Genomic DNA, 144179 nt, shown 5'->3' on the forward strand with positions numbered 1-144179 from the left:
TTATCTACAGTATTGTTCCGGCTGGAAAGTAGCAAACAACAAATTTGGTCAATAGTTAATCCCTTAAATAGATTACAATTTGTCTTTGGATTGTTCTCATGAAAATGGTTTTAAATAAAAATGAAAAGAAACAAGAGAGGCTGTATGGTGGAGCCCACAGAATGCATTCACGTTGCACAGACAGTCCCACATGGAGTATATAATGGAGGCAGAATGGAGAACCATCTTGCCCTGTTACACATTTCTGATTAGAGAAAAGAAGGTCTGCTTGGTGGCTTTTCTTTCAACCAGCGATGGGTCAGTACTAATCACGTAAACCCCAATCCCACAAGAAATGGCACATATAAGTGGACTTTGGCAGACATGATCTCCCACAACACATTTGGTTTCACATCCTCCTATGTACTGCAATATTCATCTGGCCCCTACTGATCTTACACATCTTTTGTGGTAAACGGATATTCATTACATCTGAAGCCACCAGTTGTTACACGTGACTAGCTGTTGTCTAGATGCAGATATGTTCTGGGGTGTGTTGTGCTTGAGAACTTTAACGTTAGGGCCCCTACAGGTTTCTTTTTGTTCTAGGGCCATGCAGTGCCTAAGGCCACCTCCGAAAAACAACCCTTTGGAGATGTTAGAGAATCCCACACTTGACGTAAACTCTTGATTCATCATTGTGTTTCATGTCCAGGCTATTATGTTACTTGGTACTCCCTTCCTTTTGCCTGATCATAAATATCAGAGCATGTTATTTAGGGTGTTTCACTAAAACTAGTGGGATTCACTTTCAAGAAAATATGCTGATGAAGAGGCAAAAATATGAAACAAAATCAGTGGGCCAAATGGAAAGTAGTCACAATTAAACTGGAACATAGTTGAAAAATGAAGAAGCCTGATGTATGTATGCAGTGATTTTTCCCGAGGTTAGTCCCAATAATTTTGGGCAGTGGCTGCCCTATCGAGGTTTTCTTTTCTTTTCTTTTCTTTTTTCTTTTCTTTTCTGGAGAATGCATTGCTTTAGTGCACTTGATAGGTTCCTGCAGTTGATTTTTTGTTTCGTTTTTTTGCAGCAATTTCACTCCTGACACGCTCAAAACATTCCAGGTTTCTGGAAAGCTTGTCCTTCTTGGATTCCACCATTGGTTGCTCCATTACCAAACACGGCATTTCTTCACAGGATCCATGTATTCTGCATTAGTACACTGAAAGGCCTCAGAAAACTCTGGAGTGTTCTGCAGTGTTCCCAGGACCCTGTAAAGTAAGATAAGAGAAATACTTTGGTACCACTGGGTCTACTTCACACACACACATGGCTGGGGGGAGGGGGACAGCCAATCTTGATATCCTCCAGATTTTGAGTGCCTGACTTCCAAACAGATTAAGCTTCACTTCTCTTATTAGGTGTAATTCATTTAGTATGAACATCAATCTAAGCCCCGAATACAAGGCAGAAATGAGAGTACTAATGCTTACCCATACACTTTATAAGTTACCACATAGAAATAATGGGTACAAAAAGTAGGATGCCCTAAACCAGGACTGGCAGAGGCAGAAGGGATTGTGGTGCATTTAGCTGGAAGGTGTCCTAGCTATGACAGAGTCCGAGCTGCACTTGTTGCCTCATTCTTCTCGTGCTGCTGCCAAGGTTGGGTTAGAGATCTGGCCTGTCTGAAATCCGGGCTGGAAGCATGGCTTCTTGTTGAAATGGAAGCATTTGTGGAAGAAGCCCACAAGCTATGTCCCAATGCAAATATACAAGGAACTCAAAGAATGATCGAGCAATACAGATGAATAAAATACACATTAGGCAAAGGTTCTGGGAACTGTGGTTGATCAAAGCAAACACTGCCACAGAAATTAGGATGAGTGCAGAAGTTTGAATATAATAGTCTCAGGGAGAACGTCACATATTTCTTGGAAGAAGAAAGAACCCTCAAGAACACACCCACATGAAAATACCATTTTGATGCCAGCTTCAGAAACAGTTGTTGCTTTCATTAAATATTTGATTATGTAGGATATAAGAAACAGTTGTCTGATAAAGTGCAAATCTGACCCTCCCGCCAAAGGCTTTTTCAAAACTGATATGAAGTACGTCAGAGTAAAATCTCGCCAGGTGGGTATTAAAGCAAAGATTCACAATTCTGTAGGTAACACAGGTATTTAGAAATCTGTCTCAATGATTTCCCCCCTCTTTTAATAGTCCACTTTGATTTAATAGAACAGAAAGTGCTGTATTTTTCAGATGTTCTCTATTTGGATCATCCTGTGAACTCAGATTGCAGCATCCATGCAAGTTGACTTCTGAGTGCATTCAACGTGCACTTTGCAAACATTTTTCAAACCTGTTCAGATGTGTGCTTGCTGAATTTCCACATTGATCTCCATCATAATACAACTACAAAAATATTCCTTCAAGGATCTCACTGTATGCCCCCAACATACATTTTTCTGTGGATAGAAGACTGTACAAACTTGATAGTACCATGTCAGGACATCTGTGCATGTAAAAATGCCGTATGAAGCTAGTTTAATGGCAAGGGAGACTATTGCTCCTCTCCCATGCTGGGATGGAGTGCAAATTGTTCCAGGGAGGAAAAGAAAACAAACATCCCAAGTCTGGTGGAAGTTATTTAAAAAAATATTCTCTGTTCAGGAAACAAGTGACTCAGAAGGCAGCAAATGTGTGTTCAGGCCACTTAGAACATTTGTCTGTCCACTCTCTTGGCCATACTAACTGCCATTTCAAGAGGTTTTCTACTGTTAATCACTGTATTTACTTTTGGCTTTATTGCTGAATTGAGATCTGAGCAATACACAAAGAGATTTTCCTTTCCTGCTACATAACTTCGAGGTGGTGCTACAGTGCAGTAGAATAGTGCAAATGCACAAGGGATGGGTTCATGAGTAATGCTAAGCTATGATAGTTTATTTTCTGGTAGAACATGAGAGCCAGTGTGGTGTAGTGGCTAGAGTGTTGGTCTGGGAATTGAGAGATCCAGGTTCTAGTTTCCACTCAGTCATGAAGCTCACTCTGTGACTTTGGGCTCCTCACAACCTATCTCACAGGGTTGTTGTTGTGTGGATAAAAGGGAGAAAAGGAGGATTATGTACACCCCCTTGGGTTCCTTAAGGAGGAAAAATAGTGGGATATAAATGTAATAATAAATAAATGATGGATTCATGTGTCATCTGCGGGATGTTTCCACCACACATGATTAATCTACCCAAACACACTACTCTGAGAACCCATGCTCTGCAGAATGGGCATAGTGGCTTGTTTGCATAATCTATGATACATAGTGGTTAGCAACCCATCCTGGTTTACCATTACGTGTGAACCCAGCCAAGTAGTTCTTTCGCTTTCAGGAATAATACCTCATTATTCCCACTCTTAAAAAAAAAAGTGTGCAAATCATTCTTAAGAACATAAGAACTGCCATGCTGGATCAGACCGAGGGTCCATCTAGGCCAACATTCTGTTCTCACAGTGGCCAACCCGCTGTTGACCAGGGACACACATGCAGGACATGGTGCAACAGCAACCTCCCGGCCATGTTCCCCAGGAACTGGTGTACATAGGCTTACTGCCTTCCCTAACTTGGTGCCTTCCCAATGCTGGCTGGGAATGATGGGAGTTGCAATCCAACATATCCAGAGGGTGAGTCTGGTGTAAGTAAATACCACTGTTTCAGAAACCGATGCTTGAAAACACACTGACCTAAATTTGCCTGGGCTGTGGACATCTGTTTTTATAGCGTTGACAGCATATTCCGGCCTGTATGTTCCACACCAAACCTTTAAAAACAACAACAAAAGATCATAAAAATGACTGTTAGAGAGCAGCGTACACTTTGGTTTTGCTAAGGTCTTCTCTGAGGGAGACTATGACATGAAAATTAAAACTGAGACAATGAAAAACAACAACGCTTCAACTTGCACATGTTATGAAGTACTTTCACCCAAAAAAAGAAAAGAAAACAGGAACGTGGCCATGTGCAACTGGGTTTCTCAGGCTCACCTCCTGAACGCGTTCACGCACTTAGCTGTGATTAAATTGATCTGACAGGCCGCTCTCCTCTCGGCCCTGCTGCCATGAAGGCTGCTTGACTTAGCAATTCTGCCAGTTCGTATTAAAACGAGAATAGCCAGCCTGCTGTTTCCAAGTTAACTGTGAAATTGTAACTCAAAATAATTTCCAAAGCTTTCAATCAAGTGGAGTATAATACCTGTGCAAAGTTCAGAAAGAACAGCTGCTTATGGTTGAAGTCAAGCCCAGGAAGCAGTCTCTCTTCTCCATTCTTTTTTACAAAGTTTTCATAGGCCTGGCAAACAATGGGAATGGAGGGAGGGAAGTTAGTTTCCTAACTGTGCAACCTTACCTAGGTCTACTCAGAAGCAATTCCAATGGGGTTCAATGGGGCTTGCTCCCAAGTAAATGGATCAAGCATGGCCTTCAGCGAGAATCAAGGGCATAGCACTTCAGCACTGGGTTGGCAACCTTCTATGTGATAAACAGGACAACAGTAAGCTGAACCCTCATGAAAATAATATGGGGTTACCATTACATGATACAGACACAAACCACAATCTGATGGAAGTGGGAATGTGCTCATGTTCGGTTCAGGAGCCTCTGTTGCTCCACCTGATTGGCATACTGAAGCACCACTCATCATTTAATGTTGAGGGGAGCATCAGTACTTAATATTTCCCATCCCTCCTAACAGATCAGTGTTAAAGCAATGATCAGAGCTAGTCACTGAGGCTGTTCACACAAGACAATAACCCACACTCAGTGGTTTGGTGTGGGTTGTTTTGAACTGTAGGTTGTTTGAATGGAGCCAAGATGGCTTGTTAACCATGCATGTGGGTTATTTTTCTCAACAAGCCACCTTGTTGTTGGGTTGTTAAGGGTGGTTAACAAACCACCCTGGCTATGTTCAGACAACATGGTAACCCATCCTGTGAAACTGTGCTGCATTCAGACATCACGCTACCCCGTGGTTCAGCAAACAGCCAACGGTACAAAATAACCCGCACTCAACCATTGAGTGTGGGTTAGCATGTTGTGTGAGCCCCGTCTTGCTGGCTTTTAAATTGCCTGCATCACCAGTTGGCTTAGGCATTAAAGAAAAATTTCCAAGGGAGTCTCTAAAAACATTTAAAACTGACCAGGAAGCAATGCTATGCAAACTTGGGAGAAGAAAGTGGTCCTAAGGTGGATTCCTGCATTGAGCAGGATGTTAGTCCTGATGGCTTTATAGGCCCCTTCCAACTCTACTATTCTATAATTTTAACAAATCGTGTTGGATTCTCCTTCAAAATCCATGTTATTTATCTGCATTTCCAGGGGTACGAAACCCCTGCAATGCTCCTACACATCTGCTTTTCAGATTGCTGATGCTTTGGTGCTATGTTCACACAGCATGCTCCACTATACTGAAGTTTTGGTGCTATGTCTAAGGCTTTTTTCATCTTCACTGCATGATCCTGGCCAATCAGGAATCACAAAGTGAACATAAAGACCACACACTGCCCCATAGCCCACCGCATTGCAGGATATTGATGCCATATAGCTCCTCCAGGACAGTATAAAGTGAAATTTAAAAGCAAGTCAGCATTCCCTTGTGGATGAACCCATCTAGCTCAGAATGCATTGGGACCCATTAGTAAAAAATGGAATCCCATTGTGCTGATATGCAAATCACAATAAGGCATAAGGAAGAGGGATGTCTCATATACTGTTATAGTTCATCTTGATTTGCTGTGGCTACATTGGTGGGAAAATTCTTGAAAAATCTAAGTGAAAGATAAGAGTTGTAATCTTTGTACAGACAAGCTAAAACAGTGTGATCCTTACTGGAATGCACTATGTCCTGGACGTTCAGCTAATTTGGCTGGGTGTTCTGTACTCTTTTAATTAAGATAAAGAAAATATAGGGCAGAAACTGCACTTTTCCATGAGCGCACTTGAGAACACTTCACATCAGTTAATATTTGAACAAAATTATTTTCTAGTGTGATTTAGGGTGCAATCCTGTGCATGTTTAGACAGAAAAAAACCTCCTGCAACTCCTGCCTGGGGAATGCTGGGAGTTGTTAGATATTTTCCTGTCTAAACTGCATAGGATTGTGGCTGCATTTACCTAGCGACTGGACCAATTCTTGGTGAAAATGTCCAGTAACTTTCTCACCTCATCCCAAAACACTCTTCTCGTATCAACTGGGATTGTCTTTATGTAAATCTCATAGCTGTGCTGTCTTCTTGAAAAACACCCATGGAGGAAGTAGTACACTTTCTTTCATGTTTGTGCCTCTATGGACACATTGAATGCATAGCAAATTGGAAGCTCTCAACCGTTAATTAGCCTACTCGTAACAAAGTTCCATGGGCATGGCAAAAAGTATTAAGAGGTAGGCATATAATCTTTCCTCTTATTTTTATCATTTTCATCCTGCAATACTTTTATTTAAGGATTGTGGAAAATTGCAAAGATCTCAATATACAGATTTGGTGGGAAGTGGGTCATATGAAGTGTCATGCTGGATCAGACCAAGGAACCATCTAGTAGTCCAGCACTTCGTTCACACCATGGCCAACTTGCTATCTTTGGGAAGTAGGACATATAGCACCATCCTGGCCATGTTCCCCAGCAAACTGGTGTTTATCGCCATTCTGCCTCTGATACTGGAGTTAGCATATAGCCATCAGGCCAAGTAGCCATCAGTATCCTTATCCTCCATAGGTCTGTCTAATCCTCTTTTAAATCCATCCAAATTGGTGGCCATCACTACTTCTTGTGTTTGTAAATTCTATCGTTTAATTATGTGCTGAGGGATGAAGTACTTCCTTTTATCTGTCCCTTACCTAGGGTGACCATATGAAAAGGAGGACAGGGCTCCTGTAACTTTAACAGTTGCATAGAAAAGGAAATTTCAGCAGGTGCCATTTGTATATATGGAGAACCTGGTGAAATTCCCTCTTCATCAAAACAGTTAAAGCTGCAGGAGCTATACTAGAGTGACCTCTTGGGCAGGGCACCTGCAGCTTTTACTGGTGTGACGAAGAGGGAATTTCACCAGGTTCTCCATATATACAAATGACACCTGCTGAACTTTGCTTTTCAATACAACTGTTAAAGATACAGGAGCCCTGTCCTTCTTTTCATATGGTCACCCTACCCTTACCCAAGGCTGCCTTGGTAAAAATGCACCAGAATCTGGTGTTAAAATGTTAAAAATGCACCAGAATCTGCTCTTTTGATTAAAAAGTGGACTAAGTCCACTGAAATTCTTGATGTTGACATTGGAGAAGCAGCAAGATCAACCTGGCCATTGCATTAGAGACTGCATGCAACCAGTTGGTGGGACCTTCCATCTTCTAGATGGATGCCTTTAATTTATGTCCAGCCATTGATGGTGCTTCTGCCTGCATAAGACTTATTTCAAGTACCTTCCCCCCAGAGTAGAGGGTGATTTGCAGCAGATGTTAAGAACTTCCCTAATTCCTTTTCTAAAGATAGTATGAAGAGGGGGAATAAAGGACAGGAAGTGAGGAGGGGTGATGGAGATAGAGCAGGAGGGAGGCTTGTAGTCTTGAAAGAAAGAGACACAATGGGGTTTCATTGGAAAAATATGTGAGGGTTTGTGGGGCCAACTAGCCCCACCCCAACCAATGTGCACCATAGCCCCTCCCCACTGCTGCCGGCAGTTGCAATGCTTTCCTGCTGTCCATGCATTTGGCCATCATGGGAAAGGATGTACTATACGTATGTACATAATGTACTATATATATGTGCAAAATGCTCCTTTCCACACTGGCCAAATGCACAGATGGCAGGGGGTATCCCCCCTTCAATGCATCTTCTTTCAAAACATGGGGTGGGGAGGCATCTGATCTCCCTGGAAGAGAGGGAAATCAGTTTAGGCCATGAACGTTATGTAACAAGACTCAGGGGGTTTAATACAGCAACTTTGTGTAAAAGCAATACCAGCTTGTGCTACATACAAACTGTGTTTATCTGCCTTTCAATAAATGTGCTCCAGTAAATAATCATCTGAACTGTGTGAAGACAGAGAGAAAATGGAGGTTTCTCACCCGGTACGCTTGTCTAATGCCACCGTTATCAGCAATATTTTCCCCAAGGGTATTGACGCCACTGAGCTGCAAAGAGAAATGAAGAAAAGAAAATGATGCTGACTTTTTTCTAGGGGGGAAAAAGAAACTAGTTCCAGGAAGTGCAACGATACATGGTTTGAAAGTCAAAATAGAGTAGGATGTGGAATGGAGAGTAGAAACTGTATGGAACAACTTTCAGAGGGCAATGACTTCATTATGGGACTTGATGGAGGGATACATTTGCTCAACAGTTACCAAGAACACCTAGCTTGGGAAACGCAGATGTCAGAATTTCAGTTACAATCTCTCTGTGTGTGTGTGTGTGTGTGTGTGTGTGTGTGTGTGTGTGTGTGCGTGTGCGTGTGTATGCATTGCCTTCCAATCTCCTTGAAAGAGAGGAGGGGGGAGTAGCACGCAATGCTAAAGCATGGTTTAATGTTACATCTGAACTGGGCCATTATTTCTTCTATTTCTTTCAACTCTGGCACAGACACCTTCAGGGATGAGAATAGACTAACTGTGAGCTTTGTGCGTAAAAGGAAGCAAATCTGTTTTCCACATTGTATGGGGTGACGTGAAGTCTCCCAACATCTCCTTCTTTCTCAACGTATGTGTTTTGTTGCATAATGAAACAGAAGGATGTGCATCAAAATGTAAACAATAATTTCAAGCAGAAAGATAGGACATACATGTTGTCCACCAGCCAGCTCCCATGTGAAGTTTCCATACTGGTACACCATGCACTCAGACTGTTTCTTAAATTCTTCTGCAGATTTTTGAGTCCACCAGTCTACAAGGTCCCCATTCTGATTGAAATTTCTGCCTGAAACGACGTAAACACATATACATGTAAAGAATATGCAGTGATTGCCAGGAAGGCCTTGAAAAAGTGGAATGGCCTTATCCTACAGCAGACCATTGCTACTGGCTATTCAGGTTGGCTATTCACAGAGACAACAGCTCCTCAACGCCCCAGGCTAGTGTTTTTCTCAGGGCAGCTTCCGAATTGAAGACCTCATACATACAAATCATGGGCACTGCTACTGAGCTCTGGCCTTCAGTACATTAAAAGACAAGTGGGCAACTCCCTTTGCTAGTATGAAGATAGCTAGTATATGCATTTCCAAGCCAACCATAGGTCAGTAGGATGTGCAGAGTTTGATTTCGGCATGGCTCTTGTTTCAGCACCATTTTGTATAATGTTATATCACATTTTGTATAATACTGTATCATATTGAACCTCTCTTGGCACAAGGTCTCAATTCATCTTCAGAGAAGCTCTTGGAGGTGCATTCCAGTGGTGGGTAGTAATGGATGCAAAAGGGGAGGGCCCAAAATACCAGCATATTTAGCTTAAAGCTCTTACTGGCAGTAACTAAGCCTCAGGAGAGACATTTCAACCTTTTAGAATCAGGAAAGATGTGCAAAAGCTGGGAAGCCATCCAGAGTTTTGCAGTCAGGGAGGTGGTGGGCCCAGGGGAAGGGGGATGGCCATTTAGGTGGGCTGTATTTGGCCCATGGGCCCATGGATCAACACCCTTGCTGTACCACATTACACTGTGACATCAGACAAGGTTAGACTGAGCAATTGCATGGTTGGGAATCCTGCAAGCCCAATGTTCATCCCCCACTTCGCTGCTCCCCAGCTTAGAAGAGGAGTGAGAAAACATGGAAAAAGTGTTGTAGGAGGAACAATCCCCATTTTACACTATTCCTTTCCTATTGGAGTCAACAGGAGGAGAATGGCTGATGCCAGATCCTTTACTGGAATAGATTAACACCATGTTCATGAGGGAGGGGGGCTAGAAATAGCATAGATGTGTTTTCCCCTGAGACACTCATGCCATGCTGCATTCTCAGTTGCACTGATTCTAGGACTTGGCCAGTAGAACCTCCCAGCTGGCAGAGGTTTCTGCTAGTGTTTGGGTAGTGGCGGTGTATCCAGCGGCACTCACCTCATTTCACCACCATCTTTGCTGGTGGGGCAGCACTTCTGTGACTTCCAAGGGCTGCTCAGTCAGTAGTTCTCACTGATAGAATTGAAATTTATCTTTCATTTGGTCTATTCTTATCTCCAGCCAGGTGCTTTTCTGGCTTCAAGTAGAGGAGTACTTGGATTATAGAGCATCCACCAACCATGTTCTCCAAACTCATAAGAACCACGCTGGGTCAGACCAAGGGCCCATGGAGTCCAGCATTCTGTACACATAGTGATTTTGTGAACCGCCCAGAGAGCTTTGGCTATTGGGCGGTATAAAAATGTAATAAATAAATAAATAAATAAATAAATAAACCTGGCTGCTGATGGGAACAGCACCCTCCCATCCATGTTCTCCAGCAGCTGGCGTACATAGACATAATGCCTCTGATACTGGAGGAAGCATATAGCCACCAGAACTAGTAGCCATTGATAGCCTTCTCCTCCAGGAATTTATCTAAAACTCAACAGTGTGGGCATTTATATCTAATGCTAGGCAGGAAATTGCCATTTGTGCCTTCCCCATTCCTTTGGAATTAGGGCAGTGGTTGACCAGGACCAAAAATACCAACTCCCCTGGGAAGATGCAGGATGGGAGGCTAGAAATATAGCTGGCCCCATGGCAAGACTGGGAGTCCAATCAGCTCCTTTGTTTATTTGGTACTGGTTGTGACTAAGGAAATGTTATGTTATTGCTGTTATGCTTTGGTTGTTAACTTAGAGGAAGTATCATGTAATAGGAGAATTGCCTGAACAGCAATTTGCTGTTGCACTTCCAGGATGATGTGCAAATGGGAAACAGACACTTTTGGGTGCCTCCAGTAACATGTAGAGTCATCCTCAGCCTGTGGGGTATTTATCACAAAGGATTTTGTTCCCATGCAAAGGGCATGTATCCAAACATAAAGTAGGGTTTGGTGGTTAATATCAAAACCAGAACTGTCTCTCTGAAAGTGCTATCCAACACAGGTGTAATACTACTGATGACGAAATATTAGTAGCTCGTCTTACCATTATCATCAAAGCCATGAGTGATTTCATGGCCAATGACCATGCCAATGCCGCCATAATTCAAGGATTTAGGCTGGGAGGCGCTAAAGAAAGGTGGCTGCAAGATGCCTGCAGGAAAGACTGCAAAAAAGAGATGAAACAATAAAAGCCACTTTAATCATTTGTACATTTGCAAGACTCAAACAGCAGCAGCAGCATCAACAACTACAACAAAAATATCACCTCTGGAGATATTTACGCAAAGATTTGGCTGATTAGTTCAGCTCATCATATAACCATCCATTCCTCTCATCCAAGCCCAATCTCGCTCCTTGGTCTACAATTTGTCAGGAGCCCTTTGCAGCACACTCAGCAGCATGGGCAGCACTTCAGCATGATGCAATCCAAGGCTGCAGGGCAGCATGTGTGAATTTTCTTAAATTTGGTTCATACTGCTTTTTTTTGGTGCACATTTCTCCTAATACATACAATTTTGTGCAACAGACACAGTTTTCCCATGTGTTTTCCCTAATATGGTGCATTTTTAAGATCATGTTCAGTAATAGAAAGATTTTTGTTTATACAAATACACATATTTTATAGCCCTTTTTTAAAAAGAAAAAAATGGAGATTTCCACTGCAAAATTCGGAAAAGTGTGAATTTTGAAGGTTAACTGAGTTTCGCTTTACATATTGGTTCGAAAGTGTGAAATCACTTTGCATTACAATGAGAACCAAATGAATTTCTCCTCCATCCCGAATTGTATCATGCTGAAGCAGTTGCCATGCTACTGGGTCTGCACACAAAGAGCACTTCAGTCTCACTTGCCTGTCTACTCCTTTCTTGTTCAGAGCACAAAAGACCATTGTGTCCTTGTGTACTATGCAAGGTTTTACCTCTTTCTGGCTGGCCCTTATTTTTCTTTTTTCCTTGCTCCTTCCATCCCCTCATTTCGACTTCCTAAGTCCCCTTGCCAATTCCTTTCTCATTTCTCCTACCATCCTGCTTTCCGGAACATCTCCTGTCCCAGAGCTCCCATAAGCTTTTTTTCCTGAGGCTTCAGGCTGAAATTTCAGGATCTGATAAATTGGACTCATTATGTTTTTCCATAATCACCCAATTCTCAGAGGAACCAATCCAGATGTTGCAACAAGCAACATTTAGCTTGTCCAATCCTTTACTAAGGTCATGTTAACCATCTGTAGCACTGCAGCCTTTTGAAAATTTGAGCATTGCCCTTGTCTGTTGCTTAGATAAAAAAGGGTGATACACCCACACAAAGACATCTGCCTATAAAGGCTCTTGGAGTGCCTCCATATTGTATTATAATATTTCCCATGGTTTTCACAAACAATATGCTATAATTGGCAAGCCTGGCCCAGCCAGGGGATAAAATGCCTCAAGGAATAAAACTATAATGACAAGATTAAATCACACACATGGATTTGGGGTGTAGCAGTATACACCAAAACTAAATGCATATCGTGCCTACTTTGCAGTTTGATGAATTTCCCCACTACGCATCACAGCACTTGGAAGTGTCAAAACATTTTGATGATAACTATGTTAAAGAAATACGACTCCAATAGATGAGATGTTTACCCTAAGCTACTTCATAACACACTAATGCTTACTTATAACATTTACAAAAATTGAGCAATCTCAAGCAATGTGAAAGAGATGAAAATTATTCCTATGAGAGCCTTTTTGACTAGCGAAACATTTGCCCGTAACAACAAAGAAATACAGTTGTGGTGAGGGAATTGCAATCTCTTTCCTCGCTGCCCATTTAAAGACTTCCAGGGAAAGAATCCAAATTTCCTAAATTCTTATAACTTGAGCATGACCGCAAAGACTTTTGCCATAATATGTTTATGCACTGAATGTGAGGGCAGTGTGGAATTGGCGTTTTTGTTAATGGATGAATAAACATTCATGCTAACGTGTTTCTCCATTTTGACTTTTTGCTACACAATTGCTACACAAATTTTGCTACACAATTTCACTTTGTTGCCACCAGAATCTTTTCTGACTGCCTAAAGGTTTCCAGCCTCATTATGACCTAAATTATATAATTAATGGTCTCTGTTATATAATTAACTGGGTCTGGTCTCCTCTTCAGGTGCGCATCTTCCTCCACATTGACTGTGACCAGGATGAATGTACTACATCTGTGTCAAGCTTATCCTCCTATGGCCATGATTACAAGCAAGACTTCCTGCTTATCTTCCCAAGATGCATTGTGCTTTTATAGAAAAAAGAGAGAGTGCAGAACAGCATCTTCTAGCTCTGTGTGTATAATACAAAATGATACAATTGGTGAAAATAATAATCCAGACCATAACATACTGGGTTTCCATCTTAATGCCATTTATTGCAGCTTACAGATGCAGGGAGCTGTGGTGGACCATCTCTGGTAATAACGAGTGTATTTGATGAGTATCCATGTTAAACATAATTAGAAAAGGAATTGGGATCCACCAAGATTATACTGCCTTTATATAAATCTATGGTGCAAACACACTTGGAATGCTGTGTACAGCTCTGGTCACCACACCCAAAATTATATAGATTGTAGAGCTGGAAAAAGTGCAGAAAAGGGAAACTAAAATGTTCAAGGGGCTGGTGCATCACCCCTATGAGGGGAGGTTACAATAGCTGAGATTGTTTAGTTTGGGGAAATGGAAGCTAAGGGGAGGCATGATAGAGGTGTACAGAATTATGCACGGTGTGGAGAATGTGGATAGGGAGACATTTTTCTTGCTCTCTCATAATTCTAGAACCCAGGGTTAAATCCCATGACACTGATTGGTGGGAGATTCAGGACAGATAAAGGGAATTCCATAGTCAAACTATGGAATTTGCTAAAGCCAGAAGTAGTGATAGCTACCAATTTTGATGGCTTTAAAAGGGGGAGGTGGTTGGATAAATTCCTGGAGGAGAAGGCCATCAATAGCTACTAGTCCTGATGGCTGTGTTATGACCAAAAGAAGAGGCAGTAAGCCTACAAACAGTAGTTGCTGGGGAACATGGGTGGAAGAGTGGTGTTGCACTTGTGTCCTGCTTGTGGGTTCGTGCTCGACAGCTGGGTGGCTACAGTGTGAACAGAGTGCTGGACCAGATGGACCGTTGGTCTGATCCAGAATGGCTCTTATGTTCTTATCCAAGGATACATTTATTATATTTAGCTTAGCTCCTCTGCTGATGCTGGTTTGGCCCCTTAGCCCTGACCCATTGTGGTTAGAATTATCTTTTGGTACAAAAGCAACTTTGTACTTAATTCTGATGGCTTTTGGCTCAAAGTTACATACTTTCGACATCATTTTGAGATGCATGTTCCTTTTGTCAGGACATCACTGAGCAGGTCATGCCCTAAACTGTAAGACCACCCAAGTTGTGCTATTACAAGACATTTGTGGGTTTTTTTAAATTACCCAAACCAGTATTTTTTTTTTGTAAAAAAAACACCCACCACCTTCTGCATATGGATAACTCATACTTTGGACTGCCCTTTCATTGAGAATAATGTAAGCCTTTATGGCAGGGATTTGCTGTTTTATTTTTCTATTCTGTACAGTGCCAAATGCATTGATGGTGCTATATAGAAAAAGAAATAACAACAACAACAACAACAATGACAATTGGTACTTCAGATTAGGGATGTCATAAGTGCCCAACTGAGTCGGTGAGTCCAATGGACTCCCCTGAATCCACCCCTCTGAGACCCAGTTGGGTGCAAGTGGCAAGAGAGTGGACCTATGCCCAAACACTTGCAAGGCCCCTACGAGTGCTTGGCAGCTGCCTGCCCTCACTGCCAAAATTGTGCACTTCTCCCATTGACGCAGCAGGGAAAAGGGTGCAATTTCAGCACCGAGGGCGGGCAACTGCCCAGCCCTCCCTGGGCCAAGCCAAGCCTCACAAGAAGCTCATGCAGCTTGATGAGTCTGGGCAGGTGGCAGGGGTGACTGTCTGCCAAGTTGGATACGGGTAAGTTCGCCCAAACCTACTTCAGATGCATTGCCATTCTTCTGATATCACTGGAGAGCAATTCATTCCCAACCTGTTTTAAGACGGTTATATGCTGGTGAAGGTGCTCTCAGAGTTTGCTGCAGCTTCCATACTTTCCTGCCTAGGCTCTGTTATCTCCATGACACCTGGCTGTAATCCTAGGCCAGTTTCTTGTCTACAGTACAACTAGACTTGATACACAGTAAGATCAATGCCTGCTTTTGAAAGTGACATCTGGGCTCCTGGCTGAGTCTGCTGGGAATTTGTTTTACAGAGGACATCCTCATACTATAGACTTATACTAGTTTACCTGTCATTCCTTTCTCCAGGGAAATTGGGACCTGCAGTTCTGAAAGAGAGAGGCACAACTTCCAGCAGCCTTATCTAACTGCAATGCCTAGGATCCTTTGGTGGAAGCTATGACAGACAGGTATGCCGATATGAAAGTCATAGAGGCATATAGTGTAAATTAGGGCTGTGCACTGCCTCTGGGCCAAACTTCTAATCTGAACCGAAGTGGGTTGATTCAGCTCGGTTTGGTCCAAATCCGGATTGGCACTGGATGAGCCAAGGCAGTCCAGAGTGGATCAGGCTTGGCCTGAAGCATCATTGACAGCCTCAGCTTGATCTGGGGTGATGGTAAGCTGCTCCCCCCCACCGCCTGTAACTTCATGTTCTCGGTTAGAGCCACTCTTTCAAAAGAAGATGGGACTCTGTAATTTCATACATCTAAAGTTGCAAATTGTGGAAATGGTCCTTTATGGCTGCCATGGTTTGCAACCTTAGATGTAGGAAATTACATAACTCAATCTTGATCTCATTGAGGATGCCCGGCTGCAAGATAAGTCCCATGGGCAGTTGGGGACAGTGGCTATGGGTTCAGAGGATGAGCAGGGAGGAAGGGCAGGGAAGCCCAATGGACTCCCAGTGGGCCTCATGCTCAGTTTTCAGTTTTCCTGGATGCCTGCTGAGCAGCTGCACACCAGGTGCCCAGGAACCCAGAATGGCTGTCTTGCTTTGGGGTGACCAGATCTTGCTTCAGAACTAGATCTGAAGTAGGTCATCCTGGGCCTGAAGCATCCTGGGTTGAATTGAGGATGATCCAGAAGCTCCAAACCCTCCCCCCCAAAGCAAATTGGGGGTGGGTGGGAGGCTGTGCACAGCCCTAGTGTAAATATAGACCCATTTTCCACCTTCAACCACAGACAGTCATGCCTCCTTCTTTGCATGGCTATTCAGCAGCAAAACTTAGATCAATCAGTAAAAAATAAAAGAAGACCACTAAGTAAAGCAATATCCATCTCAGCAGTGATGTGCTAGTTCAGGGTGAACTGCGCTTTGTCCTGCGTTAATAAAGTGTGAAAACAGAGTCCCAAAATAGTTGCAAACTGCCACAATCATTTCTGAATGTATTGCTGAGAGGGGAGTTAGTCTTGTTCAAAAACCTGACTTTTTCTTTTTCATCACCTCTACAACAGTTCAGCACAAGAGACTGCAAACCAGTTTGCACTGTAACTTAACACTTGGCTTAAAATGAAAAAGAGCATTGCAAGAAGAAATCTATTGAACCCTTCCATCACAAAGGGTACTTGTGACATCCTTGATTATGTATTACTATGTAAGCATTAAATAATCCCCCTTTGCCAGGGCAAGGACTATAGTGTCTCACCCTCTGTTTTAGTGTTATGTCTTACATTTAATAATGCTTGTTTTTAAACCACTTCTTTTAATAAAAAATGAATGAATGAATAAATAAATAAATAACTTCTGGCTTAACTGGAACTTGAAATATGGCTGCCTAAACAAATAATAATATAAAATACATGCTAAGTAGTCTGTGGCCCTGATACACAGATGTGCCTGGAAAGACCTTTTGTTGTGAATTCCATGGCAAGCTCCTTTGAAAATATTCCCCCATCTTTAGAAGCATCTTTCAGTGCGGTTTTAGAAAGATACTGCAGTTAGTTCAGCTACTAAATGGGACAAGGCAATGGAAACATATATTACTGGTGCTTAAACATTTCCACTAACATCTTTGTCCATTTCCATAGGCATGTGCAGCACATTTCATTAGGGTGTGCACCCAGGGAATTATTTGTTTTAAAAAGGTGAACATTTATTGAATACTCAGTCAAAAGTAACATAAGCTCCTGCTGCCAGGAGCAACGGTACTCTCTCAGGGGCAGCAGTCCTACAATGCAGTGGCAGAGCCACCAGAGAGCAGCCAGAGAACCATTCCCACTGCACCTGGATCCCTACCCAATGGCCCCCTTAATTTGGTGCTTATTGCTCAAGACATTAGGGTGTGCCTGATCACACCAGGCACACCACTTGCGCATGCCTATGTCCATTTCCATTCACATTTCAATATGCTGGCATAAAGCTCTATGAGGTTTGGGATCAGGGCTCCTGAAGGATCATCTATCTCCACATGATTCTGTCTTTACACTGAGAAGGGCCCCTGCCATCCAAGATGTAACAAGTGGCCACTGGGAAGAAAACCTTCTTGGCACCCTGCATGTGGAACACTTTCCACGGGAGAACTCTTGGGAGAACTTTATTGTCCATAGTCCTCTGTGCCACAATGCACTGCTAGCCAGGGTGCTGGCACTTCCCTTCTCTCTTCTCTGAATCTTCAGTGCTGATTTAAGGCAGTAAATGGGAAAGTGGAGGATAGCTTTGGAGGTGGGAGAGGTTGGCCTTTGGGCGAAGGGGAGGGTGACAGAGATGGGTATGTAATTTTTGGGAGTTGTTCAGAAAAACTATCTAAAATCTTCTGATTTTGGTAAGTTCCCCCACGTCTAGCTATGTGTTTCTTATTCAGGTATTGCTGATCAGACTGTTTACACCAATTGTGAGCAACTTGTGGCCCTCCAGATGTTTTGGCCTACAGCTCCCATCATCTCTCATCATTGGCTATGTTGGCTAGGGCTGATGGGAGTTGAAGGCCAAAACATCTGGAGGGCTACAGGTTCCATACAGCCTGGTTTAAAGGGCACGGTTTTCACATTTTTCCAGGGAATGTTGAAAGATTGTGGTAGTGATTGCACTGGTGTCATGATTATAGAACAGAAACACAAGATGGGAGCTACTTTAGATTAGTTCAGCTAAAGGTGGAATCCTATGCCTGTTTATACAGAAAGAAGTCCCCAATTCTCCAGTTAAGATTGTGTCCTAAAAGAGCAAATGTGAAATGCTTCTAAGTTTCCCTGTTCAACGTGTTTTGTGTTTTTCTAAATCTGGCAGACTGAGATTTGCATATTTTTCCCCAGAGGAAACCAGAATTAAAAAGATATTTCCTTTCAAAAGTGGATCATCTTTAAATCATCTCTAAATCATGTCACAAAAGGAGAAACTAAGAAAACCACGAAAGAGTGGAAGATATTAAAACAACACACAACGGCAGCATTCAGGACAGTAAGACCTCGTTCTGCAGATCCAAGCAGGGCTCATGCACCTGCAACAGATGGTAGAGCCAGAGGAGTGGCACCATTTCCCCCCACCCTATCCAGGAGGGCCCACTGCTGCTGCCACCTCCATTGGGTGCCCCAGAGAGTCTTGCCAGTCACTCTCCCAGAGTGGCATTTGCTGCAGCAAGAGTGAAGCTGGCAGGGCTGTCCAGAGCACCTGACAGCCATCTCTTGCACTCAGCAAGAGCTGTACAGACCAAAGCAATGGTCTCATGATATCCCCATGGAAGCCTGGTTGGGTCTCATGAGAACCAGGAGGCCATTTTCTCCAGGTACATGGCGCAGCAACAAAGGTAGGGGGGTGAGGGACCAGGGCACATGGCAGTGGCAAATGGAAGGGCACAGGGTGCTGGCAGTGAGAAAGAGGGTGATGGAGCAAGTTGTCTCTTGCTACAAATGGCGAGATAACTTGTGCCGGCCTGGATCCAGGATATGCAACGGCAACTTGAGAAGATACAGTAACAGTATGGAATACTACAATGCAATATTAATATGCCGAGCAGACAGAGAGGTGATCAAGGAGGGTTAAGAAACAACAACAACCCACTTTGTGACTCAGTCAAGGCACACAGGAAATCTAAGTTGGGCCAAGAAACACACTGCTCCTCTCCAAAAGACTAGGCAGTGCTTCTTAGAGAGGCTCAACTTACCAATTTGATTCCTGTTTGGTGAATAAAAGGCATTGACCACAGCTGCTCCAGTTATCCATCTATGGATCCAAGAGACACATGGAAGTGTTAATGATGACATCAGTGGGAGAAGAAAACAGCCAACGTAAAACAACACTAGCGACCTCTTTTAAATGGAAGAACCCACTGGCACCTTCTTGTACTACTTCCAGTATCTGAGGCAGAAAGCCTATGTACACCAGTTGCTGGGGAATATGAGGGTGGGGTGTTGTTGCCCTGTTTGTGGGTTCCTGGTCGACAGCTAGTCTGTCACTGTGTGAGCAGAATGCTGGACTAGATGGACTCTTGGACTGATCCAACGTGGTTCTTATGTTCTTACAGAAGCCTCAATGAAGTGAAAGGGTACAGTAAAACAACACACTGGGGAGCCATAGGATTTTTCAGATTCCTGGGTCCGAGGTCAGAGACAGCGCTCCAACCTCGGTCCCAGCAGCCTGACTTCTCCTTTCTTGTGCAGCCGGCACAGAGAGCCATGCTGGCTGCCTCTACAAGCTTGTAAACATGAGCTTGGAGAAGAGGCTGGTGGGCAGGGGAGAGGGGAAGGTGGTGTTCTATTCCCAGGTCTGCCCAGCCTGCTTCCTTCTCTCTCCCTGATGCATCAGATAGAAAATGCATGTCGAGCTATATTGCACAGCAGGAGGCGTGGTGCGTCTCCCACTATGCTTTGAATCCTTTGGAGGCTTATGAGTATCAAGGGTGAATCCAATACAACTGTGCTCTAAAGAGGACATAGATCCACATAAAATTTGAATATTCTTGTGTGTGTATGTGTGAGTAAATTTAGAAATAATTACTACAATTTAAATAGAAATACAATACATCTCACCGTAGTGATAGGCTGACCTGTGCCCCTGCTCAGTCTGCTGTCCACACAGTGGTGAGCAATTTCAAGGCTCCTGCTCACCCTCTTCATCTTTAAATTAGTTGTGGAATATGCAGCCTTTCAAACAGAGGACTGTCTTTTGTAAAGTAAAACACACAGGGTAGTAACCTACGCTGTCCACACACTAGCAGAACTGACTGATAGCACAACAGGAACTAGTGGTTCATGAAACAAATGGAAAGGAGCAGTGCTGCTCATTTTTAGAGTGGGGCAGGTAAACAGAGTTCACAGAAGGGAGCTTTGTTGACCTGTTCCTGTTTTGGAAACAAGCATTTCTGCTAATTTCCAGGGTTATTTCAGGAACTGCTCCTTCCTGTTGTGCTAGTGATTGGTTCCGCTGGTGCATCAGATCTAGTGGAGCAGCAGCATAGGATACTGCTCATAGCCACCCCACCCTAAACACATGGCTGGGGCATTCTGGGAGATGCAGTCCAACACATCTGGAGCGCCCCAGGTTGAGGAAGGCTGTATTAGAGAGTATTTCTAAGTACTCCTGCTTAGGGTTGCTCTGTTAATGTTGTGCTTCTCCCCCATAGAATGTAGCTAAACAAAATTAATGCAGATGAATAATAACATTATGGAATCACCTGGAAGCATCTTCTTCCTAATGTTAAATGAAAACAAGGTTGCAAGGTGGGCAGTTTGTTATTGAGTCAAGACTTGAATGCCCACATCCTACCCTTCGGGGTATCTCATAAAGGGGATTTTAAAGTTCACACACACACACCCCCGAAAGACTTTGGACTGATTTTATGATGTGGCAACTGGCTGTGCGTGCCACTATTAACAATATTTATTGCTAATAGTTCCCATTGTTGAAACATAAACATGTTTGTTCCTTGGTTAGATTGTTGCACTTTGACTGCAGATACTCTGATGCCATTCCTTGTTGGAGCAGGGATTCGACAGTTTTCCGCTATTGCTCACCTTCAACGCACCACCATTTGTAAAATGCTTTACTTGCCTGGCATGTGGCTGCAGTTACTTTTACATAATAAAACAATTTGCATGATAAAAAATTATTTATAGGTTGTTAGGCTGTGGACAGTATCCAACGCTGGCACTTTGCCAGTGCTAATTACATTGCACTAGTGGGAATGACTGCTAGCGCAACGGGAAGCTAATGCCTGATAGTGATAGCTCAGACTAGCACTTTTGGAATGGGGGAAGTTATTGGAGTATCCCATTCCAGAAGTGCTGGTTTGAACCAGATTCTAGCTATTCCTCCTAGTGCAAGGGCAGCGTTGGATACTGCCCAGAGTATTTTGAAGAACAGTCATTCCATCCCTTTTTATCTGAAGAAAACAACTTATTGGATCAGACCTATCGTACATCTGTCTCAGTCTTCTGTCTCTGATAGCTGGTACAAACATATTTTTCTCCACAGTTAAAAGACCAGGAGTGGGCAGGGTCCTGAGCAACATACAGACACACAACAAGGGTAAAATAAACATGGAGGGGTAGCATTAGCATGACAGGCCCTGCCCCATGAAGATGCTGCCATCTTTCTGACTACAGACAAGTGCCACTTCAAGCAGTTGGCTAACCACAGACACATGTTTTTAAAGAGCATTATATTCATGGCTTAAACAGTTTAAATACATACTCTTCCTTATTCACTTTTTCTCTCAGCTTCTTCAGCCTTTCCTTCTGGCCAAATTTTAAGTTTTCAATCATGTTTGCAAAATATTCTTCTTCTTTGTAGATCAACTTTGAGAGAGAGAGAGAGAGAGATAACAGTGTCACTTGGAAACAAGTGTGGTGTAGCGGTTAGAGTGCTGGACTAGAACTTGGGAAATCCGGGTTCTACCCACTCAGCCATGAAGCTCACTGAGGCCACAGCTAGACCTAAGGTTTATCCTGGGATCATCCAGGGTTCGCCCCTGCCTGAGCACTGGATCCCCTGTGTGTCACCTAGAGGAACAGGTTTGACCCCTGGACGATCCAGGGATAAACCTTAGGTCTAGCTATGGCCTGAGTGACTTTAGACCAGTCAGTGACTCTCAGCCTACCCTACCTCACAGAGTTGTTGTGAGGATAAAATGGAGAGGACTAGGACTAATTAAGCCAACTTGGGTCCCTTGTTAGAGGAAAATAAGGTGGGATACAAATGTAATAATAAAATAAATATAAATAAATTTGCTAAACACATTCCTGAAGGTTACCAAGTGACCCATAATGCAGCAGCCTTAAGGAAGCTAAGCAGAACTGGGTCTGGCCAGCAGTTGGATGAGAGAGCCTGAAAACCCATGTGTGTCACCCTGAAAAGGTGTATAAAGAAGTACTTAACGTTGAGGTCATCATGGGAATAAAACTGGATGTAGTTAAGGACCAGTTCACACAACTGCCACATCAAGGGATGACTTGCACATGTGGATGAGTGGTCCACCTGATGATTTTTTATATTGACAGTGTTATTATAAACACATCAACTGAAACAACAATACCAACTTATAAAAATGGTAGAATGCTAACATTCCAGATTAATTTCATCTCTCATCCATGCTGTCTCTCATCCAGGCACTGGGCATTCCAGATTAATTTCATCTCTCATCCATTCTGTCTCTCATCCAGGCACTGGGCATTCCAGATTAATTTCATCTCTCCAGATTCTAGATTAATTTAATCTCTCATCCAGGCACTGACCATTCACAATGCTTATGAATGGTGCCAGTTCACACACTGAGGTGTGAATCTTTAAGTGATAAGAAACTAGTTGATGAGTATGCCTGAATGAATCACAACAGTAAGAACAGGTAGGTACAAAGAGCCCTGGTAACACTGGATCACCTGTACAAATGAATAATGAAGAGGCAGGTGACATATTTTAAGCAGCTGGACTCAGTGACTGAAGTCCAACATGGAAAGTCCATGTGACTTCAGTGACTGAAGTCCAACATAGTTCTATGGAAATGGAACTACTGAGATAAACATAATGTTCTCTGTACTTTCGGACCTCCCAATACTAGAGCCAGAAACAAGTGTTCTGCGTCTGCACAGAATGATGAATCATGGCTAAAGTCTGTGAATCCTGCACAATCCACTGGGAAGTTACCTTGCATGAGTCATGCTGAAATGAACAGCAGCTGTGTAACTGAAGCTTGTCAGGAGATGCCCCTTCTCAGCATGAAACTCCTTTGCTGAGGAAACTGCACGGGCTGCCTGCCTATTGGACCAGGTTTAAGACTTTGGTACTAGTGTACAAAGCCCTAAACAACTTGGGACCAGGATACAAGAGAGAGCACCTTCTCCCTTACCAACCTGCCCGGTCACTGAGGTAATTGGAGTATCCTGGTGGATACACATGGATCTATGGCCCAATTGGAGCCCACCAGGAGAAGAGCCTTCAGTGTGGTGGCCCCTTCTCTTTGTAACTCCCAGCCCACAGAGGTCTCGCAGGCGCCAACACTGTGCTACTTCCAGTGCTTCCTGAAAACAACACTTTTCCAGGAATTTGTTTAAAATTGAACAATTTTAATTTGCTGTTTTTATCTTTTTACTGTTTTATTCCTATTTTTACTGCTTCAGAATCTATTTTTAGGTATGGAGCAGTATACCTAAATATTGTAATATACAAATATTGTATATTGTAAATATTGTAAATATATTGTAAGTATATATTGTAAATATAACTATTGTAAATAAATAAATAGAGTACCATAGTGTTTTTTGTTTTTTTAATTGAGGCTGGCACAGGAGACCCCAATGAGATTTTCCATATAGACACATTGTGCCTGCTACTATTTAGATCTCAATGTGTTTTGGTAGCTCCCAGTTGTGTTTCTGTATGTACTCACATCTTTGTATTCCGTATTCAGCTTATCAGGGTTTGTCATGATTTCATCAGGGTAGCCGATTCTTTCTCTGATTGCTACAGCCTAAAAATAAACCATGGTCTAAAGTGAATTAGAGTCACATTGTAAAGTCAAAGATCATAGAGTTGGTCAAATTTTGCCTGCAAATGTACATGGCTTTTCAGTCCTCTTTCCTAATATTTACAAATCAGACCCATCCAGCAGGCAGATGTTTGGGGCAATTAATACTTCCTATTTGTTGTCAGTTTCATTAGAAGCAATGGGAAGCTCAAAAGCTCGTTGAGAATCGTTTCTGACAGTTCCAATATATAAATGCCACAACAAATTTAACAGCACAGTCAGTTCAGTTGACATCTCTCTCTCTCTCTCTCTCTCTAACACACACACTTAATTGGCACAATCCAGGCGAAGTTAAACACTTAAGTACCAGTGATTTGAAGCGGATGTGTTTAAAGTACTTGGCTGGATCATGCTCCTTATTTTTATAACCCTTTATAGCCCTTTTGGATAGCGCAATGGTGGGTTGGTTAGGGTGACCATATGGAAAGGAGGACAAGGCTCCTGTATCTTTAACAGTTCCATAGAACTTCCAGCTGTATTAGTGGCTTCCAAACTAGCAATGGAGAGATAGGGTGTTGACAAGAGTGAAGTTAACCAATGGTTTGCTCTCTTATTCCGCCCTCATGATTAATATGAACATATAATACTATGTTATACTGAGTCAGACCATTGGTTGACCTATTTATTTATTTAATTTTTTTATTAGGCCACCCTTAAGGGTACAACTTAAGCCAGCACTGTCTCTCCTGAGCAGAAGCTGTGTTCCAAGGTCTCAGGTAAGTCTTTCACAGCTCTCCTAACTGGGAGCAATTAATTTAAATTCTGGGGATTGAATTTAGGAACTCATCATCCATGGGGATGGAATTTAGGAACTCATCATCACACACTCCCTCAGTTAAGCTATGAGCCCTCCTCACAAAGGTTTTAAAATAAGAGAGCCAAGATGTCCCACCACAAGTCAGATTGTGGAATATTTCTATCCATTTAATCAAAAATGCCCAGTTAGACAATTCCATTTTACAGTGCTGTCAGGGGAAAGCAGCTGTGGACAGACAAAGGTAAGTGCACAACTGCATGCTATAATTATTCATAGCAACAGGGAACAGTTACCAGTTTCTGTCAGATAGAAAAAGTTGACCATCATGAAAAAGCCCATATAGAAGGGGAAGAATGCTGTATTTGTTTTTCTCACAAATGATCCTTTGCAATGAACAATCTCTGATATTCCCCTCTTCTGTTCAAATTAAAGAAAGTAGCAGCCTTTTTTTTTACCCTGCAAATTACAGAATTTCTCATAATAATAATAATAATAATAATACTTACCTTTTCTTCAGCTTTCTTTTTGGTTTGGTCATCCATCCACTTGAGCTCTTCCAGTGTTTTTACAAAAACCTCACGGATTTGTGTAATCATATCTAGTACCTGGGGGTGTACAGTACAATATGATGTAGGCTGCAAACCTATTCCCATTTACTTGGGAGTAGACTTCTGAGTAGACATACATAAAACTGCACCGCTAAGCATCCCATTTTATTCATAGGTCGTATTCTAGCAAGTTATATTCCATTTGCCATTGGCGGAAATATAAATTTTTGGTTTTCAAAATAGGCTGATAATGACAAAATTGAAGTCACTGCCAAACCAAAGTTGCCAAGTAGAGCACTTATTCAAATTAATTACTTTGCTATTTAAAACATTTCTATGCCTTCAAATGAAAATGATGGAGCTAGTGTAGAGGTATTAGTGTAGTGTATTTGTGCTACACACTGACATTGGGTTGAATACCAGTCTAACTGTTGTGGCTTCCATCAAAGAATCCTGGAAACTGCAGTTTTCTGAAGTTGTTTAGAATTTGTGGTGCTTTGTCCCCTCCTCACAGTATAGGATCTAGTGTTCCCCAACAAGAAGAAGACAAGACAAATCCGTAGCTTAAGGCCAAACCAGACGGGTTATTTGTGTGAATGCTATGAAATTGCATGATTTTGTTATATAAATATCAGCCTTGAGGAAGCCTAGGCAGTCTTGGACCAAGGAAGTTGGGAGGGGGAAGTTTAACTCTTTCTCTCCCTGCAACTGTTAATGCATTCCCTAAATGATTTTGTGGTTAAGCAACATGGTTTAGAGTGTTGTATGAACCAGGCCAGAGAGAATTGCAAACTACAAAGGTTTATTTTGAAACATTAGGCAAAAATAATGCTTAATGTTTCAAACCGCCCAGAGAGCTTCGGCTATGGGGTGGTATATGAATGTAATAAATAAATAAATAAATAAGACTGAAATGCCTTAAATCCTATTTTAAGGCAATGGATTGAATCAATTAATTATGTTTAAGTAGATTGTCGGTTTCCCACCCCCTCCATTTCAGCGAAGTTAATCAAACTGAATTTCCGCCCCTGTAATCTCCTGTACTTTAACACCTTCATTCTACAACTTGCAAGGACTTGTGATAATCTTCATCATTAGCTAATAACTTGGCTTACTGTCCCGGAAGAACTGCATAATCCCACCATCAGTCTGAGTGCCAAAAGAGGTTGATTTCTTCCAGCTTCTTAAACCTACTTTTCAAAAACCCAGCATATAATGCAAGATGTAAGGTTTCTTTCTTTTCCCGGGGGGGGGGGCATCTGCTTTTCTCCACTGCTGGGTGCCAAACGGATGGTGTAATCTATGAAAACTGCATTCCTGCTAGCCACTGCTCCAGCAAGACAGTGTGAAGTTGTGGTATCGCAATACGATGCTACACCAGCGTTGCAGTGGGTGGGTGTCATCAGTGCAACAGCCACAGTCATTATCATCACAAAAGCAGAGTTAGTGGTTGTGCAAAATGTTTTTTTTTAAAAGCAACATTCAAAATCGCAATCCTATGCATGTTTAGACAGAAAAAACTCCTGCAGTTCCCAGCATTCCCCAGTGAGCAATGCTGGGAACTGTAGGACTTTCCCCCACTAACTAATGCATAGGATTGCAATTTTAAATGCGTTAATTAATGTGAAATTTAAACATGCCCAACGTGGTGAGCTGAGTTAGGTGGCACAGACAAAGATGGAGAGGACAGCCCTGTTCTAGAAAAATTTAGTCATGCCTGAGTCTGCTTGAAATCAATGGGATTAAGTTCATTGCTCAATTGTTTTCAACTGGAATAACACAGCTTGCTTTCTCTAAACTGGGACCGATGTATATGGAGGGGTACAAAAGGGTGGGACCTGAAACAATTCCCTTTCTAAGAGCCACCATAGAAACAGCTATACCCGTGTAGATCAGGGCCCTGATATATATTGGAATTTATCCAACAAAGCACCACAAATTCTGATATATAGTGTAACCCTGATATATAGTGTAAAAGGAATATGACAGTCAGGCAGTGCAGCAGCAGAATGAATGTATTTCACTTGCAGACTGCTGCTGTATGTAACTCTGATGCTCTTGTAGACTGTGGCTGTAGGTAGCTGATGTCACATCTCTAAAGAATTGGGGTGTGAGGAACTTCAACAGAAGGAATATAATGCTTGTTAGGATGTCAGAATGTATTTGTTTTACTGCTGTAATGCAATGCTCATTCTTGTTCAAAATAGTTAACAATCCAGGGCTACATCCAATAGGGTGTGAGTGGACGTCCACTCTCAGAGTGCACCTTCTCATCCTCTTATATCCCCATAGCTCTCCATGCACTCCTCAAAACTGCCCTGAAGAGTTTCCAATATTCCAGTGCAGATTTGGACTGGGGAGGAGCTGTGTGTGTGTGTGAATCTGTTCTGTTGCCAGACACAATGGATCTCATGCCCAGTATGCAAAAGGCAGAACTGATTTTGAATTGATTATGACTAAATGCATATCTTCATGGACCCTTTTTCAGATGCACACTTGTTGCTATTGGCCATAATCAGTCCACTGCATAAGAGGCAATCTGAGCTGAAAGTGAACCAATGTAGTGTAGTGGTTAAAGTCTTGGACTAGGAGTCAGGAGATCCGGGTTCTAGTCCCCACTTGGCCATGGAAGCTTACTGGGTGAGCCTGGAATTCTTCTTGTCTGGGGTGGGCAACTTATGGCCCTCCAAAAGTTTTGACCAACAACTCCCATCAGCCCTTGCCAGCATTGCCAAAGGTGAAGGATCATGAGAACTGTAGGCCAAAACATCTGGAGGGCTGCACATTGCTGATCCCTAGTCTATGTCATGATATTCCCCAACAGGGCCATTTGCTGTTCTTCCATTTCTAGCCCTATTGGTCAAAGCAGGAATGCAGGATGCTTCTGAGCTGATGATAACGATACCTATTTTGGTTTCTAGGTAGCCATTTAATATTCCCATCTGAAGCTTAATCTACTAAATTTTTAAATAACTAGCACATGACACAGATAATGATCTGAGGACATTACCACGTGTTTACTGTCTCCAGCAAATGCTTCTGTTACATAGAGTCTTCCCACAGCATTCTCCATGTTGCCATTGACGTAGTTTGCACAACGGCGCCAAATGGCGGTGTCTGACGTTGTGCCATACAGCACCTGTTGAGCATAAGCATTTGAGAAAGGAGTTACACATGTAGCATTACAAGCCAAAGCAGATGTGTTCGGGAGAGACTTCATGCTTTTAACTAGTGTTAATGGGTTGATGTTAATGGAAATTAAATGCTGTTTAAAGAGGAACACTGGTTAAGTAAGTACACATGAGTCTCTCCCTTGTTCCTCTTTCCAGCTTTGAAACACTCATTGTTTCATTGATCTGGAAAATGTGAAGTCTGCTGCATCCATCTCAGCAGGGTGAGAATATCTGGTCATGTTTTTCTGATAAGGACATAAGAGGAGCCATGCTAGATCAGACTAGGGGTCTATCTAACCTTCTGTTCACACAGTTGCTAACCAGCTATTGACCAGGAACCCACAAGCAGGATTTGAGTGCAATAGCACCCTCCAATCCATGTTCCCCAGCAACTGGTGTACATAGGGCTACTACCTCTGATACTGGAGGTAGCGCATGGCTATCAGGACTAGAAGTCATCAATAGCCTCCTCCTCTAGGAATTTATCCAACCCCCTTTTAAAGCCATCCAAATTGGTGGCCATCACGATGTATTGTGGTAGCAAATTCCATAGTTTAACTGTGGGCTGTATGAAGAAGTACTTCTTTTTATCTGTCCTGAATCTCCCACTAATCAGCTTTATGCTACGACCCTGGGTTCTAGTATTTTGATAGAAAGAGAAAAACATCTCCCTATCCACATTCTCCACACCGTGGATAATTTTGTACACCTCTAAGCACAGTCTCTGGGGAACATAGAGGACCAACTATGAGACCATCATGCATTCAAACACGTATCACACATCCTAGCAATCCTAGGAAAATGGTAGCTCTCCTTATATGACAGGAAATGACCACCAATAAGGATGAAAATGCTCAAGGCCTTGCAAAATGAACAGCTGATGCTGCACATTAAGGTGGCCACTTATGCATAGCTACAAGAGAGTAGTAGCATCACCAAAAAAGACAACAAAAAGAGGACATGTTTGACATTACAATTGCATATGCTAATATATAGGTGCAGATGCAAATTTAGAAATAATTATTATAATTGAAATGGAAATAAAGGAAATCTCACCATAGTACAAAAGACTGTGACCAAGTGACCTGTATACCTGGTGATTCAGGTTGTGATCCAGGTGATAACTTTTGATGGGCAAAGGTTCTTATGGCCTTTTTTTAAAAAAATCTTTAGACTGGAATTGGACAGGACAGCCTTCAAATAAGGGATGCCTTCAAAGATAGGGCAGTTCTCTGGCAGCCCTTCAAATAGAGGAGTGTGCTCAGTAAAAGCAGACAAATGGCTTGTCCTTTTTATACTTCAGGAGTTCCTCCATTTCTCTTCAAGTGTCCTTTACAGACTCTTGCAGGATATGAAGGAAGCAGTACTTGCTCTTAAACTAGAAATGAGCACTGACGGGCTTTGAAATTCATTAAAGAGCTGGCTTGCAGGGGAGAAATGCCATGCTGATTAATATCCTCTCTCTCCCCTGCAGAAAGAGCAGCCGTTTTCACAGTTCTTTTATGCAAACCTTTACAGCTCAATGAAATTTACCCGTTTCCCTTACAGGCAAGTAAAACAGGGCCCGTAGGCTGCTCAGACTTCAGTGACCTTGCTGCACTAGGTGAGAAGAAGCCTAGACTAATAAAAACCGACCTGAGATAGAGAAATGTGATATAGTCGTCTTAGTAAATATCAAATTGCTACGCTGCCAAGCAGAGGTCATCGTTTTGCAGCCCACTGCAGTGGCAGCAGAATTCAGAATTTCCCCACCTCAAACTACTACTTCATTTTGCATGTTGTAGATCACGCCGTCTAATTTGAAACGGGGCTTTCAGACAGACATCCCCGAGTGCCTACCTACCCATCGAAAGACATGGGGCAGCTATTCTGTCTTTCCTTCGCTAACACTTTGTTTGGGTAAGGAAAAAGGTAGAAGAAGCGGTGGGAAAACATTATGAAAATAACTTCTGGACCAGGGATGGGAAGAAATTCATTCAGTTCACATCTGATACGACCTTTTCTAATTTCACTCTCTGGATTCAATATGCTTCTCTGAATTTTGTAATGGAATTCTCCAATTAAAAAATGCATACCAAATATGTATGTATTAGGGGAAATAAGGTTAAAAAAGCATTCCTTGGCAAAAATGTGCATATCCAGTAAAATGCCTGCATTTAGAGAAAGACACAGAAAAATGCTGCAAACTTTCATGCACTTAAAGACAACAACTCAACGTTCAGGATGAACTGACGTTAAGATAGGAAACATCTTCAAAGTTCAGAATGAACCAAACTGAGAAAAGGGAAAATGAAAAACTGGGAGAAACTGAAACTGACATGTTGTGTTCAAGACAGAGCAATTGCATAATAAAAACCTCATCTGGGAGGATCCCATGAGGCAAGGCCAATTCTGATCCAATCATACGCAGATACAATATGCAACCTTTTTTTTTTGTAGATAGGAGCTTGTATTTGCAACCATTTTGTCTCCCTTGTGCTGGTGCCCCCCAGATGCGTTGGACTATATACCCCCATTATCCCCAGCCAGGATGCCCAATAGCCATGCTGCCTGGGGATAATGAGAGTTGTAGTCCAACACAACTGGAGGGTGCCAGGTTGGGGGAAGGCTGCAATCATCTTTCATTATGTCCTTTCTTTCTTGTAATTCTCTGACAGCAGACTGGTATGCCCTGGTGCACAGTTTGAGAATTGCTCATTCTGTGTGTGCACTGGCTCTCAGAATTAATATATGACACCATTTCTTCTTCATGATATTTCAGTTATGCATCTACTGTGCATCCATGTCTTCTGCCACTTAAAGCTTCCAGGGCCTCAGCTAGACCTACCAGTCTAGCACGACAGAGGGGTGAGGATCTCACGATATTTTTATCGTGAGATCTCCCCCTCTGTTTACATGTGGGACGCGATGACTTTGAAGGGACAGGACGTTGCGGACGTCATTTTTTTTTGTCAAAGAAGAAGAGTGCACGAACGGCAGTGCGCAGAAGGTAGGTTTTTAAATTTTAAATTAATTTCTCCACTCCCCCCACCCCCAATGGGCGCAGAGCTCCTTAGGAGCTCTGCGCCCTGTGCGCGGGTCCTGGCTACTTGCGAGGAACCACGAGGAAATGGGACAAACCGTGACGCTCACACACACGTTCCGCTGTCTTGGGATCAGCCCGAGACCGTGGAAAAAGCAGGCTTGAAAGGGAGGGTGAGATCCTGGGGCAAGGGAGAGATCATCCCTCCCTGCTCCCAGGATCCCCTGTGCATCATGTGGATGCACAGGGATGATCCCGGTGATCACCCCGGGATTTCGCCCCATCTAGCTATGGCCCAGATTTAGGGCAGCATCAGCAGGGATACAGACATGGTGTCGTTCTTCCCCGAACCCTTCCCAAACCACAGCAAGAGTTTTCTGCATCTGTCTTTAGAATTACCACTTCACTTAACCTCATGTGTCTAAAGTTCTAAGTAATCTTTCATGAAATTCCACCCTTTGGGCAGAGTGAAAGGCACTGAAAAGGAACAGGTTGTTTTCAACCCTAATAAGCTCATAAAGAATGAGGCAGGGGGAAAGGTCTTTTGGGAAGTGTTATCAGCAAAGTTTGAAAAGAACAGCCTGCTGCTAGGCTAACTCCCCTGAAATCTGCAGTGTTTTTAGCTTCTCTCTCTCTCTCTCTCTCTCACCCCCCCTCTTTCTTTGTTGTTGTTGAATGGAACAGGATCAACTTTTGACTTTTACATTTGTTCCCCCCACACAAATACAGTCATGACAGACTACAATCCAGCCCAAGTTAAGCTTTTTTCATCCATTGAAATATTAAGCTCCAGTCTTCCACTGAAATCAATGGGACTTAGAAGAAGCACTTAGCTTCATTTGGGTGGCACTCCTGTATTTGCAGCCCAGCACAGAGCGAGGTTGGATTTGAGACATCTCTATGCTGTTTTTATGCTTTCTATGCTTTTTATGTTTCATTAGCTGACTTGGATGCTTTTAAAAAAAGATGGAATGGAAATATCTAAATCAAATAAACAAAATAAAATGAATAATAGAAGCAGCACCAGTATGTCTTTAGCAATTCATCTGCAGCCACAGAAGATATACATACACATATGCCAACCCCCATGAATACAATTGGCTATAAAGCTCCAGTTTGCTGGGGCACTATTATTATTATTATTATTATTATTATTATTATTATTATTATTATTATCATCATCATCATCATCATCATCATCCCACCCTTTGTTTTACAATACTGGGATAGCATAGAAAATGTAATTTAAAAATCAACAATGGGATACGCAATAAAAACAACAGCTACAGCAAACAGAAGGCAGGAAATACAAGGTTGGATCCTTATTTAAGCAGGAGCAACTGCACTGGTGGAAGTGGACTCCCCCCCCCTTTGCACGGCAGCCCCTCCAGCCCCCTGAAAATACCACACAGAGTCAGAAGACCCTTCTGAATACGGTGAACTGTGGTTTGTGTGCGTGGGTGGGTGGGTGGGTAGGGAGGAATCACACAGAATTGTGTAGAGGATCCTTCCATAATCACAGTCCTTCTTTTCAAGGAAGGATAATCCTGAATCCAACCTACATAAAAGAGACAGCTCAATTTAAAATTACCTAGCACTGAACATAAAACTATGGTTGGGGCCAGTCACACTTCTATGAGGAGTGTGTTCCACAACTGGAGTGCCCCCACAGTGTTTCACAGGCCTTAGCTAGACCAGGCGAAATCCCGGGGTGAACCCCAGGATCGTCCCTGTGCGTCCACATGACATACAGGGGATCCCGGGATCAGGGAGGGATGATCCCTCCCTTGCCCTGGGATTTCACCCTCCCCTTTGGGCCTGCTTTTTCCACGGTCCTGGGCTGAGGCCAAGACCACAGAACATGTGGCCCGTTGCTGCGGAGCCAGGAGTGGGAGTGGGAAAAGTAATTAAAATTAAGAAAAACCTTACTTTTAGTGCACGAGCGTTCACGCACTCCTTCCTCTTTAAAAAAAATAATTGCGGGTGTGACGCCTCTCCTCCTGAGATTGTCGCACCTCACATGTAAACGGAGGAGGGATCTCGCGTTAATCACAATGTGAGATCTTCCTTCCTCCGTCACGGACTATGAGGTAGGTCTAGCTAAGTCCACAGTTGGAATCCTTGTTGTTAAACAATGAACCAAGGGCACTTAGAGAAGGTCCTCCTCTGATTTCCAGTCCTAAGCCATTTAGAGTTGTGTAAGGACCCCAGAGTTCATCATGCTCTACGTAATGTCTAATCACTTATGGCCCCAATCAGATGACAGTGCATTTCAGGAGACAGACTTCATCGGATGTCCCTGGCCATACCGCTGTTTATCCATCTACACTTCTCTTACTTTCCTGTTAGAGAAATGGTATGATCATGGTATGTGATCATGAAATGGTTAGAGATCATGAAATGGTTAGAGAAATGGTTAGAGATCACGGTATGATCTGGCATAGTCCTTCTTATGTTCATTACACATCTTAAATATCGAACAAGAAATATGAGTTTCTGCACCTTACGGAAATTATTCCTTGTGTCCTTGTAGTTGCGGCTTAGACTATTTACCAAATCCATTATGTATCTCCAACTCATGTAGTTTTGAATTTCTCTGCAGAATAAAACAAGAAAAAGAACTGTGGAGCATATTGGCAATTAAAACAAAAAACACAGGACTTTAAAATGTATCTGGCATACCTACCTGGCAGTGTATTTATTAAGGACAGATTTTAGCTTGGTTAGATATTCTGGAGCATAAACGATGACAGATTCTGTATTTGGAATATTAATTTGCACCGCTGACGTGATGTTATTTATGAATGTTGACCAACTGAATTGCTGTGGGGGGAAAATTGTGCACTTTAGGTATGTTCAACTTATCTTGTTAAATGACCAAAAACACAAGGAAATTTGATTTTTAATCATTAAGCCTTTATGATTTGTTGTGCTGAATGCCATGGATGTCTTGCGAAGATTTATGGTCTTGTTTATATTTGTCTATTGCATATGACAAATATTTATATATTAGATTTGCATCCCACCAACATCATCTAGCATGTCTTCAGAGAGGCTCACAACAAAACAAGAAAAAATAACAGATAACATTAATAGCAATTTAAAACAAATTATTTTTAAAAAATCTTTAAAATCAAAATTATGGGTTGGATTCAGACTAAGTCATAGTTAGAGTAGACCCACTGAAATCAATGGGACTTAAGTTAGTCATGTCTTACTTGACAGCTTTCTCAACTTGTTGGTCATGACTTACTTGATTTCAATGGGTTTTCTTGGAGGCCTTAACAAGACCTAAGGTTTATCCCGGGATTGTCCCAGGGTCATCCCTGCCTGCTCCCGAGATATCCTGTGTGTCATTTACATGAACAGGGATGACCCCGGGATCATCCCGGGATAAACCTTAGGTCTAGCTAAGGCCTAAGTGTGATTATGTCTGGATCAAACCCTATATAATTTACAACTGAAATTATTTTGAGATAGTAGCCATTTGTACAAAGCCAACAATACTTTTGCATTATTAAAACTGGGCGCCATTTGTGTCAGAGGTTTTCAGGACTCCAGAACCTATTTTCAACACAGGAGTTGGACAACCTAGAGCATGTCAAATAACAGAAGAAAATGGATTTGACAATGTGTGATCACCACTAAACAACTATGATCAGTTTTCATGCATTTGGATTACTGATAGCTCTACGTAGCTCTACGATTTCGCTCATTATCTTCCTCTTATGATCTTAAGCTTTGGTCTGATGCACCCACACATTCCCTTGGACACTGTCTGGATCTTGTTCTCACTCGGAATTGCTCTGTGTTGGACTTTTCTACTGCTCACTTTCCGCTGTCAGATCATCACCTAGTTTCTTTCAATATTACTCATAATCCTCCTCCTTCACGTCCCGCTTCTCGCTCTTGTCGTGACTTGCAATCTATCAATTATGAGGCTTTTTCCCAGTCTCTAGCCTCCTCCCTTCCTTCTGTCTGTTCGGCTGTCTCCTTGGACTCAGCTGTCTCCTTCTTTAATTCCTCCTTATCTTCAACTCTTGATAATCTTGCTCCATCTACAACTCGGATAGTTCGCCCTTCTCAACCCCAACCGTGGCTCACCTCTTCCCTCCGCTACCTTCGCTCTTGTTCCCGGGCAGCTGAACGCCTTTGGCGTAAGACCAGGGACCGGGCAGACTTTGTCCATTACAAATTTGTACTCTCCTCTTTCTCTTCTGCCATCTCACTGGCCAAACAGCAGTACTACTCAACGCTGATCCAGTCAAATGCTAGGCATCCTCAGCGGCTCTTTGCGTCCTTCAATTCTCTTCTGAAGCCTAATCCGCCATCTCTCCCCGCCTCTCTGTCTGCTAATAACTTTGCCTCTTTTTTCAATGCTAAAATCCAAACTATCCGCTCTGATCTGGCCAGCTCTGCTCCTCTTCCAGTTCCTGTTCCTCATCTGTCAGCTCCTTTCCTTCTGCAGAGACCGTTTCCTTCGGTCTCTGCAGATGAACTGTCTACAATACTGCGCTCTTCGAAGCCTTCCACTTGTTCTCGTGATCCGATTCCTTCTCGCGTCTTTATTAATCTTATTCCTGCTATCCTCCCTTCCTTGCTACATATTATTAATCTTTCTCTGTCCTCTGGTTCATTTCCTTCTGCTTTTAAACATGCTACAATCTCTCCCATTCTCAAGAAACCTACTCTTGATAGGCTATCTCTGTATAACTACCGACCTGTCTCTTTGTTGCCGTTTGTTTCAAAGATCCTGGAGCGTGCGGTCTACTCTCGTTGTCTTGACTTTCTTTCTAGTAACTCTGCTTGGATCCATTTCAATCTGGATTCCGTCCTCTGCATTCCACCGAAACAGCCCTTACTAAGATCACCAATGATCTCCTTATTGCCAAGTCCAAAGGCCATTATTCCATTCTTATTCTTCTTGATCTAACTGCAGCCTTTGACACGGTTGATCATGATCTTCTCTTAGATTCCCTTCATGACCTTGGATTTTGTGGCTCTGTCTATAACTGGTTTGCCTCCTATCTAGCGGGTCGCTCTTTCAGTGTGTTGGCTAATGGCAGCTCGTCTTCCTCCTTTCCCCTTTCAGTAGGGGTTCCGCAAGGCTCGGTGCTTGGCCCGTTGTTGTTTTCCTTATACATGTTGCCCTTGGGCAAGCTTATTCAATCTCATGGCCTCCAATATCATCTGAACGCCGATGATACACAACTATATCTGTCATCTCCGGAACTTTCTCCTGATGTTCACGATCGTATCTCGGCATGTCTTTCAGATATCTCAGCTTGGCTGCTTCATCGTCGCTTGAAGCTTAACATGGCAAAGACTGAATTGCTTGTTTTTCCTCCTAAACCTTCTCCTCATCTCTCATTCTCTCTTACTGTCAATGATGTTACGCTTACTCTGGTCAAGGAAGCTCGTAGCCTTGGCTTTATCTTCAACTCCTCGCTCTCCTTTATTCCTCATATTGAGGCAGTAGCTAAATCTTGTCGATTTTTCCTGTATAATATTGCCAGGATTCGATCATTTTTGTCTGTCTCTTCTGCCAAGACGCTTGTTCATGCACTGGTTATTTCACGGTTGGACTACTGCAACCTTCTTCTCTCTGGCCTTCCTTCTTCTCACATCAGTCCGTTGGTTTCTGTTCACCACTCTGCCGCAAAGATCATCTTCTTAGCTCGCCGCTCCGACCATGTTACTCCGCTTCTGAAATCTCTTCATTGGCTTCCAATTCACTTCAGAATCCAATATAAACTTCTCCTGTTAACCTTCAAAGCTTTTCACGGTCTAGCTCCTTCCTATCTCTCCTCTCTCATCTCACACTATTGCCCCGCTCGTGCTCTTCGCTCCTCTGATGCCATGTTTCTCGCCTGCCCAAGGGCCTCTACTTCCCTTGCTCGGCTTCGTCCATTTTCGTCTGCTGCCCCTTACGCCTGGAACGCTCTTCCAGAACATTTGAGAACTACAAGTTCAACCACAGCTTTTAAAGCTCAACTAAAAACTTTTCTTTTTCCTAAAGCTTTTAAAACTTGATGCTGTGCAGACTTCTACTGTTACTTTCTACTGTTAGTTTTTCCCTACCCTGTGCCTGCTTACCCTACCCTGTACCTGTTTGCATTCTCTTCCCCTCCTTATTGTTTTACTATGATTTTATTAGATTGTAAGCCTATGCGGCAGGGTCTTGCTATTTACTGTTTTACTCTGTACAGCACCATGTACATTGATGGTGCTATATAAATAAATAAATAAATAAATAAATAAATAATAATAATAATAATGATAGAGTCCAACGTCAAGATACATTTGAGCCTTACCATCTCATATTTTAGAAATTAATAGTGTCTTAGGGCTCACTCATTGGCTGGACATGCAATATACACCATTTTGTTGTGGCCCTATGTATACAATATAGTCTGATATAAAAGCAGAATGCACTTAGACCTTTACGCTTTAAAAACAAAGGATGGGGAAAGTTTTTCATATCCTTTATGTTACACAGTGCATCATCATACCTGTGGCAGCTGGTGTGTGAACATGTGCAGTCTCCCACCCAATGCCCTCCAATGTACTGATTTCCCAGGCAGTGGGTGAGTGAACCAATCTTTAAGTGGTATGAATCTAAACTATTCCAGTACAAACTTCATTGTGTGTGTGTTTGTGTGTGAATTTCATAACTACATTTCTGAATGTTGCATACTATGACTGCAATATAATAACTGGCCTATAAAAAATATTTACATCAGTTATGAAAAGTGCCATTTTGTTTTGACTTCAGCCTTTTTGTTTTCTGTAGGCAGACTACTAATGTAAGCAAATTCCTCATAAAAGCGAAAAGAAAAATGCTCAGCTGGTAGATAACAATAAAGCCCTGTTAAGCAATTCCACATGTGTCTTGAAAACTCCTGGCCAATAGGCAATAAAGTAAGTTGAAATAGCTTTAAGATTAATGAGCTGTAAAACAATCATAGGCTGTAATCCCAAGTATACTTACATGATGATAATTCTTATCATCAAAGGACTTCTGTATACTGGACACAATCCAGCCACAGATTCAATGGGATGTAGACATGCTTAGGGATTGTGACACATGTGTTTAGAAGCAGAATAAAAGAAATTGGTACACTGCTTACAACCAACACCATTTTTTATTTTTGCAAAAATTATACATCTTACTTTTGGGATTTTAAAATCCCACATCAAAATTTGATGCTTGAATTTCAGAACTGAAATTTGACATGGGAATTTGTTTGCATTGTCCAACCATTTGTTCAAGTTATGCTTTCTGAATGAAATGTATTAAATGCTAATATAAGTTATTGGTCAGATGTTGACTGTTGATGCAAATTAGCTGTCAAATGCTAGCAGATAGAGATTGCTACAGCAGGTCACCTGACAGTTATTGTCAAGTGATGAGTGCTACTTGAAAAACAGATGTCAAATGTTGATGTCAAATGTTAAACATGGGCAGCAGATTTAAATGCCCTCAGACTATTTGGAGAATATTTTGAGGAGTGTGAATTCATTTTAGTTCTAAACCTGATGCTGTGAATCTGCTTAGGTTTGACACAGAGAGTAACATTTGTCAATGGAGCTGAAGTCATACTTGCCTCCTAATCTACAGTGCCTCTGGCAAATGAGACTAGACCATTATTATTGTGCAATCTCCAATGGCTCTCAAAAGATAAATAGATTGCTGTTCAAAAGGGTGATGAAGGTCTGGCTCTCCCTTGGCCATTGTTCTGTAAGTGCCTTTGTGTATAACACTTCTGTGCTGCTACAGAAAGGCCAAAGGGACACTGTCTTCACAGTATAGCCAGTAGCTGCTGATCTGTCAGCATTGAAGCTGGGCTTGTTTCCAGGCGGGACATTAGGCCACCTGCTCTGGCCTTGTACCTGCATCAGGACATTAATACCTGATTAGGTGCTCTTTTGCTCATGAAGCAGATCCTAGGACATGGTTATAGGAATAACTTCGTTGCATTGCAACACATGAGATGCTCTATCGACATATTTAGGTCTGCAACCACTAGTCCATTTAATTAGTACATTAATCAACCAAATGTCTAGTTGATTAATCAAGTAGGGGCTGCTTTATTCAATGAGTCTGTGCATTAAGGGAGATATTTATCTTTTATGTGGTTTTTTTCTCCCCCCATTCCAGTATGCTACAGTGATCGTAAACGAAAAACAAAAATACAAAGATCAGAAGAGCCTACTGGATCTCACCAAAGGTCCATCTATGTCCAGCATCCCATTCTCCATAATGTCCAGCCAGATTATTCTAGGCAGCTCTCTATCCAGGTCCTAGAGGCAATAGCCCTATTCCACTGGGGCTCCCAAGTAGCATTCAGTTGCATACTTTTTTTCCCCATGGGAAAAATATTAAAGATGGAACTTCCTTCACATTTTATCTCATACTTCCTTCACTATCTCCCAAAGACACATATGTTGAGGAGTTGGCAATATGCAAATCAAATTTATATTTAATCAATTCATTCACAGATTAAGAGGAAAGTCAACGTAACACATCCTTTAATTGTTTGACAGCCCTATAAATAAATTACAGTGTAATGCCACCTTTGAACCCAAGTCCTGTTCATGTGTCAAACCACAATGTTCCCTTACTGTATTATCAGATAAACAGTATCTTTATTATATGCCAGGCCTCAGCTGTTTCTGATGAAGCAACAGCCCATGGAATTAAACTTTGTCCGGTTGTCTGATCTACAACTATGAATGATGGCTTAATTTCTTTGTCTCAATCCAGCTAGGCACAATACAGATGCAGAAGCTTTGGCACATGTATTCCTAACTGAATGAGGAACGAGGTGTGTCAATGGCTATTGTGCATGGTTCCTTGCCTGATCCAGCTGCACCATGCACGTAGCCCTGTCTGAAAAATCAGCAATAGATCATCTGTTTGGGAGAGGGAACAAAGTCAGGGATTTTGGTTGCCATCCTATACATCATGGGTGGGGAGCCTTTTTTCTGTTGAGGGCCACATTTCCTCCCGAGCAATCTATCAGGGCCCGCATGTCAGTGGACAGGGCCAGATCCAAGGGGTGTGTGTGTGTGTGTGTCACACTTTTTCTCTTCCTCTTCCTGCCACCTCCTTTCCTCTCTCTTTCTGCCATTCCCTTTTGTTGTTCAACAACAACGCCCCCTTTTGCCACTAACTTCCTGCACAAGTGGTACAAGGAAAGGGTCAGATCACTCCCACCAAAGCTTTGAACTGATGAAGATGCAAAGGGCTATTGCAATTGGGCTGAGGGCTGCAACTTGTCCACCCCTGCTATACATACTTACCTGGGAGTATGTTCTATTGAACTTCAGCAAGGCTTACTTCTGAGTAATCAAGTAAGGACTGCACTCTTAGTCCTGCTACATCCCCCTCCACTGTAGGGATTTCGTTAAATCCATTCCATCTGAGTTTTGCAGATTGTCAAGCATCTTTTATTCTACTGTTCACTCATTGACAGATCAGTTTGTTTTTTTTACCAGAATTTCATTCTTGGACTAATTCACATCAGCACTAGTGCAAATTAGTCAATTAGTGCCGATGCAAATTTCTGCAAACTCCCACCCCACCCCAAAAGTGAAAAACCAGTTTGCATGTCTGCAGAATCTGTGTGACACAGAAAAAGCTGGCCTACTGCAGAATCCACAGGTCAGATACACAAGAATCTGAACTCATTTCAATCCGTTATGGATTTTTCCAATAGCCTTAGTCTGCTGTTTAGCATATTTGGCAATTGCCTGAGAGGACTATCACATGTGCTCAATTGGATCTGGGCCCTTGTTGTCGTTTTCTTGCCCTCAATTCAGTACGCAGCAGGCTGACAAATTCAGTTCAGCATTTTCAATTCAAAAATTCAGTTCTGCTTCAGAACTGAATTAAACTTCCCTGCCCTTTTAAAAACCATGCTACACTAACTGCCTTGACTGTACAGCGGAAGAAGATGAAAACAACATATTATTGATCTTTTACCTGGCCATTGATGTCCAAAGAGAAATTATTTTGGACATCACTGAGTGTCATTTTGTGGTACATCAGAAGTGGGTCATTTCTGTCGTCAGGTTTGGTTGTAACCTAGAAAAATAAATTTACAATACACAAAGGAGCTCCTTGGAAGAAAAGCAGAGATGCAGAATTTTTTAAATAAAAAAATCAGGAAGTCATATAAATACATGTTTATTACTGTCTTATTAAAATATGGAAAGCAGCAAAAATGATGAAACTAATGAATTATGAGTTGGTTCCAGACATAGTTATATTTAGAGCAGACAGACTGAAATCAATGGGAATTAAGTTGTCATGACTAACCTAAGTCCCGTTGATTTCAGTAGGTCTGCTCTAGGTATAACTAAGTCTAGATCTAAAACTTATTAGTCAGACAATGTTCCTGGGCAATAGATACATTGATTAAGAATTGGGGTTTTTTTGTGTGTGCACTGCCAGAATGACAAATATGACAACATTGAGCCTTATATTTTATTCTGTTATAACTGATATATATATATATATATATATCAAACATGCTTAATTAAAAACGTATTAAAGGATTTATAATGTGATGCATTAATGCTTATATGGATAGGATCTCCTATGTTCATCGCATAAGTATCCTGAAGGATACTTGGGGCTCCTCTAAACAAGCAATTTATTGCATGCTCATAATTGGCCACTCACGAAAGTTTGTGGGTCCATTACATGTCATCCTCAATGACCAGGATATCTCCCGCTCTATCCCCTGGAAATCCTGCTTTTAAAAGAACCACACATAATGTAGTAATATCCGGAACATGCTAGTTCTCCTAGTGTGTAAACTTGGCATTGCACAATAATTCTGTCACTAGATGATGCTGTCTCAATGGAAGTGAATGGAGCACACACAGAGAGGAAGTATTCAATTCAAACCACATGGTTGCCTGTGGTTGCCTTTCTGGGATTGCTGATTGCAATCCCAGAAAGAAAGTGGAAGCAGAAAGCCCTGGTAAGGCATCAGGATTTGTTTAAATTGTAGAGAAGCTTTTGGTCTACTTTCCTAGACTCCTAGTTGTAAGCTACATTACCCAAACAAGAGCACAGGACGATGTAGTCTCCATAAGCCCTGAGAGAGGCCATGAGAGAGCCACAGCAAGGCAACATATCCTCCACTCCAAGTGGCAATCTGACCCACTCCTTTGCCCCCATGCAGTGGCCAGGCACATATCTGGCTTTACACACAGCATCTGTGTGCCCTACAGCAGGATTGGGTGGGCTGCAAACTTTCTAGGTCTACTGGGTTTATTTTAATAGGACCCTGAAGTCCACCAGCATTAAATCTACACTACTGCTTTTTAGCGGGATTGAAATGCACTGAAAATTGTTGCAGAATAATCCACATTCTGCTTTCATAGCATTATATCCTACTTTTTATTCCACATTCATAATGATTTGACACAAGGTATAGATCTGGCCCAGGTATAAAATCATGGCCAGGGAAGGCAGTGAAGGATATATACTTAAAACATGGATCAACATACCTCTGAGCACATTCTCAGCCCAGAAATTTGTTTTAACACTAAAACAGAACTTCCAGACCTTTCACACAGAAATCCACTCCTGGTTTCCCCTAAGTATTTTCTATTTTAACAGCCTATTTTTGTGTGTGCGCGCGCAGGGCATATTTTTGCTGTTATTAAATGATAGGGTTCCACTACCCCTTGCCAATCTACAGCCAATCACCCAGAGATCTACCAGTAGATGCCAACCTACTTTCAGCTCACCCCTACAATACGGACGGGTGAGTCATGTGACCTGTCCTTGCTGGCTGGAAAAAAGAGTCTCATGTTGATATCAAATTGCTCCAAGATGCACACAGTTGTTACTGGTTAACTAAAGTAGGTCTCCAAATCCACACACACTTTTATATTAATTTGTAGCAGGAAAAAATAGAAGTCTTGCAATACAAAAGGCACACAGCTTGAACCTATGCATCTTTCCTTAGAAAAAGGTCTCAGTAAATTCAGTGGACCTTACTTACAAGGAAGTGAGCACAGGATTACAGCCTTAATTGATTTACCCTGATATGAGCATGAGTGTGTAGCAGCCCATGGAGGGTCTGTGGCTCAGTGGTAGAGCATCTGCTTTGCACGCAGAAGGTCCCAGGTTCAATCCCCAGTATCTCCAGGTAGGGCTAGGAAAGAATCCTGCCTGAAACTCTGAAGAACCATTGCTGCCAGTCAGTGTTGATGATACTGGGCTAGATGGCCCAGTGGTCTGACTCAGTATAAGGCAGCTTCCTATGTTCCTATGTCAACAGATCAGATGTGTCACATCGGGTTCAGATGTCATCAGTTGTTTCCATTATACCTTTGCCTAAGATCCCAATACTGATAATGTTAATCTTAACCTCAGGAACAGATCCATACGTAACATTCTGCGCATAAAATGTAGAAAAGCTGGCTTACGTTTGCAATCTCCTTTTCCAGTGCCATTATTCTATTCATTTCTATAGAAATTTCTGTCTCGTTGATGGCAAGTCCTCTTTCCTGACGGATCAGCTTTGCTACGGAAATCATGAAATCGACATAGGCTGTACATGCCTGCAAAGAAAAAGAATGTTTTGCAAATATCAATTGAACATTGTGCAAAATAGCTCAGCCCATCTCGTAAGGGTGCTTTGGAAGGTGAAGGTAGGAAGCTAAGGAGTCTCAGGATATCTCGTAACCTGGCCTCTCTCGTCTCCTCCTCTCCCTGCCCATCGGAATGCCCCCTTTCTCCCCACTCTGAGGTTGATTTTCTGACCTCTGAGAGGCAGCTGGTGCAGGTCTCTCTGCACTGGCTGTGAGGGAGTGGGGGTTCAGGAGTCAGACTTCTGGCTTCCCCTTCTGAGGTCGGCGCACTGTCTCTGAACTTGCAATGGGTTCTCTGAGACATCCTTTGGTTCCCAGCTTGCCCAGGGATAATAAGATAGCTCCCTCTGTCGGAAAGTCTTTCCGAAGATGCAATGCATTCACTGAGACTTAGACGATAACCTGAATCAGGTAATCATAAAGTTCTCAAGCAAATGCCTGCAATGCAGCCTCCCCTGAAAATTTAAGGAAGATTCAGGCCATTCTGTTCTCAGTTTTCTCTGTCCCTAAACAACAGTATCTTCTAAGTTTATTATTTATCAATATGTTTATCCATTTATTTGATGAGCAATCCTATAGCTGAAGCTCTCAGGCCGACACATATAATAAAAACTAACATAATATTAATAATAAAACCAGCAAATAACATCACTTCAAACAAAAATAATGTGCAGGTAGCAACAACAGTCATTTCTGAAAATAATTTTAAAAGCAGCTAAAACCTGTAGGGCAATTTCTGCATTCACTAGAGGCTCGTCAGGCACTTATGGATTAACTTTGAACAATTAGAACTTTGCTAAATTACTATTATGGATGAAGAAAATGAATGGCTGACTGTAAGCAGGAAAACGCCCCCACCCCCACACCAATTCAAGTTGAAATTATGCTAACAATAATAACAAGCCCAAAATTAGTTTAAATATTATCTTATGGCAAATGGTTATATGTCTCTAATCAACCTCTACCATAATACTGTATTAGGCTTCTATTACATGTGTAATTATACATTTACTAGTGTGTATTTAAAAGCTAACACATGAATTGCAGATTTCCTAACCAGCTTACTTAATTACTGTTTCTGAACATATGGCTTCCAGAGTATGGCATTAAACCGATAAACTGGGATGAGATACTCATTAGAGGAACAATGATTCACTGTAGTGAATCATCTAACTTCTCTAGATGTCTGTTAGACATTCTGTTATGGATGTTTTGCTTCTTGTCAAAGATTCTAACCTCCCACTAGCATGCTGGCAGTTGTCCATATACCACCCATCTCCTGGCCCCCTTCACATGTGAAAATTGCCTAAATGGATATTGACTTCCATGTAGGAAATCCGTATACACTCATATTAGGAGGCTGCAGGCAGCCAACCACAATCCCCCACTATGTGAGGAGAGGTGCCCTACCACCAGGCAAGGTAAAGTAGCCACCACAGGCAACAGCAGATTGTTAAGTTGCATTGTGGGAAACTAAGGACACAAACCAGTGGGATTGCTCTTGTGCACCACCTCCTGTTTAAATCAGCAGGATGTCCTGTGAAATAGGGCCCTCTGACAAAATGATATTTTATTTTGTTGTGTGTATATTTGAAAGTTTGCTTGAGGGCTTGATTTGCTTTAACAAACCCTTTGTTTTACAGACAATGTTAAGTTGGCGGGAGGGGAGAGTTAGAATCTTGAGCTGTTTGAATGGTGTTGTCTTGATTGGCTGTTTCATTTTCAGTTGAGAGAGAGAATAACTGTCACTGGGTTTTCTTTGTGAGGGAGATAAGGACTGGCTTTCAGCAGGTTAGGATGAGGGAATCTGGGTTTTAGATTTAGGGGGTGTTTAGTTTTCCCTGGGAGGGAGCTACCTTTATTTTAACACCAGGAAACATAAGTTGTATCAAAACATCTTTTTCTTTATAAGTAAAGTTTTTAATTTTTGTGAACCACCCAGAGAGCTCCGGCTATTGGGTGGTATAGAAATGTAATAAATAAATAAATAAATAAATAAAGAAAGAAAGAAAGAAAGAAAGAAAGAAGGTTTTAAGTTTTGCTTCATTGTTTAAAACCACACCTTGCTCTGTCTTATTTGTTGCTGAAGATTTGTCATACACACACACGCTCACCACAAAAGGTTTAAAATTCCCTTTTTACAAAGGAAAAGGGTGGACCCAGTGTAATAGAAGTTGGTGGTGACACCACAGCCCCATGTTAGTGGGGCCCACGGTATTTGTGAGTGTCATTTGTATTTTCTGTGTCAGAAAACGGCATGGTTGGACCCGTCATATAATGATGTGCACAAAATGTACACAATAATTTCAAGATACACTGAATAATTTCACACTGAATAGAAAAATACTACTTTTTCTTACTCATTGGACTTCCAGTATAAAGAATTTATGTCATTTTTGACATATAATATTTTGGGGGCACCATTCCTCCATCATCTTTCTGATTTCCAGAACTACAGGCACACTCTCCTCAGTGAGGCTTCTGAATTAGGAATTAGCAGGCAAGTTAGGAGCCTATCCTTTTAACAGAGAGTTGTAGGGAATCCTTGCTAATCTGTTAGCCTGAACATACCTCTTTGTATACTCCTGTGCATTCATAGTAATCACGGGAAGGCAGTCCAAGAGAGGGCTGATCAATCTATAAAGACAATGTAAAGAAGATAAAATGGCTAATTTCCAAACAATGATGGAGTTGTGAATAACTCCTATTTCTTTCAAAATACCACTGAAGTAAAATGTATCAATACCATAACAAATAATCCTAAACATTTTTATGGTCTATTGATGGAGACAGAGGAAATGGAGAACAACAGTATTCAAGAAAGAAAGAAAGAAAGAAAGGTGAGCCTGGATTTAAGGAGAAGGGAATGGGTCAAGGCAGGTGAATGAAAAAAAAGTTTCACCCATGACTCCCCCCACCCCCTGCCACTAAAAGAAAAGAAAAGAAGGGGTCAGTGGTGATTAGTGAGGGCTTGAGGCAGTAGGAAGAGATTGCTGCTACTTAGTGGTGGCCAAAAGTAAGAGGCAATCCTGAAACCTTGCTAATAGATGTCATGTGACATATTCAAATGTGTTGGTATTGGGAAAGAATAATGCAGATGTGGTTGCTGATAGATGTCTCAAGCCCTCATGGTGCTCTGGTGGTCATCCAGAAGCTGTATGCTTCCATGCCAGACTCCTTCATTGAACACCACTGGGAGTGGGAAAGGAGGCAAGATAGAAACTAAAACAAGTGGGAAAGGAAACTTAGGGCAGGAGGCATGGACTCAGGCACCTTCTGAGTCTCTTCATAACCTTCAGTATTCGCTGTAGGCAACACACACACTGCTTGATTGTGGTCACTTACTGTAAAAGCCAATCCACGGTGTAAGAGTAATTAACACCATTCTTGATGAAGAATTTCATAGAGGATCGTACAGTCTTGGCTTAGGCTGGTGAAGCATATTCCACAGAACATTAAGGATTTATTGAATTCCTGTCCTTATCACATACATCCAGGCGTTTGATTCCACAATAATTTCAGTACAATAATAGAGGGTGACATCCAATGCCAGGGGAGTGGATTTCTACTCATGCAATGGGACTTTCCCTTCTGTTCCTCTCTGCAACCCCCTGTGCCCCCACATCTGCAACAGGAGGTCCCCCCAGCCCTCTGGAGCAGATCTGGGAAGCATGTGGGGCACTGCAGGGGGAGGGCAAATCTGTTCTGCTACCGGTTTCTGTTCCACTGGCAGATTACTAAGGTTGGACACAATCCAGGGGAAAGGGAGTTCAGAGGTATATGAAACTTGCAACACAGCAGTTCAAGAAGTAGAGTTAAAGCAGGTTTCCCTTAAGATCAAAAGGTATGGCTAAATAAGAAAACAGAACAAAAGAAACGCAATGCAATAGACACATGTCCATGAACTATGAGCTGGTTTACGCACGCACCACACTCACAACCTCCTTGGCATGGGATGGAAGTGGTGTTCATGTGGCCCAGCACCTTTCTGTGGGTAGGGCATTAATAACATCCCCAATTCACATGATCGTGGCAGCTTGGATGGAAATAAAAAAGAAGTATTTTCAGGCCTTTTCCAAGAGTGGTGAACTTACATGAATGATGTGTTGCGTGGAGTTTTTATCATCTGTACCGACAAAGACGTTTATGATGACTCTTTTTCCATACTGAGAGTTTAGCTCTGCAATAGACTTCTCAGCTGCCCAGTTGGCACCTAAAGCAGTAAAACACACACACACACACAATCAGCACTTTGACAGAGACAAGCCAACCCTTCCTTAGAATTTGAAAGTGGTAATGGGAGAAATAAGCAGAACTCTCTCCTACCATAAGCAGTGTCCCAGTTGTCTGATGCCACAGGCCAGTCGGAAAAAGTTGGCATGATGCTGATTAGTGGTTGCCCTCCTTTGCTATCAATAGCAGCTTGTGAAAGGAAACATTAATACCACGAGTTAGAGGTATAGGTTTCTTAAAGCACTCATTTATGACACTGCCATATGTGAAAGGTCCTGTATATTCTGGCGATCCTCCAATAATCACCCATTCCCTGACAATTTTTTTCGCCACAATCTAAAGGTTCTTTGGAAGAAAAAATATTGATCAAGAAAAACTAAAAACATAATAACAGCTGTGTCTTGAGCTTGAAGAGAACATCTGGCCAGAGGCAATGTGTTTTTAGCGTGTCATTAGAATGTATCCACCAACCATTTTAAATGGATACAACTCCAGTGTTGATTTCCATATGATCTGAACCACCATCTGCACGGGTTGCCTTCTTTACAACCTAGATGGCAATATTTGCTAATTATGTTGCTGTCACTCCTTCCTCTACTGTTGTTGGCATGTTTCCAAAATGACATATTATAGTGGATTCCTGCATTTTTCTGAGCAGTCAAGTTACAGTTAGGCGATCCTGCTAGCCACTTGCAGGGGAAACCCACCAATTGACTGACAAAGGTATGTAAGATGAGGGGCCCAGATGAACAGAAAAACATGACTGGAACCCAATGGAATGCTCTGGCAGAATAAACAAGACTTATTAATTCAGGATAACAGTTCAGAATCAATAGCCTCATGTAGTCTTGACTGTGTAAATGAAATCACCCCTTGTTTCCTTCATTTGTGTTTGCCATTCATTTTACTTACAGGGGCCTGAATTTAAAACCACTCTACATTTCTATCAGCCTTTCTTATGATCACCTAAAATCCCCTCTACTGGGTAGATTTAAATTTGCAGCCATAAAATTCTACCAGCACATTGTTAAAAATTAAATAACATATATGGAGAGAATATTACTAATTTAGCATAGGTTCTACTGTACTGGTTGCACTGTAAATGTTGGTGTTTTATGTATATGAAGCCCATATCTTACCAGGGTATCATAAGTCCTACTGCAAGAATTTTGCAAATGAATGGTGTTACCAGTGCACCTCAGGAGTATAGACTGCAACAGTCTTCTCCAACATGGTGCTTTCCATATATGCGACATTACAACTCCCATCACCCCCAGCCTATATGTCCATGTCATGCCATGCTATGTCACTCTAAAATGCAGCAACTTAGAAGAAGAACTTACATTCATTTATACAAGATCTGTAAAGCATTTTTGCTTTTTTAACAGCTTCTATATCTGCACTGTTTTCCTTCTCGAGGACATCTGAAAACAAGGGAGATATACATGATGAAATCTTAAATAGTTACATTCCACAAGTGCCATCCAGCATCTTGGGTGATGATACACTTTTGACTCATTACATTCAAAAAGGTAAGTAATTATGAGAGCTCCATTTAAACTCTCTTGGGGTGGAAGCCTATCGTTTTTGAAAGGGCATCCCAAGGTCCATAGGGTACTGCGGACCAGGTTCCCCTCCATGGGCAAAGAGGGAAGTCTGGTTGCAGATTGGGAGATCTACCCATAGAGGTCCTCACTTGATGATGATAGAGCTTTCTGCTCGCATGGCTGCCCCACCTGTGGTGTAATGTGAGTAGTACAGGCAAAATGGAGGAGTTCTGGCAGCATGATAGAAGTGGATCAGGGGCAACTTTTCTTGTTCCCTGGACATGCCCCTGGATTTGCCCTGTGATTGGAGCCAACGGAAGGGGAAATGAAGTAAAAAGAAGGACCAACAAGAGGAAAACAAAGCAAAAGGTAAAAAGACCACTCCCTGCTACCTTCCACCCTGGCTGCCATGGATCCTGTAGGATTCTTCTGCCTCTCTCAAAATGCTCTAAGATCCACATAATAGTCTCAACCATCTTCACTTGAATTTGGCAGCAACATCTTCTGATGTTTTGGAAAGAATCATATCTTTGATATGGCTGCAATATGGCTTTGTTTAGAAGGCCCTTGGCTATATCCAAATGCAGGACATAGGATACAAGTTTGGCCAGCATTGGCAGAAAGCAGTTTTAGCAGCATTCTCAGCTAAGTTGGCCTAAAGGAAGCTGCCTAGGACAACTGCCCATCCCTCCAGGATTATGAGAGCACTGCTTTCAGCTGTTGTAAGAGTCAGAACTGAATGCCAACATCATTCCTCAGAATGGGACCAGATACACACAAGCTTGAAAACAGTCTCTCTTTGCCCTTTGCCAGACACAGCAGATTAATTCCCAAACATGCATTCACATAACCAAGCAAAGGGTCTGGATTGATCTTAGACTACAGTTCAGAAGAACATGTATAAAAATTGTGGCATCAAATGAAACACTTTTTCATCCCCTGACACAAACCGCAGGAGTGGAAAAGAAGGTTGAAATTATCCAAATGTTTAGTTCGCAAATGCATATTCCACTGACCTTTCAAAACAACTTCTAGCTCATCTCTTAAAATGTCAAAATTACTATAACGGGAACTTGTTTCCGGGATGATGTTCTTCTTTAACCATCCACCGCAGGCATACTGATAAAAGTTTTTGCAAGGTTCTATAGTGCGATCCATGTTCTCAATGATTCGGGAAGCTGTTAGAAGAGACAAACCCCAAGAAATGTAAACAATAAATAAAAACTGAGAACAGTATAAAGAAAACAAAAACAAAACAGTCTTAATTTCTGATACAAAAGCAACGGAATGTAGTTGCATTGTTATACAAGATCTTTACTGATTATAGGATTGGGATGTACAGGGTAGAAGCTCCCATAATTAACACAACCTTTCTGTTCAGTCACAGTTACCGTATTTCTACTCAGAGAATAAAAAGATTTTGAATAGTGAAGTGGATTTTACAGCCAATCCACATGAAACAGCAACTATATGAGGGGACCTTTAAACTGGTCCCCTGATAGCAAGGTGTTTATTTGCAGGGCCTTGCCATGGAGATGAGGGTTCTTTGGTGTGCTGCCACAAACCATGGCTGAGGGTAGGAAAGAACATATACATCCTCAGCCAGGTGAAGGCCAGTGACTTTTGTTCCACGGATGTTTAAGCAATTAGTTATCAAGCTGTACTTAATAACAAGCAGGGATGTAAGCGTAGACAAGTTCTCACTAATTTTGAAAGCATGTACCATCAGGAGATTGTGATTGAAACCATATTCTTATATATTAGTATGACACTAAAACATTTACATCTCTCATTAGAGGTAACTAGTCTCAGACCATGGCTAGACCAGGCCGATATCCTGGGATTGTCCCGGGATCAACCCTGTGCATCCAAATGACACACAGGGGATCCCAGTAGCAGGCAGGGATGACCCCTCCATTTGCCCTGGATAATCCTTAGGTCTAGCTAAGGCCCTAGTCTGTAAGTTCTATATTTCTCCTTGTTCTTCTCCTCACAAAGTTATATTGGCTTACCGTCCTTCAAAACAGAAATGACAAATCTAGACCAAACTTTGTGGACATGATAATTCATCTTCCCTGAATTAAAGCTGTGTACAAATAACCTCTCAAAATTCTCCACCCAACTTGTCAGAGAAATTGGTGAACTATTTCACTGAATTTCTCCAAGGGGAGAAATTCTCCAACAGTTTTTGGGTGGGATTCATCCGTAGTTGTAGTAATAGCATGACATTTTTCTTTTTCTTCCCCCACCTAAAGTTTTATTTATTTTTTGTTGTGCTGCAAGTGGCAACCATATTGACAGCATGGGGACCAGTTTTCATCCTTCATAATACCCCAGACCTAGCGTCATTCCAGGGCATGTGTGTGCATGTATTCATAGAACATTCTGCAACGTGACCTTTTCCAGGGAGATGAGAAAAGTAAAAAATCTCAGATCGTTTTCTCAAAAAAATGTCTTCCAATAATTTTTGGCTCAGTTTTAGAATAATTATTAAGACAATATTGTGAAGAAGAGATTAGAGCACTGTGCTCTATAAATGCAAACATGCAAACTTAGAATTCCTCTTTTTGTGATTCTACTTTAGTGGGGAAAGAGAAAATTCTTCTTCCATAGGGAGACACATGAGTTCCAGATGGTGAAAGAACTCATGCATTCTCCATGCCAGAGGGGTATGTGATGTAGCAGTTCTGCTTTCACACATTACAATGGAAGCAAGATTAATAACCTTGAAGCGAGAGTCACTCGTGCTTCCTCTTTTGCTTCTTCCTGAAATGTTCAAAGCGATCCTTAACAAATAGTTCAAAAGCAGACAGAATTGTGGGAGTGTCCCCAGTTACAACATTTCTAGTCTGGAGTATTTGCGGTGATTTCAGATATCGTTGGTTGCATCATTGTACCAGAGCCACTCTTAGCACTGCTGTCACTAACGGATAATGTAAGACACCGTTTGCCACGATGTGAGGCAATCCTGTTTTTGTTGCTAGCAGCATGCCTAGAAATAGTACAACATTGGAAAACAGGTGCTGGCTGCATGATGCAGAGCTACTTCACCAATATCTGGAAAACTGCACTTTCAATGGCACTGAAGTGCACTGACAACTCTTGGGGCCTATAACACATTCCATATACCATTTTCAAACCGCATTCATAGTGTAGGGTGCCCATATGCCCTGCCCTCTTTTAAATCTGGTCACTCTAGTATAGCTCCTGCACCTTTAACTGTTGTGATGAAGATGGAATTTCCCCAGGTTCTCCATATACACAAATGACAGCTGCTGAAATTCCCTTTTCTATGCAACTGTTAAAGATACAGGAGCCCTGTCCTCCTTTTCACATGGTCACCCTACCATAGTGTTATGTCCTGTTTGGTGTAGATCTGGCCTAACCCACCACGGCAGAGTTCTGAGAGGTTTGGCCAAACATGACCACTTCATGTAAATCTGGTTTCCTTTCATTGCATTTGTCAACAAAGGGACAGTAGCCTATGAGACCCCGATACCCCAAATATAATTTTCAAGGGATCTAATTAAATGAGGAGTGTTTTAAGAACATGCTACCAAGATTATGGCAACCAGCTTGATTGATAACTGGCAAATAGAGGGAGAAAACGTGGAGGCAGTGACAGACTTTGTATTTCGGGGCGCAAAGATTACTGCAGATGCTGACTGCAGCCAGGAAATCAGAAGACGTTTACTTCTTGGGAGGAGAGCAATGACAAATCTTGATAAAATAGTTAAGAGCAGAGACACCACACTGACAACAAAGGTCCGCATAGTTAAAGCAATGGTATTCCCCGTAGTAACCTATGGCTGCGAGAGCTGGACCATAAGGAAAGCTGAGCGAAGGAAGATAGATGCTTTTGAACTGTGGTGTTGGAGGAAAATTCTGAGAGTGCCGTGGACTGCAAGAAGATCAAACCAGTCCATACTCCAGGAAATAAAGCCAGACTGCTCACTTGAGGGAATGGTATTAAAGGCAAAGCTGAAGTACTTTGGCCACATAATGAGAAGACAGGATACCCTGGAGAAGAAGCTGATGCTAGGGAAAGTGGAAGGCAAAAGGAAGAGGGCAAGGGCAAGATGGATGGATGATATTCTGGAGGGGACAGACTTGATCTTGGGGGAGCTAGGGGTGGCGACAGCCAACAGAAAGCTCTGGCGTGTGCTGGTCCATGAAGTCACGAAGAGTCGGAAGCGACTGAACAAATAAACAACAACAAACTGTTACTCAGATAAGAATGGGAACACAATTTCTTTTTATTTTGTTTGAATAATTGACCTTTATTGTATTTGTGGGCTATAAGCTCATTACACAATAACTAAATTAAACAAAGTTTTAAAAAGCAAACAGAATTAAGTGATTATTCTTAATAATTATTCTTCATTGCTATTCATTAGCTTTCAATAGCACCGTACATCCTTAATTGAGGCTATGTAGCTCATGCCAACAACATGATAGTGGACCCTCACTGACTTGAGATATTATTGCTTTTAAGAAGACACCTTTGCAACATGTTTTTGTTTGTTTTAGTATTTAAAATCAAACTGTCTGACAAAAAGAGGTATATAATTACAATTAATAAATAATATTACTGTAATATTTAATCTAGGACAACAATCACTTTGAAGCTTACATCGAAATGGCTTGTGTCATTCTATCAATGTTTGAGGGACAAAGCTGTGAAGTGAATAACTTGCAAACACCCAAAAATGCTTCATTTGAAAACAGACCCAGTTGTAAAACAGCTTTCTCTATACACCACCACAAATTTCAGTGTGGCCTTGGATGACATTACACAACCATTTACTTGTGTGATATGTCCGTTTTAAAAGAATTACCAGGTGGCAGCTCTAAGCATGTGGTATGCTGGTCAAATGGAACACCATGATGACACTCAAATCACCACAGAGTGAGAATGTACAGTTAGCAGCCTTTGGCAGCCTACTACCAGAAGGAAATGCCTTTTCCTGCATTAACCTGCCTGTACACAATGATGGAAGTATACCTTGAAATATTGGAATTCACTGAGAGTTCTAAATAGACACAGGATATTAAGCTGACAGTTGGCAGTGAGACAGTTAAAGTGGGCAGGGAGTCATGTCAAGAGCCAACTGTATGTCTTATAATAGTTCATCTATAAACATTTTTAATGAAGTTCCTGCCTTCACCAAAATAATGCTTGAACATTAACATAACACAATACCAGGAGTGAACATGGGGAATTTGTAAAGACTGGCGAGTTGAAGATCTCTGAAAGATGGAGCAACTGGAAGACCCAGACTGAAAATCTAAGCTTGACTCTCAATGCTGCTAAACACTGGAAACATTTTATGCAGGAGTCGCCAAAAAAAGAAAAATACATCAAGTGAGAGGACAGTGATTCTCATGATATTTACATATGCTAATTTATAGGGGTGTGCACAGACCCCCCACTCCGCTTCACTTCCAGATCCGCAGTTTGCGGATCGGGCCACTTCGCTCCGCCCCCGCTCCGCCCATGCCCGCTCCGCTCCGCTGCGGAGCTCCGGATCCGGATCGGAGCTCCGTTTCCCCCCCATAGGCTTGCATTAAGCTTAAAAAGTATACAACTTTTTTTCTGTGAAAGTTAGAAACCTCACGTTTGGCACCATGACACCTCATGGAGGTATACACACGCACGCCAAGTCTCAAGGCAATCCCATCATCCCCTGAATTTTTGGGAATTTATGAACATCGGGCACCCCATTCACACCCCTTTCGATAGCTCCGTCAATTTGCATGTTAAAAACCTCAAACTCGCCACCATGATAGCTTATCCAGGGACACACACGCATGCCCAGACTCAAGGCAGTCCCATCATCCCCTGATTTTTGGGGAATTTATGAAAATCAGGCACCCCATTCACACCCCTTTCGATAGCTCCGTCAATTTGCATGTTAAAAACCTCAAACTCGCCACCATGATAGCTTATCCAGGGACACACACGCACGCCCAGACTCAAGGCAGTCCCATCATCCCCTGTATTTTGGAGGGGCTTAAACCTGCAGACATCTCAATGGGGCCATTTCAAAGGAAATCCCAACATGCCATGAATTGGGGAGTAGAGATAAACCTATATGAATCTTCTTCCACACTTGAAAAATGGATTTGGAACTTCCAAAACTCCAAGTGAGCGCAGGAAGGACTTCTCCCCTGAGTCAAAGCCAGACACACACAACATCCCTGCGAGGCGGGCAGGGGAGGAGAGAGGGAAGGCAGGCAGGCAGCAGACATTTCTGGGGGCATAAGGAAGTGAGCCAAGGATAAGCCAGTAATGCATATAAAATGGAATAAATAAATAAATAAACAAAGGAGGGGTGGAATTAAAAGCAGCAGTGTTGCTGAATAAACAACAAGAAGAACTTTTTAAAAAAGGCTATATCTGTCTTTTACCAGCAATAGGGGGACGTGCCCAGGGGAGGGGGAAGCAGCTGCCAGTTCAACTCATGAAAGCCATTGCTTCACCACGAGAGCTCTCAGGAGTAGAACTCTCACTTCAACTCATGATAGGCATTGCTCCACCGGGTTACTCTCTTTGGAGGGCTCTGATTGCCCTCCAAGTACAGGAGAGAGTGGGGGCACGTCCACATGGGATGCCCTAGGGGAGCTCATCCCCTTGCACCACATCTTTTCAGTTGTTCCCCAAAGTTAGGGTGGGTAGCAGTGCTGTGTTTCTATCTCTTATTATTGGCTTAGTATATGATTTCAGGTTGTGTTTGTGCATTTGGTGGGGCTACTGTTTTAAAAAACACTGGGAAAAGTCCGTTCAGACTAAGAAAGAGAAGTTCCCAGAATCCCAAGTTACCCATTTTGCCTATCCCCTCCTCTAACTTTGGGATCATGTGATCATGACCAGGAGTTGACTCTGCCCCTCAGCCCTTTGGAAAAGGTATTTTCCCGCCGGTTTGTAAAAAAATTCTAGCACACGAACCGCAGCACGCAGAGAGCTGAGAGTAGTCTCAAAATGACCCCCATCCACGACTCTCCAAGCACAAGAATTTTCAGAAAGATAGCTTCAAAAACAACACAGTTATCCCCCTTTCTTTTCTGCAATGCAATCCTATGGGCGAAATGTTTCAAGATGGCGATTGGATCAGACCGCGGAAACCGGAGCGCTCCGAAAATGGGCGCTTTTCTTCGCCTTGCTTCTAGGGGTCCGTGGTCCGCTTCTACTCCGCCTCTGGGCAAGGCGGAGCAGGCCAATTCGCTCCTGCTTCTGCGCTTCTAATCGGAGCGGAGCACATGCCTACTAATTTATATGCATAGATGAAATAATTATTGTAATTTAACTAGAAATGTAGTACATCTCACCATAGTGGGGAAGACAGTGACCAAGGGCTCATCTACACCAAGCAGGATATTCCACTATGAAAATGGTATATAAAAGGCAGGAGCCACACTATTGCTTTATAGTGGTATTGAAGTGCACTGACAACTGTTGGGGCCCATTGACACATACCGCTTTCATACCACTTTCCTAGTGTTATATCCTATTTGCTGTAGATGTGTCATGGGCTCCAACAGTTGTCAGTGCACTTCAATACCACTATAAAGCAGTAGTGTGGCTCCTGCCTTTTATATACCACTTTCATAACACCTTCATAGTGGAATATCCTGCTTGGTGTAGATGAGCCCCATGTGACCTGTGTCCCTGCCTGCTCAACCTGCTGCCCAGGTGCTAACCATTGATGGGCAACAGACCATATGGCTCATTATCTTTAAAATGGAATTGGACAGAACATACATTCAAACAGAGAATGCCTTCAAGTAGTGGATGGTCCTTTGTCAGCATTTCAAATAGAGGACTGTCCTCAGTAAAAAAAGAAAAGAAAAGAAAAAGAGGGCACTTGGCCAACTTTTGATTTCTCAGAGAAACTTCTCTGAATACTAAGGATATCTGCAGAAGCCCTCAGATGCCTCCTAAAGATAGTTAGTGGCTGTGGATTTCTCAAGTAGTGGCTCCCTTTCTTTGCCATGACCTCCTCACAGAAGCCCACCTCATCACCTGATACCTATACTTACATCTCCAATTCATTCCATGGCAATTTTCTCAGGCCATTTAAACTGTGGGAGATCTCATTGGTTGTGTTCCTCTGTTGTGGTTTTGGGCAGGTTTTTTTTTAACTGCCCAGCTATTTTTCACATTTTCTGATTTTAATCATGTATTTAGTGATTTTATTATTTTAATGATTTGGTAGCTGCCCTGGGAGTATCATATAATTCATTAGTTCAATTGACAAATACTAGGAAAATACTAGTATAATATGAGGAAAAGAATCTGTAACACCTCTCTGGATTGCTGCACAGTGTTGCCTTATGGAAAGCTAATTTATTTAATCCCATTCCCCACACCCAATTTGGCAAAATGAGGATCTGCTATTTGAACGGCAATGCTCTTTAAAATTATAGTTAAGAACTATATTCTTGCACTGAGGTAATGAATAGAATAGGACTTAAATTATATTGTAATTTTCTCTCTGAAGATGGAAAGATATTTCAAAAAAGACATCTGAAAAAAACATAATGAGGCTTAGTAGCTATGGATGACCGCATGCAGAGCTGGAATGCAACAGAATTAAAATACTGGGTCAGAATCTCTGCCTAGCATTCTCTCCACAAAGGTCTCTGATCATGCCTCCTCTGAATTTGTGTTGGAAGGAGCATGTTAACTTTAAAGGCCAGATCTACACTGAACAAGATGTAACACTATGAAAGCGGTTTGAAAATGGTATATGGAATGTGTCATGGGCCCCAACCATTGTCAGTGCAATCCAAGACTGCTATAAAGCAGGAGTGTCGATATTGCCTTAGAGAGGTAACATTTTCCAGTGGCTAACTTATTTGACTTGAAGCTGGAATAGGTAGGTTTACATCCCAATTTAGAGTGGGGCAGTTTGAAAAAAATTCTGGAAGTGAGCAAGGTTGTCTAGGTGTCCTACTTTGCAGAGGACAATCCTGTATTTTCAAGAGCTGGCAGAGGACAGTCCTCTATTTGAAAGTGTCCTCTGTTTGAGGTGCTGTCTAGTCCAAGTCTGGTTTAAAGATAAAGAACCTTAAGAAGGGGAGAACCAGGAATGCCTATCGATAATGGAAATGGCAGACAGACGGGTGACCTACTCAGTCTGCTTTACTACAATGAGATATCTTGTATTTCTATTTAAATAATAGTTATCTCTAAATTTGCACCTATGTTTTGCTTTTGTAAATGTAATGCCAATTGGTATCCTCTTTTGTCCTCTTTTTCATGATGCATTTCCTCTGTTTTGGTGATCTCTAAGTGGCCTGCCTAGTCTACCACCTCCTATACCTCCACACGGGTGGTGCACAGAATGCCGTGGGGGTCAGGGCCAGTAGGGCTAACAGAAACAGAGAGGACCTTTCACAAGCCACCTGCTCAAGTATTGGAGTCATTCCAGCTATCTCCGCTTTCCTCCCTAAAATGCCCTCATAAGGCACAGCTTGTAAGTGCAAGAGCTGCCGAGATGAAGCCTGCTCGGGCTAGAACAAATCTCATCTCCTGCTACAAAAAATAAAATAACAATAATAACACAGTTATTCCTCAGACTCTTGCAAATTGTTATTTCTGAAGCTTGGTTCCTAGTGGGAAAAAGAATAATGCACATGTTACACCAGGGATGTTGAATCTCTTTCAGCCTGAGGGATGAATTCAATTTCGGAAATGCTCTTGGAGTCACATTCCAGCGGTGGGCAAAAGAAAAGGCAAAAATACCCCAAATACCAGCATATGTCAGCTTAAAGCTCTTTCTGCCATCAACATATTTTCAGGAGAGGCATTTCAACCTTGTAGAATGGAGAGAAATTGCACACAAGCCAGGAAATCAGAAAATAATAGGTGGGTGGGGGGAAAGGAATGACTGGGGCAGGATCTACACTACTGCTTATAACGGTTTATAAGGGTTATTATTATTATTATTATTATTATTTATTTATTTATATAGCACCATCAATGTACATGGTGCTGTACAGAGTTGCCGTGGGACTCCAGAACAGCCAGATTTGGCTCACAGTCCTGAGATCCAACACCCCTGTGTCACACTCATCATGGGAAGGTTACTAAAACCAGCCTCCCTGGGCCATAACCCAAAAGCCCTGTTCCGGCATCACGCCTCGACACGGTATACAAATACATATAAATGGCATGGGTCCATGCATGTTGGCCCTGCCTCCAACATCCTTGTGTGCACCAGTCTGAATGGGTTGTGCGCAGGGAATCTGAATGGGGACTCTACTTGTGTTTGCTTGAATATGAAGTGACTCCCCTCCCCTCCACGGTCAGGAACCCTGATCATGCTGAGCATAGGGTGGGGGATGTTAAGGGTGAGCCTAGCATGCATGACCTCTTGCCTTTTGCATGCATTTGTTTACCCTGTTTAGGCATAATGCCTAAATAGGGCTACAGAGTGCTTTACAACATGAATTGCTGCCACCATGCAGCAAGACATCTGGCAGAGGCATGGTGACACAGTGGTAGTGACTCATATGTATCTGATGGCTTATTTCTAGCATTTTGCATACACATAAACAGATTTATATATATACACACAGAGGCACATCTTTGATGGGTTCTTCAAATATCTGGAGATCAGCATTCTACTGCTGATCAAAGACATGAAACCAGAAAGTTTTTTGTTTGTCTCCATCGAAGACAATGCCAAGCAGATGTGCATTTGTACAATAAATGAGACTCTGAGCAGGGGCTTCTGAGTTGGGAGACCTTCCACACAAATGCTATTCTGCTCTTTATATTCCAAACCCTGTTCTAAATTTCTGGGTGACATTTAACCTATTCACTGTTGAGTTCTGTTTCAGAGAAGTTAACCTATCTACTATCTGATACAGATCTTCATGTGACCCACAGGATCTACATTTACACCTTGGCAGACTCAAAAATTTGAGCAAGAACAATTTTAGTATTGGCAGTTAACTGCTGTGATGTTTCAGTTGATGAACACTTGGGCCACAGCTAGACCTAAGGTTTAATCTGGGATCATCCAGGGTTCACCCCTGCCTGAGCACTGGGGATCCCCTGTGTGTCACCTAGATGAACAGGTTTGACCCCTGGATGATCCAGGGATAAACCTTAGGTCTAGCTGTGGCCTTGGTATAATGGTTTGTATGCTGTTCATTGACAGAGGGGCAGACCTAGGGCCTAATCTACACCAAGCAGGATATTGCACTTTGAAAGTGGTATGAAAGCAGTGTATAAAAGGCAGGAGCCACACTACTGCTTTATAGCAGTATTGAAGTGCACTGACAACTGCTGGGTCCCATTGACACATACCATAACCATATTCCACTTTCATACCACTATATCCTGCTTGGTGTGGCTCCTGCCTTTTATATACTGCTTTCATTGTGCAATATCCTGCTTGGTGTAGATTAGGCCCTAGTGTGCGCAACGCCTCTCCCTCTCATTTCATGAAGACCATAACGCCAGGAGAAGGCTTCTGTCATGAAAACAGCAAATGTTACAGTGCACGTTATCCTGTGCCCCAAAGAAATCAACTAGACTACTTGATTTTCTACTCCATATGGGTGTAGAGGGAGGGAGGGGGGCAGTCCTGGGCTTACCTTCTTCTGGGATCATCCCACATGTCCAAATGGCCAGTGCGACATCCAGGATGGGAGGAGGGACGTTGTGTGAGTCAAGGTGGCCATTTTAAAAAAAGGTATAGGAGGTGGAGCTGCACTCGAGCTCCACCAAAAGGCAAGTGCAACAACAACAACAACAACAACAAACCCACTCTCTCCCCCCACTCCCGATTCCTCCCGACCCAGCTCCTTCCCTCTACTGATCCCACTACTCGTGGGGAGAAGGGAAGAAGCCAGGACAGGCGCCCACATGGGAGGAATCGGGTTTCCCCAGGGATTATTTATCCCTGGGAAAACCCGTGCTCTTCCTCCCCTTGCCCCCGAGAGTCTCTGTGCATCATTTGGATGTACAGGGACTTGGCCGTGACCAGTCTGTATCTTTGGGCTGTTGCAGAAACAGCCTGTGTCATCCGTTTAATATGGATGCAGGCTTCACACACATGTTGGTAACTCCATGAACCAATTAAGATGCAGTATAGCTCCCAAGCAATGCTCTTAATGCAGGCCTGCGCATAGTTTCTTGTAGGCTTGTAGAGAAGGGAGGGAGGAATCTGGAGGCTGGTTGTACTTAAAGAGACACTGCACAGTTAATTCACTGAGTTTGAATACCACACCGTTGTGATTCCAAGCCCTCCCACCAAAATGTGAGACACCAAAGAGATTCACTGTACAATCTACAAATTCTTTATCCAGTTAAAAAAAATCTCTCTTCACACCTGAAGTGACTGTGAAGGCTAGGAGCTATCCTCTAAGCGAAATTAGCCAAACAAAGCAAGGTAGTTGCCTATCAACAAAATGGACAGTTTGCTGCCATGCCCGACAGGCTTTTACTGGACTCCTCCTTCAGGGAGGGTCCTCATACCCCAACTTTTGATATGCAGCTAGTCTGGCAGGCCACCTCCCATCTCCTCTCAACTCAGCTCTCTTGACCCTACAGTGGACCCTGGGATTTGTCAATTCTAATGCTCCCTCCCTCTCTGACAAAGGCTGCGTTCTCAGGGTTGGGGGAAAGACAATATCTGAACCTGGGCCTCCTGTTTGATAATCTCTGGGAAGATTCCTCCCCGACTCATGGAGAGTCTTGGGGAATTTCCTCTACACCCTGTCTTGCCTGGGCTTCTTCTAGTTCTGCCTCTGAATCTGACTCGGCATATGAAACCAGACCATTCTGACACACACATAGAACAAAGGATTTTTATCAGGTTTTAGGAAACCAAACTATAGAGCACCTGTGTCTGACCTAGGGCCTTGCTAGACCCTGCCGGATAAGCCGGCAGGGAGGCGGGGCGACGGTGCACTAACTTTAGCGTGCGCCACCCCGCCTCCTAGACGGCCGAGGCGCAGGGACTCCGAAAGCCCTGCAGCGTCGGCCATTTTTTTTGTTGTTAAAGGGGCCACGTGCGCCCCGAAGACTCTGGAGAAGGTAAGTGTTTTTTTTTTTAAATTAAGCCCCCCACCCGCTGCTGATCCCTCCTCATGGCCCCCTGCCTGCTCGCTCATCCTCCCCCCATCCGCCATCCCCGATCCCGTCCCCGATCTTCTCCCCCCTCCCTTGGCAGCCCCGTCCCCATCTTTGCCCCCTCCCTTGGCAGCCCCGTCCCTGATCTTTGCCCCTTCCCTTGCCATCGCTGATGTCTTGCTTCCCCCCCTCTCTCCTGGCGGGTCCAGCCTTCCCCCTGCCCCTCTCCCCCCCCGGATCCCCCCCGGGCCGATGGGCACAGCGCTCATATGAGCGCTGTGCCCAGTCCGTGGCTTTTCCCAGCTACTCGCGAGTAAGCGAGTAGCCGCAAAAAGCCACGGACCCTGCTAGACGTTCTGCAGTCCCGGCCTCAGGCCGGGGCTGCGGAAAAGGCACGCCATAAGTGACTTCGCTTATGGCGCGTTAAGGGAGGCCTCAGTGCGGCCTGGGCCCGGATTCCCCTGTGCGTGATCTGGACGCACAGCAGGGAAACCGGGCCTCGTCTAGCAAGGCCCCTACTATTACATCAAACATTTTTTTTGTTTTTGTTTAGGACTTTGGCTGTTTCCTTAAACATATATCCATGGGTGTGTGGAATAACTGCATTATCCCTGAAAACAAGAATTAGGGTGATGATTTGAGAGGAAGATTTAGTGTTGCAGGTGAGCTTTCTAAAAATGCCTTAAATCATAAACTGTATTTGCAGCTTTTACCAAGAAGATATATCAAATACTAAAGTGACACTAAACATAAAATGGTCACACAATGTGTTGACAAGATCAGAGCCAGCTCTATCTCAGCTGGGGGGAATCCGCATGTCGTTCCGAGATCGCTTCTAAGCGACCCCAGAGCGGCGTGAAAGCAAGTGTGTAACTTGCCTTTTGAAGAGCCGACGAAGAGACGTCCTTCATGCCGCCGCCGCCGCCACCCGCCACCCAACTCCCTCCTTGCTGGGTGGGACGGAGCGCTCGGGGGAAGAAGGCGGGGTGGAGAGCTTCTTCCGCTCTCAGCCCTGCCTTCTTCAGGCGAGCTCTCCTCGCCACTCGGCGAGGAGGTCTGCGGGTGGCGGCGGGGGCGGGAAGGACGTCTCTTCGTCGGCTCTTCAAAAGGCAAGTTACACGCTCACTTTCACGCCGCTCTGGGGTCGCTTAAAGGGATCTCGGAACGATGTGCGGATTCCCCCCAAGTCTCTCTCTGATTCACTGACAATCTACAGCCAATGCCCCAACAGAGTATGTTGCAGAAGATGAGTTTTTGCTGAACAGCCTCTGCAAACTACACATTTAGAAAGTTTAAGTAATCATTCAAGACGTTATAATTCTAAGGGCTTTCCTGTCATCTTGCATGTGATGCACTAGATGAAGAGACAACAAACTGGTGGCCTCCAGATGTTTTGGACTACAGCTTCCGTAAGTCCCAGCCAGCATGGCCAATGATCATGGATTATGGGAGCTGTAGTCCAAAACATCTGGATGACACCAGGTTGCTTACCCCTGCAATAGATCTCCTGTTTCATGCAATTTAGACACACCTCTGCTATCTTAAGAATAAACCCTGTGATTGAGTTATACAGATGAGGCAGCCTCAGACAGATGGCTTATGAGCATTATTGCTGAAGTTGCAAAGACATTGTTCTATGAATCCACAATAAACATACTGTGGATGGTATTTTTCTTTCCCTTTCTTCCTGTTTCCATAACATTACATGAATCCTGCCCAAATAAAGTCTGTTCCAACTGACTCAGAAAGGGTGGTAGAGAAAAGATGCCAACTTTGGCTATTTCAAAAATGACAGGCTGGGCAAGCAGAAACCGGTCTGAGGAAAGGCCTTTAGATCTGAGGAGGAAGTCAGTGAGAACAGTTTCAACAAACTGTAATGGGTGAAAATCCAGTCAGAGATGGTCAAGAGAACAAATGGAGGTCAAAAAAGGGATGCTATGGATTTACAGAGATCCTAATGGGGCAGTGGTGGGGATTTTATGGTGGACTTACCACCATATCCAATGCACTGCTGGATCACCTCAGCCAGAGCAAAAGGAGTATTTGGGGAGTCCGCCTGGCGCCTACACTGCACTCCTTTCATCACCAGCTGAAGACCTTTCTATTCTCTCAGTATTTTAACGCTTAATTTTAACTTAAATTTAAATTTTATTGTTCTAATTCTGTATTTTAATCTTATATCAATTTCTGTTGCATGGTTTTATCCTGGTTGTGCTTTTTTTTTACTGTATTTTGTATTTGTGTTTTTAGACTGTTGGTTGTTTTATTATGGTTTTAATTTTTGTGAACCTCCCAGAGAGCTTCGGCTATTGGGCGGTATAAAAATGTAATAAATAAATAAATAAATAAATAAATCTTTGTCTTACCTCACACCTTCATTCTTATTCTTTTTAAATCTTATTTCCCTCTCATTGTGGTCAGTGGGAGAGAAATCAGTATAGCAGTTCCAAGGCTCGCCCTGAGATCCTTGTGATACAGGGTGGGATACAAATGTCTTAATAAATAAAATAAGGCTTGTGTAGTTTAGAAACTTTTTTACTGGTGTGCCTGGGAAACAAGAGGGCTTAGGTTCCTTCAGATCCTTGACCTCTTCTGACACACCCCTGGCATACCCCATTTTCAGGTTCACTGCCATTGGAGCGCTATAGGTGGAACAGCAGCAATGGCAGTTTCCACAGCCATCACCATAACCAGGATTCCTCTGGTTATGGTGACCACTTAGGAATTGCCAAAATAAATAAATAAATAAATAAATATTAATAAATAAAGGAAATGCATCAGAAAAAAAAAAAGATGGCAAAAGGTCATACTAATTTGTAAAATGTTCATATGCTTATTTATAGGTATATGTGCAAAGTTACAAAGCGTTACTATAATTTAAATAGAAATATGGTACATCTCTCCATAGGATGGAAGACTGTGCCTAGGTGACCTGTGGGCCTGCTTGTTCAGTCTGCTCTTCAGGTGCTACCTGTTGATGGGCAACAGTTGTTATGGTCCTTTGTTTTTGAAACCAGAATTGGACAGGGCAACCTTTAAATTGAGGACACCTTCCAGTACTTTGAATAGAGGACTGCCCCTTGTAAAAGTGGACAAATGGCCTCTCGACCTCTGGTGGTGGACCTCCCTCTCTGCTGGATGAAAAGGAAGTCTGTAGCAACCAATGGCTGCTCAGCTGCTTCTCCTGGCAACTGTTACCATAAATAACTTGGAGGTAAAGAGAGAGATGGGGCCAGTGTCTGAGGCCCAGTTTGTAATGAATCTGGACTGTACTACCTCAGATTGCAGGTGGGACCTCCATGATTGTATGCTCTTTCATACAAGCATATATTATGCATCTCCTTCTGCATAGAAAAACCAAACTTCAGAGGCATGGATTCTAGCCTCATCTTTTATAATTTAGGACATGTCTACATGACCTAGCCATGGCCTTAGACACAGACTTATCATGCCAGTGAGACCTAGGCCTGGGAGGAGAGCTGACGAGGCTTGAAAGAAGCAAAGGAGCTAGATTACAAACTGGAGACTGTGAAGGGATGAAAGATGGTAAAAGGATCATAGTGGCAAGAGAAGATGGAAGTAAGGGACAAAACAGGTTGCAAGACTGGAGAAGGAGAGAAGATGAGCTACTTTAGAATCAGAGGAGTAGTGGACCAGGTTGGGTGGCCATTTAGGCACTGCCAAAAAGGGGGCAAAAGAGGACATATTTGAACATGCCAATTTATATGTAGGGATGCATATTTAGAAATAATTTAAATAGAAATACAAGGCCTCTGATCGTAGTGGAGAAGATGGACTAGGTGACCTGTGTGCCTGCTGCTCAGACTGCAATCTGGGTGCTAATCGCTGATGGGCAACTCCAAGGCCCCTGCTGCTCTCCCTCCTTATGACTTTAAGCCAGACTTGGACTGGACACATCTTCAAATAGAGGATTGTCCTCTGCCCATTCTCTAAAATAGAGGATGGCCTGGTGTAAAATAGGATACCTGGCTAGCCTAGTATCAGGCCCGACCCAAAACATTTTCTCAAATGCTCCCTACACACACAAGACAAGATGCACAGTATCTAAAGCCAATCACAATATTTAGGCACTTGTGGCAGAAAACCCCACAAGTAACCCCCCATCCCTAGCAGTAAAAATACAATAATAATACATTTAACTAACAATTGGCTGCCCTTTCATGACACCAAGATGTCTCACTTTGAACTGTATCATTCTGCCTAACAGCAGGGCTGGTCCTGAGGAATACATCCACACTTCCTTTTCAATTTCAGTTTTGCCAGATTGACATCAAGAAAAACATTTCTCTCTATGTGTGGGAGCCTGCCTCCCTAACAAATTCTACTTCCCCTTTCCCCCACTACCTTTTCCCATTTCTAGGTAGAGTTCCTGGCAGCTTCATTCTCATACAGTGATCTCGTTCTCATACAGTGATCGCTCAGCATAGAACAAAATTTCTCTCGCCATCCACAACATCTCGTCTAAGCTTATTTTAAAATAGCGAACAATCAAACTTGCACAATTCCTGCATTTTTGTTTCCTTCCATGACCGCTGATCATGGGAACGACAGCCACAAATAGTGATCACCCTGGGATGATCCTAATGTCTAATTGCTTTGCCTAATCCCCCCCTTCCCTCTTTCTCTTGGGAATTCTGGCCGCAGTGTTGCTTTGAATGTTAGCAACTTCAGTTAATGAAGTGAAAAGTGATCCTGAAAACAACTACTCATGCTTTGCATGATCAGTAAACCTGGAGATCTTGTTCCTGCCTCTTTGCTTCCACAATGCTTGCCAGTGTGAATCGAGAGAAATGGCATTTTAGAACAGGGAATGGATCCTTCTTCACCTTCCCAGCCACATAGCTCTCGGTGCTACTAAATAACAGGTTTGAGGCAGATTGATTGCAGGATAAAAGTCTCTTCTGGAGGGCTTTGCTAGACCTGCCGGGGGCCAAGGCGCGCAACCGTTAGCGCGCCTCGCCCAGGCTTCCACACGTCGGACGCGTAGGGACGTCGGGTCCCTGCGGCGTCCGCCATTTTAAAAATTATTTTAAAGCGGCCAGGTGCAGCCCGAAGACGGCGGACAAGGTGAGTGGTTTTTTTGGGGGGGTTGTACGGGGGGGCGAAGGATGGCAGGGTGGGTGGCACGGGGGGAGGGCGGGTGAGATCGCGCCGCACGCCGCCCGAGCAAGCAGCCGAGCGGCGCTTGCCCGAGCAATGCCTGGCATGGGGCGGCGTTGCCCGGGCAAGCGCCGCTCGGCTGCTTGCTCGGGCGGTGCGCGGCGCGATCTCACTCGCCCTCCCCCCGTGCCACCCACCCTGCCATCCTTCGCCCTCCCCTCTCTTCCCCCCCCCCCGGGCCGATGGGCACAGCGCTCGTATGAGCGCTGGGCCAGGCAGGTCCGCGGCTTTTCGCGGCTACTCGTGAGTAAGCGAGTAGCCGCGAAAAGCCACGGAAGTCGCTAGACGTTCCCCAGCTCCGGCCTGAGGCCGGAGCTGGTGAAAAGGCGCATCATAAGCGAATTCGCTTATGCCGCGTTGGAGGAGGCCTCAGCGCGGCCTGCCGCCGGATTCCCCTGTGCGTCATCTGGACGCACAGCAGGGAAATCGGGTCAGAAGGCGCGCTAAGGCCTCGTCTAGCACGGCCCCCAGAGTCTGCGAGTGGTTATAGTCCAATCCTATGCATGTTTACTCAGATGTAAATTCCCTGAGTTCAATAGGTTTTCCAAGTGCGCATAAGAACCCCCTTTCCCTCCCTTGGGGCAGAAATGAGAGCTACCCCCCAGAAATAAACAGAAAACCCAGAATTTCAGGATACCTGTGATTGGGCAGCACTCTGTCTTTCCACATCCCAGATAAAAGGCTCAATAAAGAGAGGAGTTCCTGTCTTTAAGCATCATTACACAGGGTAAAATTTCATTTGCTTACCATCGCTTCTGTGCCAGCATGTTTGTCCCTCATTCTTCCTCTTTTGAAAGCAGAAGTAAACAATGTGCCCGTGGCCCATTCAGTGGGCCATTTTGATTCCACTGCTTCTCCTGCACACAGCAGGAGACAGTGGCAACTTCCATCTTTAAAAATAAGACAGACTTACTGGGGTATTTTGTTTTGTTTTTCCACACGAAGAAGGCTAGAAGGGGTGGGAGGTGCGCAGGAGACAGACGATGTGAGAGGGACCAGCAACAATCTGTGAGTAATGAGCGTGAATGAAACGCTCACTTGATGAAGCTCTTTGGCACTCAGTATGAATCTGGAAGTTCCATCTCCAGATAATAAGATGATTATCACAGTATATTTCTATCTCATTGGTCCAACTTCCAACAACATTCTGTAAATCCTGGAAACTCAGTTTCTTGTTGGGCTATTTTCTTCTTTTTTCAATTGACAAAGGTATATAATTTGATTACCTAGGGAATCTCCCAAGTATGTAGAAATCGCTGCTTTATTTTTTGTTTTGCTTCCAGGCTGATAGGCACTCAACTACTCAATCCCTCACTATTAGAGGGAAAGTCAAGAATCTTAACTGGAGGAACATTCACTCACATCGCTGGTCTGATAGTCTTCAATGAGCCTATTTGTATTTTGCTCTGACTTTATACTGTTAGTTTTACCCTACCCTGTGCCTGTTTGGTGCATTCTCTTCCCCTCCTTATTGTTTTATTATGATTTTATTAGAATGTAAGCCTATGCGGCAGGGTCTTGCTATTTACTGTTTTACTCTGTACAGCACCATGTACATTGATGGTGCTATATAAATAAATAATAATAAAAAATAATAATTGTAAAATAAGCTGCTACTTATTTCAGAAGGACAGAGGATGGACACCATACCTGGGGTTACTGCCTTGGTCAGCTTTTTTAATTCGTTACTCAGCAAAAGCTGTGGTTCTTGGCAGCATTTCATTTACCTGGCTTCAATTGTACTGGTTCCAAGACCATGGGATCTATGGCATAAACTTGCTGTATATTTTCTTATCATCATTGCAAACAATAACTAGTTTAAAGCAGGCAGTGAGCTTTGGTTTATTAAAATGTAATATAATAATATACATTTTGTAAATCAGTTTCTTCAATATTAGAACATGTGTTGATGTTTCAGCAATATGAACATTTATTGACATTTTATTAATATGTAAAAGGAAGACGATTGGAGAACAAAAAGTTTTAGGCGGCAATCCTATTCACACTTACCTGGATGTAAGTATCATTGAGCTCAATGGTACTTACATCAGAGCAGATGCACATAGGACTGCATTGTTAATCCACCTACAGCCCTAATCTAGATTAATGTAACTAGAACAACAGTAAACTTTCTTTGGTAAACAAGCTATCCTGATAAGTAAAATAAAAAATAAAATAAAAAACAGCATGCTGAATGCTACCCAGGCACAGCAACTTCTCACTGACTCACGGAAATCAGGTAGCAAATGATGCAACCTTTGACCTCTAAGATCTAGGTTCGCTGCTGCTTCTGTTCACCCAAATTAGAATTCACTATCAACCGTACTTCTTGTTTTTGCTCCACTGGACCAATTATGGATCGAAACTCCCCCATCAAGCATGAGAGCAGAGGGAGAGCCAGCCTTGTACACACTGGGAGGCGAAAGATCTCTTCAGCCGTTCTTCCTTCAACATGCCATGAATTTTGACTACTTTGTATAATTTACTTTTAAATATCTCGAAAGGTTTTGTGTACTTTTTCTCTCTTGTGTGTCAATCAATGCAAGGCAACACAAGACAGGAGAAAATTAATTCATTGGACAGGTGAAAAAATGGCTGTATTTCATAAAAGAATCTAAAACGTTTATGCAAACGTATAGTGGCCCATTATGAGATTGTGAAAATACACACACAGATTTCATAATGAAATAACTGGTCTCATTTAAAACATACCACATACCAATATTTTTCAGAAGAGGGTTTTGACACGAGCCAAGAGTTCTCAGAAAACTCTTTGAGCCAGTGTGGATTATTTTACACTTGTTTGCAGCCCTCACTTGCTCTGGTGCCATTTCTTTCTCCTTCACCCCACCAGTCAGGGATGATGTAATGAATCTATGATATCATGACACCACACTTAGCCAATCAGGATTGCCTACATCACTGAGACCAAACAAAGCCAATCACATTGTCCTCAGCCCGAGTGGGTGGCGAGGATAGAATGTGTTCCTTTTGCCAAAGCAACTCAGCTGATACTCCCTGTCCTGCCATGTTGCACTGCAGCAGCTTCGCTGCTTGCCCTCAGAGCATCGGTCAGGTTGCTTTGGCAATGGGGACTCATTCTGTTATCACCTCCCATGGCCATTCATAGTGAGGGTTGCTGCTGCACAGTGGGCAAACACAATTGCCCCTTTTATAGGACCTCCTGGCAAGTTGCTAAATGGGCAGGCACTTTCATTTTTTTGGTGAATCATAGAATAGTAGAGTTGGAAAGGGCCTATAAGGCCACCAAGTCCAACCCCCTGCTCAGTGCAGGAATCCAGCTTAAAGCATACCTGACAGATGGCTGTCCAACTGCCTCTTGAATGTGCCTAGTGTGGTAATGCTCACAACTTCCCTAGTCAATTGGTCCCATTGTTGTACTGCTCTGACAGTCAGGAAGTTTTTCCTGATGTCCAGCCGGAATCTGGCTTCCTATAACTTGAGCCCATTATTCCATGTCCTGCATTCTGGGATGATCAAGAAGAGATCCTGGTTCTCCTCTGTGTGACAACCTTTCAAGTATTTGAAGAGTGCTATCATGTCTCCCCTCAATCTTCTCTTCTCCAGGCTAAATATGCCCAGTTCTTCAGTCTCTCCTCATAGGGCTTTGTTTCAAAACCCTGATCATCTTTGTTGCCCTCCTCTGAAGACACCATCTTGTCTGCATCCTTCTTAAAGTGTGGTGTCCAGAACTCGACACAATACTCAAAATGAGGTGCCAAATAGAGGGGAACCAGTACCTCATGCAATTTGGAATCTATATTTCTATTAATGCAACCCAAAATAGCATTTGCTTTTTTTTGCAGCCGCATCACACTGTTGGCTCATATTAAACTTATGATCTACAACAATTCCAATATCCTTGCTTGAATAATGCTTAATCAATCTTGTAACTGCGCATTTGGTTTCTTTTTCCTAGATGTAGAACTGTTGTTTTCAGCCCAGCGCTCCAGCCTATCAAGATCACTTTGAAGTTTGTTTCTGTCTTCCAGGCTAATAACTATCCCACCCAATTTTGCATCATCTCAGATTTGTGAAAGATGCTCCCTTTTATCTCAGCCCTATTACCCAATTGAGGCAAGAACGATTGGAAACGGAGGATAAACTTATCTAAGGGTGATCAGCATAGTCACTATGAGAAGGGTTCTCCTGAGCATGGCATTTTGTTAATAGACTAGCCATTCCTGGGCTGCAGGCAGCACATGCTTGCAAGTGGTACCCTGAGCCCCTCTGGAAACAATCACTGATCGATAATCATTTCAGGACAGGAGAAGAACCTGGAGACTGTAATACTGATATTATGCATTATACAACATCTCACAGAGCACAGTCAGGGTATATTGCTACACCATGGAGTTAGCATGTCAGGCTATAAATGTCACATAGGCCACAGCTAGACCTAAGGTTTATCCCTGGATCATCCAGGGGTCAAACCTGTTCACCTAGGTGACACACAGGGGATCCAGTGCTCAGGCAGGGGTGAACCCTGGATGATCCCAGGATAAACCTTAGGTCTAGCTGTGGCCTTAGTTTCAGCACTAAATCAGAAGGGTGGAGGGAAGGCAGGTTCTGAATCACCATGCCACTTCCTGTTGCATGAGTTATTGAATAGAGATTCATCATAGATTGAGCCAGACTATTCATGGAGAATCTATTATTATCTCTTCACAAGGCTCTGTATTTGCAGAAATCTCTTAAGAAATCTCATCCAATCCCAGGCCTTAGCTAGACCAGCATTTATCCTGGGGTGAGCCCTGGGATCGTCCCTGTGTGTCCAGATGACACACAGGGGATCCCGGGATCAGGGAGGGATCATCCTTCCCTGGCCCCGGGATACAGCCCTGCCCTTTGGCCCCGGTTTTCCCCGCAGTCTCGGGCTGAGCCCGAAACCACGAATATATGGCCCATTTCCATGGCTTTATCCGCCTCCACGTGATTATTCGCGTGGAGCTGGGAGCTGTGCCCATCAGGGCTAGGGTGGGGGGAGCAAGGAAATCTTTTTTTTAAAAAAAACACCTTACCTTCAGTCGCTCGAGCACTCGTGCGCAGCCGGCCCTTTAGAATTTTTTTAAAAATAGCGGATGCGACGCCTCTCTTCTTGAGGTCGTCGCACCTTACGTGTAAACGAGGGTGAGATCTCGCCTTATTCACAATGCGAGGTCTCCCCTCCTCTCCCCCGCAACAAAAGGTAGGTCTATTTAAGGTCCCAGAGTTGCCCGAGATATTCCCTGCTAAATTGATGTTCTAAAATGGAAAGTCATTCTCATAACTGTTGTTTTAATCTAAAGAAGCCCGCCTTCAGAAGTAAGCCTTTGTGGCGAATGCCCCAACTCCAGACTAGAAGAAGAGTATTTGTCATCCATTGTTTCCCATTTCTGCTGCGGCTAGTGCAATAGCATATCTCTCAGTTTTAAAACCAGTTTGCCATACAGAATGGAGATATGTAGCAGGGAGGAAGCTATTCAAAGAACTCAGACACAAAGCCCCCTTGTGCAAATATCTTTCAGATATATTACGTTTAGAAACACACATTGGTATATTATAGTGAATTTAGCTAATTTATTATACTATTATAGTATTTACCATTTGTTATACTTATAGGAAAGCTATATAAATCTTACCTGATTGTATACACTCAGACGTTTTACAAACACCATCTGAAAGAAGAGGATATATTGTTAAATATAACAGTGAGCACCTGGACGGCAGACTGAAGAGGTACGTAGGTCATCTAGCCGGTCTTTTCTAATAGCATGAGATATATTGCATTTCTATTTAAATTATAGTTATTATTTCTAAATTTACATATCTACCTATCTATTTGCATATGCATATGTGGCGATACCCACCTTTCTGTCCCTTAGGTATGTCTGAGTTTGTACGTCTAGTGAATGCGGAATGTTTGACTGAGTGGGTGTGGCTAGTGATGCGGTGAGAGAGGGGGAGGGAGGAGTATACTTATTTATTTATTTATTTATTTATTTATTTATTAAATTTTTATACCACCCAATAGCCCAAGCTTTCTGGGTGGTTCACAAAAATAGGTTGGCTGAGAGGATTGTGAGTTAGTTTTTAGTTTTGAGGTTTGGGATTAGTCTGGGAGTTTTAGTCTGGCTTGTGCCTCATGAGAGTGTTTGGTGTGAGGAGTGAGAAGAGATAGAATTTTAAGGGACTTGGGATTGTTGTTTTAAATATAAGAATATGCAGGTTTGATCTAAATTGAAATACTAAAGATTTGTTAAATTTCAATAAACTTTACTTTGTGTTCTGTTACCACAAACCACATGTCAGCTCGGATTTATTACCTGCTATATTACACAGCGTAAAAACATCTAACAATACACCTGCAGTTCAGTACCTCAGTAATAGAACTTATTTTCCAAACCCCTTTACCTTGTTCCCTCACATATAGGGGAGAGGTTATGTTGTTTTTACCCTTTCCTCAGGCTTTTCAAGAGGTGGCGCTTGGCCTGAGAAGGGTGTGCTAGGCAAGGCCTTCTGTGTGTAGTTGGTGCCGTTACAGCATCTATTTGCAAATTGCTTGTTTTTTTTGGCAGTGCCTAAGTAGCCACTGTACTCTGAGACGATGGCTTAGTAAAATGACTGGCAAGTTGAGCAGTGAGGCGGCGGGGTTACTGTCACCAATATGAATGGGCTAGCCTAGCGAATCCTGCAGAATGTGTCCTGAGCTTAGACATGTAGTTCAAATAAGGGTGTAAGTTGGGTTGGCAGAGGAACCCGTTCAAAGCATCAAAAGGACTCCTTTCTAAGAGATAATGGCCCTTTCTACACAGGCCTTTCCCCCCCAGGGATCATCCATGGATCATCTCTGTGTGTCCAGCAGGGTATCCTGGGAGGAGAGAGGGATGATCCCTCCATTTCCCTGTGATAACTGAGACCTCAGTTATCCCAGTTTTTCTGGCAGTCCTGGGACAATCCCGAGGACCATGGGCAGTGTGGGCACCCATCCCGGCTTCTTTCCTCTTCCCTGTGAGTAGCAGGGGGCAGCAGAGGGAAGGTGCCAGGATGGGGGGAGTCTTGGGCCATCAGGGGTGGGGTGGGGAGCAGGAACAGGCCTTTTTTTGTACTTACTTATGTGCTTGAGCACAAGTGTGCTCTGGCTTCTGTTTTTTTTTTAAAAAAAAAATGGCGGGCGCAACGGGTACAACATCCCTCCTCCCATCTGGGACATCGTGCTTCCGTTTAGACACACAGGGAAGATCCCAGAAGCAGGTAAGTCTGGGATCGCCTCCCTCCCTCCGTCTACACCCTTAGGTGTAGAAAGGGCCAATGTGATTGGAAATTTTATTTGACCTTCTCAGCATTGTGGCTGGAGGTCCTTTGCCCAGCAGCAGAAATCAACCCAGATATGGATAATCATCCATCCATGAGACAAAGAACCATCCAGAAAAACACACAAACAATCTCTCTGTGTGTGTGTGTGTGTGTGTGTGTGTGTGTGTGTGTGTGCGTGTGCGTGTGAAGGGGGTGCTTTTCGAATTGCTTATTGATTTCTAAGAATTGGTTGGTTTTTTACTTATTTGGAAGGATTGTTCCAAAATCATCTCTACAGAAGGGGGACAGAGATGTTTAAGATAAGAAGGGAGATGCAATTTTGCATGGGGTTGTAACTGTGAGATTTTGCTCTAGGTCTCCATTTTGGGATTGTGAGGGAAAAGGTCTGATGACTGATCATGCTGCAGTAACACAAGCAAATTGCAAGAAAAGGGAACTGAAAAATTCATAGATGAACACCTCTTTCTGTAATGCAGTTTTGGTGTCACAAAGTGGAACGCATTTCTCCCATAACCTGAGAGTATAATTCATACGCTTAATAATTTGCTTAGAACAGGTAAATGGTTAATTGGTAGGACTGAGGAAAATTCTGCCTATGAGCACCCAACAAAGAAATTGAAAATCTGAAAAGACTCTAATACTAGTGTACTCTTGCCTTAAGTCTTAAAAACTGAGATGTGAATAGAAACTGCAAAAACGGAATAGTTTGCATAGTGGTGAAAGAGGAAATTACTATGTAACTTTGTGTTTTCATTTCACTAATTGATTTCAATGAACATATAACATCATTTTTAACCTGTTCATTTATGTGTTTCACAGACAAAAGTGTTAGGCTTTTTCTTTTCTTTTTTAAAGTTCCCAAGGGGTTGTGTAATGCTGGGATGGGCACAAAGCATGTCTCCAGATGTTCTTACTGAATTAGCAGAAAGCACGTCTCCAGATGTTTTGGACTTCAAACCCCAGCATTCCTGTCTATTGGCCATGGTAGCAAGGGGTTCTGGAAGTTGGAAATCCAAACCATCAGGAGACCTGCCTTTTGTCTATCTCTGGGCCAGATCTGCACCAAGCAGGATATAACAATTTGAAAGTGGTTTGAAAACAGTATATGGAATGTGGCCTGGGCCCCAACAGTTGTCAATACTGTTATAAACTGTTATAAAGCAGTAGTGTAGATCCTACCCTAGTGTAATGAGATTTTTTGTGGGGGGTGGTGGACAGGAAAGGGTTACTGGGACCAGGATTATTGCAAATATTTCTTAATAGCCAGTGGCAAATTTGCTGAACAAGGCTAGGAGATGGTTGGAAAACATGATATTTGTTTATTCCCCCAGCCCCACTCCACTCCAGCTAGAGAGAGGAGGCAAGCTAGGAGTGAATAACTACAGCTGCTGAGGGAGATACAGAGAGAGCAGGCTTTGGAACATGCCTTTGGAGGGTTATTCTCTATGGAGATCTGTGGGACAGTAGAATTTGCAGTTGCAGAATTTAAGATAGGGTGACCATATGAAAAGGAGGACAGGGCTCCTGTATCTTTAACAGTTGTATTGAAAAGGGGATTTCAGCAGGTGTCATTTGTATATATGGAGAACCTGGTGAAATTTCCTCTTCATCACAACAGTTAAAGCTGCAGGTGCCCTGCCCACTTTTAAATCTTGTCACTCTAGTATAGCTCCTGCACTTTAATAGTTGTGAAGAACAGGGAATTTCACCAGGTTCTCCATATATACAAATGACTCTTGCTGAAATTCCCTTTTCTATGCAACTGTTAAAGATACAGGAGCCCTGTCCTCCTTTTCATATGGTCACCCTAATTTAAGACAGACGCCCCCATCCTGGTTCCCTCCAGATATCTTGGATTTCAACACCCATCAGCCCCAGCCAGCTTGGCCAATGGTCAGTAATTTTGGTGGCTGTAGTCCAAAACATCTGGAGGGTACCGGGTTTGGGAAGGCTTGTTTAAGCTGTGTGCTTCCACCTATGCTCAACCGGTATATTTATAAATAGACTTCAATATTTCAAGACACCAATAAGCCTCTAGTGACCTACTTCCAAAGGAAACCAAACTCGGGTAAGTGTTGTGCCTCTGGGACTTTTCACCACTCAGAGGAATAGGGCGAGCATAACCATAATCACAAATCAGCAAATGCCTTTTTAATATTCCAGTTGACCATGGAATCCTAATCAGAAAGAAGCCATTCCAAACAGAGCTCTATCAATCAGAAAGTTTTATGCGTATAAAACTCCGAAGCCAGAGAGCTTCAGCTATGGGGTGGTATATAAATATAAATAAATTATAAATAACATGAGGCAGCTTTTTTAGCCAATTAAGACCAAGTTGCTTTTGGTTTAGTAGCTAACATTTCAACAACGGTTCAGCTAACGAGTTCAGATGTACCACAATATTTGACCACATTATTGTAATCAACCCTTTTTCAGTGTGATTATATTTCATGCCAGCATTTTCACTCTCCTCTTGAGCGTCATGTTTTTTTAAAAAAACCTTTTGCCACTAAAATTATAGTTTAACAAACTCCTACTTACCATCATAGGTTGCATACAGAATGATCATGGTGATGGCCACAATAGCAAGTAGAATTGCTACAACAGCAAGCCCTATTTCCAGTGCACTCCATCGCAGTTTTTTCTTCTGTTTTGGAGAGTTCATTTCAGTTATATCCATCTGACTTTCTGACTTGCCCATAACCGAGAGTCTGGAAAGAAAGCAGGGTTATTGAAATTCTAAAAGAATGGAAATTATGAAGTTCCTCCTACCTAGCTAGAACATTTTTTTCCAATGAGGAACAGGAAATATTGGTACGTGTTTTTTAAAAAGAAAAGGCAAAAGATATTAGTCATGACAGTAAATTGACATACTATTTTGCCACCTCAATTCCGTAGAAAAATGCTGTCCTCACACACAGTGCAGCTTTTTTTAAAAAAGGAATGAAAACAAATCAACAACTTGGTTTTATCTATTCTAATTGCACTCCTGTGGTACAAAAGTTCACCGGTGAGTGAAATGCAGCCCTTACTGTTTGAATAAAGATTAACTTAACCTTTCAATCTTTGTTCTTTTTCCAATGGTCAAAAGTGTTTTATTTTGCCTCTCTGGCACTTTTGAAATTATTTCAGCAATTAATGACCAAAGTCTTGGGTTTATGACTCCAATATTACCTATCAGGAGAAGTTCTTTCTGAACCCCCAAGTGGCAATTTTCGTAAAAACTGGACCACATCTAACAAATGAAACCAGTGCCAGAAACTGTTCAAGAAAGAGCATGTTAACCTAGGTGGTCCATTGGTCTGCCGCACTATAATGCTGGTTTTCCTTCCCACCCACATGGCTGCTCAATATGTCTCATTTGCCATCCCTTTCCCCAAATTACAGTCAAACAACTTTAAAGCACCTTGAAAATGACAAAAGGGTGTGTGTGTGTGTGTGGAGGGGGGAAACAAGAGATAGAAAAAATAAAGCCAATAAAAGCATCAGAAATATCACCTCAAAATCAGCATCAATTAATTACATCAATGAAAAGCTTGAAAGAACAGGGAGGGGAGGAAAATCCACCCAACTATATTCATCCCACTCAGCTTAGTATATCAAAGAAAATATATCAAAGCTGGAAGTAATCAAACGCAACCTCCCAACCTCCCCCCTGCCATACAACTGCTTTTTGCTCTGTGATGAAGAAAGATACAAGCGTTCATAAAAGCAGACGAGAGAGTAAGAGTGTGGCCACTTGCGTATCGCCAAAGAGAGAGGGGATGCATCACCAAAATGGACAACAAAACATTTCCCAATGCAAACCTATATGCCTAAGGGCACATGGAGAAATAATAACTGAAATTGAAATAGAATCATAGAATCATAAATAGTAGAGTTGGAAGGGGCCTACAAGGCCATCGAGTCCAACCCCCTGCTCAATGCAGGAATCCACCCTAAAGCATACCTGACTGATGGTTGTCCAGCTGCCTCTTGAATGCCTCTAGTGTGGGAGAGTCCACAACCTCCCTAGGTAACTGGTTCCATTGTTGTACTCCTCTAACAGTCAGGAAGTTTCTGGCTTCCTGTAACTTGAGCCCATTAGTCCGTGTCCTGCACTCTGAGAAGATCGAGAAGAGATCCTGGCCCTCCTCTGTGTGACAACCTTTCAAGTATTTGAAGAGTGCTATCATGTCTCCCCTCAACCTTCTTTTCTCCAGGCTAAACATGCCCAGTTCTTTCAGTCTCTCTTCATAGGGCTTTGTTTCCAGACCCCTGATCAATACATCCCATCATAGTGGAGAAGACTGTGACCCAATGACTGGTGTGACTACTCAGTCTGCTGTTGTTCAGAAGCAATTCGCTGATAGGCAATTTGAAGGTCCTTCCTCTCCTTCTTTATGGATCTTTGAGTTTACCAGGCTTGGACTGGACATCCCATTCAATATTTATTTATTTATATATTTGTGGCATCTTTATACCACTGAATGTAGTAAAATATTAAGAGCTGTAAAATAGAGGACACCTTCAATTAGAGGGCTGTCTTCTGCCTACTCTCCAAAATAGAGCTCCTCCCTAAAGCAGAATATCTGGACACTGTAATGTTGAGTAACACTGAACGGAAAAGCAGCTGGAGATGGAGGGGTTTAGCAGCTTCTCTCCTTGATGGCTCCTTAAAGGGTCCATAGATGTGGCACCACCACAGGAATGTGCTGTGATACTGTGTCCAGTCTGGAGCATCACATTTTGAGGACATTTTAAAACATTGACAAACTAGAGCATGCTGGGTGTGGGTGTGTGACCCAGATGGTGAGTAATAGTTCTGTGTGGAATGGTTGAAAGGGAGAGAAACCAATCAAGGGTAGACATGAAAGCAGTCTTTAGATATTGGAAGGCTTGTCTCCTGGAAGGTGGAGCAGCCTTGTTCTCATTTCCTCCAGAAGGGATGACTACAACCAATGGGTGGAACTTACAGGGAAGCAGATTTTGGCTAAATATTAGGAGAAACATCATAATAGTATGAGCTGTGACAGTGGGACAGACTGCCTCAGGAGGTGGTGGGATCTCCTTTGCTGGGAGTATTTAAGCAGGGGCTGGGCAGCCATTTCTCAGGGATGTTGTAGTTGTATCCTGCATTGTAGTTCCTGCAGTGAGCAGGGGGTTGCCCTCCAAAGTCCCTTGTAACTCTAAACTCCTGTAATTCTATGGAAGGTTCTATCCTGCTTGGACAATCACCTTTTCTATCTGGTTGTTTAGTAGAAAAACACACACACACAGCTGCTTCTGCTTTCCACTGTCCTAGCCAATGAATCCTAGCCTCCTGTGGATTAGTTGAAGAACAGGAAGCAGAAAATTCTAACAATGGAGGGATGTAAGATGTGGGTTTCCCCCAAGGGTCTATATTAGGACTGATCTTTTTAAACTTGTTCATCTATGATCTGTAGTTAGGGTTGAGCAGTAAGGTGGCCAGGTTTGCAGATAACACCAAATTATTTAGGTTTTTAAAAACACAAAGGGATTGTGAGGATCTCCAAAGGGATCTCTGCATACTGGGGGAATGGCGTAGGGTGACCATATGAAAAGGAGGACAGGGCTCCTGTATCTTTAAAGGGAATTTCACTAGGTGTCATTTGTATTCATGCAGCACCTGGTGAAATTCCCCCTTCATCACAACAGTTAAAGCTGCAGGACCCCTGCCCTCTTTTTATCTGGTCACTCTAGGTAAAGAGGGAAGGGCTTCCGCAGCTTTAACTGTTGGGATGAAGAGGGAATTTCACCAGGTGCTGCAAGTGTATGATAATGTAAAACTGGGAAAGGGCAACCAAACTGATCAGAAGGCTGGAGCAACTCCTCTATGAGGAACGATTAATACATTTAGGGTGCAGCCCTATGTATGTTTAGACAAAAAAAACTCATACAACAGTAATAAGTCCAACAACTCCATGGTTGGCTGGGGAATGATGGGAGCAGTAGGACTTTCTCCCCTTCCTAAACCTATATAGGCTTGCACCCTTAGGGCATTTTAATTTAGAGGAAAGGGCAAGTAAGGGAGCACATGGTAGAGACCCATAACATTATGAATGGTGTCAAGAGAGGGAATAGAATGAGGTCATCCAATTCAGTGAAACAATGTGAAATTCAGGACAGACAAAAGGAAGTTTTATGCCTCACATAGTTAAACTATGGAATTCATGGCCACAAGATGCAGTGATATTTATTTATTTATTTATTATTTTACATCCCGCTTTACATCTCAAAACATTGCACTCAAGGAGCCTGACAATAAAACTGAGATTTTGAAAACAACGAAAACTTAATGAAATTGTAACATAAAAACAAATACATGAAAAACACAACAGCAAATGAAGTAAGCAGCACCATGTATCACCCCCAAAGAGATCACCTATTTGCATAAAATGTGAATGTGCTCATTTATAGATGCAAATTTTAAAGTAATTGTTATAATTGAAATAGAAATGCAATACATCTCACCACAGTATGGAAGACTGTGACCAGGGCTAGATCTACGCTGCTGCTTTATAGTGGTATTGAAGTGCACTGATAACTGTTGGGGCAAAATCCACATTCCATATACCACTTTCATAGTGTTATTTTCTACTCTTTATTCTACATTATCCAAAATACTGCAATGAATGTCGTTGTGGCCAGATCTACACCGAGCAAGATATGACACTTTGAAAACTGTTTGAAAACTGCATATGGAGAGTGTCCTGGGCCCTAACAGTTGTCACTACTGTTATAAACCATTTTAAAGCAGTAGTGTAGATCCTGCCTGTGTGTCCTATGAGGTATAAATGTCCAAGAGGGCTATAGTGTCACCATGATGGAGTCGTAATGATTTAACACAAGGGGCTTCTTTTAGTGATTGATTTATAGCACACTTGTGACTGGCCACTCACGGAAGTTCGCTGGTCATTTTGATGACGTGAGCCTCCTGTGCATCTCCTGCTCCTTTTCCCAGTTAATCTGTTTAAAAATAAACCTTGGAAAACCCGATTCTTCTGAAATATGTCGGGATTTCCTGCCATGTGCAGTTGAAGTTGTGCTATAAAATGCCCACTAGAGGGTGCTGTCCCATTGAATTACATGGGCTGGGAGGTTTTAAATTACAGGCCACATCGTCACTGCTCTCTTTCCATGTAATTCAGCACATTTCAAATGTGGAACAGGAAGTAGAGCGACGGTAAGGAAATGCGATGTCTGAAAGAAGTCAAGGTGTAGATCTGGTTTAGGTGACCTGTGTCCCTGCTCAGTCTGCTGTCCAGGAGCTCTTGATGGACAATTTCAAGGCCCAGCTCTTCCTTCTGATGGTTATTATTATTATTATTATTATTATTATTTTATTTATTTATATAGTGCCATCAATGTACATGGTGCTGTACAGAATAAAACATTAAAATAGCATAACCCTGCCGCATAGGCTTACATTCTAATAAAATCACAATAAAACAATAGGAAAGGGAAGAGAATGCACCAAACAGGCACAGGGTAGAGTAAAACTAACAGTATAAAAGTCAGAACAAATTCAAGTTTTAAAAGCTTTAGGAAAAATAAAAGTTTTTAGCTGAGCTTTAAAAGCTGCGGTTGAACTTGTAGTTCTCAAATGTTCTGGTAGAGCGTTCCAGGCCTAAGGGGCAGCAGAAGAAAATGGACGAAGCCGAGCAAGGGAAGTAGAGACCCTTGGGCAGGCGAGAAACATGGCATCAGAGGAGCGAAGAGCACGAGCGGGGCAATAGTGTGAGATGAGAGAGGAAAGATAGGAAGGAGCTAGACAGTGAAAAGCTTTGTAGGTCAACAGGAGAAGTTTATATTGGATTCTGAAGTGAATTGGAAGCCAATGAAGAGATTTCAGAAGTGGAGTAACATGGTCAGACCGGCGAGCCAAGAAGATGATCTTAGCAGCAGAGTGATGAACAGAAACCAATGAACTGATGTGAGAAGAAGGAAGGCCAGAGAGAAGAAGGTTGCAGTAGTCCAACCGAGAAATAACCAGTGCATAAACAAGAGTCTTGGCAGAAGAGACAGACAAAAATGATCGAATCCTGGCAATATTATACAGGAAAAAATGACAGGATTTAGATACTGCCTCAATATGAGGAATAAAGGAGAGCGAGGAATCAAATATATTAAGCCAAGACTATGAGCTTCCTTGACTGGAGTAAGTGTAACATCATTGATAGTAAGAGACTTGAACTGGACATGGACAACCCTTCAAATAGAGGATGGTCCTCTGGCACCCCTTTAAATAGAGGATTGTCCTCTGTAAAAAAGAACACATGTCCACCCTACAATGTAGTTTACAGATAGTGCTGAGGATGCCTTGGTTTTCCAACTAAAATCACCCATTCAAACACCACTCCGATTTCAGCAAAAAACAGTCTACTTAAATTGCCCCCTCAAGTACACCCCCAGAAGTAATCTAGTGCTCGATTAGTTAAGGAAAGTTTCTTCTCTACTGTCTAGGGTGCATATGGGTTGTGCTTTTAAATTGGTGTATGTTTGTGTTTTTATCTAGTACACCATCTAAATTTATTCCCAGCCTTGTTAATAACTGCCTAGTTTCTCTGTACTACTGTTTTCTGCCTACCAGGAAACCTGTGGGCAATATCCAACAGGGATATTCTGCCTCCGCTGGTTCCATTCTGTTCATGGATCCCACCACTTGCATGACAGAGCATTTGCGCTTCTAAAAATAACCCCTGGAACAAGTCAAAACACCAATTTCCGGATAGAGTCAGTCAGCGAAGCTCCCTTCTGCACGCCCCCCTGATCTGCCATATTCTAGAAATGAATGCTTCTACTCATTTGGGTTGGTTTTTTTTTTTTTTTAGAACTGCAAATGCCCAATTGTGTAAGTGGTGTATCCCATGAACATACAGACACAATAGGATTTTAACTTGAGTGTTTCACCTAAGCATAGGGATAGATTTTGAGTATCCGATTGAACATAAGAAGAGCCATGCTGGATCATATCAAGGGTCCATCTAGACCAGCACTCTGTTCACACAGTGGCCAACCAGCTGTTGACCAGAAAGCCACAAGCAGGACTTGAGTGCCACAGCACCCTCCTGCCCATAGGCAGACTGCCTCTGATACTGGAGGTAGCATATAGCCCTCAGGACTACCAGCCATTGGTAGCCTTCTCCTCCAGGAATTTATCTCATCCCCTTTTAAAACCATCCAAATTAATGGTCATCACTACATCTTGTGATAGTGAATTCCACAGTTTAACTATGTGCTGTGTGAAGAAGTACTTCCTTTTATTTGACCTGAGCCTCTCATCAATCAGCTTCATGGGATGAACCTGGGTTCTAGTAGGGAATAAAATTCTCCCTAACCTCATTTTCCACACCATGCTTGATTTTGTACACCTCTACCACGTTTCCCCTTAGCCTCCTTTTAGAACCATTTCTTCCCCCCCCCATCCCTTGGAAGGGCCCCAGATGCTACCTGAAACCTTCTCAGTACCTAGTGGAGCTTAATTTGAATGTGCTCCCACTTTGCATCTTTAGATTGTAACCAAATGCAGTCTCCATGGAGTTAACATCAGCCACAGTCTTGCCTCACCCCAACACTTTTTGCTTTCTTTGCCATCTTGCCTGATGACGTGTTCTGGAGAACTGGAAAGTTTACACACTATTTGGTGACCTTTGAGTTGGACCAGATCTACACCAAGCAGGATATGGCACTTTGAAAATGGTTTGAAAACTGTATATGGAGTATGTTCTGTGCCCCAACAGTTGTCACAACTGTCATAAAACATTTTAAAGCAGTAGTATAGATCCTACCCAGGTTTAATACAGGTATCATGCTTATACAGATTTTGGAAATGTTCTTATGGAATTTAAAAATGACATTTTCTTCTCTCCAACAGCAGGTAAAGGCATTTTTTAAAAGACCTCAAGCAGGACTTTGATATGCAACCTGGTCTGTGTCTGAAATGGGTTTTATGTGTGGAATGCTTTTTTAAAATATATTTTATTGTTGCATTTATTAAAATGGCATTTTACATCTATTTGTTTTTTATATATATTCATTTTGTGTGTCATCACTAAGTGCATGTAGGATGACCACTTACGGATTGCCAAAAACAAGGACACAGATCTGCATATGCCACTCTATATGTATAGATGCAAATGTAAAAATGATTGCCATAATTTAAATAGAAAGACAGTACCTCTCACCATAGTGTGGAAGACTGTGACCAAGGGATATACTTCCTCACTCAGTATTTTTTTATTTATTTATTGCATTTCTATACTGCCCAATAAGCGAAGCTCTCTTGGTGGTTCACAAAAACCAAAAACATTAAAGTTCAATTTAAAATATAAAACTTAAAACTAAAATGTAAAAAAAACCCCGCAAAATAAAAGTACAACCAGAATAAAACCGAGCAGCAATACAGAGATTTAAAATACAGATTTAAAACAGGAAAATTAAGAGACTAAGATGGTAAAATGTTAAAATACTGGTAAAATAAAAAAGTTGGCGTCGAAAAAAGTTTAATGTAGGTGCCAGGCAAACCTCTCTAGCGAGCTCCTTCTGGGTGCTAATTGGGGACAGGGAGTAGTTTTCATGGTTCTTAACCTAAACTGGACATGGACAGGGCAGTCCTCTGGCAGCCCTTCAAACAGAGGACTGTCCTCTCATGGCCACCCTAAGCTCATGCCAACATGACCCAAGCATCATTTTTTTGACCCAGTAAAATCTTGTAATATGGACCCTCATCCCCACACAATTACCGTAATTCTATCCCGTGCATACCATCTAAGAGTCGCAAAAGAAAATGTTTCAAATTTGATTCTAAAATTACATTTTCTACATTTCTGAAATTACACCATGGCCCACACTGGAACTCTTCTGCTGTGCCCTAAAACATACATACCACTGTACATACATGCACATACAGAGTTTTGGATAAACAACAGAGGTAAGCAAGAAGAGGAGGAGGAGGAGGAGACTGGAGGGGCAGAGGAAGAGGAGGAGCAAGCTGTGGAAGAGAAGGCTGCTTGTGAAATAGACTGCCTTCACCTCTGCTGCACCCAGCCTTGACTTCACCTCTTCCTTGAACTTGACCAGACAAGAACTGAGTCCAACAGACAGCCTGTGTCTTCAGATTGTAACATCAGATGAAGCCCTAAGTCAGTACATTAGTAATATACTTGTGGCCAAGCCATTTCTGAGAGTTGCTAATTTAACACTGCATTCTTCTCCATGTGGGTAGTGCTATCTGATACATAAACACAAGCTGTTATATGTGCTTGTTTATTTTTATTTTTTATTTATTACATTTCTATACTGACTGGTAGCCAAAGCTCTCTGGGCAGTTCACAACAATTAAAACCATAAAATGCAAAATCAGATGCACGAAAAATAAATACATTAAAAACACAGTATAAAATAGAAGTAAAAGCCAAAATAAAACTTATATGTGTTACATTTCTGTACTGCCCATTAGCTGAAGTTCTCTGAGATCACATCTGCTGGGGGATTTTATTGTATTAAGAAGTTTATCACAAATAAATAAATATCCCCAGGAAAGGTTTCACCTAATTTCTCTCCTACTGGTGAAAGTGAAAAATAATAATAAAAGATTTAAATAAAGGAAGTATGAAAACGTCACGACGCTTTCCCCAAATCAGCCAGTCTCACCTAAACTAAGGAGCTTGTAGTTTGGGAGCGTATGACTGCATTACACGAGCACATTTTGATAAAGACAAATGAGACAACATGTAATTAAAAAACACACCACTTGGTTCACACAACACAAGAACCCACACACAAGGGTTGAGTATGGTTTGAGTGTGGGTTGTTATCAAACCATGGGTTGTTGTTGAAATGTGGGTTATGATGTTTGTTAATTACAAACAATCCATGAAGCGTTGGTTATGATGTTGCCTGAGCCAAGCCGCGATAACAAACCATGGGTTCTCTTCATAGATTGTTTGTAATTAACAAACAGTGGCTTGTTAGTGTGGCTGCGATCAGACAACATCATAACCCACATTTCATCAACAACCCACACTCAACCCATAGTCAAACTCTGAGTGTGAGTTACTGTGTTGTGTGAACCCAGTCATAGGTTGGATCCAGACTTCATCAGTAATCCCATTGAAATCAATGGGACTTATGTCCATTGTGATTAAGTTGTCTATTTGATTTCATTGGGTGTATTCTAAGCATGACTAGTCTGGATCCAACCTATAATCAGCATTTTCTATCATATCTCACATCTGCCAGCCTGTTCTAAATACTTCAGCACAGTGTCCTTGGCTTCCAATCTGTCTACCAAAAAGGCAAACCACTGAGCTTAAAGTCCACAACCGGAACAGACCCATCATACAACAACAACAACAGTTTATTGCTTATTAGCCAGTCAGGCCATGCGCATACAGAAACATAATAAAATGCTCCTCACGCCAGAGGTAATACCAAAATACAAAGTGCTAATAAAATTACTAACAAGAGCAGGTTAAAACATCTTGTAATCCTGGACAATATTTGCTGACATATTATGTTATATTAATAAGTTTAGTCTTTTATGGCTGCCAGTGACTTTTGTTTCTCCAGAGCCCATTTGACAAATTTGGCAGTCCTATATGATGTGTAATAATCTTTACCAGCCAATAGTGATAGAGTTATGCTTGCAGAAGAGATATAATTAACCCAACAATTAAGGGCTCAAGATATTGCTTCCTCAGCTCTGCGTACAATGGGCACTCTGCTAGGAAGCGTACCATGTCCTCTGCCTTAAGGCAGCCAGCTGGGCAATCTGCTTTTGCACTGTGGTGGGACCTATAGCATGCCTTCACCTCCATCATCTGGAGTGAATTCAGTCTGCACCAAGTCAAAAGCCATCTCAGCTCATATGAGGTGACAGAAGTTAAGAATGGTGGTGGTGGGGGGACCTTCCCTAGGAAGATAATAATACTTTTATAGATCATGTTGGAACGACTCCCAGCAACAACAGCCATTGCTGTCTGTATGTCAACATCATGTAACCTTCTAATGATCTCCTCCCTGGCCCTATTGTACCCCCTTGCAAGTAGGTATGTTTGCAAAAAGCCCAGGTCAGAACCCATAGGCTTGCTGTGTTCATATGACATGGCAAGCTATGTAGGCAAGCACAATTATGCAAATATTCCCAGAATCTGACCAACACCCCTGTGTGCAGAGGGTGGTGGAGGATAAGCTGCCCTAGCTTCTTTGCCCCTCCATGATCATGCAAACAAGCCCATTGTGTCTCACGATCAAAGAGCTCTGAATGTCTGGATTTAAGGGCAATTACAGATTCAGTGGAAACACAAACCACCCCAGGGTAACAACTCTAGGCATTCTCAGGATGGGGCTAGAAGAAAGGATACAATTGTTTGGCTTCCAGAATGAATAGAAGTCTTCCTTTAGACTCCAAGGATGCTTCATGATTCACCATTAGATGAAGATGCTTCATCTTTATCACCAAAGCTTTAGACTGACCAATTTAAACTACTCCTGTGAGTCACTTGACTGAGGCCGCAGCTAGACCTAAGGTTTATCCTGGGATCATCCAGGGTTCACCCCTGCCTGAGTACTGGATCCCCTGTGTGTCACCTAGATGAACAGGTTTGACCCTTGGACGATCCAGGGATAAACCTTAGGTCTAGCTATGGCCTGAGATTGCATTATCCAGGGTTCCCTTAGTTTACCTGTCCACATGAGGACAATTCCTTTGATTAAGTTACAGTAGAGGATACACACAGGTCATGATCTTCAGACACAATAGATGCAGATAGCTTAGCATACTACTATCAGGAACATTTTGCTCCTAGTTGCCATGAAACCCTTGCCCATGCAGCCCTATTTCAGAAGAAAAGACACATTACACAACATGCTAGGAGGGTGATGCCAACAAAATACAACCTGCATAAAAGACATCATGGCTGAGCTTCTCAGTAACACTAGGGATGATATGATAGTTATTTAATTATGGTTTTAAAGTTAATTTTAACTATTTATAAGTACGTTTGTATAGTTAAATGCTACTGAAATTTAAGTTCTTTGCTTAGTCTCACTTGCTACAACTCAGTTGAAAAACAACAACCCATAATAACGTAAGAAGAGCCCTACTGGATCATACCAATGACCTATCTAGTCTAGCATCTTGTTTCCCACAGTGGACCACCAAATGCCTCTAGAAAATGCAGCAGAAGGACATGACACCTAAAGGCTTCTTGCACTGTTGCACCCCAGCAACTGGTATTCAGATACATGGTGCCTTTGATCCAGGAGATACCATATAGCCATCATGACTAGTAGTACCCATTGGTAGCTCCACAAGTTTGCTTCATCTCCTTTTGAAAAAGTCTAAGTTGGTGACCATCACAACTTGTGGCAGTGAATGCCATACTTCAGCTGTCCCTGACCTGGTATTCTCCAGATATTTTGGACATCAACTCCCATTAGCCCCAGCCAACATGGCCAGTAGTCAAGAATGCTGGGAGTATTCAAAAACATCTGAGGGCACTGAAGGCTGCCATAGTTTAACTCTGTGCCATTTGAAGATGCAGTGGTTGGGAACGATTGTCAAGACTTAGGCTCAACCTTTGAGGAGCAGTGATGCAGCTAGGTAATTTTTTAGAACCTGGTCAAGTTGTGAAGCAAACAACTAATATTTCTCTTCCCGCTTCCCCTGACACTTCATGCATTAAAACTAGGCATGTGCTCCGCTCCGATTAGGAGCGGAGAAGCAGTAGCGGATTGGCCTGCTCCGCCTTACCCAGAGGCGGAGTAGAAGCGGACCGCGGACCCCTAGAAGCAAGGCGAAGAGAAGCGACCATTTTTCGGAGCTCCTAGTTCAGGCGGAGCGCTCCGATCGCCATCTTGAAAACATTTCGCCCATAGGATTGCATTGCGGGAAATAATCACGGATAACTGGGTTGTTTTTGAAGCTATCGTTCTGGAAATTCTTGTGCTCAGAGAGTCGTGGATGGGGGTCATTTTGAGACTACTCTCACCTCTCTGCGTCGTGCGGGTCGCGTGCTAGAAATTTTTACAAATCGGGTCAACAAACGGACAGCGCGGGTCAAACGGCGGTTTTCGCCCATAGGATTGCATTGAGGAAAACAATCGGGGATAACTGGGTTGATTTTTAAGCTATCGTTCTGGAAATTCTTGTGCACAGAGAGTCGTGGATGGGGGTCATTTTGAGGCTACTCTCACCTCTCTGCATGGCGCGGGTCGCGTGCTAGAATTTTTTTAAAAATCGGCGGGAAAAATACCTTTTTCAAAGGGCTGAGGGGCAGAGTCAGCTCCCGGTCATGATCACATGATCCCAAAGTTAGAGGAGGGCATAGGCAAAATGGGTAACTTGGGATTCTGGGAAACTTCTCTTTCTTAATCTGAACGGACTTTTCCCAGTGTTTTTTAACACAGTAGCCCCACCAAATGCACAAACACAACCTGAAATCATATACTAAGCCAATAATAAGAGATAGAAACACAGCACTGCTACCCACCCTAACTTTGGGGAACAACTGAAAAGGTGTGGTGCAAGGGGATGAGCTCCCCTAGGGCATCTCATCGTGGACGTGCCCCCACTCTCTCCTGTACTGGAAGGTCATTAGAGCCTTCCAAAGAGAGTAACCCGGTGGAGCAATGCCTATCATGAGTCGAAGTGAGCGTTCTACTTCTCTCTTAGTGGTGGAGCGATGCCTATTATGAGTTGAAGTGAGTGTTTACTTCTTAGAGCTGTTGGTGAAGCAATGGCTTTCTTGAGCTGAACTGGCAGCTGCTTCCCTCTCCCCCGGGCACGTCCCCCTATTGCTGGTAAAAGACAGATATAGCCTTTTTAAAAAAGTTCTTCTTGCTGTTTATTCAGCAACACTGCTGCTTTTAATTCCACCCCTCCTTCGTTTATTTATTTGTTTATTTATTCCATTTTATATGCATTACTGGCTTATCCTTGGCTCACTTCCTTATGCCCCCAGAAATGCCAGCTGCATGCCTGCCTGCCTTCCCTCCCTCCTCCCCTGCCCACCTCGCAGGGATGTTGTGTGTGTGTGGTTTTGACTCAGGGGAGAAGTCCTTCCTGCGCTCACTTGGAGTTTTGGAAGTTCCAAATTTTGCAGGTTTAAGCCCCGCCCCAAAACAGGGGATGATGGGACTGCCTTGAGTCTCGGCGTGCATATGTATCCCTGGATAAGCTTTCATGGTGGTGAGTTTGAGGTGTTTTTTTTAACGTGCAAAATTGACGGAGCTATGGAAAGGGGTGTTGGATTTTCATAAATTCCCCCAAAATCAGGGGATGATGGGACTGCCTTGAGTCTCGGCATGCATATGTATCCCTGGATAAGCTTTCATGGTGGCGAGTTTGAGGTTTCTAACGTGCAAATTGACGGAGCTATGGAAAGGGGTGTGAATGGGGTGCCCGATTTTCAAAAATTCCCCAAAAATCAGCGGATGATGGGATTGCCTTGAAACTTGGCGTCCATGTGGACACGTGGATAAGCTTTCATGGTGGCGAGTTTGAGGTTTCTAACGTGCAAATTGATGGAGTTATGGAAAGGGGTGTGAATGGGGTGCCCGATTTTCATAAATTCCCCAAAAATCAGGGGATGATGGGATTCCCTTGAAACTTGGCGTGCGTGTGTATACCCCCATGAGGTGTCATGGTGCCAAACGTGAGGTTTCTAACTTGAACAGAAAAAAAGTTGTATAATTTTTTAGCTTTCAATGCAACCCTATGGGGGGGAAAAAACGGAGCTCCGATCCGGATCCGGAGCTCCGAGCGGAGTGGAGCGGAAGTGGGCGGAGCGGGGGTGGGGTGGAGTGGCCCGATCCAAAAATCGCGGATCTGCAAGTGAAGCGGAGCAGGGGGTCCGTGCACATCCCTAATTAAAACTATTCTACATTCCTAATATGTTAGAGCAACAAAATTGTGCACGTGTATGAAGGGGATCTACGCAGTCTTGTTGGGGCTGCATGCCAGCAGCAGTGTGGCTCCCACACTGCTATACCTGGGAGTTAGCCTCATTGAATCCAAAGGGATTTACTTCTGAATAGACATGATAGGATTGCACTCTGAAACAAGCAGACATCAGACAAGCGGAAAGAGGGCTTGTAACAGATTAAACAATCCCCAAACTTAGTAATGCATTAAGGCAAAATTAGAAAATGGTCCAGTTTCTTAATGTGCTTTAATGTTCCTGAATGTGAATTTATTAGTATGCCAAGAATTACCTGCTTTGACATGTAAATGTGCTTTGTGAAGTCAGCACAACTTTTTTTTTGTTGCTCCCAAGGGAGAGAATGTTTCTGTTGCTGCTGGACTGTTTCTATTATTTAAAGGTATCCCACTGATCTGTTCTTACCTCTAGCTTTTTAAGTAAATTAATGAAGTCTGCATTATAGATCACCTAGTAAAGGTCTCTGTGTATGTTAATTGCATATATCACAAAGGTCTTAGAATAATTAAAGTAGATATGAGCTCTCCAGTATTATAGTTCAATTCTATTTCTCCCAGTGCTGTTACATTCCTCCTCCAGATGCCCCTGAAAGCATAGACAAAACAGACAATTGTAATTATTTTGTTTGACTATGAAACTAGGTGGCAGCAATAGGAATTAACGTGTTTGCTTTTTGCCTTGCTTTTCTGAATCCTTATGTTTAAATCTGGCTTCTGCTACTTGGAACAGACTGCATGATCTTCCTTAAAATATCTCAGGCAAGATATACATGCCAGAAAACCAGGATTCATTTCTTTAAGTCATTTAGAAAGGCATATGCATAGGCAGTCGTCCTGTCCCCCCGCCAGATGTGTTGGACTGCAACTCTCAGCATTCCTGGACAGCATCTGGAGGGCACCAGGTTTGAGAAGGTGGCCCTTGGTCCCTCCAAACATTGCATTGGTAGATGGAGTTAAAGTTTGTTTCTGATTCCTTATTCAATACAGACACACAGAACCAGCCAGAAAAAGAAGATGTACAGACCTCTGCTCCCAAATACAACCATTGGGCTAATGGAAAGGATGACCCTTACAAGTAGAAAGTTCCCTATAGTAGGCCCTAACTAGGAATAGCCATTGATGGGAAATCTGGTTCTATTTTGAATCGATGGAGCTCCAAAGCATGTAAAACATGATTTGTATCTGTGAGCCAAGTAGTGGGCTTTTTCCTGAATTCCAGAATTTGTGTGCGTGTGCATGTGCGTGCGTGCATGCGTGCACATTTTTTTCCAGGTTCCACAATTTGTGCAAATTTCTGAGCAATTTGTGCATATTTTGGTCAAATTTGCACTTGTTTTGCTTGAATTTGTGCAAATTGCTCAGAAAGTCATGCAAATTGTTCAGAAATTTGCACAAATTGCAGAACCTACAGGGAGAAATGCCTGGAAAATCCATAAACCTGTCCAATGCATTGAAAACTGACTCAGGTGCCACAGCAGGAACTGGAAAGAAGTCCAAGGGGGCAAATCTAGGAAAACCCATCAAACTCCACCCCCAAATGGATTTCTCCAACATTCCTAGTCCTTGCATCATGTCTGGCTGAAAGCTGGAAGTAACTTCAGCCTCATTTGAGGGCATGGGATGTATTAATAACTGCCTGCCTCTATCATTCAAACAAGGATATATATATATATATATATATATATATATATATATATATATACACACACACACACACACACACACACACACACACTCATGCAATGGACCCTGCAATAAAAATGGAATAAGTATGTACACAACTTTGTAAGTTGAACCATGGGATATATTTCTAGGAATATCCTGTTTTACTGAGTAGTTTGCTACAGTATGTCTGGGATGTGCATTCAGACACTTTTCTAGCTTACAAAGATGATTGCCATCTGACCATTCTCTGACATACATTGGAAGCCATACGAAGCCATAGTGGTACCATGGGTATGTCAGTTTCATCTCAGAGATAAGGATTGGGCAGGAAAAATGGCATCTTCAAGTTGAAATTGACATAAAATTGTAATGCAATCCTATCTAAACCAAAATGACATTCTTTTTAACTAATCTGGCATGAATCTTAACAAACACTTGACTAAGAGGGACGTCAGAAGCTGCCTTCCAAGGAGAAAAAGTATGTGCAGTCGTAGGGAGCGCTGAAATTGTAACAGATTTGGATTCCCATTTATGGCCATTAATTGATTTGACAAACAGGAAGCTATGGCAACCGTAGGCTAATTCTCACCTTCCAATTTAAATGCATGGGAGCACATCTTGTGTCTAAGGTCCAAATACTGACTGAACATATTGAGCTCTGAGACGAGACCTGTGTGAACTGTGACACCTTAGTAGAGGGAGCTAGTTTGGGGTGTATTCATTCAGGAAATACATCTCTTTTTCAAGACAATAAAGGCCATTTTTTGTTTGGTCTCTTGATCTGTGTTATTCATAACTTTTATAATAATAATAATGATGATGATGATGATTTATTCAAACAGGTCAGTGGTCTTACGGAATAAAGAACCACCTCTTCATATAAAGCCATGTGGCAACCTTTCAAAGAAGGAAAGGTAATTGCAGGCACCCACGGGTTCTATCGAGGTCTCTACAGAACAGATGTACTGATGAAAAGGGATAATGAGTTCACTGAAACTCTCCCTCTGTCTGGATTTCAGATCTTATCTCCTGAGTGGATAACTAACTAAACTAGGTACAATGATGTTCAGACTTCTGGGGGAGGGGGGGGAGGAATTGCCTCTGTTTCAGTCAGGAACATCGTTCAGTCATGCATTTATACATGATATCTAACAAGGAAGTTACCAATGGTGCGACAATAAATTTAAAGGAAAGTGCCAATCCGAAATACTGATTGGCACATGACTTCAAGGTTTGCCTGGGGGTTACGGAGTGGGCAACTCAAATATGAGCTTGTGGTCTGCCAGGGCAAATGTAAACCTCTAGTGTAAGGAAAATGAGAAAAACACTCCAAGAATCTCAACAATCTACTCCAGTGTTCCCTTTGCAAATAGCTGCGTGACTGAACGCATTTGCCAAAATCCGAAGTAAAGGATGCAATTGTGATCCTTTAATATGCTCCTTAATCATAATGAACAAGAACAGTTTTCACTGGGAGAGATACAACAAGCACTGAAATACATACGCAACATGTATTTCTGAAAGATCTGAAGTTTTATTAAGCAACACATGTGCCAATGAATGCCATTGCAAACCACAGCAACAACAATGTATTGAGTTCATGAAATAATATTTCTTAATTATTCAGAATTGTTATTTAAATGTTTCAGAACATGTCTGCTTAAACAATGAACTTGAAATAACGGTGAAACACTTGATGGTTGTTGTTTTTTTGGGGGGGGACTTAGTGTGAAAAATAAAGTCACAACTGTTTGATTTTTATCAATGAAAAACAGCTCATAGGATAATTAACTCCGGAAATTGGTCCATCAAATACTTATATACACTACTCAGTGGTTGTTGCCTCCAGATTAACCAAGAATCTACCAGCCCATCATATTACATTATATATCAGTATGCATCCCACTTCACACATAAAAATATGCATTGAAACAGTGTCTGTGCGTAATCTAAGCTTTACCATGCCTTAATCAAACTGAGTTTAAGCACACGTCTCCTTCAAAAAGTAACTTAAGCTACAATCCTACGCATACTTATCTGGGAGTAGGCCCCTTTAAAATCAGTTAGACTTACTTCTGAGTAAACATGTATATGATTTCACTCTAAGGCAGCAATCCTATAAATACTTACCTGGGAGTAAGCTTCTTTAAAATCAGTGGGGCGTAGTTTTGAGTAGACAAGTATAGATTTACATTCTAAGACTAATCCTATGCACATTAAGTCCCATTGAACTCAGCAGAACTTACTTCTGAGTAAACATGCATAGGATTGCACTGTTAGGGCATAATCTTACGCATGACTACTCAGAAATAAGCTCCCCCCCCCAGTTCAATTGGTCTCACTGCCAGGTAAATGATTATAGGATTGCAGCCTCAAGTGATTTTGGATATATGCTTTTACTCTTACAAGGTACTGCACTGGAAACCGAGTTGAGTTCTCATTAACTTATATATACACTTTGGGAATAACACAGCAATTACACTCTTCCAAAACTCTTTGACAACTTGCAGCCATAGGACAGTAGGGACCAGATAGCCAAAGCTTAATGTTTACAGAAATAAAATAATGCATAAAGGAAGCATCAGTCTAATACCCTATAGGAATTGTAGCTGAAACGCTGGGAATAAAGTTTAATACATGCACACAGTTGTTAATTTCTGGACGTAGTAGCAAAAATTCAAGACCCCAATCACATTTAAGTGCAAAGCTTTTTCTTTTTAGAAAACTTTTACTTTAGTTTAATTCTCTATTTGAATTTAAAACTCCCTACATGTGTATGTGTAGAGAAAACGTCATAGGCATATATATATTATCCCTACCAAGCAGTCGGAGAAACACTGAGAGCTTTGAGATGTTATACAAGTTTTGCTTCTCTGCAAGTTCTCCCAAAAGAGAGACGCGGAGGCTCGGGGTCGCTTAGAAAGAAACCCAGAAGATGTCCCAAATCCCCAGAGGCGTGGGGGCTGATTGCAGAGACGTGTGTGTGTGTGTGTGTGTGTGTGTGTGTGTGTGTGTGAGAGAGAGAGAGAGAGAGAGAGAGAGAGAGAGAGAGAGAGAGATGCACTCTGGATATGCTCAGAGGTCCTCTTCTCCTTTCTCAACATTGCAAAGTGATGCTGATGCAGCTGAGAGCGGCTCAAACGAATCCCTGCCAAACCGATCTGGCTCCCTGCTTTCCCTGCCTCTCTCCTGGACAGTTAAAACCTTTGCCCCCACCCTTCTTTCTGTACCCCCCTTTACTCCAGATCCCCCTTCTTCCCTTCCTGCCTCCCCCCCCCCCCACACTTTCTCTAGCCTGGATCCCGCTGCCGAGCTCTCCCCACGCCTCACGCCTCGGTTTCTAGACTTACCAAGCTGTTCCTGGGAGAAGTTCGGGGCTGATGTAAATAGACACATCACCGACCAATGGAAAAGCGGGGGGAAAGGCGAAGAACGCAGCCCGGGGGCGCTCCGAGAGCGGAGGAGAAGTCGCCGCACGGGCGGCAGCAGCAGCAGCAGCAGCAGCAGCCTCAGCCTCCAGGGAAGCTCCGGCGCTTGGTCCAGGAGAGCAGAGCAGAGGGGAGGGCAGGGGGAGGGAAGGGGGCGGCTGGCGGGCGCTAAGCTTCAGGAGCTGCCCCCTGCGCTCACGCTGCTTCTCTGGCCCAGAGCCGAGGCATGGCCAAAGCAGCGGAGCCCCCAAGGGCGCTCGCTTCTTCCTCTGGCAGCCACCGGGCTGGGAGAAGAGAGAGAGAGAGAGGGAGAGAGGGAGGGAGGGAGGGAGGGAAGAGTGGGCTTCCCTTCTCAGGCAGCAGAGGCGGGGAGAGACACCAGCAGGGCTCTCGGTTGCAAGCTGCCCCCCTCCCCCACGATGCCCCCCTCCCAGTCACGCTTTGCTACTATCTGCTCCTCCGGGGGCTTCCAAGGCTTCCCCACCCCCACCCCCTTGTCCTCTCCTGGTTTCTAAAAGGCGCCCGGACAATGATGGGGGCAGGAGAAAAGAACGCCTCCACAGTTCTCTCTCTCCCCCCCCCTCGCCCCTCCATGCACTTATATCCCCCCCCCCACCCGGGAAACCCATCCGGGTGGGTGGGAGGCTGTGGCAATCCCTCCCCTGAGAGATTAGCCAGTCCCTCCAAGTAGAGGAGGGGGGACTCCGAGAGGACCCGGGAGGCATTCCTCAGGAGACCTTTTCTCTTACTATGTGCCCTGTGGAGAGGTCCTCATCTTTTCTTCTTTCCTTTCTGGACAGAAGAAACATAGACATAAAGTACAGCTCAATGTCGCACACAGCAATTGCAAAGGGCATGGCTGAGGCAGTGTCAGACATCCAAGCAGATCTTCTTTGAAAGAGTTTTGTGGTGGTGGTTTTCTCTAGCTATTGTTTTTTTGTAAAAGATGCTTTGGTTGTGTTGACTATGGTTGTGTGGATTCATCTGTGTTGAGTAAAACCAGAGTCAGACCCAGACAGTTTGCTGCTTGAGGTGAAAGACAAGATGGTGCCTCCCCCATTTCATGAATGGGAGCCAACTGGACTGGCAGCTCAATCTTATTTTAACACTCGGGAGAGGGTGGTGTTCTCGCTCCACACCTAGGCAGGAATCTAGGTGTGGGGGCCAAGGACAGGCCCTGAGGTGTACACAGCTCTGCCCTCCAACAGAGGGGAGCAACCAGGGGCTTAGCTGGAGCAGACAGGAGCTGCTGCTGCACTCCCCCCACCCCAGCATCTGCTGCCTGAGGTGGTTACCTCATCCTGTCTAATGGTAGGGCCAGCCCTATGTAAAGCATAAAGGACCTTCCACACAGTCTCAGCCAGGTCCAATCAATACAGTAGTGATTTCTTCTTTGAGAAATTCAAGTGTGTGTCTCTGTGTGTTAACATAAACCCATGAACAGTCTTTTAGTGGCCATCTTCAAGGCGAATTGATTCTGCTGGGGCAGAAGGATTTCATGCACTTCTATGAAATGTCTATGGCTTGCATCCAGAGTAACCTATTTGCACTTGGGTCTGTCGAAACCTATGTGAAAAGTCAGTCAGAATTTAACGAAGTGTTATTGATTTCAGTGGGGACTTAGTTCTGCTAATTTAGTCTGGATCCAGCCCTGTGTCTCCTGGATTTCTCTTGGACATCTCTTGGATTTCCTGGCTCCACGGTTAATATCCCTCCCACATAATCTGTGTGTGTCAACTGAGGATAATATTTCGTAAAGTTAAGAAAATGGAGTTCAGTTGATGAAAGGAAAAAAAACTGTTAGCCTTTCAGGTGCCAGAAGACTCTTCTTATGTCTTTTTTGAGAGAGGTTTACACACAAGCACCCAGACACCCACAAACACTGCATCCATTGAGAATTCAGTAGGGTGGTAAATTTCCCAAGCATAACTTGATATTGAAGCTCCCTCCCCATCCCACCCACTGTTTTATTACGTATTTTGTTTAAATCCCACCTTTCCTCCAAGGACCGCAAGGTGAAGTACATGGCTCTTCTCCCATTTTATCCTCACAACAATCCTCTGAGGTAGATTAGGCTGACAGAGAATGACTGGCCCAATGTCACCCACTAAGCTTCATGGATGAGGGAGATTTGAGGCTGGGTCTCCCTCATCTTAATCCTAGATGCTATGATCACTGGCCTGCTCTGTATCTCAAATAATGTCTGTTCTAGATATGCCAACTTTTCAGGGCTTTGAACCAAGTCTTGATCCATAGCAATTAGCAGAGGATGCATACTCTGTTGTTGTTGTTTTTTCTCCTCCCAGTTGCTGCAAATCAAGCTGCCATGGCACAGCCACTGGGACCAGTCAAAGTGTTGGAAATTATAGGTTGAGCCGTTTAGGACCAGCAGATGCTGGTGGCTCTGAGTCAGTGGGGTGGTGAATCTGCCCCAGGGTTCTGTCGGATCTATAAAGGAACTATCCAAGGTAGTTAACCCTGGCATGGCTGTTTTCTGATGCAAAGATTAATGGTAACCCCATAGAGAAGATAACACAAACTCTTCTTTGAGCATACATACTCGTATGTGTGGAGAACAATTTCATATCCAAGAAGATGCCGGGACTCAGATTTCTTTGGAAATACAACCCTTTGACTTAGGGTCCTTTCTCATTTGGGGAGCACATAAACTCCTTAAAATAACAATATATGTTTCAGGAAAGAATCCCTAGTATTGAAAGCAAGAATCTTAGTCCTTCCTAGGCCTGTACTCCATGGTAGCATCTCTTGGCCCACTAAAAAAGGACATGAAGACTCCTGGGCAAAGGAGGTGTAGTGTAGTGGATGGGTAATGCTGGTCAGGGACATTTTTCAGAGTAGGAATGATGACATCATCTGTTGGAATTCCCAGGTCAGTAGGTTTCAATCAGAACCTCTCAGAACTCTAAAGGAGCTTAAATTCTGTCCCCCAATGGGTTCAGCACCTTGGATAGCTCATTTAGAGTTTGGGTTGGTTCTGACTGAAACCCAGGATAGATTCACAGCCCCATTGAAATCAGACTCACCAGGATCCACTGGCCAGGATAAAGGACAGACTGCCCTTGCTCTGGAAAGTGATAAAGAGGCTTTTTACTTTTGCTATTGTTTGTGGCTGATTTGTATAGAGGAAGGCAGCAAATGAGGAAAACAATGAATGAGAGGATAGATACTTTCCAGACTTTTCTTTGATGGAGTTCCTTTTTCTTACTAGCCATTGAGATGGGAACTCTTCTTTGCAAGATTTGTTGCATTTCTAATTTGAAGCGAAAGGCTGCATTTCAGTTGGTGTCTGTTAAAGCTCAAAGGGCAGTATCCAATAAGACTATGTTAAATGAGGCTGCACTAGTGTAAGGAATGAGCATTAGCTGGTGTGATGGTTGTTCCAGGGAATCTCAGAGCACAACTAATGTTTTTGGCATTGTGCTAGAGCAGTGGTTCTCAACCTTCCTAATGCCGCGACCCTTTAATACAGTTCCTCATGTTGTAGTGACCCCCAACCATAAAATTATTTTCGTTCTTCTCTACACAATCCATTGTCATGGGATGGTTTGCTAATGAAAATAATATAATAATAATAGCTTTAATAATACAAAAGATGATACATGACATAGTTCAGTCAATACAGTTTCCTAAGACCATCGGAAATATGTGTTTTCCGATGGTCTTAGGCAACCCCTGAGAAAGGGTCATTCGACCCCCAAAGGGGTCCCGACCCACAGGTTGAGAACCGCTGTGCTAGAGGTTCCTTACACTAGTGCAGCTTCATTTATGTTAGCGCTCATGTTGTATTGGATACTCTCTACTGTGTTTTTACAAGCTGAACCTATCCACTCAAATGCGAGTACCCCTGAGTTCCAAAGAGCTCATTTCCAGGTAACTATGCACAGGATTGTAGCCACGCTGATCTGGAGCAGATTATAAAGAAGTCAATCTGTAAACACCTTGAAATCAATGCAGTGATTACAAGACGCCAACATGGATTTGTCAGGAACAAATCCTGTCAGACTAATTTGATCTCATTTTTTGATCGGGTAACCTCCCTTGTGGACTGTGGGAATGCTGTGGATGTCATATATCTTGACTTCAGCAAAGCTTTTGACAAAGTGCCCCATGATATTCTGATTAACAAACTAGCTAAAAGTGGGCTAGATGGAACAACTATTAGGTGGATTCACAGTTGGCTACAGAATCGGACTCAAAGAGTACTTATCAATGGAACCTTCTCAAACTGGGGAGAGGCAACGAGTGGGGTACCTCAGGGCTCAGTCCTGGGCCCAGTGCTCTTCAACATTTTTATTAATGATTTGGACGAGGAGGTGCAGGGAATGCTTATCAAATTTGCAGATGACACAAAATTGGGTGGGATAGCTAATACCCTGGAAGACAGAAACAAATTTCAAAGTGATCTTGATAGGCTGGAGTGCTGGGCTGAAAACAACAGGATGAAATTTAATAAGGATAAATGCCAAGTTCTACATTTAGGAAATAGAAACCAAATGCACAGTTACAAGATGGGGGATACTTGGCTCAGCAATACTACAAATGAGAAGGATCTTGGAATTGTTGTAGATCGCAAGCTGAATATGAGCCAACAGTGCGATATGGCTGCAAGAAAGGCAAATGCTATTTTGGGCTGTATTAATAGAAGTATAGCTTCCAAATCACGTGAGGTACTGGTTCCTCTCTATTCGGCCCTGGTTAGGCCTCATCTAGAGTATTGCGTCCAGTTCTGGGCTCCACAATTCAAGAAGGACGCAGACAAGCTGGAGCGTGTTCAGAGGAGGGCAACCAGGATGATCAGGGGTCTGGAAACAAAGCCCTATGAAGAGAGACTGAAAGAACTGGGCATGTTTAGCCTGGAGAGGAGAAGATTGAGGGGAGACATGATAGCACTCTTCAAATACTTAAAAGGTTGTCACACAGAGGAGGGCCAGGATCTCTTCTCGATCCTCCCAGAGTGCAGGACATGGAATAACGGGCTCAAGTTAAAGGAAGCCAGATTCCAGCTGGACATCAGGAAAAACTTCCTGACTGTTAGAGCAGTACGACAATGGAATCAGTTACCTAGGGAGGTTGTGGGCTCTCCCACACTAGAGGCATTCAAGAGGCAGCTGGACAAGCATCTGTCAGGGATGCTTTAGGGTGGATTTCTGCATTGAGCAGGGGGTTGGACTCGATGGCCTTGTAGGCCCCTTCCAACTCTGCTATTCTATGATTCTAATAAATCGGGTATTATGTCATATACTGCTGTTCTATGCTATGTGTGTGTATATGTGCACTTCCATTATGAGCTTCTGCACTTCCAAATTTACTGCTACACCACTGCAAAGGAACAAAACATGACACTGACACTTGCGTAAGGAGTATGTGAGCAGGGCTGAAATATACTGCTAGTGTAGCAAATTCAGATATTTGCATCCTGAGAAATGCAACAGGGAGCAGCGGGGTGGGACACACACTCACACACACACACACACACACACACACACACACACACACACCCATTTCTGTCATGATGAGCAAATGACCCAGAATGGACATCAGCAGAATGAAGATGGATGGATAGCAATTAAGTCCAAAAGCGTGATATGGAGATTCTCGAAAACGATGGAGTGAAAAGTGACAAAACGTTTTCATATACTGAACAGCAAGGGAGAAAAACATCCAACCGTGTATCAGAATGTTTCCATTAGGCAAATGAGCACAAATCTCTCATTTTCTACTAATAAAACTATAAATGAACTCTTGTAACAGTAATAATACCCTTGTCTTAAAAAAAATGGGGGGGGGGCAAATTAATCAGGTTATCTCAGTTTCAACTTTTTCTGCGTGATTCTTTCCAGTCCTGCCACTTCCGTTATTAAAGCAACCCATCTACTTAAGAGGCCCACCTTAATGTCTTTTTCAATGCTACTTTAAAATCAGTTCCAAGCCTTGCTCCCATTATCATGCTCAGATTTCTAAATTATACCAAGTCACAAAACTTTAATGGGAAGAAAGCTATTTTGGTCTATTCATAGGACTAAAAGTTTTCCATTTATAAAGACTTGGTTTCTTAAAATAATAATAAAAAAGAGTCTAGATTCAGGGGAAAGAAATATGTCTGAATATAATAGCAGGAGTAAAGAGGAAAAAGCACCATGGATTGGAAGCAAAGAGGAGGTGAACTCTGGTCCTCGGAAAATTTATTGTGCTCTCCGCGTTTCCATACATCAAAGCCGAAAGGACATCATCCATGTAGCCATTGCACATATTGCAAGTTCACCAAAAAGAAAACACCCGTTGTTAATCCAAACAATGGAAATCGTGTCCAAATCTCTGATTTTTTTAAACGTGTAACTCTTCAAGAGTAATTTATGCCATCTCATACCCCTAAAAAAAGATCTACATTGGCAAGACATTGAGACCTTTAAAGCATTTATACAACTTAAACACCATAGAGTGGGAGTTCCAATGGTCAAGCATTGTAGTGAAAAACAAAATTCAATGATATTATTTTTGGGGCCATTGAAAAGGTGAATGGAATGATAAATTACTAAGCCAAACAGAATTATTCTGGATCACATCTTTAAAAAGCATGTGGCCGAATGGGCTCAATAGAGACAGCAAAGTGTATACAGCACTAATAGATGGCATATATGTGAAATGTTGTCTGTAAGTTACAACAGGAATAGTGCTTGAGGTTCACCGAGTCTTCTTTAGCTTTAAATCACCTGGGATATATAAGATATATCTCAGTTTTGCACCTGATATGAGAGTTATATGTTATAGAAACTGTGTGCATAAGTATCTCAGATAAAGGAATCATTGCTTGTTTTATAGTTAAGAAATTGAATGGCTATACAAAGGTTAGTTCACACCTGTGTTTGTGGGGAGAGCAATGGTTTATGTAAGGAGTGGATTTGTTAAAGGTCATGTAAATGTAAAATGATACTGCGTTTACTATTGTCTAGTTAGAAGTCTGAATATGAGGAAATTTCACATCATGTTAAGGTAGGGTGACCATATGAAAAGGAGGACAGTTGTAGAGAAAAGGGAATTTCAGCAGGTGTCATTTGTATGAATGCAGCACCTGCTGAAATTCCCTCTTCATCACAACAGTTAAAGCTGCAGGAGCCCTGCCCTCTTTTGTATCTGTTCACTCTAGTATACCTAGATTTCCCAGGAATGGATATTCCTAGTGGAACTATGTGTGCCACATTTATTTTTTGCCAAACAGGCAAATACATTTTTTTCTCAGATGGGCTTTTGGGCATCTAAGCTGATTTGCTGCTAGAGTCTGTTTTATTCTGGTGGGTGCTGTTATCTCTTTCTTATTGCTGTGGGGGTTTTGGATGTGTTTTTGAGTTTTAATTTTAACTTTGGGCATGTCTATACCTTAAGGGTGTAGAGGGAGGGGGGAGGATCGCAGACTTACCTGCTTCCACAATCCTCCCCCAGTGTCTTGACGATCACGCTACATCCTGGAAGGAAAGAGGGACGTCACGGCCGCCATTTTTTTCAAACAAGGGAGAAGAGTGCAATTGCGCTCTTCTGCAACTGTGAGTTAGCCCCCCAAAACCCGCCCCTGCTCCCCGCCCCTGATGGGCACAGACTGCCCCCGTGCAGTTCTGTGTCCATTTTAAGAGCCCCGCTACTCATGGGGAGGAAGGGATGACCAAGGTGCAGCGGCCACATGGCCTGTGGTCCTCAGGATGGTCCCAGGACCATGGAAAAAATGGGTTTTCCAAAGTTCCTGATATCCCAGGGAAAGTCTGTGGTCATCCCGGGTTGCCTCTGGGATCCCCTGTGCATCATTTGGATGCACAGGGATGATCCAGGGATGACCCTGGGATATAGGCATGGTGTAGACATGCCTTTTGTTATTTTATGTGTATTTTATTGTTAGCCACCTTTTATTTTTAGATTAAGGTAGAATATAAATGTAATAAATGAATTACATTTATTACATTTAATTACATTAATTACACATGGACTGACTCTCTCCCCCATTCATCTGCCATGTGCTGAGGAGGTAATGCAAAATATTCCCAAAGTTCATCCTGACATAGAAATCATTCCAAATCTCCTCTCACTATTATCACAGGATGCATTCAGAATGAATGCACCACACAATGCAAAAACAGAGTTAGCGATTGAGAATGCATGGAATGTAACTTTGAACATCACAATCCAGTGGGAAAACATATAATAATAGTAATGATTTCTAGTGTAAAGGCTGCCATACTTCTCCATCAATAGCAAATGGACTGGGTATCAGATTCAGGGCCAAAGCAAACAGACAAAATATGGGAGGTGCAAGTTCAGATCTTCAGCCATTTTTATTTTTACCTAAAAGCAGCTGCTGAGAGCTATGAATCTGATTGGAGTATGAGTGCTGGAGAAAGAGAAGATTTAAGCTTTTCCACAACCTAAATTGTCCCACACAGTGGAAAACATACCTCCTTTCCCAGCACTGCTACTCCAATCAAACCTGAAGCTCTCTTTGGTTGCTTTAAAGTCAAAATGAAACCATTTGAAGATCTGATCACAGTTTTCCTCTGTCTTCCGTTTTGGTTCTCAGGTATGGTCCACTTGCCCTTCTGAAGGTATGAAGGTCTCTCTCGCTGTCTCTTTCCTTTTCCTTTATTTCTTGCATTTTCTTTTATCTCTTTCTGGGCTGGGAGTGTAGTAATGGGAAATGATATGGTTACTTTTTTAGTCTTTACTATATTGGGTTAGAAGTAAAGATGCCACCCTCAAAACCGTCCTTGTCTTTTACTTTCATTTTCTTGCTCAGACCTCCTCTCTGCTTGTTGTGCTGTATAAGCAGTTTATGATTTGGACCTACAGACAATGAGTAGATAGCAGTGGCGACGAGAAAACCTTATGATACCATTCAATAGGAAAACTGAGGGATTTAATCCAGAGTCATTGGACTGACTGGCAGCAATATGTGGAAAGATTGGGCTACTATTTTATGGAAAATAATATTACTGGGTTTGGAGGTATGTCATAACCTGGGTTTGGAGGTGTGTCAACCAGTTCTGGGTGGGGTTACACTCCCCATGAAAGACTGTGTTCGCAGCTTGGGGGTGCTTCTGGATCCGTCGCTCCAAATTACAGCCCAGATAGATGCGACGGCCAGGAGTGCCTACTATCAGCTTCAGCTGACATGCCAGCTGCACCCCTTACTAGAGTTGGAAGACCTAAAGACAGTAGTGCATGCGCTGGTAACTTCGAGGCTCAACTTCTGCAATGAGCTCTAAATAGGGCTACCTGTGTGTCTAGTCCGGAAACTTCAACTAGTTCAAAACATGGCAGCCAGGTTGGTCGCTGGTACACCTAGGGGTGACCACATCACACCAGTCTTAAAATCTCTTCACTGGCTGCCAATTAGTTTCCGGGCGAAGTATAAAGTGTTGGTTATCACCTTTAAAGCCCTACATGGTTTGGGTCCAGGCTACCTGCAGGATTGCCTTCTCCTGTACAATCCGCCCCGCACACTCAGGTCCTCTGGGAAGAATTTACTCCAGCCAACAAAAACAAGGCTGACAACAGAGGACCTTTTTTCTGCCGTTCCCAGTTTGTGGAATGGCTTGCCAGGAGAGATTCGTGAACTTAACAGTCTTCTAGAATTTAAGAAAGCCATAAAGACTGATCTCTTCCGGCAGGCCTACCCAGTTGAATTTTAAGATGCCTTTTTTAATGGTGTGCTGTTTTTAATGATACACTGGTTTTAAACGTTAGGATTAGTTGTATGTATTTTATGGTGTTTTCATTTGTGTTGTACCCCACCTTGATCCAGAGTAAGAAGCGGGTAACAAATAAATTATTATTATTATTATTATTATTATTATTATTATTATTATTATTGATGGGAACAAGCCAAAAACAGTATTTCTTGGTGAGTGCAGCACTGAAACCTCTGTCCCTTTGAGGAGTTTGTTGCAACCACAAAAGCCAGGAGATAAAAGTTTGGCAGGGATGCAAAAGATTTTGCCTGAATGCTATACTCCAAAGCCAACTATCATTATGGAACGTTTCAAATTTCATTGCAGGAGGAAGGTGACTCTATATTAGCATATATAGTTGATCTCAAAAAACTCAACTGAACACTGTTCTTTTTGGGAATGTTCTAGAGGACATGTTTAGAGACAGATTTGTTTGTGGAACTGGGGATGTTAACATCCAAAAGAAATTAATGGCAGATGGGGAGTCTGACGTGGGGTAAAGGTGGCAACCGCAGTGGAAACAGCAGTATTATTATTTTTTACAGGATTTAGAGCTAGACAAAAAAGAATCTCAACATGAGCCTATAAACCAATTGAAAAGCCCACACCAGAAACTGAGGGATGCAATGCATTCAGCCTCCGTTCAACGGCCCAAAATGTCCCAGTGTCGTAAAAGAAGAGAGACTGGGCACTTGGTTGTAGGAATTGCTAACAGGAGGCACAAACATTTTGGGACAAAGAAAAGAAAGAAAAAGGCTTATCATTTTCAGGAGAAAGAGGAGATAAAGGAAAATGACCACAGGAAATTTGGGGATAAAATTGGCTCCATTTCTTTGGAAATACAGAACCATACCTCAAAAACCACCACAAGCACCATCCCCAAAAACATATCAGAATTCCAGGCACATCTAGGGATGCTGTTCCTTCCAAATTATTTGGCTCTCTTGAAAACTTTGCAGCACTTCCTAAGGAAAGGAGCCTTGTGGCAGTGGGGAGACAGAGAAGAGACAGGCTTCCAGTAATCTAAAAGGCTACTCAAGTCCTCAGTGTTTTTGTTTCACTTTGAAACCAGCAAGCAGTTAATATTTTCCTGTGATGTTTGATCAGAGGAGTGGATGAAAAATGGCTAATGAGATATGCCCCCCAAGACACTAAATCAGGAAGAATGGGACTATTCTCAGATGGAAAAAGAAAGTCAAGCTATCATATTTGATTTAAATAGTCAAGCTATTATTTTTGATTTTGATGTTTCACAAGTATCTACATGGAAGACCTTTCATCATTGTAACTGATTAAACCTTTGGTAGGACTATTTAAGGAAAATACCCACCAAGGCAGCAGCCGGACTACAGTGTTGAATGTTGATCCTAGCAGCTTATGAGTACAAGATTATTTACAAGGCAGGCCATCAGAATGGCAATGCTGACATCCTGAGCAAACTACTTCTCCCAGAGACAGTCCCTCCTGAGGTGGTTGCAAGGGAACCTTGGAAAAGAGCTTCATACCTTTTGGACCAGGCATTCTGAACTGAAGATGCTTGTATGTTTTGTGGCATATGAGCAGTGGTGCTCCCTCAGTAACAACAGGAAGCATTGATGGAATTATATGAGGCACATCCTGGAATTTCCCAAACGTAGCTTTGGTTCATATGTTGGCCACACCTAGATGAAGAATAGGGTACAAGCAACACACCTAGGAGTGATGGGTATGTGGATGCAAATGCAGGCCCTGCTGACTGGTATCTTCAGTCTCATTGTGTTGAGTGGGGAAGTTTGAAGAGGGCTTCTATTTGCATGCGCTCCTCATTCAACATGCAGAGGTGAGGGGCATGTCTACACCTACCTTTCCCCCCGGGATCGTGCCTGTGCATCCACATGGTGCATAGGGGATCCTGGGAGGAGGAAGGGACGATCCCTCAATTTCCCCGGGATTTCTGGGACCACTTTCCCCCTGGTTTTTCCCATGATCCTGGGATGATCCTGAGGACCGCAGGCAGTGTGGGCACCTATCCCAGCTTCTTCCCTCCTCTCCGTAAGTAGCGAGGGTCAGCAGAGGGAAGTAGTGCGGATGGGGGGAGCCTATGGACATTGGGGGTATGGGGAAGTGGGGTGGGCCCTTTTTTTACTTACTTACTCTTGTTTTTTAGTTTTTTAAAAATGACGGGCGTGATGACCATTTCCCCTTCCATTTAGATGGCCAGGGACAATCCCTGAAGCAGGTTAGTCTGGGATCATCCCCCCTCCCCCTATGGTGTAGACATGCCCCAGGACTTGAGGCAGGGCTGACGTTGGTGGCAGAGCTGGTGTGTGCAGCCCCAGCCATCTTACATGTTTTTCTTGTACCCTATTCAGCCATAAGGCCTGAACAGGGCTTAATTTGCAAGACAATCCAGCTCAAGTTAAAGACTTTTAATTTAACGTCCCATTGATTTCAGTAAAAGCGATAAACACTTGTTCCGCCTACTTTCTTTGAAGTAAGTGTTGTTGACGTCAGTTCTGACTGCTGCTCTTTAATTTATTTGTTTTTTGAAGAGGATTGTTGGGTTATTTCTTAATCTTCTTGGTGATGTTATTAGGAATTTAGTACATCTTAGGTTACTGTTTAGCCATTTGAGCAGCAATGACAGAAAGATGGGGCATCTAAATGTTAGCAATAAAACTATTAAATAAACCTCAGCGTGACTTCTGCATAAACATGGCTAGAACAGTGATGCAAATCTCACCTAGTGAGTGGAGCACTAAAAGCACTTAACTTTGGCTAGATCATGCCTTAGTAACCTAGCATTAACAATTCCAAACAGAAATTAAAGGTGCTGTATACATTTTTAAAAATCAGGTTGTATATCAGCTTCCCGTCACACGCCGCAATAGAAGAAGCTCCACTGAGCTACTCAGATCTGTATTCATAATGGTCATTTGATCAAACAGAGGTGACAAGACAATGGTTACTTAAATCTCATGCTATACACAAAAAGGGCAGCAGGCCCATACCCCAATGTCATGCAGCCCCTGGGCCCACCCCTCTGTCAATGCATTGACCATGGATGTCTGGAGTACAGAAACATATGCATGTGTAGACCTCTATGCTCAGGAGGCTTCCATGCAAGTTGGAATCTTGACTGTGCAGTCTTATTTCTTGTTGATCTGACCCAAGTCACAAAGCCCTGATGCCAAAAGAAAGCATTGGATATGGGTCTGGTGACCTTAAGTGAGGAAGTAGAATTGGAATGGCTAGATGTGGGGAGGTGCCATACCTCAGTAGTAGTTCTGATGTTTTGCCTGGAGAAGGTTCAATCCCAGCATCTCTCCAGTTTGTGTCCACTTTTTTTTTTTAAAGGATCAGGTAGGAGGTGAAGTCTGTCTAATAGACTGGAGGGTTGCAGTAGCCAGTCCAAGAACACACTACTGGGCTAGATAAACAAACAGTCTGGCAGTTTCCTATGACATGAATGCAATTTGAGCACCCCAGGTTGGTTATGGGTGTGGCCTTGATGTACTTCTGGAAAGGTCCACATGCTTGGAACTGCTGGCCATGATATTGGCAATGCTCAGCTAATTCCTGATTTTTTCGTCTGCATTGCACTACAGAATTCTGGGCTTTGGTTTGATATACATTAATTTACATTATATGATACATATACATTATAAATCTGTACAATACACATGTATTAATTTATTAATGCAATATACATTAATGTAGTATACATTAAGCACAGTTGTCCAAAGTTGACCAAAAATAAAGGCCACCCCCACCTGTGATTTGCAATGGGCATTTCCTAGGGGTTGGTGAAGCGGGAAACTCTCACCCAACCACCGGTGCCTCTCCCCACCATGAGCCGGGCCCTGCACTCATGAGATTTGTGAGCACTTGGGAGCCACCCGCCCAGCTTTGCCCCTTTGCGTTAATGGTGTCCGCCATTATTGCTGTGGGAGATATATGCAATTTCCCCAGCTTGCATTAATATGGCCTTTAAATCCCCCATCAGCTGGGGTGGGGGAAGAAATGTGTGATTTCCCCAAGGCTGGAGAAATTGCATATCCCCCCCCCCTTCCACTCTAACGGTGGCTGCTTCCTATGCTGTGTTACCCAGCATAGGAAGCTGGGTCACACAGCTTTCCTGGTCTCCTCCCCAACCTGCCCCAGGAACTCACTTTCCATGCTCCATTTCAGAGCACTGAGATGTAGCCAGAACTATGTTGGCCATAAGAGGGAGGGGGCAGGAAGCACGGTTTCTGGTCTCTGAAGTTGGATCCGTATCTCCAAACTCAGATCCCAGAAACCAAACAATCCTATGTCCCCCAGATGCTATCTAGGGCACATAGGATTGCTCTAAATCATATTGAAATAATAATTTGAAGTGCAAAGTTCAGTGCTTTTATCCACTGATTTCAATCACTGGATTGTGCTTTAAATGCCAGGTGTATGATATTGGTAATTAGATGTGCTGCTTTCTCCATTCTATACCTAAGGCAACAATTTCCAAATAGCATGCTATGAAACAACTGCTAGTATGCCAAGATAAATTGATTAATCCAATAACCAACATTTCTTTAAAACATAAAACACCTACCCACAGAAACTGCTCCATATTTCTCTGCACGATTGCTGCGTTGGGCGTGCCTCTTTCCAATCAATCTCCCCCAGTGTTGTGCATATGTGTGCCTGCAAGTAATTCTGCCACATCTCTGTATCAATCCTGATGCAGAGACCCAGAAGAATTACTCAACATTGGTGAAGACTTTCTGTTGTCCCTCTGTATGAATAATTGTTCTCTAGAAACACCCCTCATGAGTTGACAGGTTTCTCCTAGATAATCCTAACTCTTACTCAAAACTAACACTAAAAGTCAACATTTTAATTTTTTAATGAGAAAGTATGACCTAAGGGCTAGGATTCCTAACATTTTAGAAGAAATGTTTGGGAACAGATACATGGATACAAAATTCCTAGAACCTTCAAAGGTAGAAACTTCCTCCTGGAAATTTAGATGCGCTTAAGAAGAGCCATGCTGGATCAGACCAACGGTCCATCTCATCTGGCATGTCAACTGGAAACCAACAAGCAGGATCCAAGTGCAACAGTTCTCCAGCAATTGGTGTACGTAGGCTTACTGTCTCTGATACTGGATGAGAAGTTAAATTTCTGCAGGATTTATTTGACGAAACCAAACATGGCTATTCTCTTTTGACTAAAAAACAATACATCTAAAATATCATTGCTGTTTAAAAATGCGCCCCACCCCACCCCAAGATAGATAAACATCTCTAAGGTGCAAAAATATATATGGAGAATTATCAATTGAAATACATGTTTAGGGAAAGGCCATAGCTCAGTGGTAGAGTACCTGTTCTGCATATAGAAGATCCCAGTTTCAATCCCCAGGTTTCTTGGTAGGATTAGGAAAGAATCTTGCCTGAAACCCTGGAGAGCCGCTGCCAGTCAGTGTTGACAATTATGGGTTAGATGGACCAGTGGTTTGACTCATATAAGGCAGCTTCCTATGTTTGTATGTCACAATCAAATGATTCATCCTATGTCACTGGGAAGGTTGCTAGGTTCTTTCTTATTTCATTACAAACAACGGGGAAAAATTATGTTGGCCCCATTTTAAAATTTATTGGTTTATTTAATTATTCTTAATTAGCTGCATCTTTCTTTTGTTCAAAAAAATTGAATGGCTTTGTGACAGTAATAAACAATTTATTCACAATAAAATATATACTGTAACCACGCACAGGATCAGATCTTGTGATCTCTCGATTGTGGCCATAATGTCTTCTTGCACATCAGTCTGGGGAGGACAGTCAACTGAAGTCACCCATTTTGACATATTCATGAATATTCTACTTCAAATACACACAGTACATCTAATGTAGGGTGACCATATGAAAAGGAGGACAGGGCTCCTGTATCTTTAACAGTTGTATTGAAAAGGAAATTTCAGCAGGTGTCATTTGTATATATGGAGAACCTGGTGAAATTCCCTCTTCTTCACAATGGTTAAAGTGCAGGAACTATACTAGAGTGACCAGACTTAAAAGAGGGCAGGGTACCTGCAGCTTTAACTGTTGTGATGAAGAGGGAATTTCACCAGGTTCTTCATATATACAAATGACACCTGCTAAAATTTCCTTTTCAATACAACTGTTAAAGATACAGAAGCCCTGTCCTCCTTTTCATATGGTCACCCTAATCTAATGTCATAGCATGATTACTTCTTACTCCTCCACTTATATCCACAAAAGATGTTAAATTCATGGTAATGTGAAGGTGTAAGGATTGAGCCAAGCGCCTTTGCAGAAGCATCTCAAGAGGGTGGTGACGGGGAATTAGCAAGATATCTGGAGATAAGAGCAGGGAGACAGGAAGAGAGGAATCTTTCCAGATGCCCACTGATCAGCTGGGTCAAAGCCAAACAGAAACATCGCCATCTGTGGGAATACAAGATCTTACTGGGAGGGAGGAGTTGGGAGTGATGTATGCCAGAGTCAGATGTCTGGTTAAGAGGAAGAAGCAACTTCAGGAAGTAAGGCATTCTACAAGGTTGGCCCATCAAAAGAGGACCCTAGAGGAAGACCCTTTCTGAAGGCAGAAACTAGAAAAGCTACTCAGGTTTTGTACTAGAGGCTGGCACTAGTTTTGTAGCAACTTTCATAGCAATAGTGCATCCATCAAAGGGATACTCAGGAAGTCTATGTAGTATTGTGCACCACTAATTAGAGATCTTAGCTCTAGGCTGCTGGAAGCTAAGGAAGTCTGTAACGTGAAACCATGTTTATCTGATTCATTTACATAATAAAGTCTATTTACTAAGAGATCGACTTCTTTGTTTGCCAGGCAGTTGATTGCAAACATGCCAGGAACTCCACATATAGGGTGTGATTTTGAGGGGGGGGGAGGGGATTTTTTTGTTTTACAAAAACAACAACAGCAACAAAAACCACAAATGTACTCACAGATGATTGGAATCTTAATGGAAGGCAGGGAGGTGTGAGAGGAGGGACTGCATAGCACATGCAGTCCTCTGCCTGATTTCCAAAACTCTATGCATATGATGGGTTCAGACCTCTGGCAAGGGGGATTTATCCTTCTTTGGCAGCCCACAGCATGGGAAGGAAGCAGGAGAGAAAAAGCAGTGGAGGCTGGTGGCCTCAATGTCAGTGGGGGCGTGAATTCACTCCAGGTTTCAGACAGAACTCTAAAGGAGCTATCCAAGATGTTTTGACTAAGGGCCTTCCTAGACGAGGCCTTAGCGCGCTTTGTGGGCCGGTTTCCCTGCTGTACGTCCAGATGACGCACAGGGGAATCCGGGCCCAGGCCGCACTGAAGCCTCCTCTAACGCGCCATAAGCGAAGTCGCTTATGGCGTGCCTTTTCCTCAGCCCCGGCCTGAGGCCGGGACTGCGGAACGTCTAGCAAGGGCCGTGGCTTTTTGTGGCTACTCGCTACTCGCAAGTAGCCGCAAAAAGCCGCGGACTGGGCACAGCGCTCAGCACTGTGCCCAGCGGGCCGGGGGGATCCCGGGGGGGAGAGGGAGGACGGGCGACACGGAACACACGGAGGGAGAGGGAGGACGGGCGACACGGGACACACGGAGGAAGAGGGAGGGAGGGGAAAGAGTGGGCAGGAGGCATGGGAAGGGATCAGGACCGGATGGGGGGAGGGTTAAGTAAAAAAAACGGCTTACCTTCTCCGGAGTCTTCGGGCCGCATGTGGCCCTTTTAACAACCAAAAAAAAAAAAAAAATGGCCGACGCTGCAGGGCTTCCGGCTCATCCCAGCAGGTCTAGCAAGGCCCTGAATCTCAGAGCGGATTCATGGCCCCATTGACACCAGAGCCACCAGCCTCCACTGGGGAAAAGTGGGTGGGAGAAAGAGAAAAAGCATTACCCACTCACTTTTAGTATTGGCTCTGCTTCAGCCTCACTCACCACCAACATGTGGCTTCTGAGAAGTTATCCACTAGGGAAAGCAGCCCATGACAAGAAATATCTTAGTTAAGCCCTTTCCCTCAGATAATTCTTGGGCTCAAAGCCTCAATTCCCCACATCCCTTTTCTCTCTGTGGGGGTAGATGAACTAATACACATTTTCTCTACATGGCAAAAGCGGCTGCGTAGGAGAAAATTGAGCTTAAAAACGGACCAAGGAGGAAAATTTAACCACCACATCCCCACCCAAGATGGGTAGCCTCTTGTCAGGTGCTTTTTGGTTTTTTTAAAAAGAAAATGTTTCAGGGAAGATACATTTGGCTCCATATAGTGTAAAGTAGGGGTGGGTGACTTCAAGAGGTCTAGAGCCATTTTTGTTCCTGGACTCATTCTGTGGGCATCACCTCTGCACTGTGCTCCTATCTCTGGCTGTTTCTACACCAGCCCGAAAATGTGGGGTGGTCATGGCCGAGTCCCTGTGCGTCCAAATAACACAGGGACTCCCGGGAGGAAAGAGGAATGAGAACGGATTTTCCAGGGATAAGTACTCCCTGGGAAAACCCGATTCTTCCCGTGGTCTTGGGATTGTCCTGAGGCCACGGGTGGTGTGGCCACCCAGCCTGGCTTCTTCCCTCCTCCCCGTGAGTAGTGGGGAGCAGTAGAGGGAAGGAACCGGGCCAGGAGGAATCAGGGATGGGGGAGCAGGGGTGCGACTTTTTAAAACAACAACTCACATTTCGTTGGAGTGCACGTGCGTTCAGATCCTTTTTAAAAAATGGCAGGTGCGACACCCTCCTTCCTCCCGGGATGTCGTGCCCACATTTAGACTACGGGGAGGATCTCACAATCAGAATATTGCGAGATCCCCCCTCCCTCCCCCTGCCTCCCATTTACACTGGGCTGGTGTAAATGGCCTTAAATCTATCTCTATTTATCTCTCTATCTATCTATTGAGATCTGAAGCAACTAAGGAAGACTAAAAGTGTTTTTAAAAAAAGATGGTAAAAATGATTACTCTGGACCATTGGGGGCTGGGGGCTCCACTGTCAGTGGGGCAGTGAATCCACTCCAGGTTTCAGTCAGAACCAGTCAGAACTCTAAAGGAGCTATTTAAGGTGCTTCAACACTTTGGTTAGCTGACTGAAACCTGGAGCGGATTTGGATTCACCATCCCACTGACATCGGAGCCACCAGCCTCCACTGTTCTAGTCCCAACTATGAATATGATTATTACTTTACCATTTTAGGGGGCAGCACAAACTGTTCTGGCTCACAGGACACATGTTGCCCACATCTGGTGTCAAGTATAGCTTGAGGCATCAGTCATCACTTGGATTAAAAATCCCCACCAAGTGAATCTTATGAAGTCTTGATAAATACATATTTGTTTGCTGTAGTGAGTTGGTTAGTAAGCAAAATTATGGACTTAACAGAGTTCCAGAATGCTGCTAGAAGACCTGGATAATTTGTCACAGTTAGTAGATTTTAGCTGGCTTTGGCTGAGATAGGCTCCTTTAGAAGGGCAGCTTCTAAGGTCTGTCTCATTTCTTAGATGGAGCTGTTATAGTTATCTCATCCTTTTCTCATAGAGTCTTATCTCAAGATGAGCTGGGAGGTTCTCACTCCTTACCAGGCACTGGAAAAAACTATTAGCTCCCCAAGCTGGATGTTTTGGGATCCTGTGAGAGGGATCCCCCCTCACTGCTTCTTCTGAGAGGAGGGAGAGATGTAGTCCATCTGCTCATGAGAGGGAGGGAGGCATCTAGCAGAGGAAGCTGTGAGACCCAATCCACCAGCTTTGTGCATTAGTCTCACTTCAGGTGGCTTCTGTCGATCATATTTATTTATTTATTAAATTTATATACCGCCCCATAGCCGAAGCTCTCTGGGCAGTTTACAAAAGTTTAAAACAGTGAACATTAAAAAGTATACAAAATTTAAAACCATCAAAAATATAAAAACAACAGTATAAAACAGTATCCATTTTAAACAACAACAGTTCTGGGGTCCATTAAAAACAAACAAACTCAGCATATGTTGTTAAATACCTGGGAGAAGAGGAAGATCTTAATCTGGCACTGAAAAGACAACAATGTGGGCGCCAGGCAAGCCTCATTGGGGTGATAATTCCATAATTGGGTGGGCCACCACTGAAAAGGCCCTCTCTCTTGTTGCCATCCTCCAAGCTTCCTTCGGAGTAGGCACTCAAAGGAGCACCTTAGACGTTGAGCGCAGTGTATAGGTGGGTTCATGTCAGGAGAGGTGTTCCATCAGGTATTGTGGTCCCAAGCCATGTAAGGCTTTATAGGTTAAAACCAGCACCTTGAATTGGGCTCAGAAATTTATAGGCAGCCAATGCAAGTGGGCCAGAATCGGTGTTATATGTTTGAACTTTCTGGTTCCAGTTATCAATCTGGCAGCTGCATTTTGCACAAGCTGCAGCTTCCAAACCGTCTTCAAAGGCAGCCCCATGTAGAGCGCATTGCAGTAATCTAATTTGGAGGTTACCAGAGCATGGACAACTGAAACTAGGTTATCCCTGTCCAGATAGGGGCAAAGCTGGGCCACCAGACGGAGTTGGTAGAAGGCACTCCGTGCCACCGAGGCCACCTGGGCCTCAAGCGACAGAGATGGTTCTGGGAGTACCCCCAAGCTACGAACCTGCTCCTTCAGGGGCAGTGCAACCCCATCCAGAACAGGTTGAACACCCCCCATCTGGCCAGAAGAACCACCCACTAGCAGCATCTCAGTCTTGTCTGGATTGAGTTTCAGTTTATTAGCCCTCATCAAGTCCATTGTCAAAGCCAGGCACCGGTTCATGCTCGCCCTGCAATAGACACCCAGCTGTGAAACCTTGATTAGTTGGAAGGAGGTGCAAACTTTCTTTGCACACATATATTCTGCATCCATTTTCTATCAATCAATTGTCTTCTTTTTCCACATGTGGCTTTTTTCATCTTGGTGACCAAAAGAATCTGAATGATAATGGAGAACCAAGAACCCTAGTCTAACACATTTACTTATATTGTTGCAGGTCAAACCTGATAACAAAAAGTATATCTGTTGAACTATTCAAATTGGGTCAGAAATGGCCAGTGGCTTCCTCTCCCTGATTTAGCCCCATTTTACAGATTATACAGATTTTGACTCAGGGACCCTGTAAAATGCCTCTGCTTTACCAGAATAAGGAAGTTGAATATGAGCCAACAGTGTTATGTGGCTGCAAAAAAGAAAAAAAATGCAAATGCTATTTTGGGATGCATTAATAGAAGTATAGCTTCCAAATCATGTGAAGTACTGGTTCCCCTCTATTTGGCACTGGTTAGACCTCATCTTGAGTATTGTGAAGTGCACCACACTTCATGAATGATGCAGACAAACTGGAGGGGGTTCAGAGGAGGGCAAGGAGGGTGATCAGGGGTCTGGAAACAAAGCCCTATGAGGAGAGACTGAAAGAACTGGGCATGTTTAGCCTTTAAAAGGGAAGATTGAGGGGAGACGTGATAGCACTCTTCAAATACTTGAAAGGTGGTCACACAGAGGACAGCCAGGATCTCTTCTCAATCATCCCAGAGTGCAGGACATGGACTAATGGGCTCAAGTTACAGGAAGCCAGATTGCAGCTGGACATCAGAAAAAACTTCCTGACTGTAAGAGCAGTATGACAATGGAACCAAATCTGATAACAAAAAGTATATCTGTTGAACTACCCAAATTGGGTCAGAAATGGCCAGCAGGTTCCTCTCCCTGATTTAGCCCCATTTTAGAGATTCTGTTCTGACTCAGGGACCCTGTTATACAAAAACGCTAAGTTCACCAATCGGACAGAACGCCTCTGACTTTAACAGAATAAGGAAGTAAATGGGCATGAGACCTGATCCTCAAAGGTACATTTGACGATGAAGCAGCAGCAAAAGACTGCCTAGATGATTTTTTCCAGGAAGGCTCAGTGCATATTCAGTTCAGTTTAGGAGAAGTTAGTTAATATTCTTATGAAACAAATATGAGCAATATCCACAATGCTTAGGGTGGCTACTTACGCATTACCAAAAAAAGAAGAGAGGAAATGCTTATGCATTACCAAAGAAAATGACTAGAGATCAAACATTTGCATAACCTTTCATGTGTTAACACACACACACACACACACACACACACACACACACACACACACACACACGAGAACATTACCATAATTTAAATAGAAATACAGTACATCTCAGCACAGAGGAAAAGACAGTGAGCAGGTGATCCATGTGCCTGCTTGGTTGGCTCTCTAGGTGCTACCTGTAGAAAGCCAACATCAGGGCTCCTGCTTTTCCTTCATTTATTTATTTATTTATTACATTTTTATACCGCCCAATAGCCGAAGCTCTCTGGGCGGTTCACAAAAATTAAAACCATCATAAAACAACCAACAAGTTAAAAACACAAATACAAAATACAATATAAAAAGCACAACCAGGATAAAACCACGCAGCAAAATTGATATAAGGTTAAAATACAGAGTTAAAACAGTATAATTTAAATTTAAGTTAAAATTAAGTGTTAAAATACTGAGTGAATAAAAAGGTCTTCAGCTGGCGACGAAAGGAGTACAGTGTAGGCGCCAGGCGGACCTCTTCTGCTTCTTTATCTTTAAACCTGACCTTATGTGCCCAGCTCCCACAGACTGTAGTGTCTACTTAACCCCCTTCAGCTTATTCTTTTAATAATGACCACCCCCAGCAAATAGGATCACCATTCATCACTTTCATTATAATCGCTTTTAATTTGAATGCTGCTTCCACACACAATATGCCCAAAGTGGCTCACGAAACACAAGAATACAATCAGTACATCAACTGCAATCTTTGTTTTTCCTCGCTTTTAGGTGCCTCTGCAAGACCCATTTACAAGGGTCTTGCAGAGGCACCTAAAACTTCCTGACTGTTAAAGCAGTACAACAATGGAACGAATTGCCTAGGGAGGTTGTGGGCTCTCCCACACTGGAGGCATTCAAGAGGCAGCTGGACAGCCATCTGTCAGGTATGCTTTAAGGTAGATTCATGCAATGAAGAGGGGGTTGGACTTGATGGCCTTGTCACTTCCAACTCTACTATTCTATGATTCTATAAGGAGGAGAAGCGGAAAAAGTTAAGGAAGTGACTTATTTGAATCAGAAAGCATTACTTTTCTAACAATCAATTGGTTCTATAGAAAGTCCTCCCCGATCCAGGAAGGGGGAATCTATGACTGGAAACAACTTATGTGATTGTAGATGCCCATTTGATGCACATTTGCACCCACATTGCAATGATCATGCTATTCCCATTGAAGTGGGTGGATGATGTATCTTTTCATGTAGTTGGGGATACTCACCCCTTCCTGGAGCCCATTCATTTTTACACGGGCCAAGTCTACACCTCATGTCGTTTCTATACAATCCCATCATGGTGACTTTACATCCCTCTTACGCATTTACAGTATACCTTGTAGCACACACAATGACCTCTGTGGCGAAATTTTGGATAATACAGAATAAAAAGCAGGAAATAAAAAAGTGGCATATGGGATGCCAAATGTTCCCCAACAGTTACCAGTGCACTTTAGCACTGAGAAAAAGCACTAGTGCAGATCTAGCCTTGTTGTAGATGATTCATGGTGTATTGGGGTGGCACTGCCCTGCATGATACCACATTAAAAAAAGCAGCAGCAGCAGCAAGCAATGGCAACAGAACATTGTTTATTTTGGTATGAAGACCCTTGATTTAAGACAAGGATGTTGAACCCCTGGTTCCTCTGAAGGCTCCTCTCTCTCTCCTCCACCACCAGTTGTTTGGTGGTTTCTCAGGTTTTGGGTTTTCCCCCTCCTAGTTCTAAAAGGTTGGAATGCCTCTCCTAAGGCCTCATGACCAGCAGTTAGAGCTTTAATTAAGCTAAAATATACTGGGATTTTCTTGGCCTGGGACCTTTGCCTTTGGGCCTACTCAATTTTGCTTGCAGCCTTGCCCACCACTGGAATGCAGCCCTTGTCAGCTTCCCCGAAATGGAACTTGGCTCTTGGGCTAAAAGAGATTAGGCTGCACTGATTTAATCTCGGTAGGTGTCTAAGTACCTCAGCGTACAGGAAGCTGGCAGAGCTGTTGACAGCACAACTGGTTTTGAAGTTGGCATTCCCATGGGTATGTAATGGAAGCAAATCACTGGTTGGGGTGCATTCCACCACAGTATCAGGATGGAAGTAGCCCTGACGAACACCCATACCCTGATCCAGAATCTTAACATGTCTGACTTATGCTACATCAGGGGGATAGTGGGAAATTGAAATAATAGTAACAACAACAACAATAGTAATAATAATTTATTTCTTACCTGCCTCTCTATTTTAATCGAGATGGGGAACAACAGTAAATATAAAATACATAAAACTGAATTAAGAACATAATATACATTGTTAAAACATCCTAAAAACATTCTAAAAATATCCTAACATTCCACTGGATAGGCCTGCTGGAAGAGATCAGTCTTGATAGCTCTCTTGAATGCTAATAGACTGTCAAATTGACGAGTCTCTTTCAGCAGCCATTCTACAGTTTGGGAGCAGCAGAAGAGAAGGTCCTCTGGGTAATACCTGTCAGCCTAACTTTGACTGACTGAAGTAGATTCTTCCCAGAGGACCTGAGTGTGCATTACTGATTGTATAGGAGAAGGCAATCCCACAGGTAGCCTGGACCCAAACCATGTAGGGCTTTAAAGGTGATAACCAGCACTTTATACTGTGCCCAGAAACTAAGGGCGTTACTAGATGAGGCTGTAGCGCGCATTACCTTCCGCAGTCGTGTCGAGGCTTCCAGATGACGTTCACCATGATCCGTCGTTATCCTGCGGTGAAGCCTCTTTCTCCCGACTTTAAAAAAGTGAGTTCTAGTGTGCCTTTTCCTGCCGGCCCGCGGTAATTCGGAGTACGTGTGGGAGGATGTGAGGTCACTGCAGTCCGCACTGGGCAGGAAAAGGCGTGCTAAGGGGAGTGGCCAGCGGCTTCGGTCAAGCCGCCTCTGCCATTTGTGCCCAGTCCGCCAGCTGGGGCAGCGCAGTGGAGCGGCTTTTTTTTTTTATTCCCCCAGTGACAGTTTGCGCAGGAACAGAGGACCGGAAAAGTGGCTGGTGTGCTGCTGGGGGTGGGTGGGGGATGGGTGGGGGATGTGCGCCTGCTTTTCCTATTTCAACCTTTGCGTGGGTCATTGTTCGGAAAGGCGGGCATCCCACAGTCATGGGAAGTTGGTGACTCCTCGCGGTGGGCAGCCACCGCGGCCGCATAATGGCAGTGCTGTACGGTGCGCCGAAGATGTAAAGGCGAGCGGGGACTGAGGGGCATGGTCCAGGCATGAAGGGCTGTGTGCCTGTTGGTGTGGGTACGCGGCTGGAAGAGGGCACAGCTGTTTGTGGGCTGCTGCCATGCCTACGGCCAGATGTGGGTTGGGTCCGTGGGATGGGGGGAGGGCACAGAGGCGGTCATCGCCGCTGACACTTCAGAGGCATGATGGGAGATGTAGGCACAGAGTGCCCATGCAGACGACTGACCTCGGGTCATATGACACCCGCCACGACCCCCATCAGGAAGTGACCGCATCAATGTTGACCCTCAACACCGGCACTCGCTGGCCGTGCCCCCTGTGAGCCATCCACCAATGGCAACTGGCTCCCCTCTGTCCCCTCCCCACTTCAGCTGGCACTGGCACTGCCGCCGCCGCCGGTGCCGGTGCCGCGGCAGCATCGCTGATGGCTGCGCAAGCGATCGGCACTGTTTGCGGTCCTCTGGACTTGCGCAAACTGTGCGGCGAGCGAAAAAAAAGCCGCGGAAATCAGGCCGGTGTGGCTGCGCAACCGTGCTCGAGGCGGCAGCAGCACATCCGGCGCAAACTTCCACCACAAATCGAAGGACGGTGTGGATCATGAGGCGTCACGGCTGAACGGCAAAATCCGCTTTCAACGCTCCTCAACGACGGAACACCCGGTAGGTCTAGCAAAGCCCTAATTGGCAGCCAGTGAAGAGATTTTAAAACTGCTGTATTTTAAAAATGGTGGTTTCCAGATATAGCAGCTTTCTCAAAAGGCAGCCCAGGGAAGACATTAGCTGTGCCCCACTTCCCAGGTTCTGAGTTTGTGTGTAACTGAAATAAACACATATTCTTTCCCTTTCCCCCCTTTCAATCCTTGCCTTTATTTTTTTCTTTAAATTGTGTATATATGCCACTCAATAACCATGTTCTCTGGGCAGTTTACAATAACAACACGAAAACCATTGGAACTAGAATATGTAATGTAGCATCAAAAATACAAGCAGCGCAGAACAGAGACAACAATCACAAATGCTCAAGCAACACTAACACTATTTTAAACCAATTTTAAGGGTTGGTGGTTTGTTTTTAAGTGAATTTTAAGGCCTGGAAAAATAAAAAATAAATGTTCATCTGGCATCGAAAGACCACAAAAAAGGCACCAATTGAATCTCTCTGGGGATTCCACAACTAAAAAGGTGCCACAACTTTTAAAAAGTGCTCTTTCCCCAATAGCCAACCACTGCACTTCAATTGGCAGGAGCCCTGGAGAAAGACCTTTGAAGATTTTCTCAAGATCCATGTTGTTGTTGTTGTTGTTATTTATTGCATTTATATCCCGCCTTCCCCCCCCCCCCCCAAAGAACCCAAGGCAGCATACAAAATCCTCCTCTCCATTTTATCCTCACAACAATCACCCTGTGAGGTAGGTTGGGCTGAGAGTCTGTGACTGGCCCAAAGTCACCCAGTGGGTTTCCATGGCCGAGTGGGGACTAGAACCTGGATCTCCCAATTCCCAGTCTAACACTTTAGCCACTATACCACACTGGCTGAATATGTGTGGAAAGAGGTGTCCCTTCAGGTAACCCAAGTTATTCAAGCTTCTAAAGGTCCAGGAACAGATTGACGAGTGTAGATGACATATGCCTCTGCTTCTGTTGATTCCCCTGTGGCAAATTTTAGACTTTCTAGCACTTTGGGGGCAGGGACTTGGCATCTTCTATTTTGTGAATTGCAATGTACAGTGATGGCACTATTGATATGACTGCAGCTACAACCAGCAAAGATAGGGGTATGGCATATGGTTATTTAGAGATATACATTTAATATGGATAACATAAAATATTTTAGATGAAGCTCAAGGATATATTATATAATCTGAATCTAATTCCTTTTAAAAAAAATTAGGACAGAGATGCCAATTAATTTGTTTGATCAAATTTGCTAATACAGCATACCAAGCCGTTGCCGTTTTTTTCAAAGTTGGTGAACAATTTTTTAGGGGGATTGGGTTTGCATTAAATTTTAATAGTATACAAATGTATAAAGTATACTGTACATAGCATATCTTTAATTGTATAGTCTCGTCATATATAAACTGGGGTTGGACAAACCCTGAAATTCAATAAGGCTTGAATATTAAGCTGACTTTTGGTGAATACACATGAACCAGCTTACCATAAGGAAAATATGGAGGCCTTTGCTCATTTCCTAAATATTTCTTAAAGTGTTGCAAACTAGATGGCTATGGTTGATTTTGGTTGTTGTTGCTCCACCCCTAGATACTCACTTGTTTCTGTTGCTAAGGAGTGAATGTGTTAGTTCTACTATCCCTTTGTGCATTGTTGCAGTGTTGTGACACTTTTGACTGGTTCCTGAGTTCCAGAAGTAGATGGTTAATTCTATTTTTTCTAAGTCAGCTCTTACTGATAATGGTTTGCATTGGTTTCCAAATATATGCATATTGATTTCATGTTGGAAATATGTCTTTGTGCCTCTGTGTGGGCAGCCATTTAAAATTAGCATAGCTTTGGGAGGGGGGGAGACTGGTGTTTTTTTTAAAGGCTGTCCTACATAAGTCGTGCTTCCCATACACTGAAAAGGGGATACATAGGTTTACATAATTCTGTATGGCGCATAATTGGAATTAGGGGTGTGCACGGACCCCCTGCTCCGCTTCACTTGCAGATCCGCCATTTTCCGGATCGGGCCGCTCCGCCCTGCCCCCGCTCCGCCCACTTCCGCTCCGCTCCGCTCGGAGCTCCGGATCCGGATCCGGAGCTCCGTTTCCCCCCCCCATAGGCTTGCATTGAAAGCTAAAAAATTATACAACTTTTTTTCTGTTCAAGTTAGAAACCTCATGTTTGGCACCATGACACCTCATGGGGATATACACACGCACGCCAAGTTTCAAAGCAATCCCATCATCCCCTGATTTTTGGCGAATTTTTGAAAATCGGGCACCCCACACACAACATCCCTGCGAGGTGGGCAGGGGAGGAGGGAGGGAAGGCAGGCAGGCATGCAGCTGGCATTTCTGGGGGCATAAGGAAGTGAGCCAAGGATAAGCCAGTAATGCATATAAAATGGAATAAATCAATAAATAAACAAAGGAGGGGTGGAATTAAAAGCAGCAGTGTTGCTCAATAAACAGCAAGAAGAATTTTTTTTAAAAGGCTATATCTGTCTTTTACCAGCAATAGGGGGACGTGCCCGGGGGAGGGGGAAGTAGCTGCCAGTTCAAGACAGCCACCAACAGCTCTGAGAAGAAGTAAAACGCTCACTTCAACTCATAACAGGCATTGCTCTACCACTGAAAAGTGACCATTCACTTCAACTCATGATAGGCATTGCTCCACCGTTTTACTCTCTTTGGAAGGCTCTAATGGCCTTCCAGTGCAGGAGAGAGTGGGGGCACGTCCACGATGAGATGCCCTAGGGGAGCTCATCCCCTTGCACCACATCTATTCAGTTGTTCACCAAGGTTAGGGTGGGGAGCAGTGCTGTGTTTCTATCTCTTATTCTTGGCTTAGTATATGATTTCAGGTTGTGTTTGTGCATTTGGTGGGGCTACTGTGTTAAAAAACACGGGGAAAAGCCCGTTCAGATGAAGAAAGAGAAGTTTCCCAGAATCCCAAGTTACCTGTTTTGCCTATGCCCTCCTCCAACTTTGGGATCATTATGACCGGGAGCTGACTCTGCCCCTCAGCCCTTTGAAAAAGGTATTTTTCCCGCCGATTTTTTAAAAACTTCTAGCGCGCGACCCGTACGACGCAGAAAGTTGAGAGTAGTCTCAAAATGACCCCCATCCACGACTCTCTGTGCACAAGAATTTTCAGAACCATAGCTTAAATCCCCCCCCAGTTATCCCCGATTCTTTCCCTCAATGCAATCCTATGGGCGAAAAGCCGAAAACGCCGTTTGAGCCGTGCGGTTGACCCGATTTTCACAAAAATATAGCACGCGACCCAGACAACGCAGAGAGGTGAGAGTGCTCTCAAAATGACCCCCATCCACGACTCTCTGAGCACAAGAATTTCTAGAACGATAGCTTAAAAAACAACCTAGTTATGCGCGATTATTTGCCGCAATGCAATCCTATGGCGAAATGTTTTCAAGATGGCGACCGGAGCGCTCCGCCTGAACTCGGAGCTCCGAAAAATGGGCGCTTCTCTTCGCCTTGCTTCTAGGGGGTCCGCGGTCCGCTCCTACTCCGCCTCTGGGTAAGGCGGAGCAGGCCAATCCGCTACTGCTTCTACGCTCCTAATCGGAGCGGATCACACCCCTAATTGGAATTATCCATGTGTATTCTACCAATTGGGATCACGGTATATATTGCCTTCATTTTGCCTTCATTTTTTTTTGTTCTATATGAATAATAACATGTTTGTTGTATGGATGTATGCACGAACAATTTCAAATTATCATAACACAATGAAATGTATTGTTCATCATGTGATGTGAAAAAGAAGATATGAACAACCACTTATGATAAACTATTTACAATGAAAACAAGAACCCTATTCAGGTGTTAAGACTGAAATGGGTACCTTCCCTCAACATCCCTGATTTCTGTGCTGAGTTCTGAAGGAGGCTTCTACTCGCATTCCGTGAAACATTAATAGAAACCTTTGTGCAAATAAAGCAGGGCTCCTGGTTGTGTGGAGGCTTCTATTTGCATTCAAGAGAGTGCAAGTACAGACCCCTTTAGAATTCCTCACTCAACATGGGAGGGCAGGTCTCAGAGCGTAGGGCTTGTGTGCGTGAAGATACTGGAGTGGGGCCAGGATGCATGGCTGCGTAAGCTTCTGCATGAACTAATGCCTGAATAAGGTTAAGATGAATGTCATATACCAAGGTTGAGCCTCTTTCAGAGTGAGGATCAAATTTAAATTTGGAGATTAGTGGCACTTAGCTCTGCTTGTTATGTTATTAATAGGTAGACCTTTCTCTTTCTTTTTATCCTATCTCTCTTAACTAAACAACGGTCAAGCGCATTAGCATTCTCAAGGCTATAAACAACTTTTAATAGTCCAGAATAGCTTTGCCTTTGAATGCTGCGCTGATTCTATTCCCCCCCCCCCCCCCCGGCCAAAAAAAATCTTCATCTTTTGAAACACAATAGCATCAAACAGCATATTTCGATCATGGGAGAAACAAAAGAGAATTCATAAAATATAGAATCATAGAATAGTAGAGTTGGAAGGGGTCTTATAAGGACATCAAGTCCAACCCCCTGCTCAATGCAGGAATCCACCTTAAAGCATACATGACAGGTGGTTGTCCAGCTGCCTCTTGAAAGCCTCTAGTGTGGGAGAGCCCACAACCTCCCTAGGTAATTGATTCCATCGTTGTACTGCTCTAACAGTCAGAGAGCTTTTCCTGATGTCTAGCTTCCTGAACTTGAGCCCATTAGTCCATGTACTGCACTGTGGGATGATTGAGAAGACATCCTGGCTGTGCTCTGTGTGACCACCTTTCAAGTATTTGAAGAGTGCTATCATGTCTTCCCTCAGCCTTCTCTTCTTCAGGCTAAGTATGCCCTGTTCTTTCAGTCTCTCTTCATAGGGCTTTCTTCCAGACCTCTGATCATCCTCGTTGCCCTCCTCTGAACCCCCTCCAGCTTGTCTGCATCGTTCATGAAGTGTGGTGCCCAGAACTGGACACAATACTCAAAATGAGGCCTATCCAGTGCCAAATAGAGGGGAACCAAGATGAGTAGCACCACCATTGAGTAGCACTCTTTGAGTCCGATTCTGTAGCCTTGTCAATTTGAGCTGGCCCTATTCTGGGACTTCTGTCCCTTACAAGGAATTCAGCAGCCCCTTCCCTTTATGAGGAACAAGACTGGACAGTTGGTGAAAGCTAAACATCAGTACTGACACCCAGCAGTGGCCGGATCTACACTAGTCTTTTAACATTGTTAGTGTCCCTTTCTAACGTGGTTTTCTGTATCGTTTCTCTGTATCACGGGACACACTAGCGTGACTTACGTTTCGCTGCAACGGAACTTCAGGGCACATTGTTCAATTGTTTCCGTTGTTCTCCCTCTTCTGTGAGAGCTGATGGGTTTGCTCTGCCCACTGCCTGCCTCATTCCTAGCCAGCAGGGCAGGGTAATAGTCATAAGCACACACAAACCCCCTCCCAAAACATCTTAACACAAGTCCCAGGGAATTGCCTGAACGTGTAGGAGCCAGTCACTTTGCTGAAGCCAAGCAGGGCTGGGTCTGGTCAGAGTTTGGATGGGAGACTGTGGCCACAGCTAGACCTAAGGTTTATCCTGGGATCATCCAGGGTTCGCCCCTGCCTGAACACTGGATCCCCTGTGTGTCACCTAGATGAACAGGTTTGACCCTTGGATGATCCAGGGATAAACCTTAGGTCTAGCTATGGCCCAAATTGAAATGTTTTAGCAAAAGCCCCACTGGTCATGAGTTTTGGACTTTGGACCCTTGTTAATTTTCCTGCAGGGAGCTACAGCGATCCTTTGAGCGCTCCTCAGCTCCTTTGCAAAGAAGGGGGAAATGTTTTTTTTAAAAAAGTCATAAAAAATCAACCGATGACCCAATTTGATTCAAATTTGGTATTTGAATTACTGTGCCAATTTTGGTGTCTTTATCTATAAAGCTTACGCAGTTGTAAGCATTTGTTTAAAATCCTGCTCCTGTGCCCACAGCAGCGGCTGGGGCGAATCTTTTGCAAAAGGAGCACAATTAACGCTGGATGCATGGGGCTACTTCACAATCAAAGCAGGTTCTAAGGTGGAAAACTTCTGAGTCCTTTGCATGCAATTGTCAGTGATTGCACAGTGTAACGCTGGTGTGATTTATCTGCTGTAGCAGATAAGATAGCAAATGGGGCGAAAGAAGGAGAACAGGAAGTGGGTGGAGCAAACCCAGCAGCTCTGAGAAAGGGAGAGGAAAATTACCGGTAGAACGAGGCACATGAATCTGTAGCCACGCTGGAACTAAGAAATAGAACCTGTAAGTACGACTCATTTGCAACGTTGGAGACCCAGGGTCACGTGACGCTGTGCGTCACAGTAACCCATTCAAAACGTTAGAATAACATCAGTGTAGATTCCCACAGTTTTGAGGTAAAATTGAAGCCAAATGAAGAAGACGCCCACTCTTGGACAGAATTGGTCAACTGCAGCATTATAATACTTATGCATTGCACAGAGAAAATAAATTCTCGGCATAGTTCTAGGCATAGCTGTTACTTTTGCTACTTTTGTTGTTTATACTTCTAAATAAACTGTTTTGTGCTTTACCCTGCCTTTCTTACTGGTTACAACATGAGCTTAAATTAATATTTATTTTTTAACTAATATGTTTAAAGCAGAATTAACAGTGCATCTTTTATTTCCACCCAAAGCCTCACTCTAGAACCTTAACTGACATAACTCCCTGCTTCCTTCCTCTTCCTTCTCCCTATATTCTGTTTCCATGGTAACCAGCCACACTCACTTGCATTCTATCCCCACCTTCCTACAGGATCATTCTGAGCGTGCTTAGGGACTGACCTTATGAAGTCCCATTGGATAAAATGGGTTGAAAGTATATATCATGTTTTTAATAGAAAGTACACACATGTTACACTAGTACTAGACCTTCCCCTGACTCGACTCAACAAAAATGTTTCTGAAAGATGCTGTACAAATGGAGAAATCAGCCAATAAAGTTTAGCCCCAGCAAAGCCTATGAAAAAGAAAACAGACAATACCTGTTAAACTGCAGGAGATCGCTTGTCAAATTTCAAACTCCTGTAAATTAACTATTTCTTACCATTTCTATCAACATTGACACAGACCACCCTCAAAGCAACCTCTCTTACAGTGGCAAGTTTCAGATCAATCTGTGGAGTCATTTTCAAACTATAAGTCATAGAACTTACTGCCTCCCTGGTTTCTGGTTATAATAGCAGAATGCGGTTGACCCACCCTCCCTTAACATAGGGTTGTGTAAGAAATGTACTCCCTCATTTAATTTTTTTTTTTTTTTTAAATGGATTTACTCAATTTTCACTTCCTGGACCCAAATGCTGACCCAAATTTGCAGTTGGAAATCTATACATTTCTGAACTTGCTATACATTCTGCAATTATTATTATTTTAAAAAATTGCATTCAACAATGTTCACACATTTGGAAAATATGCAAAAATGCATACATTTCTAAAATGCACACAAACACACTTTAGTCCATGGGGTGCAGGTGGCAAAAATGTGTTTGTTTTCAATGCGCAAAGAAAAATAATAACGTATTAATGCATATATTTCAAAAAATGTGTCTGAATTTCCATACTTTAAAAAAAAAATTGTATACTCATGCAGAAATGGGACAGAATGGATTTGACCTACCTCACTCCCCACCCCCCAGCAATCTATTTGAGACAGAGGTTAACAGGCCACAGTACACTACCAACAGACAGAAGTAGTTCTTCTCTTCATTTGCCAGTTAATGACGTATTTCAGGTTTTAGGCTCTTTCTTCCAAAGGGAAGTGGCAGAAGGAGCAGCGGTTAAGCTGTGCGGTTGGCCAATGTAAACAGTACAGAAAGAACACTTGGAATGGTGAAATCTCAAATCTATGGGGAAAAAGGCAGAGAAGACAAGCTGGTTGGAAAAAGCAATGCTAGCTACAAAACTACGGGTCAGCAGAATGCCTCCATAACACAAGCCAGGGATTATTAGTACATACAACCAGGGTTGGCTCCCACTTTGAGGGGCCCTGAGGAAAATGACCTCTGCTATACCCCTCCCCTGTTGGTGCCCCCCTTTGGATGTTCCTTGCAGCAGCAGGCCCCAGGGCAGGAGCTACACTACTGCTTTAAAATGTTTTATAACAGTAGTAACAACAGTTGGGGCAACTCCATATACAGTTTTCAATCAATTTTCAAAGTGTCATATCCTGCTTGGTGTAGATGTGGCCCACCATTCTCTGCAGTGGGTCCTTGGACGTAGAAGCCAAAGGATGCTGGATGCTGATGCTGGCGTTGAACACAGCATCATGAAAAATGCAGGGAAGGCTTTTATTTACCGTTTGGCAAATACCTCCAAATTCACTAAGTGTAAGATTGTGTGGCTGAAAGAATTTACACAGTGGGTTGTATCCAAGGAGTCATTTTGTCAGCAAGAGGAGATCGCTGGTGCAATGGATTCCCCCCTCCTCCCTGCAGCCCTCTCCTAAATCTGCTCTGAAGGATTGGGGGATCCTCCAAAGAACATTTGGGGTCATGGTGGGGTTACGGGGTGGGAAAAGGAATGGTAAGATCTATCACATGGACAGAGGTCCCATCGTGTGAGTGGACTTCTTCTTGCATGAGGATCAGAACCAATCCTATGGGTGCAGTAATGGAAAGAGAGCTTCGGCTATTGGGCGGTATAAAAATGTAATAACTAACTAACTGAGTAACTACCTGGTAGAAAGAAAACCCTACCACAGAGTAAGATGGTCATCTGAATTCACCCTCTATGGGCTCATTTACACCAAGCAGGATATTCCACTATGAAAGTGGTATATAAAAGGCAGGAGCCACACCAAGCAGCATAGAGCAGTATGAAAGGCGTATATAGTATGTCTCAATGAGCCCCAACAGTTGTCAGTGCACTTCAATACTGCTATAAAGCAGTAGTGTAGCTCCTGCCTTTTATATACCACTTTCATAGTGGAATATCCTGCTTGGTGTAGATGAGCCCTGAGTAAGAGCATCATGGCAAGTTTAATTAATATGAAATCCATTTTACGTCATTGAACCATCATGAACTTCAAATGAACTTACAACAATAAGGTAACATCCCAGACAGCGTCTGAGTTTTACAATTAACATCCCCTTAGCACAGCAAATTATGGGTAGTTCTGCCATTCATTACATCAGTGGGGGCAAAACAAATGCGACTTATTGCAACCACAGTATAATCATGGGCAACATAATTATAATACAAACAACCATGAATCCTTGTGACACCTTAAAGGACCGCAAATGTACTGTGGCTGCATGACTTTCTGTTGACTAGAGCCCACTTTGTCAAAGCTATGAAGTCTGATCCCTCATTGACAGATTTATTATTATGCAAAAAAAGAATTATAATCAATGGGGCCAAAAGACCACAACATAGAAAGGGTAGCTGTAATTTTTCACATTTTTATGCAAAGCCTAACTGTATCCAAGATAAGAAAAGAGGTTATGTGGAAAGGAAAATATTTTATTCACATTTTATTTCCATTATTAAACATGACAATAAGTATTTTCCCCCCAATAGTCAAAGTTGGACTTTCCCAAACAATGTATGTTATGGAGGCAGGTGTTTATTGTGCCTGCTTTTCTATGTGCGACTTCTCTTCCAAGGCAAGTCTTTCTCACTTTCATCTTTATTTAGATTGAGATATCAGGTAACTGCATTTTTCTAGGCAGCTTTTATGAGCCATTTGTGTTACTGAAGTGAACCATCATTGCTGCTGTTTATAGATTATTTTATTCAACGATAGTTATGAATCGCTTACATTAAAGAAATGTCTGAGCAAAATTGCTGTTGACTCAACTCTGCTGCTACTTATTGGGTTTTGTTGGTGCATCCATTGGTTTTTATTACTTTTGCTTTTACTCAGGTAGTGTAATTTGAAATATTTTGTTAGCTGCCGTGTGTGGGGGGGGGGGGCGCAGTTTGAAAAGGCAAGGTATCAATTTTGAAACAAATAAACAATGCCTATAATATTATGCAATTGAAATATGGAGTTCACATAAATTTGGCAATCCCCAAAGCAGCTTTTCATGGTGGCAATGCAGCATGAAAAGCAGAACAGTCTCTCAGGCCTTAGCTAGACCCAAGGTTTATCCCGGGATCATCCCGGAGTCATCCCTGCCTGCTCCCGGGATCCCCTGTGTGCCATTTACATGAACAGGGATGACCCCGGGATGATCCTGGGATAAACCTTAGGTCTAGCTAAGGCCTCAGTCCCTCTGTTGCCAAACCAGAAAGCACTTGATGGATAAATGAGATGGGTGGTCAACATCTCCTTACCTGTTCTTCACCAAGGTTATCAGAATTGTCAAGACTGACAGTGCTGGCCACCTGTTTGGTAAAGAGATTAGGATGGCCGCTCGTGAATTGCAAAAAAGAAAGTAAGAGAGGATTCCATATGCATAAAATTTGCATATGCTAATTTATAAGTATAGATGCAAATTTAGGAATAATAGTTAGAATTTTGATAGAAATATGTGTGGAAGACCTGTGTGCCTGCCTGTTTAGCCTGGACTCAATGGCCTTGTCGGCCCCTTCCAACTCTATGATTCTATGCTGTCTGGGTGCTAACTGGCAATGGACAATAGTTCTAATGGTTCTTTAAACCAGAATTCGACAGGACAGCCCTTCAACTAGACGATGCCTTCAAAATAGGGGAGAGTCCTCTGGTAGCCCTTCAAATAGAGGGCTACCCTTTGTAAAAGAGGACACATTGGGTAGAATCCAACAAAATTCCAACTTAGAGTAGACCCATTGAAATGAATGGGACTTAATTTAGTTCACTTCAGCCCTGTTCATTTCAATGTGTGTACTCTAAGTAGGGATTTAATTGGATTCTACCCCATGTGTCCTCTTTTACAAAGGGTAGCCCTCTGTTTGAAGAGCTACCAGAGGCCAATTCAGGTGGGGATCTTTGGGCACCCCAGTATGTACCCAGCCTGCTATTGCACACAAGGGTTTCTAGACTGGGCCTGATATTTTTACATCGTTTGAGAACAAAGATGAAACAGAGATGTTCGATTTATCATTCTGACTGAATTTCATGTAGAAGATTCATCAAGTGAGGTGTGTGTACATGAGAAATGTGATATGATTTATTTTGACCAATGTACAAGCTGTACATTGTATGAACACAGGCTGATATCTGATATATAATATCTGATTATATAGTCAGTTCAGTGTGTGTGTGTGTGTGTGTGTGTGTGTGTGTGTGTGTGTGAGAGAGAGAGAGAGAGAGAGAGAGAGAGAGATGCACTCTGGAACTTCTTTGGCAATTGTGAAATGCATCCAACACAAATGTTAGTTAATCTAAGCACAAATGAAACTGATGCTACTTCCCTGTAGGGATGTACGGTTTTTGTTAAATCCATTCCGTCTGTGTTTCATGGATTGTCAGGCATCTTTTACTCTGCCATTGACTCATTGTTGAAATTGGTTGTTTCTCAATTTCTCAGACTAGTGTTCACATTGGAAAAATTTGAACAATCCCTCTTAAATGCACAAATTACTCCCAAATACTCATTTTCGTGCTTTAGCCTATTGGGAGGAAATGCACATTTTTGGGTTGGTCTCTCACCCCCCCCCCCATACAATTTTTTTGGTATTTTTGAATAACTAAATTTACATACAATTTTGGAAAGTTAAAAAAGAAAAGCAGTTTGGAAGTCTGCAGAATATATGTGACTCCAAAAAAAAAAAGCTAGTCTGCTGTAGAATTTGCGGTCAGATTCACAGAAATCAAAACTCATATTAATCCTTTGAGAATTTCTCCCACATCCTGACTTCTTAGTGTGTCATCTGAAAAGCCAAGTACATTTTGAGATACCAATTATGAAAATGTATCCCCAATGGAATTTAGAATAGAAATTACAAGACTTGATCACTGGGACAGAACAATTCTTCCACCTTTTGGGAAGAGGAGCTGCAACTTTAAGATAACTGGAATTCTGAAATTCAGTGTGGGCGGTTTTACATATCATACAGCAGCAGATCTGGGTTTCTTGCATGATACCTGTGTTTGCAAACACAGAGGGCCATATTCAATGGTGTCATTCCACAAACACAAATTGTGCTAGCAGAGCTCTGCTGGATCATACCATTTCACAAGTACTTGTGCAAGCAATTGCACAAGCATAATGTACAAATCGTTAAACAACCGCTTGGCCACCGTGGTTGCACAAACATAACTTTCATTGCATTCTCCTCTTGTGAATAGTACAGAACCTAGTTTCTGCTACCACAAAGTCTTTTGAGCCAGCAGAATGACGCAGTTGGATTCTGCCCATAATGAATATGTTCACACGTTACATTTCTTAAGCGTACACTTACATGATCTTAGGAGTATACCAAACAAATGCAATATCTGAAGTAGACTTTTGTCTGAGAACCTGTGCTATCGACCATCTGTAATGAGCACCACCCAGTTCCCACACAACAGGGGAAGAGCCTTCAGCGTGGTGGCGCCCCTCCTGTGGAATTCCCTGCCTCTGGAGGTCAGGCAGGCTCCAATCTTGTGCTCCTTTCGGCGCCTCCTGAAAACATCTTTATTCCAAGAAGCCTTTCTTTAACATGCAGCCTTGGATTTCTGTGTTTTTTTGTTTTGTTTTTTGTTTGCTTCTTTTTAAATTTTGTTTTAACTGTTTTATTCTGTTTTTATTTTCATTTTACCTTGTACACCGCTCCGAAATTTTTCAATGGGGAGCGGTATATAAATATTCTAAATAAATAAATAAATAAATAAATAAATAAAACCCTCAGAAAGAAACATTAACTTACAGGTGATCCTCACTGTGGTTTGTTATAGCTCATCTATCAAAAGAGATGGTTGGCTCTGGTGCTTCAGGGGTATATGTGGAGTCCTAGGAAATGGGGAAGTGTACACCGTGTGTCTTCAGAGAAAACTTTCTGGGGAATGGCTTGAATGAATGTAGCTAACCCATCCAGTGTTTGCTCTGCACGGGTATTTTATTAATTCTTATACAGGAGGTGGGGTTCTCTAGCACCTTCTTTCTTTTAGTGGTTCCACTGACACTCAGGTCCAACTAGTTCCTCCAGATTGCCTGGATTGGTGCCGGTTGCTCTCAAGAGCTGCTGCTTCTCATCCGGGCAAGCTGTCAAGGGAGTGAAACAGCAGTCTTTTGTCAGAGTCATTGACTCAAAATCTCCCTGTAATTTCCACTCATATCCGTATCAGTTTGCCCAGCCCATCATTCAGTGTGTAAGCTAGAAAGTGGCATCCCATCACAATCACCTGTTTATGATGGGAAAAGCAAAGACGCCTCTTGCAGTTTGTGGTTAGAATGAATTCTCAGTGATCAGGAAGTGCTTTTACCAAGTCACTCTGAGATGGTGTGCACACTGGCCAAAAGTATTATATCTACATTGGGAAGAAAATTGGCTGGAGAATATTTGTTTAACTTGGATGATGAGTGGCTTTACAGCTTGCACAATATGTGGCTTACATTTGGCAGAGGCGTCTAGCATTACCAAGTTGGTCCTTCTTATTTTTGCTGGATGGGAACTATTGGTGTAGGTTGCACCTTATGCTCCTGCACCCCGAAGTACTGTAACATTATTTATATCATGAGTATCGCTGGTAATATACATAATCCATTCTAAAAATTCCAGAATCTGCTCTTCCATTTGTCTTCTTTTTGAATGATCCTGGTGTATCTTTAATTGGGACTCCATCATAACTGCAGTTTGTTTGCATACAATAAACACAGTCCTTTTCTCTCTCATTGTGTTATCTTTTACGGGGCTTGTTAAAGTACTGTTTGTCTTCTCAAATCTCTCTAGTTTTCTATTAACTGGTTGCCAGTACTTACATGCTCCATGATAATATGCAGCTACAGATAATCCTGATACGGGTAATTTATTATGTTTGGCATGCAAGAAAGCACGCACTCCTCCTTTAGTGGGCCATAGTTGACTTGGCTTCTGTATCAGTACCCTCTCTGCTGCTCCCACAGCCAGATATTATACTTATGTTCATGTCTCAGTGCTCTGCGGCACATCTAAATTACGTTCTTAACGTGAGGTGTAGGGATGGGCACATTGAGATGTTTAGCAGCTTCCATTTAAAAAAAGTAAATGCTGGAACATCATGCCCTGGACTCAAAGCTTCACAGGTGCCATGCTATACTATAACATGATCGTTTTATTTGTGGCAAAGAATACCATTAGCCCAAGCAGGCTTCCACATTCATGTCAACGTTGGGAAGTCTCCCTTCTTGGAATTCATGTGAAGAGTTGCCTCCATCATTGAAGCTAAGCCTTTGAACATGCTGGAATTCCACAGAAGCGTAGAAGAAGCACCTGGCTTGCATTACAATTTATCCAGTTTTTTTTTTCTCTGATCAACAATTGCTGCATGATGGTGTTCCAAGTAATAAATTTGTCTGCAAAACCTTTCTTTCTTTCTTTCTTTCTTTCTTTCTTTCTTTCTTTCTTTTCTTTCTGGTGTCCATATTATCTGTACTCAGCATTTCCATAGTTCCTTATCTTAGGACAACAGGTAAATATACATGTTTTGTATTAAAGGCTTAACTGTTCTTTTTGGTTAAAGTTTTAAAGTCTGCACATGGCACTTGAGCGAGGTGTGCCTCTCTCTGATGTCCCAAACCACATCTAACACTGATTATTAGCTGAAAGGAAAGATACCTTTTGATAAGGGAATAGCAAGGAGGAAGGGGGAATGAACTGAAGCTGAGTGAGGGCTCAGTCCATATTTTCAGTGGCATGGCTCATATCTGGAAGATATGGAATACTACTACTATTATCTCTACTACTACGACGACTAATGATAGCAAGGCTGCCTCTGAGCCAATGCAAAGTGCTACTTCCTCTCCACTGTAAGCCCAACTCTACAGATCTCAGATGAATGCCCAAGGGATCCCCCCCTCCCCAAATCAACAGCTTGAGCAGAAAGGGTTGAGTGTTATTTATTTTATTATTGTATTTTATTTATTTTATTGCATTTATATCCTGCCTTTTTCCTCCAAGGAACCCAATACATAATACTCCTCCTCCCCATTTTTATCATTACAATGAATTCCCTGTGAGGTAGGCTGGGCTGAGAGTCTGTGGGCATGTCTAGATGAGGGCTCATCCCGGGGATCGCCCCGGGATAATTCCTGTGTGTCTACATGACACACAGGGGGTCTGGGGGCCAAGGAGGGATAATCCCTCCCTTTCCCCAGGATAACTGGGACAGCTTTAATCCCGACTTTTCTCACAGTCTCGAGATGGTCCCGAGACCACGGGAGGTGTGGGCAGCCATCCTAGTTTCGTCCCAGCTCCTTGAGAGTAAATGCAAGGAGACAGGAATTGGGCATGGGGCACAGAGCTCTTCAGGAGCTCCATGTCCATCAGGGGAGCAGGATTTTTTTAAAATACCTTTTCGACGGAGCACTCATGCACTCATTTTTTTATTAAAAAAACAAAAACAAAATGGCGGCCGCAATGTCCTCTTCCGTGTGGATTGAGGGGGAGGTTCTCATGATTACCATATCGCAAGATCCTCCCCCTCCCCTCCCTAGGTCTAGACATGCCCTGTGACTGGCCCAAAGTCACCCAGTGAGCTTCCTTGGCCAAGTAGGGACTAAAATTCAAATCTCCCAACTCTTAGTCCAACACTCTAGCCACTGATGTGAAAAATGAAGTTGTAAGAGAGGAAGGGGCAACATGGAAGGGTTACTGAGCCACTGACAAGATAAGACCGATGTCCAAAGCTATGATGTTTGCACCCTATGCTTCTTGCTAAACATGGAGAATGGTATGGAAAAAAAATGAGAGACCTCAAAATAGGAGGAAGGAACAAAGTAATATTGCTGCAGTTTCTGTCCTAATTGGTCAAATTGGTGAGCCATTTCCTCATATATATATATATATATATATATATATATATATATATATACACACACACACACACACACACACACACCAAACTGCAAAATTTCTTCATAAACTGGATGGAAATAATTTGAGATTAAAACATAAACACAATTGAATATGGGAGGAACTAAAATGAACAGATTAAACTGTCCACTCCAGGTCCAGGGCTTTGAGCACTTAGCACTTAATTGTCTGGTTTTGAATGCCTGTGCCTTCAGCCACATTTGTGATGCAATGTTGGCATTGCCACCTCTTTTTTTCTGATGGGCTCCTCATCTTTAGCAGGGAAGGAGGTACTACACAGTCCTCCCCATTCTGGGAATAGCTGAACCTATTGAATTTGGTTGGTGCAGACATATGCAAATTTCACTCAGTTCGTTTCTTACCAAAAGTCACACAGTTCTTCAAAAATAGGGCAGAAAGAACTTGAGGTGTTGTTGTTGTTGTTGTTGTTGTTGTTTAAAAATGAATTTCGGAGAAAGGAAAACTGATAGATTTGTCCATTCTCAGCTCAGACTCTAAAACAGAGCTGAGGTTTAACAAATCAGAGAATCATAGAATTGTGCAGTTAGAAGAGACCACAAGGGTCATCTAGTCCAAATGTATACAAGATGCTGCCTTGTACTGAACCAAACCATTAGTCTACCAAGCTCAGGCAAGGTCTCTTAAGCAAAGCCCTGTGACCCTTTCTTAAAAGGAGATAGCATGGCCTAAACTTTCTGGGATGTTCTGTATGCAGAGTACATGGTCTACTATGACTGTGACCCCTCCCCTATACTAATTTGATTTTAATTTATCTCTAATATGAAAGTCTAAACCCTATGTTGGCCAGAAGACACATCTGAACTGCAGAATGCCTCTCTTCCCATCTGCTTTCTGTTCTGAATTATCAAGGGCCTCTGAGGGGCTAAAAGGTGACTTCAACCTCATGTGAAAATGCACGAATCTCTTACCAAACATCTTGTTCATCAACCAACATGCTTAGTAACGCAGGAAGCTGACTTAGACTGAGTCAGAGTATTAGCCAATCGAGCCCAGTATTGTCGACATTGACTGGAAGCAGCAGTTTTCCAGGGCTTCAGGCAAGTTTTTCCAGTCCTACCTAGAGATGCTGGGGATTGAACTTGGGATCTTCTGCATGCATGGCATGTGGTCTACCACTATGCTATGGCCTTGACCAACACACTCATCAACCAACATTTCAACCTGATGCCCCAGTAAAAAGATGAAGAAATTTACAACACCCCCCACCCTTTATATGCATCTTTCTGTATTGTGAATGCTTTTAAAAAAAAAAAGATTAATAAAAACAGTCAGTATATGGTCCAAAGCTTTCTCAGAACTGTTTCAATAATTTTTCTTTAGAAAAGTAACAGATGGTAGTATTTGTAGTAAGGTGAAGATCAAGGCCTTAGCTAGATCAGGCTATATCCCGGGGTGATATCCGGGATCGTCCGTGCGTCCATATGACGCACAGGGTATCCCGGGCTCAGGCAGGGATCAACCCTCCCTGGCCCCGGGATATAGCCTACCCCTTCAAGCCCGCTATTTCCTACAGTCTCAGGCCAAGCCCGAGACCACGAGGCCCATTTTCGCGGCTTTTCCTGGCTCCGCACGATTACTCACGCAGAGCCAGGAGCGCTGCACCCATCAGGGGCGGGGTGGGGGGAGTGGGGAAACCCTTTTTTAAAAAAAACAAAACCTACCTTTCGCATGATCGTTCGTGCACATTGTCCCCTTTAAAAGTTAAAAAAAATGGTGGGTGTGATGGCTCTCTTTGTGAGGTCGCCTCGCCTTATGTGTAAATGAGGGCGACATCCCACGATACTTGCATCGTCGGATTTCCCCTCGTCCGTCCTGGATTTAGCAGTAAATCTAGCTAAGGCCCAAATATTTCTCCCTTCTGAAGCAGCAGCAGCAGCAGCAAACCTTTTCTTTCTTTTTTAGTTTTGAGGAAATATCAGAGAATTTAACACAGACTAGTCCACTTTCCCTCATGATGTGTTGGAAGATTTTTGGAAGGACATGAAGCTGTGCAGGGCCGTTTCTTTCTTTTCTACAAAATTGTTAAGGCAGAGTAAGAAGTTCAGTATGAAACCAAGTTTGTCATCTGCTGGAATCAGGAAATTATATAAAGACTCTTTTAGGCTGCAACCCTATACTCTCTTACCTCACTGAATTCAATAGAACTTACTTTCGAGTGGGGCTGCTGCACTATTGATATTCAGGCTGAGGCTGTATCTAGCTGGGGAGTGCTGGGACTTACACAGACTTTTTTTCTGTCTAAATATGCATATGATAGCACCCTAAAATGTTTTGTGGTTTTGCCTGCTAGGGTTCCACCTTTAGATATTTTAATGGAGAACTTCTATATATCTTTTAATCCATAGGGCTCTTCCAAGAACAATGCTATAAGAAAGGCATACATTTTTAAAAAGCAAAGAAAAATCAGCAAAACGCTTCTTTTAGCATCATAAAGTAGTTTTAAAAACAAACAAATCTAGGCATTGACAAAAGGAGACACAATTAAAAATAAGCTTTGATTGTCATCTTTAAAGTACTTTCATGGAATCAAACCAACTCTAAGGGCTTAAGACAGAGGCAAAATATACAAATGCCAATCTAAATTCATTTTGCTGCTTGTAAATTTCATAATAAATGTCACCAGGAGCTCAAGGAGATCAATACCTGTCTAGTTGGATTTGTGGACAGAATGAATAAGCAGGTTGACTGGATTAGCAACCAAAAATGTTAACATGTCTCCTACAGAGCCTCTGCTAACAGACCACTGCCTGGATTGATTTCTGTGATGTGTCATTTCTTCCTCAGTAAAATCCTGTTCAAATCAATCAGAACAAGGCACTATTTAAAGTACAGATGGCATGGTCTTTTAGGAAAAGTTTTGGTCCAAAGCTTAGTACAATCTTCCCCAACCTGGTGCCCCCGCACTACAACTCCTATCATCCCCAGCCAGCATGACCATTGCCATGGGAGTTGCTGGCTTAGTACATAATAAAACCTAGAGGTGGATCCAGACTTAGTCATAGTTAAAGTTCACGACTAAGTCTGAATGCAACCTATACTATTTAAATAAGAAAATAAGAAGAGCCATGATGGATCAGATGAAGCGTTCTTCTAGTCCAGCATTTTGTTCAGACAGTGGCCAACCAGCTTCCTATGGGAAACCCACAAGAACAACATGAATGCAACTGTACCACCAATGTTCCCCAGGAACTGGTATGTGCAAGTATATTGCCTCTAACCCTGGAGGTAGCACATAGCCATCAGAACTAGGGGTATGCACGGACCGCCCGCAATGCCCATACTCCGCTCCTCTTCGCCGCGGAGCTCCGGCTCCGAATCGGAGCTCTGCAGTGGAGGGGAGTGGCGCAAGGTAAGGCCGGGAGAGGAGGGCGGGGGGGGTTACCGGGACCTGCCGCCATCGCCGCACGTGCGGCCTAGACTTCCTGGTTGAACCGCGGGCTCAATTGAAGAAGCCGACGGACCGCGGATGGACGCAGGTAAAGGAGAGGAGGGTTTTTTTTACCGGGCCCTGCTGCTGTCGCCGCATGGGCGACAGCGACAGCGGCAGGGCCCGGTAAACCCCACTTACCTTTCCGGCGGAGCTCCGGATCGAGGCGAAGGATCTGCCTTCACCTTGATCCTCTTCACCACGCTCCGCCGGCCCCCCAATCCTCTTCGCCTCCGCCTTAAGGGCAGATGAAGCCCCCCGCTCCGCTTCTAATTCGCCGATCCGATTAGAAGCGGAGCACATCCCTAATCAGAACTAGCAACAATTGATAGCCTTATCCTTCAGGAATTTGTCCAATCCTCTTTTAAAGCCATCCAAAATGGTGGCTGTGATGGAACCACCAGGCTTGACTCAGCGATTCCCCAGCCGGAGAAGGGGGATCTGGCTTGACCAGCCCAGACACATGCCCCTTCACTGCTGCTTTTAACCATTTGGGAATCTAGGTTCTCAAGGAATGACACCACACAGGAGATAGGGACCAAATACTTTTATTCTTCACACAAATACACTTCCGTAAGGGTCCACACATTAAGGTGACACGTAAGAGGTTGGGGGGGAACACAGACAAAGGAATGACACACTCCGGACAGCAGGGACTAATACCTCCCCCTCCCCCTTTACACACTCAAACCAATTGGATTCACACTCTCCCCACTAACCACCCACCAGCCGTAAATCTGGCAAGGTCCCTTGCCCACTTGTACCCAAACCTATTCTAAAACATAACAAACACTTAACACTGCGACTCAACCTCTGTTGCTCACTTCGACTCAGCTACCCACCACTCGAACCAACTCCTTCCCTCAGCGGTCACGTGGGGCTTCCGCCATCCAGCCAGCTCAGCCTGGATGCTCTTACTCATCAAGTACACACCGGACTCCTGACACCCACAGGAAAGAGGCCGGACCCTTGGGTGCCCAAGCTTTTATCTCTTTCTGGGACCGCCTTGGTCACCAGACCCACCCTGACCAATTGAAACCCCATAGCAACCCACACCTCACCTGAAGGGAGGGGGAATGCTCCCAGACATGACACAGCTGCAACTTGTTACTCTCTCCTGGTACCAGCCCAGGGAGGCATTATCAGATGCCAGGCGCCTCTCGCAAAAATGTGGCCTTGGCATTTTAACTTGCTACTCCCTTTTTGGACACAAAGAAACCCATCTTCTTCTTCCCGGGACAAAGCAAAGATGTTTTCTTAAAGGGACGATGGGCCCAGCCCATGACAGTGGCCATCACTACATCTTGTTTTAGTGAACTCCGTGGTTTAACCATGCACTATGTGTAGAAGAACTTCCTTTCACCTGTTCTGAATTTTCCTTATAACCTTTCCTCATAGCGGAGCTGCTCCAGCCCCTTGATCATTTTAGTCACCCCTTTCTACACTTTTCCCAACTCTACACTATCCCTTTTTAGGGTTTCTGACCTGAAC

The 144179-nt window shown here is 43.1% G+C and overlaps 1 protein-coding gene across 1 annotated transcript; it reads right to left on the reverse strand.

The window, feature by feature from the left end:
* Window positions 1-755: 755 nt before the first annotated feature.
* On the reverse strand, window positions 756-97579 carry MME (membrane metalloendopeptidase). The gene is made up of 23 exons (XM_063132066.1): window positions 97523-97579; window positions 78104-78273; window positions 73888-73923; window positions 50991-51152; window positions 49771-49851; window positions 48521-48616; window positions 48289-48407; window positions 46766-46831; window positions 44030-44164; window positions 41565-41666; window positions 34263-34399; window positions 34079-34172; window positions 28392-28520; window positions 25340-25438; window positions 23939-24019; window positions 21748-21851; window positions 19220-19278; window positions 11112-11231; window positions 8812-8945; window positions 8102-8167; window positions 4233-4328; window positions 3725-3801; window positions 756-1254 (listed from the first exon to the last, which is right to left on the reverse strand). The coding sequence occupies exons 2-23, from the start codon at window positions 78261-78263 to the stop codon at window positions 1155-1157; spliced, it is 2253 nt and encodes a 750-aa protein (XP_062988136.1). The 5' UTR covers window positions 78264-78273; window positions 97523-97579; the 3' UTR covers window positions 756-1154.
* Window positions 97580-144179: the final 46600 nt, after the last annotated feature.

This window comes from Elgaria multicarinata, chromosome 8, assembly GCF_023053635.1.
Source record: "Elgaria multicarinata webbii isolate HBS135686 ecotype San Diego chromosome 8, rElgMul1.1.pri, whole genome shotgun sequence".
Classification (NCBI taxonomy): Eukaryota; Metazoa; Chordata; class Lepidosauria; order Squamata; family Anguidae; genus Elgaria; species Elgaria multicarinata.

Bases quoted from the DNA above. Each gene is read 5' to 3' on its own strand.
- MME (XM_063132066.1), bottom strand. From the start codon at position 78,263: ATGGGCAAGTCAGAAAGTCAGATGGATATAACTGAAATGAACTCTCCA. The intron at 46,832-48,288 runs GTAAGTTCACCA...TTGTCTTTATAG, and splicing joins CCACGCAACACATCATTCAT to ATTGATCAGCCCTCTCTTGG. The intron at 11,232-19,219 runs GTAAGTTGAGCC...TCTTTTTTGCAG, and splicing joins ACCAAACAGGAATCAAATTG to TCTTTCCTGCAGGCATCTTG.